The sequence below is a fragment of the Mastigoproctus giganteus genome, chromosome 2 (genome assembly GCF_048544385.1).
Source record: "Mastigoproctus giganteus isolate SK-2022 chromosome 2, ASM4854438v1, whole genome shotgun sequence".
NCBI lineage: Eukaryota > Metazoa > Arthropoda > Arachnida > Uropygi > Thelyphonidae > Mastigoproctus > Mastigoproctus giganteus.
Genome location: NC_143576.1, coordinates 187,188,728 through 187,311,553, shown reverse-complemented (window position 1 = coordinate 187,311,553; position 122,826 = coordinate 187,188,728). Strand labels below are relative to the sequence as shown.

The 122,826-nt window shown below is 39.0% G+C and overlaps 1 protein-coding gene across 1 annotated transcript; it reads left to right on the top strand.

Annotated features, from left to right (window-relative positions):
* Positions 1–36,667: 36,667 nt before the first annotated feature.
* Positions 36,668–112,321, top strand: LOC150089844 (macrophage mannose receptor 1-like). The gene is made up of 16 exons (XM_090390110.1): positions 36,668–36,855; positions 44,837–44,880; positions 44,999–45,052; positions 45,779–45,948; positions 53,698–53,872; positions 55,231–55,368; positions 56,466–56,588; positions 63,633–63,790; positions 78,179–78,278; positions 86,499–86,746; positions 88,386–88,560; positions 93,667–93,819; positions 96,097–96,204; positions 99,466–99,630; positions 109,308–109,385; positions 111,999–112,321. The coding sequence occupies exons 1-16, from the start codon at positions 36,668–36,670 to the stop codon at positions 112,208–112,210; spliced, it is 2,289 nt and encodes a 762-aa protein (XP_090246236.1). The 3' UTR covers positions 112,211–112,321.
* The last annotated feature ends 10,505 nt before the right edge of the window (positions 112,322–122,826 follow it).

Genomic DNA, 122,826 nt, shown 5'->3' with positions numbered 1-122,826 from the left:
GTCCACGAAGAGCAGCACCCATTGATTACCACCCTCTGTCTTCTCCCACTTAACCATCCTTTTATCCATTGTAGCAACTTACCCTTAATACCATTCTGCTCCAATTTGTACAGTAGTCTTCCATGCGCAACAGTGTCAAAAGCTTTCCTGAAATCCAAGTATATGATATCAAAATTATTTTTTGCATCCAGTTCCTTTGTGACCACATCATAATAACCAATTAAATTTGTCAGACAAGTCTTTCCCTTAACAAACCCATGCTGTGTCTGAATTATTGCTGCAGTCTTGTCTAGCTGATCCTGCAATGCATCTTTAACCAGTGACTCCATTATTTTACCCGGAACAGAAGTTAAACTAACTGGTCTGTAATTGCCCGTGTCACCCTTCGATCCACCTTTGTGAATTGGGGATACATTTGCACATCTCCAGTCAGTGGGAACCTCCCCTGAGTTCAAGGATGCTCTCATAATTATTGCTAAGGGTTTGCTTAGTTGCTTTGCCGCCTCCTTTAAAATAACTGGATAGATCCCATCCACCCCAGGTGCCTTTCTTATGTTTAACTTCAACAATTTCTCCTCCACTTTGCTCTCAGTTATTACAAAATCATTAAGCACACTGCTACAATTTGATAACCTTCTTCCATTTTCAAACTGTAATAATTCCTCACGTGTGAATGTAGATGCAAAATACTCATTCAGTTTGTTTGCTATCTGAGCAGGATCATCAACAGTCGAACCATCGATGTCAAGTGGACCAATCATATTCATCCCCTTCCTTTTAGAGTTTATATAAGTAAAGAAATCCTTGCTGTTTTTCTTAGCATCTTTTGCCAAAGATTTCTCGTAATCCGCCTTCGCCTGCCGAACCTCCTTTGTGACCTGATTACAGACTAGCTTATATCTGCCACAGGCTTCTGCGTCGCCTGATAATTTATATGCATCCCATGCATTTTTCTTCTCTGTTACGAGTCTCATTAGTTCATTAGATAACCATTTAGGCCTAAACCTTGAACAATATTTCTTAATCGGTATGAAAAGTCTAGTAGCTTCCACGATTAATTCCTTGAATGCTTCCCACTTAGAATTTACTGTTTGTAACATCGTCAGTTGATCCCACTGTACAGAATTTAAAAACTGTCTGAGACCACTGTACTCCCCTTGACGGAAGCAAAAACCCTTTCCTTTACCCCTGACGGTAGTTACCTCTTTGAGTAAATCCCACATCAGCACACTGTGATCACTGCCACCTAGTGGTTCCTTTATCTGCAAATTCTTAATACACGAATGATCACTGCTGATAACCAGATCAACAGTGTTACTTTCTCTGGTTGCCTCTCGAACATGCTGCTGCAGAAAACAATCATCCAATAAATCCACAAAAGTCTGACTAGTGTGTGAGTGACCAACCCACAAGTTCCAGTCAATATCTGGGAAGTTAAAATTCCCCATTATAAGACATTCTGATTTACTGGCCCACTCTATTTCTCTGTACAATTGTTCATTGTACTCATTCAAGTCATTAGGCCTATAACACACTCCTGCTGTTATTTTTGCTTTCGCAGTGCTTATGTCACACCAAACTGACTCAACAGTGCACTGTTCATCTATATCAACTGGATGCACTTCCTTTGATTTTATGTTTTTCTTAATTAACAGCATAACACCCCCTCCCTTTCTGTCCTGTCTATCCTTTCTGTACACATTGTACTCCCCAAATTCCAGTTCTGCATTCCTTATATCTTTGTGACACCACGTCTCTGCTATCCCAACAATATCCGCCTTTGATGTCTTGACCAACACTTCAAATTCATCAAATTTATTTACTATACTTCTAGCATTGGTATACATGCAAGCATACATGCTCCTATGCCTATTCCTTCTTACCCTAACACATCCCATATACCCAACTGTTCCATGATGACTGCCATCCGTTCCTGAAACCCCCAACACCCCTCGCTCCAGGTCGCTTCTTATTCTAATAGAAGTTGTGCAAGAATCACCTTCACCTCTGACTGCGGTTACTGTTAAACTCTTACTCTTTGTATCCCCCCCAAACTAGCAGTTTTCCGACCCACCTAACACTGCCTCGATAGCATCAGCAAATATTCTTGCACCCTTTCTATTTAAGTGTATCCCATCCCTGTAGAAGCAATCTCTCCTGTTAACAAGTACAGTCCAGGCTGAAAAAAATTCTACCCCTTGAGCCTTGCACAATCTTTCCAGGGCCGAATTGATCGACAAGGCTCTCATCATGTACTCCCTCCTATCGTGTCTGGGCAGAATTACAGACACTTTCAAATTCAACCCTATTTCACGGCTTTTTTTCAACAGTGACCTGTACTTGTTGAGTAATTCTACCGGTCTCCTACTTTTAATATCATTAGTGCCAACGTGTACAACTATATCACCTTTTGTGCCCTTGAAAGATGATATCCGCTCTACAACGTCATCAACCTTTGCCCCTGGCAGACATACCCTGGTCCTGTTCCACCTATCCTTTTTACAAAGGATGTTTCCCGTTTCCCTGACAATAGAGTCACCAACAACTACTAGTTCCTGTGGGACCAGCGCATTCTGCCTTAGGGGTTGCCGCTGTGTTGCGTGATGACCAAGTGCAAGCTCTGGCGTTGATGTGGGCAGCTGAGAGCCTGATGGGCCCCTCAATTTATATCTTTCGAGAGCATCCACCCTGTCCTTCAAACTCTCATATAGGCCCATAACAACGCTGAGTTGTCGCCTGATTTCCTTACACTCCTTACATCGCGCACACACAAAGACATCCCCCATGGCAATATCATGTTCCGTTCCAGAGAGTTCGGCAAACATTTCACAAGCTGCACATTTTTTTAGGCTGTGATGCGCTGGAGAATCGCCCCCCTCAGTTCTCCCACGAGTCACAGCACTCCTGCCACTTTGTGCCCGTTGCTTTGCTGCTCTAGTTTGGGGCATGTGAAGAAGAATGAATCTTCAAGAGCCATTAGAATTCAGAGTTCAAAGGATTTTCAGTTTATAAAACAGACTCTTTTATTGTGAATAATTGAAATTTCCAGAAATCTAGATTTAAGGTAAAATTAAGACATCAGGTATGCTTTTTGAGGAATCACAGATTTACAATTCACCTTTACATTTTATAAATAATCAAAATATTCAAGCTCTTATAATTGATAAAAAACAATTCTTTATGGTAGCTCTAAATATCAGGTCACTAAGAAAAAATTGGTTTAACTTCTTGCAATATATAAATCCAATGAAAGAATTTATCTCTTGTATAGTTTTAACGGAGGTTAACATAAAAAGTGAGGAAATTTCCAATTATAACATACAAGGTTATGGTAAGGTCTACATATTGAGAGAGTTGAGAAGGGGTGGAGGAATAATAATATACTATAGAACATGCTTTAGGGCAATACAGGTTTACCACTTAACTCAGTCTTGTGAAAACTGCTGTGTCAAATTATTAGGAGAAGACCCAGAAAACACATTCATGATTTGTGCTTTTTACAGGCCACCATCAGATTCAATAAACAGCTTCCTAATAGAATTAGAAAACATTATTTTGCAATGGGACGACATACAAACAGATAAGACCATACTAGTAGGAGATTTTAATATTAATTTACTAGCCGATGGAACTGATAATGTGATACCCAGATACTCTGCAATCTTAAACAATTATGGATTTGAACATACCTTAATTGGAATAACTAGACAACAAAGGATGGAGGGTAATAGAACAGTCAGCTCTTGTTTGGACCACCTAATTACAAATATCAAGTTGAAGTATGCTAATTCCTACATACTATTAAATCAACTTTCAGATCACAGAACATGTATACTAATTGTAGATATGTATTCAAAACAACACCCATGTGAAGAAAAAAAAATAACAAATGCTATGAAGAAAAATTATTTATCAACAGGGAAACTGAAACAGAACATAGGAAACTTGTTAATACAAGAGCAAGCATCATACACAACAAATGTAAATGTTTTTTCAAATAAGATAATACAAATTATAAACAATTGGAGGTTTAATACCGAGAGAAAAGTTAATCACACAGCCAACAACACAAACACTGGGAGTAGCAGGATTAAGCTTAGGAAACCTTGGATGACTAAAGAAATAGAAGAACTAATGGTACAAAGGGATAAATATTACAGGCAGTATAGAAATTGTCCATCAAAGAAAGAACATTATCACAATTATAAAACACTCAGAAATAAAGTGACAGGTATGATAAAAAAGCAAAAAAACACTTATTATAATCATCGTTTCATGGATAAGCAGATAACACAATGGATAAGCAGATAACATTAAATGGAGCATTATAAATAACATGTTAAGTACAAGGAAGAAAAAGTCAAGGGGAAACCAAATTAAAACACTAGTAGAACAGATTTCTGGTGCAAACAAACAATATGAGGCTGCAAATAGGTTTGCCAAAGCTGTATTAGATCTCAACAGATATTTAATACATTATTGCCAAAATTCCTTTACTCAACAAGATAGGCTTCCTCAGATAATGAACTCTTGTGTAGTCTTAGCTCCACATTATACTGAGATTCTTAAAATTATAGAACAATTAAAGAACAAGAAATCTTACGGACTGGAATGTATTACAGTAACCGAGGTAAAGAGAAACAAAGAACAGTTCTCTGTTCTCTTGGTAGAGCTAATAGCACGGATGTTAGAGTCGGGGGGCTATCCTACAAACTTACTGTCATTTAAGATAATTCCTATATATAAAAAGGGACCACCTGATGACTTTTGCAACTACAGACCAATAACAATACAGTCAGTTTTAAATAAGATAATAGAAAATTATATATTTTCCCATATAAGCAAATATTTACATCAATATGGACTGTGAAACAACTCTCTATTCTCATATCAGAAGGGCAAGAGCACACAGACATTATTAGAGAACTTAATAGACTCTCTAAACTTACATTTAAACAAAAATAACTTCATATTGATTTTATTTATAGATTTGACCAAAGCATATGACCTAATTGATATCCCAATATTGCAACAGAAATTACTGAAATATGGAATAAGGGGAAGACTCAATCAACTACTAGCAAATTATTTAACCAAGAGAAAAATAACAGTAGAAGTAGAAAATACAAAGGGGAAATCTTATAATGTAAAGAGAGGAGTACCTCAGGGCACTCATGCTGGGCCAATCGTGTTCAACATCTATATAAATGACATATTCGAAGTAATTAAGAACTCCTTTATAAAAATTTATGCAGATGATATAATCTTATATACAATAAGAAAGGACCTCACAAAAATGGCGAATGATTTACAACAGGATGCAGTACATTTACAATCTTGGCTGCACGATAATAAATTAGCACTCAGCTTTGAAAAAACTAAATTTTTGGTAATAAGGCCTCCTCATCAAACCTTGGACATTCAACCCTCGATCAAATTGCACAAACATGATTGCCTACATGAACAGAATTTCCAGAATTGCGAATGTTTAACTGTGGAAGAAGCCTCAAATCATTGTTACCTTGGGTTATGGATCGACTACAGTCTAAGTTGGATAATGCATATAACAAACTTGTACAAAAAATGAGATTTTATGTGTACTTTTTCTACTACATTAAGAATAAGTTAAATCTTAGAACAAAAGTAACCTTATATTATGCATTAGTGGACTCCCAACTCAATTATTTAGTAAATATATGGGCACGAGCAAATAAAACAGAAATAAGGGCAATAGACAACTTAATGAATAGGATTCTGAAACTTTTAATGGGGACAAACTCTTGGAATGACCTGAATAAGAGAAGGCAATTTTTGTTGAAACATAAAATATTGTATCCAGTTCAAAAACTGAAGTTAAATCTATTCTTAAAAAATCTTAACACTATTTTTGAAGAGTCGAATCTGCAAAGAAATGTCTCACATAATTTAAGGAACCCAAAAGCAATTACTTTGCTTCACCCTAGGATACTAAATAGATTTGGAGATAGGCACACAATGAATGTAATAAACAACTTGTTGGCTAGCATTGATTTCAGGCTCAGGAGAAGTTATCCCATCTCCAAATTAAAATTCCTAATAAGAAAATTCTTGATACTCAATGACACAGTAGATTAGAATTGATATGCAGATAAACTACCTCTGTTTACAGTGTGGAATATACTATGTGTAGTGACTTCATAGTCTTTTCTGTAAGATAACAAATTTGTACAAAACTTGTAAAGGAAGAACTACAACTTGTTGTTAAGAAATTTACTTTTCTTAACAAGTTCATTTATTGTAAACGATTTCTCTTGATAAATAAAATTGTATTGTATTGTATTATTATTATTATTATTATTATTATTATTATTATTATTATTAACTAAAACTGAGTCGCAGTTGATTCGATCCCTAAGCAACCAAGTAGCAAGCGAATGATCTGGAAATGTTTGCATTTTGTTCTACTTTAAAGCAGATTCATACGGATTTTGTGATTCAGAAATTGTCCAGGTATCAGTCGAAATAGACTCACAGGGTTATGTAGTAAGAGATAAGCGTATTTCCTGGTGACAGATATGCGATCGAACATTCTGGTTAAATTAGAAAGAGAGGAACTGCCACGGATTACACCAGTTTTTTTCAATATTTTGTATTTATCAGCCAGTGCATTGACACTTTATTTAACACATTAATATGTTGTTGTTGTTGTAATAGTAGTAGTAGGGTTTCAGAAATATCAGCGACTAAGGCCATATTGCTCCGTATATACTGTCTGTAAATTGCGTGAGCATCTAGAATAAACCATCTTTTACCTGAATAAAGAGAAAATAAGAATATGCCCGAACAGCTCTGCACACCACTATAGTATCACAGGTATTACCCCTTATGATTAATCAAAGATAAGAAATCTTGACTTGCTAGAGGGCATTGCAACAAATGTGTGTTTGTTGAAATGAGATGTATAATAAATTAAAGATCCCTTTAATTTATTCATCCACCTCTGAAGATGCATATATTAAAGAGAAATAAGGCCACGAAAGTTGCTTGGGAGGAGGAGGAGGTCATTCCTGAGATATCTGGCTCAGATATCTCGGGAATGACACCCCCAGATACACCCCCCTATAGGGGTATATCTGGGCGGTGATGAGATGGGACCTTTTTATAATCTTATGCTGCTTCCATGGTGCGTTCAAGTTCTCGTGGCGAACGGTGCCTGAAATATTAAAGGCTTTCTTCAAACGTATTCAGTCTGATGAATCCCAAGATGAAGAGAGTTAATGTTCGCGTAGAGTTATTTGTATCTCACACACTTCCCAAGGTGATAATAAGGATAAACAGTACATACAATTAAAATGTATTATTAATGAAGTGAAAAACTAGCACTTTAAATAGGTCTTGATTAAAATTTAAAGGTTCATAATGTCACGTATTTCAGAATAATTAAGAAGCGAAATTTAATCGTTAAATGTATAAGATTTAACGATAAAATTTTATAAGATAAGTATTATCTTAAAAAGAAAAACACATTATATTTCTTTGACGTTATCCATCGCTGTCCTGAGACGTATTGAATCTTGCGTGGGAAGTACGACTCAATATTATTTGGAGAAGCGTAACATGAGTAGTCATACAAGGTCATAATTATGTTGCTCTCTGAATATGGTACTTTACCGCATCTTTTTTTTATATCCCAGAATTTCATTTACGCCTCAATAGATTCCTACATTATACACAGAGTGTCTCGTAACACGGTGGCCATACTTTAAAGATCAATTGAGAACCTGAAAACAACAAAAAAGTTCTGAAACATGTCCAATTTAGGACGGTTCGGAGTTATGGCTCTGAATCGATATTCAAAATAAATGACTTGGCGTTTTAAATAGTAAAATATAATAAAAATATGAAAATAATAAATAATAATAAGCAGACGTATGCCTTATGAAATGGTTATTCATACTAGGTATATATTTTATTCTATTTGTTTGTTTATTTTTACCATTGAAAGTTCCATATTGCCACTCTTTAAAACTGAAACAGCCACAGTTCCGTATCTGTTCAGAATCGAACACATGTGTAAATCAGCTTTTTCCTTTGTTTTCAGATCCTGATTTGACCCTGAAAGTAGAGCCACATGTTATGAAACACTGTATCTTTAGATAAATTCCCGAAACACCCAGAGTAATTTAGTATTGGTAATATTGCCTTCATATATTTCTCACAGAACATGTCTCTTATCTTCAGGCGGATTTGCTTGGTTCGACAGAAGCCCTGTTGAATACACCAACTGGTTAGAAGGTGAGCCCAACGACCTCAGTGAACTGTGTGTTGAGATTCGTTCTGGTAACTTAAAATGGAACGACGAGAACTGCAACTCTAAGAGGGGTTATGTGTGCATGATTAAGAAAGGTAAATAAATTTATATATTAGTTCTTTACTAGTACAATTATTAAGGCTGAATGAATCAAGGAAGCAGACTTTTTCTGCATGAGACAAGAATAATATAATAATAATAAAACAAAATATTCATTCTATTCTCATTTTCGCAAAGTAACCAACCAGTCCTCTATGAACCACGACTCATTGCTTTTTTGTCCTCTAGTTCTTGTCTAACCTAAGAGGGAGAACACACCTTCCTCATTCATTTTACTCAACCCTTTCAACGCCTTATACAGATGTATCAGACCTCCCTTTACTTGTCAAACTTTGCAGTCTACAGTTCTAGATCGTCCTTCATATGTGCATTAATTTACACTCATCGGTAATATGATCGCTTTCTTTCAACTCTCTCCAGAAGTTCTTTATCATTTTTTAGTTGCAGCCTTCAGACTTGAACAGAATATTCTGAATATGGTATGACCATTGCCTTGATATAGACGGATAATGATGTCCTCTTTACTAGCAAAATGGTATAAATCATGTACAGGACACTACGTACCTTCCAAGCAGCCCCTTTACACTGCATGGGAAATTTCATGAGAGATCGAATCATAACACATTAGTCGTCTTCGTCTTGAATCACTTTTAGCTTCTGTCCCCATAAGTCGCGACTCCAGGATTTCTGTTCCCCAGATCTGCTTAACGTTACATTTATAAGTATCGCATTCTTGAATAAAAGCAATTCTTCGGACCTTTTACGGAACTGATCTAAATCTTTTTAAAGCAACGCGGCTTTGCCCGAATTCTTAATCACTTTTCCCACCTTCGACATTTACTTTTGTAAATGTCGAAGGTGGGAACGGTTTAATGACTACATCAATGTAATTTATGATACTGGTTACTCATAACCTTCCCTTAACGAACTGATTCTGGAATCCATTTGAGATTCTTCTTGTCTAGAGGGTCCTAAATAGCGTCCTTAACCATGGAGTACCGACGTGATCTTCTCAACTACATAAGTGAAACTCACTATTTACCCACCTCCTCTTTAATACATCTTTGTGTATCTACGAGACATTAGTACTTTTCTAGTCCAAGGTCTACCAACTGTTCTACCAGCGAGGTTACTAGTCCAAGGATATGTTCATTGAGTCTAATGGCGTTCATTGAGATCTGATATAGATAACGAGATATTGAGATAACGCACTTACACTCCCACAAGGGAGTGTAAGTGCGTTAAGGTCCAAAGAAGGCTGTCATAGCTGTGGTTGTACTGGCGTTGTGGTTGTACTCACGCGTTGCAGTCATATCTGCAACGCGTGAGATTCAGGGCTGAAAAGCCTCAAAATGTTGGAAAGAGTTTACTGTCATAAATTAATGCATTAGTATCGTTTCTATACACAGTAAACCAACCGAAGTTCTGCAGTGGCATCCTTACATAACATCTCATATTGCAAAATTAATTCACATCTCGGTTGTTAGCTTTTATACACCATCGGGGTTCCTATCCACTCACAGACGAGGGACCATATGTCCCTGAAACGGGTGGTGGTGCCCACTGAGAATAAGTAACAATAAAATTAATAAACACACACACACACACGAGGGCATAAACTTAAATTGGAAGTGATGGCTGCAGAACAGGCATGCGGACAGTTGCTTTCAGCCACAGAGTGATTGTCTATTGAAATAGTCCAGATTTGTGAAAGTATGTAGTTTGAATGAATTTAAGGACTGTAAAGTTTTTCGAATGGATTAGCGGTTGAAGTAGTTAGTTTGTTTGTTTGTGCATAAATATATCGAATTATATATAAAAATAGTTGCTTATTCAGTTTTCATTTTCTAGTTCCCTCAAACGAGTCTCTCACAATTAAGAAAGTCAACGATTTAAAGGCAGAGGGACGTTACCATTCTCAGCATTTCGGTAAGTTCAAAATTTAGCGAGTTTTTATTGGAAAACTTTTACATAATTAACGAAACCAAAATGTTCTGATATAGCTCTCGTTGTTTCTTAATGTATTCACTGGAACCAAATCAGTAAATCCGATCTAGTGTCAGAAATATTGAAGGGTAGAAAATAACACCTATGAATGTCAGTATCATTATCCATTACTTCATCAGTAATCATCATGAAACTTTGGAAAGAGAACTCCGAGTGTTTTTCGCTGTGTCCCATCTCATTCATGGTAGATGGGACAATGAATTGTCGCACATTATCCAATCTACCACGAATGAGAGGGGCAACAATATCAAAAGTACGTGAAAAGGAGAGGATCAATAATAAAATTAACAATTTCTCCAGATGAATCAAAGACTGGTAAAGGCGCCTAGTTTTTAAATGCTACTCACCAAATCAGAAGCATAAATACGTATACACAGATTTGTATTGACTCCAATAAATTGGTAAACTATTCTTGGTGAGAAATCTAAACTACAATGTTCTCCCATCTCTCTATGGACGAAGTCTTTGTGTACTATTAGAATGGTTGAATTCGATTTGAATGAGCGAGTACAATCGATAATAGATTTTAAAGTGCAGAACTGACCAAGCGTAAAGTTTTAAGGCTAATTAACATATAATCCGAAATATTAGGCAAATAGAAAATTTATTTAGCAGTTTTGAACAGGAAGAATATAAAATGTTCTCAGAATGTATTTTCTCCCACTGAGAACTAAAGATCATTAAAGAAACTTGTGGTGGATATTTAAGAAATTGGAGCTGTTCTCACAGAGCAGTTTGTTGCACTCGAAAGTGGAATGTAGTATACAAATAGCAAAACTATGGATACGATTTTCCGTTAATGCGAAAAGGTCATTAAAATATAGGAGGAAAAGAGTAGGTGAAAGAACAGAGCCTTGGGGACCTCCAGCATTCTTTAAGAAGTTGTAGGCCACAGCCAAAAATGTCCGTAGTGACAGCTTGGCACCCAATTCCAAAAATGGAAAATTGGGTCCGAATGGCGTGCATACGATGAGGCCACACTTTAACAAAGAGCTTTATACATTGGTGTGCAAAACTTAAGGACCAACACTATTTCTAAAGGTTACAACCACAAAATCTTTACCTATGGTACTCTTTACTGATGAGCGTAGATTCAATCTCAGCAGCGATTCTGGACGTCGGCTAATCTGGCGAGAAGTTGGCACCCGTTATTGCACCGTAAACATCTCTGAAAGGGATCGATATGGCGGTCGAGGTGTTGTCATCTGGGGAGGCGTTATCTTGGATGGACGTACACAACTTCAGATACTGGAAGGCGGTACTCTAACCGATGCACGCTACTGTACTGAGGTAATCCTTCCCCATATGCATCAGTTGTGAGGTGCCATTGGCCCCGAGTTCGTGTTTATGGATGATAACGCCACACCCCATCGCACTGCAGCAGTTGATATGCTTTTGGAAAGGGAGGATATAGTTGGTATGCATTGGCCTGCCCGTTCCACGGATCTAAATCCCATCAAACACATATGGGACGCTCTGGGAAGACGCCTAGCGGCACGTCCACACCCACCAGAAAATGTTCATCAGCTGAAGACGGCGCTGACAGAGGAATGGACGATGTTACCGCAAGAACTTATCAACAACATTGTTCTAAGTATGGACAGGCAGTGCAAAGCCTGCATCGACATTAGGGGTGGCCATATCTCTTACTGAAGACCACCTCTTCCCTTTGTTCCATCTTTGGCAGTGATGCATCTGTATCACGGCAGCCAGTGCTCTGTTGCGATTTTTGAATAAAGTTCCTCCGTACCGTTGTGTTTTCGTTGTTGTGTTGGTTTTGTTTCCTTCATCGTTTCTGTACCTCATGATATCTGTATCTCATCGTGAAATACCTTTGGTATTTTTTTCCATATCCACGCAACTCCTATGAGAAGCTACAAGTGAAAACCTGACTGGTCCTTAAATTTTTCACACCAGTATATTATACAAAACTTACAAATATATACTATGCAAATCTATACAAATACGTAATGACTATCTAACTGTGATAATCTCAAAACAGCAGGGATAATACAAAAAGACCACAATATTCTTATTCATGGTGCTAAGGAACATAAATGTGAGGGCAATACATATAGCGACAGTCATAATTACATTACATAAAAAAGGAGTAACTAAGTGTAATTATCACATAGGTAACTAAGTGGGGAGTTGCACTTCATTCTAAGTTCTGTAATTGATGTTCTGGGAAGTAAGAAAAAGGGACCATCCAATCAAGTGTTGATTAAGATTATCAGTGTTATCTTCCACACTTGCTGGACGTAAAGATAGACAAAGAACCATAGAACGTTAGCCCAATGCTGTTCGTTGAGAACGTGTTTCGTGGAAGGGACGTGTTGGTTACTGTCCTAATTGCACGTGCAGCCGATTATTCTAGGTATGTCCGAGTAGCTAGTTCTGTGTGTGGTAACAGCTAACCTCATTGCAATTATTTGGCGTACAAGACTGATATAGAAATTAAAAGTTGGAATCCCTTTAACGACGCAAGAGATGGAAACATTTTCAAGTACTTGCTGATAACCCACCAACCTAGTGGTGTGCTATTAACAAGCCATTAATAAACAAACAAACCCGGTGTATCTCATCCTGTAGGTTTAAATGAAGTTTCGGTTTATATTTTACATTTACAGTCTTCTCCAGTATGAGCAGAGAGGCGAAGCTCCTGCGTTGTCGCTGTGACCAATGATTCTGTGTGTCGCTGTGACCAAGTTCCAATGATTAATCCACAGAAAAAAAAAACTTCCGAATCACAGAAGTTTTTATTATTATTATGAAGTTCAAATATCTGCCAAATACGCCAATTGAGTTCTCATTATTATTATCTCTAATGTTGTAAACAGAGCATTTTGATTTATTTAGAACAAATTGTGTTTGTTTAAATTGTTTAAGCATTTATTTGGTGTCTGATAATATATATATATATGTAAAAAATTCAGTAAATGCATTTTATATCGATTTATTTTGCAGGCCAGACTGGTTCAGCAGGTGGCGTTACTGGAATCACGATGGCCCTACTGGCAATCGTGCGCTTCTCGTAGCAGTGGCAATATTCATTTATTTGAAAAGGAAGTATAGGGACGTGAAGCATTTACCCCTTTTAAACTCTCCCGCAGAAGAACGTGAGAGTTGCAATAATGCGTTCTTTTTCAGAGAAGAAGAAGTCGACGGCGTTAGATTTCATTAATTTGGTACAACTGGTTTTTAGGTCCATCCCAACAGACGAAATATGAAAGAAAATAACCAGGACCAGGGTATGTCTGCCAGGGGCAAAGGTTGATGACGTTGTAGAGCGAATATCATCTTTTAAGGGCACAAAAGGTGATATAGTTGTACACGTTGGCACTAATAATATTAAGAGTAGGAGACCGGCAGAATTACTTAACAAGTACAGGTCACTGTTGAACAAAAGCCGAGAATTAGGGTTGAATTTGAAAGTGTCTGCAATTCTGCCCAGACTCGATAGGAGGGAGTGTATGATGAGAGCCTTGTCGATCAATTCTGCCCTGGAAAGGTTGTGCAAGGCTCAAGGGGTAGAATTTTTTTCAGCCTGGACTGTACTTGTTAACAGGAGAGAGAGATTGCTTCTACAGGGATGGGATACACTTAAATAGAAAGGGTGCAAGAATATTTGCTGATGCTATCGAGGCAGTGTTAGGTGGGTCGGAAAACTGCTAGCTTGGGGGGAGACAAAGACCAATAGATTGACAGTAGCCACTGGCAGAGGTGAAAGAGATTCTTGCACTGCTTCGATTAGAATGAGCAGAAGCCTGAAAAACAAGATGCATGGTATTTCAGAGACTGCTGGAAGCCATTGCGGTACAAATAAACACATGGGTTGTGTTAGGGTAGCTAAGAATAGAAACAGGTGCAGGTATACTTGCGTGTACACCAATGCTAGGAGTTTAGTAAATAAATTTGATGAATCTGAGGTATTGCTCAAAATATCAAAGGCAGATATTGTTGGGATATCAGAGACGTGGTGTCACACAGATATAAGGGATGCAGAACTGCAATTCGGGGAGTACAACGTCTACAGAAAGGACAGACAGGACAGGAAGGGGGGAGGGGTTATGCTATTAGTTAAGAAACACATAAAAACCAAGGAAGTGAAGCCAGTCGACATCGCCGGACAGTGCAGGGTTGAGTCAGTTTGGTGTGACATAAGAATTGGGAGATCAAAATTGAGAGTAGGAGTGTGCTATAGGCCTAATGACTCTGATGAGTATAATAAGATACTGTACAGGGAAATAGAATGGGCCAGTAAATCAGAGAGTCTTATAATGGGGGATTTTAATTTCCCAGATATTGACTGGAATTTGGGGGCTGGTTACTCACGCACTAGCAGGGCTTTTGTGGATTTATTGGATGATTGTTTTCTACATCAGCATGTTCGGGAGGCAACTAGAGGGAGTAATACTCTTGATTTGATTATCAGCAGTGATTCTTCATGCATTAAGAATCTGCAGATAAATGAACCACTAGGTTGCAGTGATCACAGTGTGCTGAAGTGGGATTTACTCAAAGAGGTAACTACCATTAGGGGTAAAGGGAAGGGTTATTGCTTCCGTAAAGGCGACTACGATGGACTGAGACAGTATTTAAATTCTATACAGTGGAACCAACTGATGATGTTACCAACAGCAAATTCAAAATGGGAAGCATTCAAAGAACTTATCTTGGAAGCTACTAGGCTTTACATACCAACTAAGAAATACTGTTCAAGGTTTAGGCCTAAATGGATGTCAGATGAACTAATGAGACATATGGCAGAGAAGAAAAATGCATGGGATACTTACAAATTAACACTTGACAGAGAAGCCTATGATAGATACAAGTTGATCTGTAACCAAGTTACAAAGGAGGTTAGGCAGGCAAAGGCAGATTACGAGAAATCCTTGGCAAGGGATGCAAAGAAAAACAGCAAAGAGTTCTTTACTTATGTAAACTCTAGAAGGAAGGGGATGAATCAGATTGGTCCACTTGATATTGATGGGTCAACTGTTGATGATCCTGCTGGTAGCTAACAAACTAAATGAATATTTTGCATCGACATTCACACATGAGGAGTTATTCAGCGAGGGGAATGCCAGAGGTGTATTCAACTCTAGCAGTAAGCTACAGAATCTTGAAATAACTGAGAGTAAAGTGGAGGAGAAATTGTTGAAGATAAACACAAGAAAGGCACCCGGGGTGGATGGGATCTATCCAGTTATATTAAAGGAGGCAGCAAAGGAAGTAAGCAAACCCTTAGCAATAATTATGAGAGCTTCCTTGGACTCAGGGGAGGTACCCATAGACTGGAAATGTGCAAATGTGACCCCAATTCACAAAGGAGGATCAAAGGCTGACACAAGTAATTATAGACCTGTGAGCTTAACTTCTGTTCCAGGAAAATTAATGGAGGCACTGGTTAAAAAAGCACTGCAGGATCATTTAGACAAGACTTCAGTTATAGCTCAGACACAGCATGGTTTTGTAAAGGGGAAGTCTTGCCTGACCAACTTGATTGGATACTATGATGCAGTCACAAAAGAACTGGATGCAGGAAATAACTTTGATATTATATACTTGGATCTTAGAAAGGCTTTTGATACTGTTGCCCATGGAAGACTGCTACACAAATTGGAGCAGTGTGACATTAAAGGCAAATTGCTGCTATGGATAAAGGGGTGGTTGAGGGGGAGAAGACAGAGAGTGGTAATCAATGGACACTGCTCATCGTGGACTAATGTTATTAGTGGAGTCCCTCAGGGCTCAGTGTTGGGTCCATTATTGTTTTCTGTATTTATAAATGATATTGATGATGGTATATCAAGCTTAATGTCCAAGTTTGCAGATGATACAAAGGTTGGCAGGGTTGTCAAGGAGACTACTGACACTATGCTGCTGCAACAGCATCTGGAAAGGTTGAGCAGATGGGCTGAGAGGTGGCAAATGAAGTTTAACATTGACAAATGTAAAGTACTACACATGGGAAACAGCAACCCCAGAGCAACGTATCAACTCTGTGGTACTACACTGACAGTGGCAGAGAATGAAAGGGACTTGGGCGTAGTTGTGCAGGCAGATATGAAGTTCTCTGAGCAGTGCAGACGGGCTGCAAGAGTAGCTCATGGAGTATTGTCAATGATATACAGGAATTTTTCCAGCAGGGATAGGGAGGTGATTGTTCCATTGTATAAGGCAATGGTCAGGCCACACCTAGAGTACTGTATACAGGTCTGGAGGCCTCATTTCAAGAAGGATGTAGAGCTGCTGGAACGAGTACAGAGAAGGGCAACAAGATTAGTGAATGGAACAAAGGGTGCTCTTACGAAGAAAGGCTTAAGTTTTGCAAATTACAGTGTCTGGAGACTAGGCACCAGCGAGGTGATCTGATAGAGGTGTATAAAGGCTTGAATGGTTTAAGCATGCTCAATGCTGATGGGATTCTTCCTCTAGCTCAGAAAAATCACCTGAGAGGGCATAAATTCAAATTGAGGAAAGACAGATGTAGGATAGACGTGCGGAAATTTGCCTTTCGCCAGCGGGTGGTTGGTTGGTGGAACAGACTTCCATCCCTTGTGGTGGAGGTTGATAGCCTAAATAAGTTTAAGGCTCAGCTGGACAGGTATATTCAACGAACTGAGGGGTGAAGTGGAAGTGGGTTTTTTTTTTTTTTTTTTTGGCTGATGCTGCATAAGCTTGCTTTCTTGCATCAAATGCCTCTACTAATGCTAATGCAAATGTTAATAACGTAATGGCATCGCTGCTCTTTTTACCTCTTGGAACACGACTGAAAAATCGATAAATTGTACAGAACTGTATATTAAAAGATAATTTTTAAAATCGCTTAATTTTTTCGCCAACAAACACAAACCTGGTCTGAGACTGGGTCGTCCATTATTCAAATATTACTTTCTGTTTTTTTATTTTTTGATTTTATAGTGACTCTAGACTAATGAGTCGCAAAGGAAATCTGTAAAGGGGATGGCCAAGAAATACCATACATGACACAAAAATTTATTTGTTTATTAAAAATCTCAAACAAAGAATGGAAAAAAACTTGTAATGATCAATAAGAATTTTGCTCAAAACGGGAAAGGCGTTGTTGAAAAATATCGAGAATACTGCACTATTACAAAACTGATTTTTATACTGTTATATTCTACTATTGGTCTTTGGTGAGTAGCAGACCATAATTGTGTCGATTGCATTCTTCGTAAGAGCGTCTGGGATAATTAATTCCAGTGTTCCACTCTTCCCTCCTCCACTATTCCATAATTCCAGTGTTCCTAGGCTTCGTACCTCAGAGGTGGTTATTACTATTTTTTATTTTCTGAAATGTTACGCACTGAGTACTGACTTCTTTATTTTGAGCTACCAATTGAAATTATCAGTGGCCACTAATAGTGCACACTAGTCCGGCCCCCCAATCTCTTCCGAAACTAATTTGTGCAGCTAAAACTCTCAGAACTGTTTGTTCGGCCCATGAGCGCTTATGCGTTGATAGCCCTCTAGCGCACAAAGACATACAGATTGGAAAATTTTCATTGTTCTCAAGAAATGGTGCTGCACCTCTAGTTTTGAACTATTTAATAAGAAATCAAGAATTCTATCCAGAACATTAGTTGGTTATTTCATTACATCTACAGAAAAAGATAAAAATAAATTGTTAATGGAATTTGTAGCAAGATTTATAGTCTAATAAAATGCCTAATAAACTGGTTTAATATAAACATCAAAATATAACGCCGAAGGAATGTCTCAAGCGAATTATTTTACCCGAGTGTCGTTAAGCGCTGCAGGGTGGAAAGTGATAAAGGTCATTTCTGAGCTCTACGATATCCCATAAAACAACATGAAGCGCAGGTATTTAAGATGCATCCTAGCAATCAGAGAGAGATTTTAATACGCCTTTTTCTCGATGCTATGGGCTTTTCATAGTATATTAGTAACTATCGACCTCTTCTGGTGGATAAAGTAATTCTTGAGTAAGCATGTTGACCACTTCAAGAATGAGTTTTCCTCGCCACCTCAAAATGATTTTCGGCTAAAACTTTAATTTTTTTTTCATTCAAATACTTGCAAAAGGGTGCTACGTGTGATGCTATGCTGGATATGACTAACGACCTGTCTCTGATGCCTGAAAAGATTAAAATTAAAGAATTACATGAAGTACGATCCTATTAGTACTAGTATTAATAGTGCAAATGATTCAAGAAGGCAAACTTATACAGCATCCGCCAAAAAAAAATAAATAAATATGAAACTATAATAAATAAATAAAATAAAATAAATCCCATTTCACTTATCCAACCCCTCCAACAGTTTGTCTAGTTCTTCGTTGAATTTATTCAAATTACCCACTTCCACAATAACGGATGGAAGTCTGTTCCAGTAATTAATGACCCGTTGGTTGAAGGCAAACTTCCTCACATATATTCAGCGAACCATCCTTCCTCAATTTGAATTTATGTCGACTCATGTTCACAATCCGAGTAAGAGGAAGAATTCCACCAGCATTGAGTTTGCTCAAGCTATTCAATAGCATGAAAGCATTGATGGGTGCATGTAGTCCGGGTATTGCACATAATCAGAGAGTTATTGGGTTGTGAAAGCAGTTTTCCAATTTCATAGTCCATTATTATTATAATCTTTTTTCTCCTTCATGGAATTTTTATGCCATGAAGCAGTCACTGCTGCCAAGTGCACGGAGTCGTTGGTGATGTTCGCTTACAATTATTATTATTACTGTTGGTCGCGAAACTTTTACTGTCCTACAGATTCTCAGGATGGCTGCTTTCTGGAGTTCCATGTAAGTGTTCTCTGGGAGGTTCTTATGGAGGTTCTTTGGCACCATGCCGGTGGTTGAACGGTGATTGGGATGGTCATTACTTGTTCCATATGCCACATTTCTTTGACTTCTTGTCTTAAGTCTGTGTAATTTCTGATGTTTCCTTCGTAGGTTTTCTGGAGGTTGCTGGTGTTTTCTTCTTGTTGTTGATGAGGGTTATGTCTAGTCTGTTGTACGGGATACTTTTTTTGTCCTTTATTATGGCACGCACCCAGTATAGTTTGTGAGTAGGAGTCTCTAGTTTGCCCGAGATTCTGAGGTACTTGTAATACGGTACACTTTTTTGGCACCTTTCCTTGGCATTGTCCATTCCTTTGGCAATTGATAGTTTTGCTCTAGTTTCTGATGTCTCATCCTAGAGACCTGGTCATGCCGGTGAGTGAATCCATCTGGGGGTGATCGCCCTGCAATCTGCGGTGATGTGCTGGATTGTAGTAGTAGTAATGGCAAATATTTCAAAAAACCAAGCTTATATAGCACCAGCAAAAAAAAAAAAAAAAATATCACCCATCCGTACCTGCCAAGAATTTGTTTAGTTCGTCCATGAATTGAACAGATGGAAGCCTGCTCCATCTGTTAGGCCTATGTTGGCTTGTATGTCTATCATGCTGCAATTAAAGATTCAATTCTATTCTATTCTATTATAATCTGGGTGAAATGCTGTGCTATGTGTCCGTGTGTGCAGTTGAAATTCTTGTATCAGTAGTTGTGGATGTTATCTATTCTTGGGATTCACCAGTTGTGGAACTTTCTGATGGCCTGTTTTACTTCTTTCATCTGAATCTCCCAATCTGTTACCTCTTCAGTGTCCTTGGCTTTCTTCCATTCTTGGTCTGTACAATTCAGATTCAAATTATTTTATTAGGGCCACCCGTAATTTCTTGCATATACCCATGTATGTATTATGTCTGTAAATTGTGTGTAATCTATAGTCGATTTGCCTGTTTTTTTGGACGAAAAACCCCAGTTTCTGGGAGAAAAAACTGGCTGTCTACGCCTAAGACCAACTAACTCAGTCATCGAGTAAAAAAAAGCCCATTAAAGTTCCTCACGTCATTGACCGGATTTGAACCCGGGCCTTTCCACCCTGTGAAGGCAGTACGGTAACGATACCACTGTGCTACCCCCGGTGATTCTAGGTATATACAGGATGCATGGCCGTTATAGCTAACTTTTCTGCTCCACAGTTTACTGCGGAGCAGACAGGTGTGTATTTTCCCTAGAAAAGATTTGTCTTCTCTGCCATACCTGTACATTTTAAGTAGAAAAGTGCGCTAGGGGTTGGCGAGCAAAGCGAACAAGGGAGAGAAGTTCCCCAGTTATTATTATTATTTATTTATTTTTTTTTTTCGAGGAACTGTTTGACTGTTCTTCAGGTATTCAGGATTGCGACTTTCTGGAGTTCCTTGTAGGTGTTCTCTGGGAAGTCTATTGCTGTTGGCTCTTGTGTAGGCTGTTTATCACTATGTTGGTGGATAACACGGTGATGGGGATGGTGGTTACTTTATCCATTTGCCGCATCTGTTTGTCCTCCTCTCTTAGATCTGTGTACTGTTTGATGTTTTCTTCATGGATATTCAGTAGGTTTCAGTGTTGGGCACCGCTTCAGTAGGTTTCAGTGTTGGGCACCGCTACATCAATCAGGCAGGCTTCATTCATTTGGAGAAGCGTAACATGAGTAGTCATACAAGGTCATAAGTTGCTCTCTAACAATGGTATTTTACCACATCTTTTTTATATCCCAGATTTCAATTTAAGCCTCAATAGATTCCTACATTTTACACAGAGTGTCTCTAACACGGTGGCCATACTTTAAAAATCAATTCAGAACCTGAAAACAACAAAAAAGTTCTGAAACATGTCCTATTTAGGACGGTTCGGAGTTATGGCTCTGAATCGATATTCAAAACAAATGACTTGGAGTTTTAAATAGTAAAAAATAATAAAAATATGAAAATAATAAATAAAAATAAGCAGACGTATGCCTTGTGAAATGGTTATTCATACTAGGTATGCATTTTATTCTATTGTTTATTTTTACCATTGAAAGTTCCATATTGCCACTCTTTAAAGTTGAAACAGCCACAATTCCGTATCTGTGCAGAATCGAACACATGTGTAGATCAGCTTTTTTCTTTGTTTTCAGGTCCTGATTTGACCCTGAAAGTAAAGCCACATGTTGTGAAACACTGTGTCTTTAGCTGAATGTCCGAAACACACAGAGTAATTTACTCTGGGTGTTTCGGACATTCATCTAAAGACATGTGCATGATTAAGAAAGGTATATAAATTTCTTAATATATTTAGTTCTTTACTTGTACAATTAATAAGACTGAATGAAGCAAGGAAGCAGATTTGATTTTTTCTGCATGAATCAAGAATAATATAATAGCAATAGAACAAAATAGTAATATTATTCTCATTTTCAGAAGGTTACCAGCCAGTTCCCCTATGAACTTTGAATCTGGACTCATTGCAGTTTTGTCCTCTAGTTCCTGGCTAACCTAAGAGGAAGAACAAACCATCCTCATTCATTTTACTCAACGCTTTCAACTCCTTATGCATATGTATCGGATCTCCCCTTACTTGTCAAACTTTGCAGTCTACACTTCAAAGTTGTCCTTCATATGGCATCAATTTACACTCATCGGTAATACGATCGCTTTCTTTCAACACTCTCCAGAAGTTCTGTCTCTTTTTAGTTGCAGCCTTCAAACCTGATTAGAATATGCTGAATATGGTATGACCATCGTCTTGATATAGACGGAAATGATGTCTTCCCTACTAGCAAAATCGTAAAAATTATGTACAGGACACTATGTTCCTTCCAAGCAGTCTCTTTACAGTGTATGGAAAATTTCATGTCAGATGGAATCATAACACCTCAGTCGTCTTCGTCTTGAATCTCTTTTAGTTTCTCTTCCCATAGACCGCCGAAGCTCAAAAAAAAACTATAAAAGTTCCTCGCGTCATCAACGGGATTCGAACCCAGCTGTTCCACCCTGTGCAACAACGGAAACAAAACGGTACAGACAGACTTCTTTATTCAAAAATGGCAACATAGCACTGGCTGCCATGATACAGATGAATCACTGCCAAATATGGAACAAAGGGAAGAGTTGGTCCTCAGTAGGAGATATGGCCACCCCTAATGTCGATGCAGGCTTTGCACCTACTGTGCATACTTAGAACAATGTGGTTGATAAGTTCTTGCGGTAACATCGTCCATTCCTCTGTCAACGCCATCTTCAGCTGGTGAACATTTTCCGGTGGGTGTGAACATGCCGCTAGGCGTCTCCTCAGAACGTCCCATATGTGTTCTATGGCATTTAGATCCGTGGAACGGGCAGGCCAATCCATGCGAACAATGTCCTAACTTTCCAAAAGCATATCAAGAGCTGCAGTGCGATGGGGTATGGCGTGATCATCCATAAACACGAACTCGGGCCAATGGCACTTCGGAACAGACGCACATGGGAAGGATTACTTCAGTACAGTAGTGTGCACCGGTTACAGTACCGCCTTCCAGTATTTGGAGTTGTGTACGTCCATCCAAAATAACGCCTCCCCAGACGAAAACACCTCGACCGCCATATCGTTCCCTTTCAGTGATGTTTGAGGGGTGATCCGTGTGCAAACCTCTCGCCAGATTAGCTGACGTCCAGAATCGCTGCTGAGACTGAATCTATTCTCATCAGTAAAGTGTACCTTACCCCACTGCGCTGCTGTTCAGTCGTTGTGTTCGATGCACCAATGTAGACTGTGTCTCCGTTGGGCAGGTGTTAAAGGGACACAGCGTACACAGTAACACAGTGGTTTGGCCATCGGGCAAACAGTCCACTTTTGTCGAGTCGCCTGGGCACAGTAAACAGTGATATCCTGCGTTCTGTGCTCCTGTGCAGCTGGTTTCCAATGGATCCGTGTCGGTCGTTCTTGGCCTGTAGGAGAATATAGCGGTCATAATTGGGCGTTACTTTTCGTGGACGGCCACCATTGGTCCTTCGAACAGCTGTACCTGTCGTTCTGAAGGCCGACCACGCGCGTGAGAGAATGCCATGTGCGATATCGAACTCTGCAGCCACATTCCTCGCACTTCGACCTTCCTTCGAGATTCCCAATTAAAACCCCGGGTAAAGTCATCCAGACGTTGTCCATTGGCCCTTTCGTATCAGCAGCACTATATGAAACCAATCGAACGTCTGTAGCAATCGTGCTCAGCATTCGGTAATTTGCACATAACTACTGAACTGCTCTTTTATCTTTTATGTGAGCCCTCTCATCACAATTCAAATTTTTGCATGTGCACCACCTTTCTACTGAACGGCCACTGTTATGCAAATCGCCACAGGCTGTTTAGTTTGATTTTCTGGTTGTAACCTTTAGAAATAGTGTTGGTCCTTAAGTTTTGCACGCCAGTGTAGTATAAAGTGTGTAAAGGGACAGCAGGGCTGTCCCCTCACCCCTCCGCCAGGGAAGGGTGAAAAGTAGGCCAGGCAAGGGAGCCGGCCTGATCGTCAACAGGGCATAGATGTGGGGTGGCTTCAGTCCGGGCGCCAAGGCGCCAGGGCTGCCCCATTCGGTATTCCCAGGAGTGGAGTGAAGGTATCTTTGTACAGGTTTTCAGTTCAGGTCTGTTTGACATTTGTGCAGGTCCTGCTTGGTCTTTTATTAAGTAGTTATTCGTGGGATCCAGGTCCGTCCGATGGTCGATGTTCAGTAGGATAGAGTTCAGTCACAATCACGGTGGACTTCTGAAGGTCCGATTGTAGCAATATAGGTTGTGTGATGCGATTGGTTAACAGTTCTCAAATGGAATCATCCCATCCATGGGTCAGTATTTGGGAGAGTGCAGTTCAGTCACAGTCCAGTTTTATCTTGGTTCATCATTTGTTGCGATTGTTGTTGTATTTATCCTAGTTGTTCTAGATTTGCAGGCAAAGTAAGGGTCTGGCGTCTTGCAAAGAGGCACTGAGCAAAATTGGTGAGGGTATTGTAGGTTTCCTCGTCCTCCGGTAGGTAGTGCTCCTGATTTTTTGGGTTGGACTGGACTCGTGTGATGAGGTGTCCACGCAGATCTTCGCATAGTTCACACTCGTGTAACTGGTGGTCCCATGTCCCGAAGGAGCCACACGCGCAGGCTGGGTTATCTCTCAGTCCGAGGAGGTTTAGCTTGTGGCGGATAACTCCATGTCCTGTGAGAAGGTAGGTGACGTGGAGACCAGGGCAGAGCCATGTTGGATATTTTGGGTACACCTGTTGCAAGTTCGGAAAGAACCTTCGCGTGACGTCTCCTTTGTCAGAAATCGTCCAGCGTTGTTGCCATTTTGATGTCAAGTACGTTTGCAGCCTGTATTTCTCAACTTTACAGTTATTAGCCGGTTTCGTGGTGTGGTCCTGGAAGGTTGTGACTTTGCCACGTCTGAGTTGCTGAAGCATGCCAGTGTAGTATAGTCTAACTTAAAGTCTCTCACAGGCGCAGACAGGTTTCTAAGCACAGCTGATGAGGATTGTCAATGATATATGCAGAGACCTCGCCCAATACATGTGCCCCATGTAACCGCCGGACACATGTCCCTGTCTTAACCTTTGTATGTAAATATCACTCCCCTAGCTTCCTGCTGTCCAGGGGGTGGCTCTTCGGCAGAGCAATAAACAGATTTAATAAATAAATAAATAAATATTAATAAAAAATTAAATTAAATAGAAGATTAAATAAAATAAATAAATAAATAAAAAATCTGCGCTATCGTAGGTGTAATATCGCTTAGGTTTGTTAGGCCAAGTTTTGAGCGTAAGGTAATTTTATCATATTAAGTTTTTGATGTGTGGGGCTTTCGCTGTGATGAAGGTAGAGAGGAATATTGGGGGAAAAGGACAGAAATATGGGGCCAATAGAGTAGATAGTCCCTGTTTTCAGTGGGGCATGCCCATGCCCCCCACCAGAGTAGAAGTTTGGGGGTGGAGGAGAGGGAACATAGAACGCCCCCCAAGGAAGTGGGAATAATAGGTGAAGAGGGCTAGGGTGCCCTCTTCAGATCGCCATCATGCTGTTTGCAGCTGTGCTGCGTTTAGTCTGTTCTGTGGTCTCCGTGCTCCGTTTAGTCTGTTTTGTTACACATGGGGCGAGCCCCGTCCTTGCTTTTCTTTTCCGTGTGATCAGCACTCTTCTTGTCCAAGTAATGGTCCCCTGCGGGATTCAGTTTTCTGTCACATTTGGCGGCTATTTTTGTCAATCTCTATGTACGTTGCTGTAGATAGCTATTAGTGTTTTTCTCCTGGTGAATAGGTCTTGCGCATACCGGAAGGGCGCCCTAGATTCATCCTCAGTCTCCAAGAAGTGGTACTCCAGTCCTTTTGGGAGGTATCTAAATCTTGTTATTAGTAGCCCTCTGAAGTCTTCATAGTGTTGACAATCATAGACTATGTGGCTCCAGCTTTCGCTCTCTCATTTATCCTTGGTAGGTAGCGGTCAGTCGTTTATCCTTGGTTGATAGCGGCCACTCCCCTGGCCAGCAAAAACAGTTGCCCCGCCCGAACAGCCTCCACGTCAGGAGGGAGCGCTCCAGCAAATACCTGCAATGCTGGGGCTGTTACCGTGCTGCAAGCACGCGTTGTTGATAGCAGTATGGTCCTTTGGGTCATTTTTAGTGTTCTTTTCTTGATTACCAGTGTCATTTTTGGATACCACACCACTGCTGCGCAGGTGATTGCTGGCAGGAAGGTTGTTTTATAGTAAAGCATCAGGGTTTTTTCTTTCCCCAAACTGAGTCCCCAATCTTTCCTTGTGATTCTGATTACCAGTCCGGAGTATCCTCTGATGTTTCTTCTTATATATTTCAGATGCGGTTGGAACGTCAAGTTTTTATCGAGGATAACGCCCAGATATTTCAGTTGGCGCACAAATTTGATGGTTAAATTGTTGATTTTAAGTTGCGGCGGTAGTCGTAGTTGCAGAGTCCCCTTTAGGAGGATCGATGAGGTCTTGTTTGACAATATTTTCAGCTGGTTCTTTGATGCCCATTGCTGCAGTCGCTGGGTGCAGATGTAGGAAACCACAGGAGGCGCCTTTCCCCCAACACTATGCACACTATATGCTGCAGTCGCTGCAGTGCCTGATTTGCCAGCGATTCCAATTGGGCCTTGGAGTCCGCCTCTACCATCAATGTCAAGTCGTCGACGAAAACGTGCGCTCCGACAGAACCCAGGTCTGTCGTCAGGAACTCATTGAGGACCATTATCCACAAGAGCGGACCCAGCACCGACCCCTGTGGACATCCTCTGTGCACCACTATTGTTATTTTTTGATAGTGTACGTTGATTTCCACTTTTCTTTGCGTTAAATAGATTTTCATTAGTTTGTACAGGTTAAGAAGCACCTCCGCCTCCCTCAGCCTCGTCAGGACGCTTGGCCACCGAAGTGAATCAAACGCCCCAGCAAAGTGAACAGAGATGAGCAGCAGATACTTTCGTCTACAATCTTGGAATATCCTTAGTAAGTTTCCCAGTACGTCCACAGTTGACGATCCTGGTCTGAAGCCATACTGGTTTCCGGCATGCAGGCCTGCTGCCTCATAGTGTTTTATAACTCTGGCATGGAGTAATCTTTCAAACAATTTGCTTGCCACTGGGAGCAGTGCGATGGGTCGATATGAATCCGAATATTCTGGATTTTTGGTAGGATTTTTCAGTACTCGTTTTAAATTTGCTGTTTTCCATGCTGTTGGGAGTCCTGTTTCCAAGCATCTATTGTATAGTGTGAGAAGTAGGTACGGCTTGTATTCCACAGTTTTCTTGAGCATTTCAGGCTCAATAAGATCGAGACCCGGGCATTTTCTATTTCTGATCCTACTGGTGGCCACGCTGAGTTCATCCAGGGTGAAGGGGGCGAGGCTCAATCGCCTGGTTGTTGTAGTTATCGTTTCTGTCATGTGTCTGTTGCTGAGCTGGCAAGGTTCTCATACCTGGTTTTTGATATATTGTGTCAAGTATGTTATTCATCGACTGCTCCCAGGTCGTGGTACGGTCTCCCTGCTGGGTCCTAGTGGTAGCAATCCCCTCCCCCTCTAGGCAGCCTATTGAACCCAAAGGTCACGGGTTTGAATCCTACCTCGGGCTTGGATCAGAGTAAAATGCAAAAACTTTGGGAGGCGCATTATGGCCATAGAAGCCGATGCGCAACAACAAACAAAAAAATCAGTATTAAGTGGGACGCTAGTCCCATCCAAATTCAATTTAATGGCTTTAAACCTGATGACACAGTCATGCAAGAAGTGCAGGTTCCGCCTTAGAAAGAAGTCTTAATCCAACGGTGTCATCAGACGCCATTACTGGGTTCCAGAGGAATTTTCAGACTTTTAGTTTAATAGTTGTACGTGCTTCGGAGTTTGGCGTTGTTATCCAGTTTGAATTATGGTCAGCATAATCTAGGCTTGCTTGGGTCTTCTTTGCTGTCTGTTCACGTTGATGGGGTTGCCACTTGTAAGGCTATGGTTTAGGAAGGGTTCTTTGCTTAGGGAAGAATTGCTGGTCGAAAGTGGAGAAAGCACGGTATGGCTCTTCATTCTCTAATAGCTGTCTTTCTTTTCCTTGCGGGAGAAAATGGATCTGGGTAATTAAGATGCATCTAAGTTCCTCATAGTGTGGCCACTTGTACATCAAATGATCCCATGTTTTTGAGACCCACAATTGCAAAGTGGGTTATTCGTTATGTGAAAGGCAGCCAGTTTTGCTAAAATGGAGTCATGTCCCGTCAGAAGAATTGTGGTTTGAAGGCCTGGACAGAACCAGGTCGTGCATTTGGGATACACTGTTTGGACATCCGTAATAAATTTGCGTGCAATGGCGCTCTTCGTGGACTCAGCCCATCTGTGTTGCCAGATTTGAGTTAAATGAAGGATTAATCTCTTTTCCTCAGCCTTCCTGCCGTTCGCTTTTCCCTTGGAGAATTGGTGGACAAGGCCAGTACGTACAATTTTCTAGTCTAAAGGAAGGACACCGCGCAGGAACTGCAAGGCATGAGTTGACACAGTACGGCATGCTCTGGTTATTGTTAGAAGAACAGAGCGCTGATTGGTTTCAATTTTACGTCTGTTAATAACCTGTGTTAATAAATCTGTGTTTCGAAGAACCATGCCCCGCAGGCATAGTTGACGGCGCGGATGAAGACTGCCTTATAGAAGAGAATATGCTTGCACGATGAACCTATTCATTTTGCAGCTCTACTTCATGCGTTGCGTTGCCTTTTTCTTCCTTTTTGGCATAGTGTTTTGTGAAAGTCGCCAACGGTAATTTATCACATCTGCCCCACAGTATTTTGCGAAGAAGTACAGAATCTCTGTAAAAGCCAGAAAAGTGTAATGTCTGGCTTGTGTCAGAGTAGTGCTAAGTTCTATTGTTGTATTTCCGGCTGCTCGGCCGCAGAGCCCATAGTGGACTCCTCGTTGCCTCGAAGCCTGGTTCATCATCACTGGGAGATAAGCCAGGCTGCCCATCGTACTCTGGCTGGGGTCTGCCAGGATCACCTGAGCTTCCTGATAGAGATAAAGTTCAATTTTTTTTTAAATTAAAACATAAAATCAAATAAAAAATAGGAGAGCGTGAAGAATAGGGTACGGAAGAAGAATGGATTAAAGGGGGAGGAGTGTGGGTGGATAGATAGATGAGTTGATTATCGAGTTTATCGCCAAGTTCACGCGAGATAAGAGATTAGAGTGAGGGTTGTAAAGTCACAGGAGCAGATGCTTCAGTGTGAGCGCCATTGGCCCTGGGCTTTGTAAATCCCCAACTCTGAGAAGTGCCAGCAATACCGCAGCAACGATGGTACCAGCAGAATATCTTACACATAATAGTTAACGTGAGATTTGCGAATCCCGGCCTCCGAGGGATGCCAACAGTCCTCCACCTATGCCAGCAGAATATCCTACCCTAAATGGGTTTGCGTGAGTTGGAAAATTTGCTTGAAAATGCTTCTGGAAAAATATCCCCGGAGAAAATGAAAGATGGGGGCACATGTTTAGGAAGTTTAGGTATGAGATTGTCCGTGAAGTGGATACAAAAAAAAAAAAAAAAAGAGGATTAAAATTCCCCCAGAACAAAACCAAATGTTATCGACTTGCGCATAGTAGCTGTCATTAACCTACACTGAATTTCGCGTGTGGGCGGATGTGTGTATGTGAAAAAGCAACTAAGGCTGCTAGAAGTCAGTTTATGTTGTGTCTTTAATAATCACGAGCTTATCGGTCGGTTTGCATGTTTGGCTTTACAAAAAAAAGGAAAAAAAAACCAGGATTTCGGAAGAAAGAGGGAAACATGAATCGCCTCTCCCGACACCTGGAATCTCAGAGAAGCGATAAAAAGTTTCTCCGTCGAGTGATTTCTCCCTGCCAATGAAAAGCGCAGCTCTTTAAGGGCACCTTTTCACAGCTGTGTTCGGCGAGGATGTACGCCTTCTTTTAACACACCCATCTTGTTCATCCCGGAATTTCAGAACTCTAATTCGATACACTGTTTTGTTTTTTTTTCATACGCCTACTCACATTACACCACTTACGTTATCTACTCGCACACTGATGTCCAATTCCTTAATGATGTTTTTAAAGGAAACGCGTTCACCCCTTTGACACCCTTTTCCTTTCTATATAGATATATATCAGCCCTCTTTCTTCGGAAATCTTGGAGAGAACGTCACTGATTCTTTATTGACGTCATAAATATTGACGAAATATGATTAAAGTATAATTGATCCGTTTCAGAGGTTAATTTTGTAATGAACGTGGATATCCACAGTAGCCGTCCTACATTTATTTGATAACAAATTGCGGAAGTCCCCTCTGGCCAACGGAAGTATTTTAATTGCGTTTCATCGCTCACAGAGTGGTTTCAGAGACACAGTAGTTCAGGCAGCAGACTTCAGAAAAAGTGACCATGAGAAGCTGTTGGAGGGTTGTGCATTACTTTCTTTGCATTTCTTCGATTTCAGGTAAGCGTTTTAAAGATTTGTGCGTACATCATTCAATATTTTCCCTCCTTCATTGGTCACTTAAACAAAATGATCGGCTAAACAAAATCCTAACTTTATTTTAATTTATTATAATTTATGCCGAGTACATGAGCCCGCTTTACGACATAATACGAAAGGTCAGTTTCGTATTTAGAAATCAAGAAGTGTTCATTTAGGACGTCTTAAATACATCTCCTTACAACAAGGAAAACGAAGTGCAGCTCTGTTGTTAAAACTGTATTTCATCCGTTATCGTAAAGGTCTTTTCTACTGTAATTATTATTTATTTATTTATTTATTTATTTGTAACTGTGAAAACGATCGTGCGCTCCAGTTTGCACATGTAACAAAGTATTTAACGTTGAACTAAGGCTGTTAGGAGTCATATATCTATCAAGCTGCTATTAAAATATTAGGCAGCTCGATTTAAAAATCAAGTAATTGATGGAAATGAAAGATACGCGCATCTTTCTGACGTGAAAATACACGCAATGTTAATAAAAACTGTGTGCCCATGCATCACTAATTCGATTGTGCAGATTTAAGAACCAGATTATCATTTCATGGTAACATAGCAAAAAGGACACCCTGTGAGTGAATGATTGTGGTGAACAGAGCGCTCAGCAGATTAGAGGATAAGAATGACCTCCAACGATGACATCCAATTTATGGAGAAAAAGTATCCGAAAGAGTTGTACAAGGTCAACCAAACCAAAGGACTCGAAGAAGGCAACACTTTTTAAGTGCCAGACGACATTTGCAAGCGAAACGCACAGACTTTCTTTTCATTTTACAACTGTCTCGGGACGGATTATCTTTTATGACTGTCCCCCGTAAGCCGCTCCAGTGGTGCTGCGTTATTTGGTTGATTATTATATTTATGTCTGTGAAGATGAGAAAGAGGAAAACCTGCCATTGTCGTGCTGGTGAAGAAGAATCTGATTGTGAGACAGGGTTGTTTTTGTACGGTTTTTAGGAGTATCAGCAAATAAGCTCATATTGCTCCATGTATATTGTCTCTAAATTACGTATGTTCTGTGATCAAGTTTCTGTTTACTAGACGGAAAACCAGAGTTTTCGGAGAAAAAACCGTGCTGACCTCGCCTAAGACCGACTAACTCAGCCACGTTGTAAAAAAGTCCATGAAAATTTCTTATTTCATCGACGGGACTCGAACTTAAGTCTTTACCACCAGTTATGAGGAGGACGGCGATTCTACCAACAGTGCTTCCTACGAGGACGCGAGATAAGGGACAGGAGAACTGAAGGGTCTCGAGTCCTGAGAGGGAACAACTCGTTTGTGAGTTCTATTTTGTGAGATAAATTTTTGAATTTATTGTTTTATTGTGAGTTATATTTTTTAAGTTTATATTTATAATTTTTATATTTACGAGTTATTTAATTAACTGTCCAATTGTAAGAGTTCTTTGCTTTTGGTTGTTTGAACTTCCGAAGTTGTTCCTGATAAAGATATTCTGTTGCCTTTTCTTTGTGGCTGCAATGTCCAAGAGAAAAGTAGGGATGTCCCCCTCTGGGGAATACAGTGATGAAGATATGGACGTAATTGGTGGTGAAAGTTTTGGACAGGCAACTGCCAGAATGTGAGCAACAGTGAGAGTCGGAAGGATAGAAGAAAGTGATGAGGAGAGACTGCATGAGTCAGTGAAAACATATAAATTGAGAAAGCATCAGAAGAGATATATTGGCAACAATTCCTGTGACAGTGAATATTGTGAACAAGAAGATTGAGATGGAAGTGAAGAAGAAATCGTTAATGAGGATCTGTGAGCGGAATTCACCGAAATAAGGAAACTGCTCGCGGATCTGCAGTGCTTTCCGTTTTGTTAGGTTACCCGAGCTGATATGAGCAGTATACTTTCAATGTTGGAGGTATTGGAAACGAAGACTATAAAAATTTTATTAAAAATAAGGTGTTGAAGTCTAGAATAAAGGATTGTAAAATAATGATGAAAGTATAGGAAACTGATTCTTTCATCAGTTTCAAACTGTTGCTGAAGATGTGAGAGAAAAGGCATAAGAGACTCATGCTGTGATAATTAAAGCTGATAGTGAGGACATATTGACTAGTAAACAGGTGGAAGTAAGACGAGCGTTAAAAAGAAAATTAAGACCGTGTTGGATAAAGTGAAAGTGAAAATGATGAGAAGAATACGAGATAAAGGAATAATACACGGGTGTGCAAAATTTAAGGACCAGTAAAGTTTTCACCTGTACCTTCTCATAGGAGTGGCCTGGATATGAGAAAGGCATACCAAAGGAACCTCTTGAAGTACAGAAATGATGAAGGAAACAACACCGACACAACAACGGAAACAAAACGGTACAGAGAGACTTTATTCAAAAATGACAACATAGCACTGGCTGCCATGATACAGATGCATCACTGCCAAAGATAGAACAAAGCGAATAGTATTAGTATTAGTAACGGCCGCATGGTGCAAGAAAGCCTATGGCTTATGCTGCACCAGCAAAAAAAAAAAAAAAAAAAATCCGAACAAAACAATGATAAAAACAAAAAATAAATAAATAAACAGATAAAGAAAATAAATAACTAATTAATAATAATTAATAAATAAAAAAATAAAATAAAAAAATAAATAAAAAGGAAATTAAACCTATCATCCTATGCGCTTCCCTTACCCGAAAATACTATCCAGATGACCTTTGAATTTCAACAAACTGTCAGCCTCTACCACCCATGTAGGCAACTTATTCCAGTAATTTATAACTCGCTGGCTAAAATAAAACTTCCTAGAGTCCAATCTAAACGTTTCCCCCCGTAACTTGAAATTATGTCCCCTACTTCTAGCATCATTTATAATCTTGAAAATTTTGTCCTCATTCATTTTACTGATGCCTCTCAGAGCCTTAAACACCTCAATCAAATCTCCTCTAAGGTGTCTAGTTTCCAAACTCTGCAACCCACATATTCGAAGTCTTTCTTCATAAGGACGCCCTTTTGCCAATCTCACCAGGCGAGTTACCCGTCTTTGCACCCTTTCAAGAAGCTCGATGTCTTTCTTTAGATGCGGTCTCCATACTTGAACACAGTATTCCAAGTGTGGTCTAACATAAGCCTTATATATTGGGATTATCACGTCCCTATCTCTACTTGCAAAAGTTCGATAGATCATCGATAGGACACCATGGGCCTTCCTTGCGACCTGTTTACAATGCTCAGAGAATTTCATGTCTGACCGTATCGTAACACCCAAGTCCCTTTCCTCCAGTACTGGGTTTAGTTGAACTCCACCAAGTGAATAAGTTATTTTGGGATTACTGTTTCCCAGGTGTAATACCTTACTCTTTGTTGGATTAAAGCATAGCTGCCATTTTTCTGACCATTCCTGAAGTCTATCTAGGTCTCTCTGAAGAAGCTCAGCTTGACAGTGATCATTAACTACTCTACCAATTTTAACATCATCTGCAAATTTAGACATCACGCCCTCTATCCCTTCATCAATGTCGTTTATGAAAATTAAAAACAACAGTGGTCCTAATACTGATCCTTGGGGAACCCCACTTCTTACATCAACCCAATCTGAGGAATAGCCATTTATCACAACCCTCTGCCTCCTGCCCTGAAGCCATCCTTCTATCCATCTAAGGATTTTCCCAGTGATTCCAACCTGTTCCAGCTTATAAAGCAACCGCTCATGTGGGACTGAGTCAAAAGCTTTGCTGAAATCTAAATAAACAATGTCGAAATTATTCCTTAAATCCAGCTCGTGAGTGACCCTTTCGAAATAGCGCACCAGATTTGTTAAACATGATTTTCCCTTTACAAAACCATGCTGAGTATCCTTGAGAATTTCAATTCGATCCAAATGATCTTGAATTCCACCCTTGATCATTACCTCCATGATTTTCCCTACTACTGAAGTCAGACTGACAGGTCGATAATTTCCCACTTCACTTTTAGAGCCACCCTTATGTATGGGAGATACATTTGCACTTTTCCAATCCAAGGGAATCTCCCCAGAGTCTAGTGATGCTCGAATATTTAGCCTCAATGGTTCAATGCACTCGCTTGCCGCCTCTCTTAAGATTATAGGGTATATTCCATCAACTCCAGGAGCCTTACTGGTCTGTAGGCTCGAAAGTTTTTTCATTAAATAATCTTGTGAAATTTCAATATCATTAATTACATATTTTTTAACTTCGCTCCCACAATTTCCCATTGCCACAAAAGGCTTTTCATTTGTAAATATCGATGCAAAATAACTGTTGAGTTCATCTGCAACGGCAGCTGGTGTATTTATTACTAACCCATTTCCCTTACGTAAAGGTCCGATCTGGTTTGTCCTGCTCTTCTTGGCATTTATATATGTGAAGAATTCTTTATCCTCCCTCTTTGCTCTGTTTGCTATCGATTTCTCATAAACTGCCATTGCCCGTCGAACCTTTTCTGTGGCTCTATTACACATCACCTTGTAGCTGTTATAGGCTTCAGTACTTTTTATTGCTTTGTAACCTTTCCATGCCACCTTTTTCTGCTCAAGTAATGCGGCACTTCACTATTCATCCAACTGGGAACCCTTCTCGTGGAGTATTTTTTTAATGGTATATAAGCATTCAAGGCATCTGTGATTAATGTTTTAAAAGCGTACCACAGTTCAATTGTATTCATTCTCTGCGCGATATCTAACCAGTTAATAGAGACCATGTAGTAACTTAAGGCATCGTAATTTCCTTTTCTGAAATTAAAACCCATTCCTTTGCCTTTTACGTCTGCTAACTCTCTCGTCATCATCCACCGTAGAACTCCGTGATCACTTCCTGCTACTGGTTCCTCTACTGTCAGCCCTGTTATGTCATCTGATTCATGTGTGATGATGAGGTCTAGGATATTCTTTTCTCTAGTACTTTCCCTGACATGTTGATACAAATAACAGTCATCTAGTTGATTTAAAAATTTTGTTCCCCATGTCGAGTTTCCTTCCCATTTACTCCAATCAACTCGAGGCAAATTGAAATCACCCATAATAAGACATTGACGCTTACTTGCCCATTCCATTTGCATGTAGAGGCTTTTGTCATAATCTTCACAATCACCTGGTCTGTAGGTGGTCCTCAGTAGGAAATATGGCCACCACTAATATCGATGCAGACTTTGCACCGCCTGTCCATACTTAGAACAATGTTGTTGATAAGTTCTTGTGGTAACATCGTCCATTCCTCTGTCAGCGCCATCTTCAGCTGGTGAACATTTTCTGGTGGTCGTGGACGTGCCGTTAGGCGTCTGCCCAGAGTATCCCATATGTGTTTGATGGGATTTAGATCGGTCGGGGAACGGGCAGGCCAATCCATACGAACAATATGCTCACTTTCCAAAAACATATCAACTGCTGCAGTGCAATGGGGTGTGGCTTTATCATCCATAAACACAAACTCGGGGCCAATGGCACCTCGCAACAGACGCACATGGGGAAGAATTACTTCAGCACAGTAGCGTGCACAGGTTACAGTACCGCCTTCTAGTATCTGGAGTTGTATACGTCCATCCAAGATGACACCTCCCCAGACGAGAACACCTCGACCGCCATATCGATCCCTTTCAGTGATGTTTACGGGGTGATACCGTGTGCCAACCTCTCACCAGATTAGCTGACATCCAGAATCGCTGCTGAGACTGAATCTATTCTCATCAGTAAAGAGTACCTTAATTAAAGAATTCGTGGTTGTAGCCTTTAGAAAATTGTGTTGGTCCTTACGTTTTGCACATCAGTGTAGTCGAGACTAATTCACCTATTATTGTTAAAGTGATTCAAGAGTGTCAAAAGATAAGAAACATTGGATTAAAAGGTGATGTTCCAGGAAAATCTGGAATGAAGATAATGTCCTCTTTCTCAATGTCTTTGTCAAAATCATTAATGTCGACAAGAACATTGAGAATGAGGAGTTCATAAGGCAGCTCTGGACGAAAATGTTACAGAAGAAAGATGTCTAGTGACAACAATTTCAGGAGTGAGTTGTTATAAGGTCCGTGGCAAGTGTCGCAAACAAGATACGGTGAAATGAATATTAGAAGTTCGAAGGGAATTCGTGATGCTCTCATTTAAAGTGAAAGAATTTGTGTAAACTGGCCTTGCTTCAGGGTGAAGGATATTTTGATTTTGCCGAAGTGTTAAAGTATATGAATTATGGGAACGTGGCTAGATTTAGTAAAGGAGCCTTACATGTGAGTGATCATTGTGTTGAGAAGGGTCACTAATTTAAAGATTGCAAGAGGAAAGAGGAAAATTCGGCGTATGCCAGTTGTAAAAGAAGAGGAAGAAGGTGTGATATTCAATAATAAATGAGGAATATGAGAAATGTAAGAGGAATTATGAGACTTATAAGAATAACTCTGGATATGGAGGTTAATGTCAATCGGACGAGAAATAAGAAATTTAAAATAATTGAGTTGAATGGCCAGAGGGTTAATGTAGTGGCAGGCCAGCTTTCTAAGATAATGTATGAAAAAGTTGTTACCTGGCCTTGGTACAAAACACCTATGCTTTTAAGAATGAGGTCCGTGGTTATCCTTAGGATTGCAAGATCGTACATCGTGGCGGAACAATCAGGCTACCATCTTACTACGGTGGCTATTCATAATGATGTCATTCATGTTGACGATGATTGGAGAGTTGAGTTACACAAGTGATGTGTGTCTGCTCAAGTTGTGTGAAATTTTGGAGGAGTTTACTGTCAGTTCCTGGACAAATTACATTCGTCTTTACAATATTTAGAGAAGGTATGGGGTTGATACAAATTCAAATTAAAGCACATGGGGAAACGGTTGTAATGATACGAAAGGTGAAATGTTTGAAGAGGCATTAATGCAAGACAATTGGGTGTAGTGAATCAATTTTGTCAATCAGCACTTTAGGAGATTCAGTATAAAGATATAAGTATTGCTAACCCTTTTATTGTAAATGCGATAAACAATTGGAAAGTTCAAATGCATTGGGCCACCAGTATCAATGTATAACATTTGTTATACATTGATACTGGTGTGTATAACATATCAATGTATAACAAATCCAGTATAATTGCATGTATAATTGCACCAGTATCAATGTATAACAAATGTATAACATTTGTTATACATTGATACTGGTGCTTGATTGGGAGACGTGGAATTAATGAGAAAAATATCTTTGATAGATTTTAAATTCGGAATGTGAGCTGGCAGAAGTTTGATGAAATTGTACAGGAAAAGTTGATATCAGAGATGAGGGAAGGTGGGAAGGTAGCTTGGATGGTGAGAAAGTTGACATAGTTCAGAGTTTGTAAAGGGCTTCAGGGTCTATGAAGAGAAAGTTTAAGAGATTTCACATTGCTCCAAAAAAAGTGTAATTGTGTAATTAAATATGACAGGTATGCAATTAGGTCAAGTACATATAGACTGTGTGTTGTTCTAATAGGGCCATCCAAATTAGACTGCAGTGGAGAGAACTTATCAGGGGAGACCTTACCCTGAGGAGTCATCAGTAAATCCCACGTCTGAGGCATGACGTGGGTTTATTGATACCAGCTTCAATTTACCTGGCCTGGCTAGTGTGTCATTACTAACAGAAAAGCACTGCACGCCCGCAGTACGATCTCATCCTGCACATAATTGCCCTGTTCCTATGACTTTAATCCCCTACAGTCTCTGTCTCCCTTTCCCACCTCCCATTCAATCTTTTCGCCTTGTGGACTCGACCACCACAAATGTTTTCCTGCTCTTAGCAGTCCCCCCGTGGAGAATGGGCTCCTTCCATAGGGACCCATCTGTCCCTATAACTTCCTATTTCCAGGTGGTTTTATCTGTTCCTCTCCTTCTCACCTGTGTTCCAACTCTCTTCACTTTCCAGAGTTTTTCCGCCAGAGACCTTTCTATCTCTTACTACACCCGGCTTGTCACACGAGGTAGAGGGCGGAAACGTGGGATCCCAATAGGGGCCCTGCGGCTAAATAGTTGGAGGACCAACGCAACCAAACATTAATACACTGACCAACAGTAAAATTCATGCAATCTCTGGCTTTTACAGAGTTTGTTATTGCGACACAGTATACAAACATGGAGTTGGGTGGATCCTCAGTGCTGCATGAAAATCAACGCTATACGCTATACACTAGGTTCTGTGATTGTCCATTTCCCTCTCGGATTTTAGAAGAGCAGTAAATAGATCAAGAATAGCTTTTCAGATAGCAAAGTGGTATAGGATAGAGGTTAAAGTGCATGAGTTTAGAGAAAGATATATGGAATTAAAGAGGCAATATGTGTCAATGATTAAGAGTGCAAAACGTCAGTAGTGGCACAATTTTATGAAAATTAAGGTTAATGATACTTTTGGAGTTGGCACTATCAAATTATGTTTGATAAATTTAAGGTAGAAGGGGGTAACTTATGAAGTTGTAAGACCTGGTCCTCTAGATACAATAGGTTGGGAGGAGAACTATGTAGGGCCGCTTTTCTTGGAGGATCGCTGAATCGAAGGAAGCAGTAAAAGTGGCATGGCACTGAAAAGGATTTTGTCGAAGTTGAAAAGTTGTTAAAAATTTGTAGAAAGAAAGGCAGTTGTTTTATTATATGTGTATATTGTTTATTTGGTTTTTAGGAGCATTAACAACTAAGGCCATATTGCTCCGGGATATGCGGTGGTCATTCCCTGACCTTTCCGCATCCTCCATATTTGGTGGTGACGGGCTCGAACCCCGATCTAAACAAGAAGCGTGTGCTACGCACTGTTGCTCCTTCCCATTTGGCTACGGAGGCGCCATATGTGTATAATTCTTGTTGTTGTTGTTGTAGGATAAAGAGAGATAATAAGATACATCAGGAAAAGGAAATGACATCTAAAAATAAATATGTATACAAGAAGAATTGCTCCATAGAATTGCTCTTTTCGCAGTGGAGGATAGAATAAAGTATGCACAGACAAAATATGTATTGGGCGTGTTTGTTGACTTTAAGGGTCATTCGACGAACTGTGGTGGGCGACTATCTTACAATGTTTAAGGCCCAAATGATGATGGGAGCTTTTTCAGTGCTTTGCCTCCTGGGTCAAATATTTAGATGAGAAGCTTACCTTTTTACCCTACGCGAAATATAAAAGAGACAAAGTGAGATCAGTGCACTCAAATCTGAAGAAGTTGGTGGAGCATTAAGGGTAACTCCTTAGTGAAGCATTAAGGGTAACGCTTTAGACATACTATATAGGTGGTTATTTCTCCTCATTGCGAAGTATGCGTGTGGAGAAACGTGGGGTGTAAGAATTCATTATTTTTGTGTTAAGAGATGTATGCTGTCTGCCCAAAGGCATGCTTTTCTGAGGGTGGCGCTAGTTAAAATAACCGTATCCAATGATGCTATGTGAGCAATAGCTGGGTGTGAGCCTATTATCCTAATAATAATGAGGAAAGCATTGCAGTATTCAACAAAGTGGAATAGATCTGTAGAGATATATATGGTGTTCGATCATGCCCAGATATACGAAGACATTATGATAAACGAGATTTAAAAATGGAGAGAGATAATCTTCAAATTGAGTTTATTGAGGTTGTGGCAAGAACGATGGATCGGCTCTGATGTGGATCGGTCACCTTCCGTTATGTGCCTGATGTCCATTATGTGGAAAAATAAGAATTGGCTGACATTGGCGATATGATTGTTATGTGGTCAAAGAAAGACTTCACTAACTTGGGTTGGTGAAAGATTCATCTCGGAATGGAGATAATGAGATGGTTTGAAAGTAAGACGCTCTATGTAGTCTTTAGTTCTAAAGAAAAATATATCAGGTTTATGATATTTGCTACTAATATCATTAGGAGGAAGCAAATTTTGATGACGTGATGTAAATATTGTAAATAGGAGTAGAATACATGTCTTCTTCACGAGACTTTTTGAAACGGAACTGGTGGTGATAAGATTTTCTGCGGTCCGATGAGAGGGACACAAAGATCACGGATTTCTTCGTTGTATACAAGGACTAATTTATTGATTAATTTATTTGTAGATATGTAAATAGCGTTGATTTTATATTTACGGAGTTTTATTGTTTACAAAATTTTGACTAACCTAACCCAACTATTACTTTTAGGCCACCCGAATAATTAAATTCATCTGCCGTGCTGTACGTCTTATGTCTGTTAATTGCGTGTGTTCTATGGTCTATTTGTCTGTTTTGCTGGACGAAAAACTCCAGTTTCTTGGGTGGAAAACCTTGCTATCTACGCCTGAGGCCGACTAACTCAACCACGGAGTGAAAAAAACCCATTAAAGTTCCTCGCGTCATCGACGGGATTCGAATCTTTTCCACCTGGTGTGAGGAGGATGGTGATGATACCACTATGCTACTACATGCGCAGACTAAATAAAGTTTTGACTGACTTGAGTTTTATTGATTTCACTTGAAGTTGTCATAATTGCGTTGTGTTCCAAATTAATGAAAAGTGTAGATTATGTAAATTCCGCCTCCTGGGGCCAGGGATGGTAACTCGTACTACTACTTTCTAACCAGTCAGTCGGTCTGTGGTGCACGGCTAGGAGAACCAGAACGTGGTAGGCAAAAGTTGAGAAATGATGCATGTTTGGATATATGCTTCGGGAAACTCTTAGTCTTGTATAGGTGCTAAGGTGAATACGTTCGCTCCCCTAGGATAAGGGAAAGTGGTCTGTGTGGAATGCAGTCCACGATCTGTGTCTCTCTCTCATCGATTCGCAGTAAATCGTAATATCTCCACGACTTCCGTTTCAACGAGTCTCGTGAAAATTCACAAATAGTCGAGATTCAGACCACAGTCCTCAACAAAAGTTGAGAGAGAGAGAGAGAGAGACCAGTAACCACCCTATACACACCAGAGATGACACAGTTATAGAAAGAGTGATCAATTGGGCGGATATAAATACAAAATGCATGACCAGAACTACATGTACAGTATTTGATAAGTGAACTTTGACTGTTGTGCGGTATTCAGACGAACTCATTTAACTCTATGCCAGAACCTTTAGGGCTGGAGCAAATCCCCAGTTACTTATAAATGGACATTATCGATCAATAATTAATGTTAAACACGTGATAATTACTACCGGAATACAACCAAAACATTAAAAATTCTAGTTCAAACTGCACAGTGAAAAATAAAAATTGTCAATTTTGCAATATTTTTATAATTATAATTTTTAGAAAGTAAGTGTTCTTGTTTATACTTCAGCACAACCGCTAGGTCAGAGCAGTTCGCATTCATTATATTTACAATAGCAGTAACGCGGGCTTAAAACACAGTCCATGCAATGTTTCAAAAGCGGTCCAGTTTTAATTTTAAATTTAAGGTAATTACACTGAACTAAACGCTATTCCATATTTTATCAAGTTAAAACGTGGCAGAATAATGTTTAACTACGAGTATCAAAATAAATTATAACTACCAATATATATAAAGTGCCTCATTTTATATTTGTTTTTTGCAGGTTTATCTACTTTTCTTCCAACGAAAAGCAATGAGGAAGGATCAAGTAAGGATTAATTCTTTATATATGCCTAATTTCATTATTATTTATTTATTTCGCTGTTAACAGAAAGTTTGTGTGTACCATTCCAAACTTCTTTCTTTGTACCATTTCGCAGACTATTTCTTATCATAGTATCCCTTTAAATTTTGACTATTAGTGTATATTCAAACAATAATTAGTAGTAAAATGTCTGATTTTATATATATATTTTTTTATTTATTTTTGTTCATGTTTAGCTTCATTTTTTCCACTGAATACAGATACTACAAAAGAACCACGTAAGTCGTTCCTCATATATCCGTAAAAAATTAAATTTATATTTATATTTATTGCGTAATAGGAAATATAGATTATGTATAATTCCATTATTATTTATTTATTTCGGTATTTAAAGAAATCACGTGTTATCATACCAAATTTCGTTAACTTCCTTTTCAAAACAGTTAACTGTTTTTCAAAGCATTGCACTCGTCAAATATTCCTTAATCTTTATTCAGCGGTGTCTAATTTATACGCTGATTAGCAGTGGAATGGAACTACCTCATTTTAAATCTGTTTTTTCCAAGATTTAATTTCTTCTGTTCCACGAGACGAAGTCAATATGGAAGAATCGTACGTCATTCTTCCTTCATTTTTTTTTAAGAAACCCCCAAATTAAAGGTATTAGAACCTGTAGTACGTAGTACCGTACATGGCTTGAAGGGTGAGAAGATACCCTTGACATTAGACTTGAATTTTTGTAGATTGTAATTTTCAGGAACTAAGTGTGGAGGAAGGTTGTTCCGGAAACCGGAAGTTGAAGGAGTAAATGAGGAAGAAGTAAAGTTTGTTCTATGAGTTGAAAGTCGAATAGTAAAAGGATGCTGGCTGGTTGCGGCACGTGTTGGGACTAATAGCATACATTCTTATCTCCATTATTATTTATTTATTTCGTTACTGAAAGAAAATGTTGCTGTTTCTAGACTTGTATCAACTATTTTGCAAACTATTTTGAGTACTGCATAACAGATCTGGAGGCATCATTGTAGAGATGATGTAGAGCTCCTGGGACAGGCACAGAGAAGGGTAAACAAGATTTGTGAGGGGGAACAAAGGGAAGCTCTTACCAAGAAAGGCTTCACGTCTGCAAATTGAAGCATCTGGGGATACTAGACACCTGCCAGGTGATCAGATTGAGCTGTTTAAGACTTTGAATGACTTGAACAAATTCAATACTAATGGGATTCCTCTCCTTGCCCAAACTACACACATGACAAGGAATAAATTCAAATTGAGGAAGATAGTTGAAGAACAGATGTGCGGAGGTTTGCTTTCAGCCAAGGGGTTGTTAATTCCTGGAACAAACTTCCATCCGTTGTTAGGGAAGTGGGTAGTTTGAATGAATTCAAGGAAGAACTAGACAAACTATTGGAGTGGATGGATAAGTGAAGTTGGATTTTTTTTTTTTTTTCTATTTATATATATATATATATATATATATTTTTTTTTTTTTGGCTGATGCCCTATAAGCTTACTTTCTTGAAATTTGCAAGAAAGCAAGCTTGCATGATTTTCAAGAAACCACATTTACACCATTAATACCAATACTAATTTTATAACTATCACAGGATAGTTATAAAATCCTCTACCGCTTTTAAAAAAATTAATAACTCGAAAACTAAAGGTCGTGTCGTAAAATGTTCTTTGCACTGTTATCAGTACACTGAGAACTCTTTTGAAACAATATAGTATAGTTGGAAATTTGACCACCAGTTAGTACAAAATCAGAAATATAATTAGCATATAATAGTACAAATCAGAAATATAACCAAAGGTATATTTTTCAGCAATTTTTATTGACGATCAAATCTTCACGTTTCCACCATTATTTAAAAAAAAAAACAGCAATCAAGACGTGGGCAATGTGTTGTTTGCAGCTGCTTCAAACTTTCGTATAGAATGTTCACTGCACCCGAAGGATTGCTTCCTGCAAAGGAGTTGAAGAGATATCTCTGTAAACAGTGATTCAGACATCCCAATAGCCAAATAGTTGCTGAAATTTGGTGGCGATCTTGCTGGCAAGCAATGTAGAAAATGGCGACTGATGATTCTTTCTTCCCTGAGGTTTCTTGTAGCCCTTTGAATTATTGTCAAAATGAGGCATAGCACCATCCAACATGGTACTATGCGATCCTTAATATCTGGGACATTTTGGACCGCAATAAGCTAAGGTATCTCATGCCATTCTTGGGGATGTCTTAAAATATTCTCAACTAATACTAGTTTAAAATAAAAATGGACCAACAATGTATGTCCGGTAAATTCACTCCGTACTGTAATCTTTAATACACTGTTACAAGCTGTTGTTACTTTTGTTAACAGCTTCACGTTCTGGAAATTCTGCCAGTCCTTGCATTACTGTCCTTCCATTACTGTCCACATGCATTACTGTCCTTCCTCGATGACCAGATTATTCAGGAAAGAACTGATTAGAACATTGTGATCATCGAGAAGAGTAACAAGCCAGACATTCCAGGAAGCAGTGCTGTTAACAAAGATAATAAACAGTGTTTTTTTGGTAGCTCTCTCTCTTAATGAAATTATTGGAGAAGGAGACCTGATTCTTTTGAAGTCATAATTGGGTACTTAAGTTTATTTCAAGAATAAGACCATGACGTTTGCAAGCACTCGAATTATCCTATCCCAGAGTCATTCCTATCTATAAGGAACTTAAAAGCGAACTTACTTGTTGGGATGGATAAATCACTTAGATGGTCAAATTTCGTTTTCACTTTATTAATTATTAAAAGTCGGAAAGTTCTTATAACTACTCCGTTTTTGTCATATACACGTTTCAATTTTGTGTGCTAGTACATTTTGAAACATTGATTCTCAGTGAAAATGTCTCATTTTATATTTGTTTTTGCCTAGGTTTGACCTCCTTTTTTCCAATGCATGTAGGCACCACGAAAGGAACGAGTAAGTCATTTATTCATTTCGGTATTAAAGAAACTCCATGCGTGTCATATCAAATTTCGTTGACTTCTATTAACTAATTTGAAACTACCGCACGTGAAATATACCTGAAAATTTGTCAACCAACGTTTATTTTACACATTGAATCACTGTGACACATTTTAAATCTCTCTTTTTGTTTTTCAGGTTTAATTTCTTCTCTTCCAACAGAAAAGTTACCGAAGAACCGCGTAAGTTATTTTTATCTTCAAATGTCCCTAAATCCTTTATTATATATTTATTAAATAATTACGCTAATTTAAAAGCCATTTGTTGATTAAAATAAATTTTATCCCATTTTTCCCTCAGATTTAATTTCTTCTGCTTCTACAGAAAAAGTCACTACGACTACGGAAGAACCACGTAAGTCAGTTTTATTTCAAATATCCCTAATTCCGTTATTATTTATTTATTTTGATATTAAATTACCCACACTGATTAAACCGCCATATATTGATAAAAATATTCTGGATGCGGATGACTTTCGATAAATTTGGTTGTTTCTCACAGAAAAATACCTCGTGGCATCTAGGCGAATGTATACTGGCCATGTAGGACACCACCTACACTACATAGCCAGTATTTGGACACAGGGAGGCAGCAGAAGAAACACGTGTACTGAACATAGGTATCCACTCGGTTGCTGGCTAAAGGAACCACTACACCAATAATATAGTTTTATTAGATGAAGTAATCTAATAAAACTATATTATTCAGTATTACTGTATTATTGCCATATTGGCATATTTCTTTACTTTTTTTTCAATAGAAAATAATGTTTCTGTACATTATATTATAGTAAAGAACCGAGTAGAGTAATTAAGATAAATTATAATTATATTTATTCAATTGAATGCAAAAAAAAAAAAAAAAAAAAAATGGCCGTTGCGCAAATTTGCAACCAGATCAGTGGTTATTGCATTTTAGGATAATTTAAATTTGAATTTTATGATTCGGTATGTTTTTTGATTTGAGACTAACTCAAGTTTGTGAGGGAAAATATTTTTAAATCGAAATTTGGCGCAACTAATTTATTATTTTCACTGTCTTTATTGAACACAGCGGTTTCATTAATTTAATCTCTTTCAGTTCGCCAATGCAGCTCTGATGACTCTGAATGGTTTCTTTTCAACGAGTACTGCTATATCTTAAAGTCATCAAAGTTATCCTGGCACGAATCTGAAGAATACTGTGAAAGTAAAGGCGCTTCACTTGTGTCTGTTCACTCTGAAGAAGAGGCAACGTTCCTGTTACGACTTGTAAGTATATTTCATCTTTATTGGGGGAAGAACAGCAATTATTCAAAATTAGAAAAAAAAAAAACTTAAAAGGAATGTCTCTCCAATCCGTGTTTCGAAAGCTGTGACTACGGTAAATATTGGACCCAGTGACTAGCCATTCACTGACCAAAACATTATAAATCTTTATGCAATATCTAGTATAGTCACTTTTTGCCAGATTTGCATCGCATACACGTTGTCACATGGATTTCAATATATATCAGAGGGAGTCGAGCTCCAGATTTCACCATTCTTCCATCAGGACAATTGTCAGCTGCTGTATATTGTGATTTGTAGAGAACTGCGAAGCCGAACTTTCCAATGTACCGCAGATTGGATTCAGAGCTAGAAAATTAGGCGGCCTGGATAGATGACAACGTCATCTTGGGAATGATCCTGGAATCATTCAGATACAGTTTTTGCCCTGTGGATAGTTACGTTATCGTCTTCAAAGAATCCATTGTAATCCGGATCGGATAAAAATTAAGCACTTCATGGTGAATTTGGTCCGATATTTCAGAAATATATTCTGAAGTATAGGACCAGTTCGGTGGAGATAACGTGGCCTTCTAACGGTATGAGCAAACCTAATAGTGCATATGGACAGAACATATTCCATACTGTGATAACACGTCCTGCCACCTAACTGGTGGACACGAGACAGTGTGGATGCATGTCATCATTTGGTTCACGCCACACTTTTCATCCTCATTTTGCATACCAATGAGCAACTAGGTTTGCTGCTTAGTGCATCACACTCATGTTGAGGAGATAGCTACTTCCCCACCGGCTGCCTCAGTGTTAAGTTGCTCCAATGGAGAAGCAGATTACTACTTACTTGAAGTGTGCGCCATTATTCATGATATGGTTAAGGTCCGTGTGCAGGAAAGAATCACTCATTTCAACTTTAAAGGATGCCAGATACTGGAAAATTAAAGAACAAATAGAGAAAGAATGCAGATCTATGAGTAGAGATAGGTCACTGAAAAGGAAAGATCTGGTGATGAGTGATCGACAAGCAACAGTTCGGTACTTTTCCAACCTGTTGGGTCATCGGAACGTATGTACCATATAATAACGATGCCGAACGATGCCGCAACCACTACCAGATATCTTCAAGCCACTGTTTATCCGGCTATTTTATACGCTGCTGAGATTTGGGCATCTGCGTCGCCCTCACTTTAAAAACCGGTGTTCTCGTATGAATACTGGACCCTGAAATGGGCCACAAATAAGCATCGCCGACCCCCTCAACGGAAAACAACTGACATGGCTGAGTAGCTAAATGTACCCAGGCTTCCGAGGTTAATTGACAACAGGCGTTTAATGACCTCAGTAAAAAGGTACACAGGAGTGACAAACGCCCCAAACATCTGGGATTTCTGTCAGTGGCACAATCCTCCGCCATCCTTGAGGTCAGAGCCCACACTAATCCTCAAATACAACCGGTTGAAACTTGTAGTCAGTTCCTACCTGCCCAAGCACTCCCCAAAATTCAGGCACTGCTCCGTCTTAGAGTCGACCTACAAAAAATCGCTACCGACTACAAATACCGTCACATGCTCCTCGAGTGGATTACATCGGTGGAACTGGGATAATTTCCTCCATATGATGTTCAAGTCCTCATATTTCATTATTACGATTTCATTTTTACATGTTTAATTTTGTGTAACTAATATTATTATTATTATTATTATTATTAATATCAATTTATTTCCGAAGAAATGTCCTTTTACAGCTATGCAGCTAGAGGACATGAGTTATATACAGAGAAAAAAACATAAAATACAGACATATGCATTGCATACAGAGCCAGATACAATATACGGCCTTAAACAGCCACTGGTGAAGATACAAAAACATAAAGTTACAACAAGTACAAAAACATAAAGTTACAACAAGTGCAAAAACATAAAGTTACAACAAATAAAAGTGCATCCGGATACATCGAAGCGTGGATATTGCGGTATCACAGAGAGTCCACCTAGAACTTGACTAAGGAATACATGTCTGCAAGAATGGAAGATCTGTAGGTTCTGTCCTTGCAAAGTTTCTCAGCGTCTATGGCTAATCTGTTAAATATTTGGAAGGAGTTGTGTGGAAACATATTGTCCAAGGAGGACATGCTACGCAGCTTCGATCTGTATGGGGAGGTGTTGGACTGGCATCTTCTCCTGTCGGACGGTCTAGCGATGATATCCCAAATATCGGGTGACTTCAGTTTTCCGGATAGAAGCTGAGAGAGGGTAAGAAGGTTCCTAGAGATGATGTGATACCTCCAAGGAAGCGTATTAAGATTGGTGACCAGAACAGATTTTGAGATTGTAGGTGTTAGCCCAGCAACCCTATTTAGCCATTTCAAGATCCAGAATTCCAGGGAGAGGAACCTGGCTTGGTATGATGAGGGTGCTGAGGACCATATAGTTGAGGCATATAATGGAATTGGGAAAATACAACGAAGAATGTATTTGATGATAAGGTCCGGGTTATGGAAGTTGGAGATCTCTTGTTTTACTGCCCATAAAGCCGAATATGTTTTCGTTCGAGTGGCATTAAAGTGAGGCAAGAAGGTGAGGTCTTTGTCCCAGATGATACCCAAATCTTTATGTTGGGTGACTTTTTTAACTGGAGAATTCGCAATAATGATGTCCACATCGTTGGTATTTTTCTTCTTGGTGATAGAGAGTTGTGCAGTTTTCTCTTTATTAATGGAGAGCCCAATCGCATGAAGGTAGTTTTCCAGTTCATGTAGCTGTCGGTTGGAGCTCACAGTAATAGACTGGAGAGACTGGGGGCATTTTGTGCTGACGAAGAATTTAATATCATCTGCGTAGGTGGTAAAATTAGTACGGTTTGATAGGAAGGGTTCTAAAGATGCGGCGAAGAGGGCGGCAGAGAGAACGCCCCCTTGGGGGAGCCCTCTGGAGCAGAGAATGTGGTGATTATGGTTTTGATTTCTGATCCATAGGATCCTGGACTGAAGGAGTTTCCTAAGGAGAACTAAGATGTTGCCAGAGATTTTGAAATAGTTGCACAGTATGGTACATAATGCATGGGTGGACAGATTGTCAAAGGCCGCCTTAATGTCGAGAAACACAATATCCAGTTGCTCTTTGTTGCTTAAGGTACTTTCAATTCTGAACAGTGTGTCCAAGAGGTTGGTGATCGTGGAACGTCCAGGTAGTACACTATGGAGGTATGGAGGTTTGTGGCCGAACATGTGATGGATGAGAGCAGGAAGTATGGCTTTTTCCAAGATTTTGAGAAAAGTGCATCCTACAGAAATTGGTCTGTAGTCATTAGGCAATTTTGGGTTAGACTTTTTTGGAACTGGAGAAACATAATATGTGTTCCAGATAGCAGAGTAAACTCCTGTTACGAGGACGAAATTGAATGCATCAAGCAAGAGATCAATGATATATACACTGCACAGTTTAACCATGAAAATAGGGAATCCATCCGGGCCAGTGGTAGACTTGTTGGGAAGACTGTTGATGACCTCAGTAAGGCGTTCTTTTGTGATGGCTATTTTATCCAGTGATGTCTGGTTAGCTGGTGGATTAACCCGAATAAAGGGGTTTGGGGCAGATAGGGGCTTAGTTGCGAGCGAGTTAGCCCATGCAAGGAAGGTGTCAGTGGACATGGGGGACTGTTGATTCTTGTTGGTGAAGATTCTTTTCCCAAGTTTCATTCTGTGTGCAATCCAGTCATTCTGCGCCTTCCTCCGAATGCGTAGGAAGCGTGCCCGATGTTTTTTATAGAGTTGGTAGTCGGCTAGATCCCGTGTTTTTTGCCATTTCCTGTATAGTTTCTGTTTCATGATGAAGGCGAGTTTTGCGTCGCTGGTAAACCAGTTCTTGGTCCTGGGAGACAGGCGTACAGATTTGGAGGCCCCTTCACAGGCGATGTCTTTTAACAAGTTTGCTAAATTGGTAAGCGTTTGATCAGGATGGCTAGCAGCAATTTTTTTCCAGTCTGTAGCTTTTAGTCTTTGTAGGATGATTTGAGGTTGCATATATTTTAATGAGAAGATCTTGAGTTGGGATTCTTTATGGTCATGTTGTTCAAGTTGTCGGGGAGAACATAGACATTCACTATCAAAGGAAATTGGGAGGTGATCTGATGCAAACTTAAAAATCGGCGTTGTGAGAGTAAGATGGTCAAGGTTATGAAATAAGAGGTCTAGGTTTTGATGTCGTCTTGTAGGTTGCGTATGGGTTAGTCTAAGGCCTAGAGATGAGAAGGAGCGTACGACGTCCTTCAAAGCAGCTTCGTGTCTTGGGGAGGGCATGTTGAAATCTCCTAAAACAAAGGTGAACATGTGAGGCTTGAGGTGGGTTATAATCCAGGTAGTTAGCTCATCCCTTGTGTCGGGATTATGGTCAGGAGGTAAATATACCGCTACAACTCGAGTTCTCACTTCTTTAACTGTAAAAATTGCAGAAATGGCTTCAAATGCAGGGGAGTCGCTGAGTTGTGCACACACAAGGTGATGGATGTCTTTGTAAATGATGGAGACGCCACCTCCACGTTTGAGGTCCCTGCCATTGCAAACATTTTTGTAATGGTGAGGAGTGGCCAAGTGGGTGAGTTGTCTTCCATGGTTAAGCCAAGTTTCCTGGATACAGATGAAATCATATTCGTCGAGCAGGAGGAAAGATTGCAGAGGGGCCAATTTGTTAACAATGCTGCGCACATTTTGCGAGAAGACCCTGATTGTGTGGCATGGATGGAGGTTTTTCGGAATAGATGATTGCTATTGTAGAGGATGAGTAAGCAGGGATTGCTGAGGGGATGTCCTTTTTTCGTCAGAGAAAGGTCTGATAAGTATGCCTGGAGGCCAGAAGTCGGGATCCAGAACTTTTTCGTAGGCAGAGGGTGAACATCTTACTAGAAATGAGGCGTAGCCAGTTTGCCTAGTTTTAAGCTGTTTTACTTCGATGCGGACATTGTGTTCCACAAGAAACATTCTCTTTATGGAATCGGGGCTTGTTGAGGGTCCAAACCGGGAGACAAATATCTTGGTTCTGGGCAAAGCGACAGATATGTCATATTTCTCTGCGAGCGTCTGTTTACTAGGGTGAGTCTTTGATAATCGCTTGTTGACTAATGTTGTTGGAATTCTTTGGTTGCCTTCTAGTGGGGGAGAAAATGGGGCGGGGCTCTTGCTTCTCGAAACACATCTCTGGTCAGCGATTCTCGGTTCAGTAGCTTGGTCATGTCTGTCGTGTGGTACAATATGATCATTTCTTTCGTGAAACAGAGTCAACTTATTAGTGTAGTTCACTACACGGGTGGCTTTGTTTACTTCCTGTGGACGTTTGTCGCTTTTCTTCTTCTGATCCCGATTCTCAAGTGATTTAAGGAACTTGCAGTAATCTGATTTGATTAGAAGAGTTTCAAGGGCGCTTTCATTTTCTTTAGCCACCCTAAAGGGATTCTTATTGCGCATCTTTTCTTTTTGTGTAAGCAGTTCGGCAGACTCAAGGGGTGTTGTTTGCGTGGCTGCATCCCGTTTTGTGACTATGCAGCGGTCATTAGTGCAGAGACACCGTTCAGCACTTATTTCCTGAAGGGTGCGAGCGATTGTCCCGAGGACTTCACACAATTTTGTAGATGCTTCCTCGATTGCTATTGTTTTTCTTTTCCAATCATCCTCCTGCACCTTCAAAATCTGTCCCGCGAATTCTTTTTGTAACGGTAAAATATTTTGCCAATTAATCTCATTTATAATGTAAAACTCCTGGCCATGTCGCCGTGATGAGTATTATTGTTTCTAGTACATGTTCTGTACTTATCAGCAATAATAAAGAATTTATTATTATTATTATTATTATTATTATTATTATTATTATTATTATTATTATAACAGGTTTTCACTATGAAAAAGGTGTCGGCACGATGTGTCCCAAAGTTGTGGACAGCAGATTAAAAACTCACATGAGTTGTTAAGTCACGTTAATGTTGGCATCGTTTTCAAGTATATCCGGCAAATTTCCTTTCAAGGCTTGCGACCATACACGAGACTGGCTCTATGACTTTCAGCGATAGTCAAAGTAGCAGTCCAAACATATACGTACATGTATAGCATCTTACATAGGGCGGCTCCAAAACCTTAGTTCAACTCCATGAAACAGTGGAAACACAGCTCTTCTCTTACTCCAAAGAAACCCAAGTCAATTTCTTCTTCTGGCAATCGGTGATGGCATCGGATTTTTTTGGGATGCTGATCAAATGTTACTAGCGGATTAGCTTCAGAAAGGTCAGACAATTACAGGGGAATATTACACAGACCTTGTGATGTGTTTGCGTAAAAGCCTCAAAGACAAATGTCGAGGAAAACTCAGCAAACGAGCCTTGTTCCACCATGACAACGTGCCTGTTCACAATTCTGTGATTGCCATGGCTGCACTTTGAAACCTTGGACCATTCCCCATATTCATCAGGACTAGCACCATGGGACTTTCACCTATTTCCTAATTTGAAAAAATACCTGGCTGGTGTCCATTTTCTAATCGACAGTGACATCATTGCTGCAATGGATGCATTCCTAGAGATCTGATAACGTATTAAAAGTAACTTTTTACCCGACTCCTGAAATAAACTGTTCATACTCAGGCCACGAACTTTTCAAATGCCTCTCGTAGCACGATTTTTAGGCGCATCTTGTTATGTTTGCAAATTGCTTGTATTCTGTGGCCGATTCCACCCCCTTGAATGAGACTGATCAACTCAGTCACGTTATTGATGAGATTCGAACTCGGGTATTTTCCACTGGCAGCGTGGGGAGAACGGTACTTATATGCACTGCGTTAGCCGAGAAGACCTGATGCCGCAGGTTCAGTTGCATATCACTACATTTTTGAATATAATGTGATTATGTGAACGCTTATTCGCAAAAACCAGATTGATAACTCGCTTTAATCAAGGCTTTGAACGAGTTGTGTGTCTCCATGGACGTTATCCTAAAAATATCCAATTATACAAATAACTTTCACATTTTAAACTACGATAAAATCATTTGCAATTTAGCACTTGGACCCTCATGGGTAGCACAATGGTTGTAATCAGCGCCATCACCACCACAGCATGGAAAAGTCTTGACTTCGAACATCTAAATGATGATTTTTAATTTTTTTCGTTTTGTTTTTTTTTATTTTTTTTCACAGCATGGCTCAGTTAGTTGGCTTCATGCGAAGGTTGCATGGTTTTTCTTCCAGAAACTCACGTTAGAGTAGCCGAATTAATTGGTCTCAATGAGAGGATTACGTAGCTTTTTTTCTGTCAGAAATTTGTATTTTTCAACCAGCAAACTGGCCGAAGAATTCACGCAATTACGTACACAACGTACTGATGCCTCATAAACAACCTTAGTTTGATACACATTATAACGTTAACTTTAACCTGTTAATGCTGTTAACCATTGCTTCATCCAATTTCAGTCTTAAACACGGGAAAACGAAATTATAATTACTAAGTGAGATTTATGACATATAAGGACAGTCTAAAACTCAGAAACTAACTTCGTTAACAGCTTTCGCACAATTTTCTGGGCGGTGGGAAAATAAACCAGTTTGCAAGTGACTGAGATCCGATACAGATGCTGTAACATATTATTGAATAACAAATGAGTTTATTATGGTTGAAAAAGTGGAGATAATTTTTAACAGCGTTTAAAGTGTGTTTAAACGAGTGCTGTTTTAAAAACTGACATGTGCAATTCCCTAGGTTTCTAAAAGATACTGGAGCATGAGTAAAGTGTGGATTGGTCTTAATGCTTTAGGATTCGATGGAGCCTTTGAGTGGAGCGACCAATCAATATTAAACTTCGAGAAGTGGGCTTTAAATCAACCAAACAATTTTTTGTATCAAGAACGATGCGCCGACATGGAAAGAGACTCAGGTAAGGAAATCGTGATTGGTGAATTTATCCTATTTGTCTTTAATTTATTCTATTTATCCTATGGATTATGAAATTTTGAGTCGAAACAAATTGGAAATAATCCCCCCTCCTCTCTTCTCAGAATCGCAATAGAGAATGAAATAAATGTGTACAATTTGTGCTGTAATTGTGTAGATCAGTAAATGTGTATATACAAATTAATTGAAAGTTTATATTCAATTAATTGACAGTCTAATCACCATAAAAGTAAAGAACAGAAAAGAGAAAGATAAAGAAAATTAGTATTGCAAAAACCAGTGCATTAATGCACATTCGGACCTGGTGTCATCAGAGGGGCGCCGCTAAATTTTCAATTAATCGGCTTGTTCTAAAATACATTTAGAAAATCCAAGAAGCAACGCGCCTAAATTATTTTAGGAGCGTTGTTTCTGGAATACCCTTTATCTTCACCCCACCCTTCTTTTATTTTATTATGTACGGTTCGTTTATATTTTCGCTCAACTGGTTTGCCACGCTACTGGCATGAATTTTATTTGTTTTAAATTTTGGCCTTATGAATAACTTGCGTCTCATAATTAATCATGGCCGATGAAGAGGTAACTAAATATAATCTTTATTATGGAGAAAACCATACCTATCCCTTCAGTATCGGAATACCAGAGATTAAAGGTTAAAGTAAGCGGAAAGATAAGCAATCATCATTAATGTGTGAATATAATAAGCATTTATTAAAACTAGGACTATCTCGAACTGTTTAACCATGGATATCATTGTGCGATTGGAACTGTGCCTGAATACAAAGAATCGTTTTGTTTTGTTTTTTGGAATACAGATTAATACATTGTGACCTTTAATTTACTGAATGAAATATAGAATATTGTTTAAATATATGCGATTTGTTGTTAATTATTTATTGCTTCAAACGAATTGTGCACACAAACTGGAACCAACTTCGATCAGGAACACTTCTGATAGTCCGAGGCCCTCAGCAAGAACTAGTTAATATCATTTCGCTGATGCATTCGTATTTAAAAATATAAGTGGCCATGCGGCTAAAGAGGCTTCCATCATTATTCAGCTGCTGTCACAGGAGGGGAAATCAAAATGAAGTGTTTAGTATTTTCCGGCTCGCCTTTTCAGAAAAAAAAAAAAAAAAAATCCATTATTGCATTTCTTTTTTGAAAAAGCTGAAAACTGATTCAAGCATTTTGAAACTATTCCCAGATGTTTTCACTCTTTTTGTTCTCTTGTATGTCAGATTCAACTTGCACAGCTTTCTATTCAACGGTGAAGGGATGCAAATGTGATATTAATTCTGTCCGCTGCATCTTGTAATTATTATAAATTTCAATTTTCAGGACATTGGAATGATGACAACTGTAATATGAAGGCCCCGTTTATATGTAAGAGACACAGGTCATCATCGACTGCTGCAGTAAGCAGACCACCTACTACTCCCTCGCCTGGACATTGCCCATTTCAATGGCATGAATTTGGTAGGTACAATATTAATTAACCATTCATTTATAATTAATCAAACTTGTCGGTTAATTATGATTATTGAAGTTCTTTATCGGATCTAATGATCACACTGAATGAAAAATTTCGAATGCCTCAAGATGGATTGTTCACCACCGAAAATTGCTACTTATTTGGACCATACAAGAACTGTAAGAAATTGCCGCTCGCCGCTAGTATAGGAGAGTAGCTATACCCTGCTTTATCATGTTTTGAACTGTGCGAAGTCAAGTTTGGCATGAATGGTATCAGGGAGAGCAAGATAACGAACTCGGAAAAAATCGAGCATCATCCTCGCTATCCATTGCTCCGTGTATTCTCTGGTCATGCCATTGCTTTGTTTACAGTAGAACCAATAGCACAACTAACAACTCAATCAGGTTATGGGAACCCCATTAGCTGCACAACTGAGATCGTTATTGAAGACGGTCTAACGGTACTTTAATACTATCCCGAGACTTGTGCTCCTGTCCTAGACAATATTAGTGCATAAATATGAAGACAGTGTCTTCGAAATCTCGACCTGTTGCGAAAGGTCACTCATTCTCGCTCTTCTGACTTAGATGTGATGGAATGCACATTTGGTACAATGCATCCATCCCTCCTGGAAACAGCAACATTGAATTGCTCGTATTAGAGAGTAAAAATGGTCAAACTATTATTTCAAATATACACATAAATTCCTTCTGAATTGGCCAATTTTATAGCGAGCAATGCACAGAGGAGTTAAATGATTAATTATATAAATAAACAACAGAACATTGGAAACTTCAGCTGTAATCACATACTCATATACAAATCGTTTATAAAATTAATTCTTGATATGTCTTAAAGACACAGCATGATCTTCAGCTTATACTAATTAAAAAATACCTAAAAGAACAAAAATATAACTGTGGCTTTTACAATTTCCTCTGAAATAAAAAGGAAAGGATTGTGTGCTCCAAATATATAACTTACGTATTTAGGAGCACACCTATTTATAACTTAATATAACTAATATATCTAGATATTAACATAACAGTTTGTTTTGCAAAATGGTTTATTATTTTTGCCCTTGGTGTTTTCATTGTAGGAAACAAGTGCTATATGGCAATCGGTAAAGAAGTCTCGGAACGAAAAACTTGGGAGGATGCGCAGAAGGAGTGTTCTTCGCTAGGTGGCTCTTTGGCTTCAATTCACAGTATGGAAGAACAAAGTAAGTGGATGAAGTTGCTTAGTATTATATCATCTAAAGAAGAGGTGTGTGTATGTGTGTGTGTGTGTGTAAAATTACTTAATTCACTTTTCCTTAAACTGTGAAGCAAGCTCTCTATTGGAAACGCCAACAATAATTTAGAGAAGCGCTAATAAATAACGATCTTTATTAATTGTATTTTTTATTAAAAAGTTTTAAATAACTCACGGAGTTTTGTAATTATATTTAAATTAATTATCATTAATTAAATTTTATCAAATTATGAATTTTTATACTAAATAATAAATTTTTATATTTTTCCAAAACCGTATGTGTCACATTAACCTTGGATGTGTCTTAAGATGCCTTTAAGGATTAACGCTTCTAAATGTCGGGTTTTGTACGCAGATAGCAGATATCCTGGAGTTACTTTCAAGATAGGGAATATGGAGTTAAAAGTTGTCTCGGACGGAAAAGTTGTTTTTGAATGGTTATAGGCGCATCAGCAACTAAGGCCGCGTTGTGTCATATATATTGTCTGTAAATTGCGTGTGTTCTTTAGTCGATTTGCTGTTTGTTGGACGAAAACCTTGAGTTCCCGGGATTAAAACATTCTACCCTCGTCTGAGACCGACTACCAAAGCCACATTGTGATAAAGGTACATAAAAATTCCTCACATTTATTTATTTATTATTAACATATAATATACACAACAGGCGCCGCACAGTTAAAGTGTATAACAGAATAGAAAATACATGGATACAAAGCTTGTACATTAACATGTAAACGAATAAAAGAATACATACTATTTAACCATAACTTTTACCTTGAACCCTACTGTCAACCAGCCAACTGTCAACCAGAACTTGCTGCAGATAGTTCTATGAAACTGTTTCCTCTCCACTCCTCTAGAACGAGTTCTAGAGTTACTGATGTGGAATGTTGTCTTCTGTCTAGTAGCCACCGCTGGAACGTGAAGATCAATATGGCATAAAATATCAGGCAGGTAGGATGAACCATTGAAGATATAGTACAACAGTTTTAAATAGAGAACAGTTCCCCGACTTTCGGAAGACTGAAGCTTGAAGAGCAGAGGTTCGGGTAGAAAATTCAGTGGTAGAACATGGGACTGCGTCTGGAAAGATTGTGGATGAATTTCATTTGTAGTGATTCCATTTGTGGTATTAAATATGTATAGTGCCGGTTCCATATAAGAGTAGCAAACTATAGTATAGGGAGTACAGTTAATTTGAATAAAAGCACAGAAAACTGAGTACCTTTGAATCTATATGTCTGCCGTTTCATGAAGTCAATTTGTTTTTTTGCTTGTAGTGACATATTTCTAACATGTTTATCAAACCCACATCCAGCGGTAAAACTAACACCCAAATCTTTAACATCGGCAACACTGGTAATCGGAATATCCTTGATGTAGTATTGGTTTACCAAAATCATAGATTTTTTGTACCTGCAAAGGAAATTTAGCTGCATTTACTAGGATTTACCTCCAGATCGTTTAAAACAACAAAACCCAATTAGCTAGAGTTGAGAGCAGCTTGAAGATTATCTTCATCAGCTTAACTGTTGATCCGTGAGTGAGTAAAGGTTCATGTCGTCTGCAAATATTAAAATCTTAATACCATCTTCCTCTACAAATTTAGGTAGATCATTGACAAACTGATTTTCTGGAAGAAAATCCCAAGTTTCCGGGAGAAAAAACCAAGCTACCCACGCCTGAGACCGATTTACTCAGCCAAGTTGTGAAAAAGGCCGGAGAAAATTTCTCACGTCATCGCTGGGCCTCAAACTCAAGCCTTTTCCACCCGGTGTGGGCAGGATAGCGATCCTACCAACTGTGCTACCCACGAGCGTAGAAAATTGGGGACATATATTATATGACTGTTATCCGATCGTATGGAGGAATTAATAGCAGCATCGCTGAATCTACATGCATTGAATCCTGGAGCGCAACTCCTGGTGGGAACAGAAGCAGATTTCAAATCCTTCTAAGTGCTTGCTGTCCAGGAATTTTGAAGACAGTTAATCTTGTTAAAAATAGAGGAGTATGGAAATTAACTGTTGCATCGTCTGATGAGGTTCTGTGGCTGATTGGAAAACAATCAGGTTGGCTGATCTAATGATCAGTCTACCCTATTGAAATATCCTGCTCCTGCCTTGTTTCAATATTTTAACAAGGCACGAGCAGGATGTGTCGTATTGTTCTAATTGTAGGTGGGAGCTTACCCTTTGTGAGCAATAATGCGCAAATCGTTTCACAGTGAAAGATATCCTGGAGGATTCTTGTGCAGGTGGACTGTGGACATTGTTGCCTACTTTGAATGGATATATCTCATTCTCTGTACGATACTATGAATTGTATTTGGTATGGTAATGTACGGTGGGGTTGGCCAAATTTGACAGGAACCACCTGGTACAAAAAAAAAAACTGGCTTGTAATCTGTGCTAGACTCACAGGCTGTGCATCAGAACAGATTCATGTTTACTAGCAGAGTAGGACGTGGACACTGTTCTGATTACTGGTGAGAGTCTGTGGGGGGTGGAAAACAAAGAATGATTATTTATATTTTATATATTTATTTTATTTGTTTTTATTTATTTAGTTCCCTTATGTGAGTTTGTCCACCTTAGTTTAATTTCCCCACTTACACATCTGACTTTACTTTACAGGAGAATTCCAATTTCGAGGGAACTTTTCAATTATTTATAATTCCCTCGGACAGGCTGAGTGTTCAGGAATAACAAACAACACATTTTAATAAGCAACAAAGTTTATTTACATATATATATATATATATATATACAACATAATATGCAATTGAATAAAAAACATGTAATATTCATACCAGGTTAAATATAGGATACCTTGCATATATTATTCTTATATTAACAATCATTATGCTATTTTCATCATTATACTCTGTGTTCTCACCATTCTGTTACAATAACTGAAGACCAATCATAACTATCCTAAAATCCCTATTTGTTATTAGTCTTTCAGTTGGACCAACAATTCTTCATCAATACAAACACTATATATTCAATTGTCTATCCTTAAAACATAATCAAACCTTCTCATATAAACTTTACTATCCATTCATTTATCTATCTTAGAACCAACAATTCTTCATCAATACAAACACTATATATTCAATTATCTATCCTTAAAACATTATAAAACCTTCTCATATTAACTTTACTATCCTCCTAACACATTATATAATCATTTGACAACAATCTAATCTATTACTCATCTTTTGTTTATCTTGCATTCTACAATAGCCTTTTTTACATAATTAAACTCTGTTTGTATATCTATAATTTACTTCAGAGATAATTTATCTATCAATTTTCTTCTAGTGCTACCACTCTTTTTCATTTTAATTAATCACTATACTGTTCCCTAACAGTCCTTGTTAACTTACATTACTTACTATTATCTTTTTTTTTTCTTTCCGGGGAGGTTTCAAACTTCCATATTTAGGCTCACAGGCTACCTTCTGGGGATCTCCTTCATCTGTTTTCACCTGAATCTGCTATAGATAATTATCAGGAACTCTTTGCTGCACGGGATCTGGCGTCCTTCCTCCACTTTATTCGGCTACCTTCCATTCACTGCTTCCTTCCTTCTCATTGAGCTACTAATTCCGAGTTTTCGCTCCTTCACGAGCTACTTATTCTGCGGATTTCGCTCCTCCATCGAGCTACTAATTCTGCAGTTTCGCTCCTGCATCGAGCTACTAATTCTGCAGTTTTCGCTCTTTTTTCTCCACCTTATTAAAACCTTTCTCGAGGAGAAAGCTCATAGGGTGCTACCCTCGCTTTTTCCGCTCCACCTATTGAAAATTCTTTCCAGAAGATAACTTCCCAGGGCGCTACCCTTCCCATTTTCCAACACGACCGAACACTCAACTGTTAACTGACACATATTTTCTACTACAACAGAACCCTCAACTGTACATGTTCTTAACACATTTTTACCTATATCGACGAAAAACCCAACTGTCTGTTCCAACTCATTTTACACTCCGACAAGAATCTTAACTTTGTCGTTCTTAACTCGATTCCCCAAACACCCACAAGAATCTCACTTTGTCCTCCCTTAACTCATTTTAGCAAAAACCCGCATAAAGCTCAACTCGGGGTTAGTGATCCTGTCTCCCCTGTTCACTCACTTTTTGTTACCCTGAATTTCTGTACCGCCTACATATGTCAAAATTCCGCCCTAGTTTACAGTTAACCAATAATACTCATTTTATCCACTTTCTTTATCTCCTATTCGTGCATTAAAATTTCTCAAGCTGTATGTATCTACAGAGCTAATTTTAATCTTTCTCACGGTGTCCGTTTTGTGCCCTATCCCTTCTTATTTTAAGAACTTTGTAAATTTTCTCAGGCTGTCAGTACCTTTGAAGTCAGCCGCTTATAGTTACACTGTGGTAGACTAATTTCCCACGATCTAACAACTTTGCCATCACGACAGCCAGCCGCCAGCCTTAAATCTAATTCCCAGCATTTCGTTCCGTATATACTATCTTCTCTTCTCCAGGTGTCACGATTAAAGAAATGTCCTGACAGTAGCATGTTCCACGGCGCTATTGTTTACCAGATTTGCCACCTTCTGCTAAATAGCAGTAGTTACGCTCTTCTATTGTTTTGGTTTGTCTGTGTGAGCTGGGAATCGAGTGTACCCAGGTTGCTAATAGCTTTCCACTTACCGCTCCCCTTGTACAGACGTTGTCTAATTTAATCCCTTGGCTTGTAAGGTTCGCTCCCCCATTTTGCCATATCCTAATCTTTATTTTACATAAATCTCACTTTTTTTTTCTAAAATATTAAAGATGTAAGATTTTACCTCTTACAAGTCTGTTCTGCATGCTCTCCTCTCCCTTCCTCAACTGCTATTATCTGCTATTCACCTAGTTGCATCTCCTCTGTTGAGTTGCGTGTTGCCAAGACTTTCAGTTGTACTATATTCTGATTTATTGATCATATGTACCCGATGGACTGCTGATGACGGTGGACTTAATTTAGCTTTTCTGCACTTGCGGCTAACAGTGTTTACAGTCTGCCGATATGTACCCCATATGGAGAGAACATCTTGGGTGAACCGATCACTTCGTCTGGTCTTCATTGATTTAATTTAACTAACGTGGATTCTTCTTTCTGTTGGCATCTTTGTTAACTCTGAACTTTGTCAATGTGCACTATTTTTTTTATAATTGATGGTTTGAAAACATTTTATTGAGCTTCCTCTATAATGGGTGGCAGTTCTTGAGCGTCTTTGAGAACCATCGGAATATCATTGAGTACATTACTTACTAGACTGAACTAAGTGGGCCTACGTACGAAATAAAAAAAATAAAAAATACCCCTAGTCTTAATCTTCCCACTTTTAAGATTTCAAATTTCTCCGCTCCGTCTTTTGTTAGTTGTTTGTTCTGAAAACTTAATCCCGACCTTACTATCCAACACATACCGTGTTTCTTCTTTTCATTAAGTACAATACAACCAATCTTTACTTTATCTTTATAGATATACATACTGTATTTCACTATAAGAAATAAATATTTGTAAGACTATGTCTTACAGTACGTTAGTACCAACAACTGGTCCACTGACAGTGAAAATCTGTCTCTTGATCTGAAAAATCCCATTTCCAACTATCATGCTGATAGAATATAAGCATTTGGAGAAAGCAGCATGAGGCCATGGTACCTGAAGGCCCTGTTGGCGTTTGACAAGCTGGAGGCGGTTGTATATGGTTTGGGGACTGTTTTCGTGGCATGATGTGGATCCTCTGATGACCGTTAATATCCGGGTCGATGAGAGTTCCTACTTTTCTGTAATCGCCAACCCAATACCACCTTCAATGATGACAGTGTATCCAGATAACTAGGGCGTCTATCAACAAGACAACGCGCCGGGCTACAAGGCCCAGCAGGTTGCTAACTAGTTTAAAGAATATGAGCCTGAATTCTCCATCCCCCCATGGCCGCCCAACGCACCCGATTTTTTAAGCATGTTTGGGACCTAGTAGAAAAGGACAATTGATGCTACGACCACCTGACAATATAGTCATTTCGAATTTGTAAGGCAGCGGATTTCGCTGTCGCAGATCGACTGAGATCTGCTTAAATTCTGCAAAAAGTTCTGCAAAAAGGAATAACACTATCGACAAAGGAAGGTTATATATTTTCGAAGTAATCACCTCCGATGCGTACACACTGTTTACATCTTTTATACAAGTTTTTAAAACACTTCTGGAACTTCTCTTCTGGTACCGCTTTCAGCTGGTCGGTCACTGCAGCCTGAATGTCTTATATTGCCCCGTATCGCGTTCATCGTACAGATTTCTCGCACAGATTCCTTATCGATACAGATCATCTCAGCGAGCAACCTCTTTGAAATTGATCTGTCTTCAGTCACAATTTTTCTAACCTTTGTGACAATCTCCAGTGTTCGAACAGAGATCAGTCGGCTAGGTCGGGAATAATCCTCGAACGACTCACGTTCCTTTACGAAAACGAGAAAATTATTCAAACACTCTTGGTCGAGACAAACATTCATCAGCATAAACTCTTTTTAAATCGTAAAAAGTTTCCTTAGCACCTTTTTCCAATTTACAATAAAATTTGATAACTGCTCTTTGCTCCATTTTCAATTTTCTGACGACTTGCACAATACTACTATTACTCTTTCCGTCATAAATCACAAACTACTGACCGGAGAAGTTTCAACTTTCACTGGAAAGAACACACTCTAGCGGATCTGATCGTGTACTATTTTGGCCTCTTACTTTAATACCAAACGCAGAGCGCACGCAGTCTCTTTATTTAATTGGCTCACTGTGTAGACTTCTGTAAATAGACGAGTATCAGTTTCCTCAGAAATTTTAACTTCTGGCATGATTTTCTTGGCCCTCTCTAAAAGTACAGCAGCTGTCACAATGAGTCCCGTATGTGAAAATTATATTTTAAATCCTATATATATTAACGATTGACTGAACTATTTTAATAAGTGTTGTTTAAATTTTAATTTTGTAGATTTCGTCACTGTACTGATGACTGAGTTGCAGACGAAACCATGGATTGGGCTTCACAATCGAGTTGTTTCAAATGAGTACTATTGGGCAGACAATTCCCCAGTGAACTTTGTGCGCTGGGCTACATATCAACCATCTCGTTTTCTAGAATCAGAAAGGGTAAGAAGTTTTGTATATAAAACCAAACCAAATTGGTTTGATTTTCTTTTAGATTAAACAGAGCAGAGTGACGAATGATTTCGATTATCTCAAAAATGACAGCTATCGTGAGGTTTGACGCACCTCGAGACAGACTAACTTGGCAAATAGTAGTAGTAGTAGTAGTAGTGGCACGTGATGCAAGAAAGCAAGTGTAGGAACTTATGCAGCATCAGCCAAAAAAAAAATAATAATAATAATCACACCATTCCCTCCAAATGCCTGTCCAGTTACTCCTTAAATTTATTTAACCTATCAACTTACACAACGACTGATGGAAGTTTGTTCCAGCAATTAACCAAATGTGTGAAAAATAGCCCTTCCCGTCTATGAAGGTAAGTTACATGAAAAACAGAATTAATTTTTAAAACAATTACTCGCATTTCGTTCTTAAAAAAACAATACCCTCTTCGTGATGTAACCCTTTTGAACTGTTCCCTAACAACTTTGGCTGAAAGCGATAAGAAGAAGCCTGGACCACCCGAATGTAGTAAAACTCCCGTTTCAATTTCTCTGGTCCGAAAAGTTGTTTGCTTGTTCACGTGCAGCTGGGAGGGCGCTACTCTAGTCAGCTATGATAGACAGATAATTTTGTGTTCATTTTTAAAATGTTCAATTAGTTATTTTTAAAGGCTTGAAAAGAGAAGATGACTAGTTGGATCGCAGAGAGAGGAAGTAAAATTCTACTTGAGATAATTTTTGTATTATATTTGATAACTATATAGTGAATAAGAGTGAAAATTGTTACTAGCCGGTTAGAACAATCTAAAGCCATTTGACTTAAATGGCTTCCTATGCTATAGCATAGGAAACGGCCGTTGAAATCACATTCGGTAATTATTTGAATTGCGGAGCTTCTTACAACTGGAAACTTATTCCATGACGTGGGGAAGTATATGCGGATGATACATAAAACCAAATGGGATTAATACATTACCTGATTTGAACTAATAACAACAATTACCTACGAATTTGAACAGCTTCGGGAAGAATATACTAGCGCCACCTGATTAAATATGCAACACTTGCGAACTAGGAGAAATAAACAAATTATTACAGGGTGTTTCAAAAATTATGGTCAATAATTTAAAGGTGAAAAGTACAAAAAAGAAATAAGCAAAAGAGTCCCAGGGAACATCGGGCCGCAAATGAACCGTTTTCGAGATAATGGACATTTTCTGTTAAGATCCGCCACTGACTATGGGAGCACTCTGGGAGGGTAGTCTGTATTGCTGAGACCTTGTACACGCTGGATATGGTAGGGGTACAGTAATTGGCGATGTAAAATTCGCTACACACTGCTATGACTCACTACACGCTCTTGCAGAGCAACCCTACTTGTCTAAAGTCATGAATTTTGTTCTATTATTTCTAACATGTTTTTCGTCCAGCAAAACAGACAAATCGACCATAGAACACACACAGTTTGGTATTATTTCTAACACCCTTTCCTCAACATCAGATGTTATGCTTCTGGGCCTACCTGCTCGTACTGCATGTGCGAAGCGCCCATGTTCTCTAAGGCGTTGATGTACCCTGATGAATGTGCACCTGTTGTGCTGCCTTCGGCGGGGAAATGCTTCTTGGTACAAACGTGCAGCCTCGAGTGCACTGCCGTTGGCTTTACCATACATGAAGTGCATGTTCGCATACTCTTCGTTGCTGTAACCTCTTTCCATGTTGACTGTCCTTTTACAAGTACTAGTATGCCTGCTACGTCTCAGAGCATTAAGAAAGAGAAAAGGCAGAGAATCAGCATAACCTAACTTTAACAAACATGTCAGTTGTGGATCCAAACTCTGTACAGTTCACCTTGTCAGCCGTGGATCCCAACTAGAAATGTGCAATATCTCGAAAACGATTCACTTAAGGATCCATGTTTACTGGGCTTTTTTTGCATATTGTAGTCTGTACAGTTCACCTTTAAATTATTGACCATCACTTTTGAAACACCCTGTATGTGAAAGGGAATAATGTTTATGATCATTGCTTGAGAAATAAGGAAATGTTACAAATAATTTCTCCTTCTGTCATTTTAGCTGCTTATTGGTATTACGAAGTTGAGATTATGAGGACAGTTTTTTTAATTCCAGCTGGAACCTTCATAGCAAACTCGGGATATCGGTAATTTCCCCACTATAGTGGGGGCTGACACAAATCACGGGAAAATGGAGACAGTGTTATGGAAATTGACCATAGTTACTGCTTGCCAAAAAGATAGAGAGCAACAGGTAAATAACAAGCATGCAGATAGAAGTGAGGAGGGGATCTGAAAAAAGGGGTCAAAAAAGGAAAAAGCAAAGAGAAAATTGGAGTACAAACGGAAGGAAGATCCCAAGAATAAAAGTTCAATGGAAAACATAGATTGTCAATCTGGAAACAAATCGGAGCCAAATGTTGATAATGAAATGCAAGTGTATAAAGATTTGGAGGAGATAGTCTCTGGAGGATAGCCCATTGTCTACTCAAGTTAGAGAATATGTTGATTTTCAGGAATTTACTTCAAAAAAGGGAAAACATTTGGTGCATACGGGACAAGGCACTTCAGCAGGAACTGATATCGGCGAGAGCAAATCAAAAGGAGTTAGGGAATAGAGGTTGAAAGAGGAAAAACAAAGAGAAAATGGAGTTTAAACGGAAAGGAGATTTCGAAATAACGGTTCAGTGGAAAAAGGTAGCCCGTCACTCAGGGAACAAATCGGTGCTCAGTGCTGATATTGAACTGCAGGTATTAGATAAAGATCGGGTGGATGTAGTCTGGGCTGTCCTGGATGACAGTCCATCGACTTCTCAAGATAAAGCCTATGATGATAGGTTAGATTCTCATGGATTAACTACGAAGAAAGGGAAATAAGCTAGTGAATGTGGAGAAGTACAGTTTGGTGGGAAATTCTGATATGAATGAGAATAAGTTATATGGGATAAAAAGGAATACAAGAAGCATGACTAGAAAGGGTGAAACAAAATATCGCTTTAGATCTTTCATTAACGGATGGTGAACGGCATTTAATCCACAATATTAAGTTAGAGGAAGTAAGCAGTGTGAAGAGATCCCCGATCCAGATGTCCCCTCAAATTGAGGATCAAAACAAAACTTTCAGTCCAGACTTTGAGCCTGAAGAAAATGAGTTTGAGGAGACCAGACAGGGACTGGATTGTGAAGGAAAGAAAGAAACTTCATCAGAGAAAACTGGCCAAGTGTACTTATGTCCAGTCACGAAATTCACTAGTTTGCTTAGAAGTAATCTGGAAGAATTCCTCTTAAGTGAAGACAATGGCGTAAACAAAACTGTGATAGCAGAAATTCTGCTGAGATGGAATACATTAGAAAATGCAGCCATAGAGCTGGATGTCCAAAATGAAATTTTGAAAGAGAGGGTGTCTTGTCTGAAAGGATGGTTACGACATATGAAGGACAGGTGCGTGACTTGCAAAAAATACCATTTTATAAAGCAATGGGGAGTGAGAATTTTCAGATAGGTAAAGGTCTGTACAGCGATGTGGTTCAAGAAGGGAAGCATATACATCAAAAAAGGTAATGAAAAACCTAAAGAAAAACGAGCAGTTGGAGGCCACGCGCTTGCAATTAATGCAAAAGAAGATTCCAGCCTAAAAACCACTAAGGATGTTCAACTGGCTGTTGGTAGGACAATGTCAGGGATGTTGAAAACTGTAAGAGTTCTGAAGGTAGGACAAATAGTGGAAAGAGGTATACTGGAGTTGGAGACTGAGAAAGATATCGATGAGATAAAGAAAATGAACAGATTCGTCGTTTGGGTGTTTCATTTTTGAAGCCTAAAAAACAGAGAGAGAGTCCAAAAATAATTATCTATGATGCTGTTGTTATTTGGTTTTTAGGAGCATTAGCAACTAAGGCCATATTGCTCCGGGATATGCGGTGGTCATTCCCCGACCTTTCCGCATCTCCGTATTTGGTGGTGACGGGCTCGAACCTCGGTCTAATCAAGAAGCGTGTGCTATGCACTGCTGCTCCTTCCCACCTGGCTACGGAGGCGCACATCTATGATGCTGATGAAGGAATAAACAAAGAGGAGCTTTTGAATTATATATATGAGAGAAACTTGAGCTTTATGAATGTAGACAGAACAGAGATAGAGCCAGAAGTTTTGGTTCGTTTTGGAAATATAAACAAAACAAAAACTGGTAGGAACTGGATAATTGAGGTGTCCAGTCGCATATATAAATATTCGATAAATCAGGGAAGAGCTTATATAGGAGTGATGTCCTATCGGCTAAATACATTTCATTTGGCCACCAGATGTTACAACTGCCAGTCATTTTGCCACACTACAAAAACGTGCAGGCGGCAAGAGCCTGCTTGCAGCCACTGTGCAAAGAGTGGACATATATATCGCACTTGTCGGCGTATTCATAAGCAAGTTACGTGTGTAAGCTGTTTAAATCGAGGAAATAAAGCAGATCATTCCGTTAGAGAAAGGAGATAGGAGATGTCCGGGATTTGAAAGAGCACGGAAATTAATAATTGAAAGAACGGACGTATCTGATACTCAGCATCGAACAAAACGGTAGCCAAAGAAGTTCAGATCAGAATTACTGTAAATATGGGAACGGTACATGTAGCAATCGTAACGAACAGATCAATGTTAAACGTAATATAAAAATAATCCAGCTGAATGCACAACAGTCAAAAGCTGTAGAGGCTGAGCTGTGAATAGCATGCAACCGTGAACAGGTTAATCTGGCGTGTATTCAAGAACCTTACGAAAATGATGGAAAGCTCATGGGGTTCTCTCTGTCTACAAGAATTGTGTCATGCAACGAGCATAATCTGCGGGCCGCGATCCTTATATTTAATCATAACTTAGAGGTGACAAGACTGCATTTGTTTTGTAATTCTCATGCTGTATGTGTGTGTTGAAAGTGAGGACGTAAACTTAGCGTCGATGTACTTCCAGCATGGTGCAGATATTGAATCACACTTAGATTACATGGAACGCCTGTTAGAATATCTGAAAGGACAAACAGTAATTTTGTGCTTGGACTCCAATTCCAAAAAATACTTTGTGGTATAGCAGGTATACTGATAATAGAGGATGTTTATTGGAGGAAACAATCGATCGAAATAATCTGGTAATCCATAATGAGAGGTCGGAGCATAGCCATTTTGGACAATTAATGGGGAGTGGAATATGATATCACACTTTCAACAATAAGAGGGTTCAAGCACATAACGAGCTTGCAATAAAGATATTAATAACGTTGAGCCTGACTGGGTCTCCAGTGATCATAGAGTGATCAGGTGTGAGATAACCGAAAATGTCACTCGTAAAAATGGATATATGCAAGATCAATTGCAACGATTCTCTGTACATATTGCTAACTGGAATCTGTTTGATGAAGAATTACGCAAACAGAAGGCTGAAGTGTCAGCACATGTCCTAAACGATTTGGGTGGCCCTGTAGCAGTTTAGCTGATGCAAGGTTGGTTATATAACGCCTCTACAGTTGTAATGAGACGTTGTCAAACTAAAGGTATGCCTGTTAAGTGGTGGACTCCACAATTAACAACGCTACGCAAAGAAACGAAACCAATAAAGCTAGGAAGATATACCAAAGAAGAAAACGTCGCGGTGAAGAAGATCAAATGCATTTCAGGAATGAGTATCAACGACTGAGAAGAAGATACAGGCGTCTGATATCAAAAGAAAAATTTAATGCGTGGAAGGAACTTGTAAGGATATGTGGTAACAGTGACCCTCGGAGCTTAATTTACAAATTATGTACTAGTAAAATTAAACCCCCAGCGGGAGATATTACATGTTCAATTTAGGCTAGATGGTATTTCTTGAACGTGGGAAGAAAGTGTAGGTATGATTTTAGAAACTTTGGTGAGTGACATGAAGGCCAATGGGGAGCCTGATGACAGTGAAAACAATTACTTGGAAATGAAAATTGCTTAATGAAAGTTACAGAGGCAGTGAGGAAGAAGGCCGCTTCCAGATGAACGAGTTAGAAATCGCAATAGAAAGAATCAAGAACAATAAATGCCCAAGAATGGACCTCACTGATGGAGAGGTCATAAAACTGAGTCTGAAATTGATACCAAAGCACCTGCTAAGCACTTTTAACGCATATCTTAGAGATGGAGTATTTTCACCACCATGGAAGGAAGCACTTTTAAAACTTCTGCTGAAATCGCCATTGAAACTGAAAGAAAGGGCAGCTCCATATCGTCCAATTGCATTATTGAACGGACTCGGAAAAATTCATGAAAGATTGCTAGTAGGTAGAATTACGAAGTAGGTTAAAGAAAACTGTGAGTGGTCTGAAAACCAATATGGGTTTACAGCAGGGAAAGGGACTGATGATGCGTTGGGAAAGTTGGTGGAATCTGTACACCAATGTAGATCAAAATATTGTCTCGGTATCTTTGTAAATTTCGCTGGGGCATTCGATAGCATAGACTGGCACAGTGTTCTTATGATATTAAATGAAGCAAAATGCACACCACAGATCCACTCTGTTATAAGAGATTACTTCTGCGACAAAACAGTTACAGTTAAATCAGCATGCGGGAGTATTACCAGACAAGTTGTAAGAGGCTGACCACAAGGGCCTTAGCCCATTGATGTGGAATTTAGTCGTAAACAACTGGTTAAAACCGGACTATAACAATGTTGTTATGATTGCATATGCAGATGACGTAGTTTTACTGGTGGACGGTGACTCGAGGCTCCAATTAGAGGAACGATCACACTTCATTTTGCCACGGCTGAGTACCTGGTGTAAATTTCACAGACTTGTGTTCTCAACAGAAAAAGAGCAAAATTGTGTTGTTAAAAGGATGTCTGTCTATTATGAGAAATTCACAATGCCGGATAGATGGAGTGGGTCTACAGAGTGTTAAAACTATCAAATATTTAGGAGTTCAAATCGATAGACAGTTATGCTTTGTCTCACACATCAACTACATCGCCGAGATGATTCATACATTTGTTGGTATGATTGGCCGTGTAACTACGGAGTGGGGAATAAAAGGCAAGGCATTGAATCTATTTTATGACTGTATCTTCTTGCTAATTGCGAGCTATGGTGCACATGCCTGGCTAGATTGTGGGTTGCAAAAGGCAAATGTTAGGAGGATGTTTTCAATTCAACGGACAATGTTGTTACAACTTAGTATGGCTTGTAGGACTGTATCAAATGAGGCCTTGCAGGTGATAACAGGACGGATGCTGCTAGATGTGATCTTAGTATTCAAATAATTGTGCTTCTATCTGCGACGTAGACAGTCATACGAGCGGATATCAATTGAATTCGTTGTGAATAGGGTTAAAATGAGGAGAGGAAACGATTGTGGACTCTAATTGATCGGTGGCAAAACAGATGAAACAACTGCACCAAGGGTTTAATAACCAAAACGTTTCTTCTAAGCATCAAAACGTTTGGGAAGGATATGCCAAGTTGGTTTCAACCAAATCTGCATTCAACATTCCTGCTTACGGGACATGGGTCCTTGTTTGGAAAATTAAATGATTTCGGCATTTCAGCACGTTTATCGTGTACTTGTGGAGAAAGAAAAGACTGGGTACATCTTCTGTTTAGGTGCCCTGAATACCAGGATCTACGAGCGGAATTGATTAATGGAACATCCAGCGTGCAAACACTGACTTCTAGATGTAAGGCCCTTCTGCTGAAGACAAGGGCAGGCTTTGGTGCTTTCCAAATTTTTTCTGTACAAGTTTTCAAGAGACGACGAGTTCTGCTGCAAATGGAGCAAGAACAATGCTGATAAAATTAGTTGAGTACCTCCATGGCACATCAAATTTTCTGGAGTGAAAACGAATGTTGCACATTAGTTTTCTCGTGACTCAAACTGATACATGTAGAAAGTTTCTGTCAGCTGCGGCAATCAAACCGGAAGAGGCGATTTGACTACAGCTGACACTCGTGTAAAATACACATCTTCTATTGTATCCGTTATGGAGGTAAAAACCAACATCCTCTTCAGTAGTAGGTGACTATTTTTTCCTTAAAGGTAAACCATGCAACATCGTGTTGAAAACAATTTCAACCATGCGGTGAAAACTCCTATAACATGTTCTTGAATGATCCTTGCTTCATGAGATAATCCTCCGGCTAAATCATACTGAAAATGTAGTTCCAAGTTGTCACCAGTTCCTACAACACGATGTCCTAAGGTTAGCTGTTTCATTTGTCGATCATTAGATTACAGCAAGGCGGTTCCGTGTTCCGTGAACGACAGCTGTGTGATGCGGTTCCTGAAACTGCAGGCACGTGCTTTGGCAGCTGCTAGATAATCACTAATGATTCAAGGGGACTAGTAAAATAATAAATAAATTTTCTGTTTATACTCCGGCACGACAACTAAGTCAGTAGAGTTTACAATAAATCGTCAATACAAATATTTATCGTATTTAGTAGTCACGGGCTTGAACGCCGGTCCACTCAAGGAACGCGTGCTAGGCACTCTCGCTCCTGACCACTGGGCTATGTCAGGCCTGTACAATAGGCCAAACAAGCATGCCTAGTTTTTGCCCACATTTCATCAGCGAGTACTCTTTCAAGGCGGAGTATTCGAGGACAGGTGCATCCCTGAGTGGTATTTCAAGTCTGAGTACTCGACGAGGATTCAGGTCGTGCATTTCATCACTGATTGTTCTTTTAAGTCGGTGTACTGGACGAGTCGATTGGAAACGTCAACCTCTAACCGAACACGTTTCAACGCTTATGAAGTTGATGCATTTGCAATAGATCTGTGTTAATCTTCTAACTATAATTTACTGATGAAAATATTTTTCTGGCCTGACCTCAATTTACTGATGAGAATAGTTCAGTTGTGTGGAATTCAGCTTTCCGGGTAACATTTCATTTATTAAAAAGACTTTTCTTTCTCAGACTGTACATTACGTTGAAATTGTATGCACTGACGGCTATTTCTCACTAGCTACTTTCCGTAGGAGGGACTACAAATTCATTTTATATGAACTGCAGCTCTTTATTGTCTTATAATTGTGCGGGAACATGCAGAACTTCAATATCTCGTAATGGAACGGGAATTAGTGCTGCAAGTCTGTAAATATCTGTACAGTATTGTGATTAGTGGCGGGGATGCCAGGAAAGCTGGCTGGTACCGCCTAGTACAATAAATTTAAAAAAAATTACGTGCAGCTGCTTACAGTTTAAGGATCCCTTGCCTGCGCGAGTAGCACAGTGGTAGCGTCACCGTCCTCCCAACACCGGTTGTAAAAGGCCCGGGTTCGAATCCCGTCGATGACGTGAGGAAATTTAATGGGCCTTTTTCACTCCGTGGCTGAGTTAGTCGGTCTCAGGCGTAGATAGCAAGGTTTTCGAACCATAGAATATATGCAATTAACAGACATAAGACACACTGCACGGCAGATGAATTTAATTATTCGGGTGGGTTAAAATAACACTTTTAGTTTAGTTTAAGCATCCCAGAAAAATATTGAGGACAGAGTTAACTTAACTGAAGGCTATCTATCCTTCAGGATTTCCCAATCTATGATAGACAATCTCATTGAGATGAGATTGTCTATGTGCACAGAAGGCGACTTGACTGCATCGCATGATCTTCTCTTTCACAGAAATACTGATTATGAAATCCGAGATGAGAATACAAGCGACCCGCTTTCTTCGGCATTAAACTACTGTGTAACTCAAGTGATGGTAGTAACGTACTAAAAGAATTTCCACAATCTTTACTAAAAGCTAACAAAGCCTTTATGCATATATGTATCTAATATATAAAAAATATGCTATCTAATAGTTATTATAATAATATAATTATAAACAAAATTAAAATTCGTAATACTTATTATATAGGTATAATAATTTTATTCTTTTTATATCGGTACTAGATAAACATCAATTATAGATCACCACAAAATTAAAAAGATACCGTACAATGGAAGGTATTTAAACACTTGGTTTACATATGAGATATTAAGGATAAGTACGGCGAACCCCAACCCAAGTTCGTGGCAAGCAACGGGTGGTTTAATAGGTTCAATCATCGCGCTGGTTTCCACAATGTTAAAATATGCGGTGAAGTCGCCAGTGCTGATTCTGCAACTGCAGAGAAATTTTGTGATGTGTTGGAAAAAATTATGGATGAAGGCGGCTATTGAACGCAGAATTTTTAACGCTGACGAGACTGCTCTGTATTGGAAAAAAAATGCCGGATCGAATATACATTGCCAAAGAGGAAAAGACAATGCCAGGTTCCACTGCTTCAAAAGAAAGGGGCCACGCTTTTGGTGGAGACTAATGCAGCGGGAGATTACAGATTAAAACCACTGTTTGTGTACAATTCTGTAAATACTCGTGCATTTAAGGGCATCAATAAAGCAACCCTACACATGCATTTCCGATGGAACCAGAGAGCATGGCTAACAATATCTCTCTTTGAGGATTGACTTAAATGCTGCTTCATTTCCGAGGTTGAAAAATATTGTAAAGACAACGAGTTCCTTTCAAGATTTTGCTTCTATTAGATAATGCTCCTGGACATCCTACGCATCTAGATGATTTCAATTCGAACGTGAGAGTCACATTTCGACCGCAAAACACGACTTCACTCATCCAACCTATGGATCAGGGTGTTATTTCGAATTTAAAAGCATACTATTTACCTACAACATTTGCTCAGGCATTGTCTGCAGTAGACGATGAGAAAAATTTTACGTTAAGTAACTTTTCGAAATCTTACAATATTTACAACGCCATCATACACATTAATAAATCCTTTTACTGCACGTAAAAGGCTTCGAATGATTTGAAAAAGACGAATCATATGAAGCAGTTACAGATAAGATTGTAAAGGCTGCAGAGCTACTTCAGCTGGAGGTTGATGCCAAACACGTGGAGGAGTTAATAGAGGAAGAAGAGAAGGAATTATCTAACGAAGAACTTATTAACCTGCAGGCAGTGATAGTGAAAGAAGAAAATGCTGACGAAGCTCAAGATGAACCAAATGAGGAGCCGAGGCGCTTCATCGCCAGAGAGATGGCAATGGCAGTTCGTGAAATTGCATCAGCAATGGCGTGTTTGAGAAGATGGATCCTGACAGCGAACGATTCTTAAAAGTTAACAGAGGGATGAATGATATGCTTGCTTTTCACAAAGAAATCTACGATGAAAAGAAAAAAGCCACCGTCCAGTCATCATTAATATGTTCTTTCGTAAAGTTAAGCGGCCGACCCCTTCTAAATCTTCACAGACCTCAACCTCTGGAGCGGCGTACTTATCAGCTGAAGACGTCGATTCTGGCAAAGATGCTCGAGAGGTAAAACTTACTGACGTTATGCCTGTCTCCTCTCTTGTTTTGTAATTTTATAATTTTGAAATTGTTTTTAAATTGCACGCTTTTCTAATTAATTTTTCCTGCGCATGAGATAAAAAATTGAATAAATACAATAAATAATTCTATTTACATGTTTGTCGAATATTTATTTTTTGATTCAATCAATTCAGCGAACACAGTTGCGACTCCTACACAACCATAGGGGAAATTCCGACTTACATAGTGTTCCGCGGAACGCAACCCTTAAGTAAGTCGGGGAGTTCTTGTATGTTTTTCCCAAACACGTAATGTAATACTATAATTCTCTTCAAATCGATTCTCGGGAGCTTTTGTTCTAAACTTCCCGTTGATTCCAGCGACTCTGCCAGTTATTGGCAAAGTCGCTGGAATCAGTTATAATTTAAAAGCTTGTTTGATTGGATAACCTCTCTCTCTTTCTCTTTGAAGAGACATTTGTCTAACAACCTGCATATGAATTGTGTACGTGTATTGCCAATATGTTATTTTGGACATTATTGAAATGGTATATTGCATAAATGAAAAACTGGTAGTGAATGAACACTCTTCTAGCAAAATTGCTGTCCAGGGTGAAAATCCTGTACTAAACTGATGAATAAAAGACTTTTGATTGCTTCTGACATCATTACTTGATGGCTTTCTTTCCTTCATCGTTCCTGTAGAATCGACTTTCTGCCAGAAAGTCTGTACATCGATGCAGCAGGGGAGAAGTCCTCCACTGTAAGAAACTGAATAATACTGCGTTTCACTACTTTGGACACACTACTTCTTATCTCTTGTTGGTAAGTATCACTCGATCTTCAACAGAGCAGCTAAATGGTTCTATCGTTCAGTAGAAGCATTAGTATTAATCGCTAAATTTATACGCATATGACGTATAAATAAATTTAGACAATTTAAATCTCGTTTCTCTTTCAAATGAGTTTTCCTCATTTGAAAACTAGCTATCCAATTGCAAAAAATATACGGCAGTCCATAAAAGGAGCTTATTCAAAATATCTTTATGACAAACTGATGAAAAGCTTTGGAAATGGTATATTGAGTTCTACCAAATCATTTCTCTTAATTGACAATCAATGAAAAGATGCGTAGTTTCGAGATAGTGTAGGAGGTTAATGGATTTTTCAGATACTTTGGAAAGAGCAAAAGAAAGTACAATGGGTTCACGAAGAAATGGAGTTGTCACCCTTTTTAGGAACTGGCTTCATATGAGCAAATTTTCATGCAAAAGGAAAAATACCAGTCGGTTGAAGAATCCTCTGATATCAGAAATTGGGTAATAGAAATTCTTCTTAACACCGACCAATTCAAAAGAAAGTTTATTGTGAAATAAAAGATCACCAGTTGAATAAGATAAAATCAAAAGGCAAAAAAACACAGAATCAAATTTTATTAAACAAGTTTTGAGAACGAGTGGAGAAATAAATGCCTTCAGAGCCGGGAGCTTTCTTGGCGTCGAGGCCGTTTCGAATTCTTCCAACATCTGTTTTGTGAAAAGCCACGGGTAGTTGGTAGTTGTTGGCGCATCGGCTTCTGTGGCCATAATGCACCTCCCAAGGTTTTTGCAGTACTCTGATCCAAGCCCGAGGCGGGATTCGAACCCGCGACCTTTGGGTTGCCCGGCAGGCACTTTACCCACCCGGCTAGCCCGGTCGGCGAAAAGCCACGGGAGGCGTAGAGTAGAGTGTGTGTGTGTGTGTGGTAAGGAAAGAAATGATTTACTGAGAACATTGTTAGAAAAGTTTGAATAAAAGTAGAATGCTAATAACTCAGCTTTATCTTTAGCTGAAAAAGCAATAGAACTAGAACTATCAGGTTGTAGGGCCGGATAGGTCTATTGCTTGCCAATAGGTTTCTTGCCAAACCAATTGGCCGCAATAGGTTGGACAAGAAACAAAAAGGCTTATATACGAAGCAAATTTCCACTATTACTTATATACGAAGCAATTTTCTACGTTTAACCTATTCATAATCGAGTTTGGATTGATTAATAATTATTTTTAATCGTTGGAAAATTTAGTGAAGGCAGAAAATGAGGCTGCAAATTTCAACAGAAGCCAAATGCGGTTTAATACACTCTTATCATGAACAGTCTTAGCCCACTTTTTGGAAAAGCAAGGTTTACATAAAGGACCAATTTTAGGGGTGGAATGCGAGATAAAGGATTTCGTCCGTAAAAGAAGAATAATTTCATGTTCTAAAAAACCTTAGAATCAATCGGAAGTTTTAAAATCAATTCGGTTTGTTCTCTGTGGCTTGTCACAAACGTTCTCCCAAGTATGACAGGTAATGCAGCTGCTAGGAAGCATGGGACATGTAGACATGTAGTGCGGCATCAGAACATTAGTTCAACAACGTTGTTGTACACTCTGATGTTAGAGAAAATATCATGTTTTGTTTTGCTTATGCAGTATGTAATTCTTTGTATGACCTTATTACCAGCTCTGTAAAAGTGACCGCACATTGTAAGAGCAGTTTGGCTCTCAGGTCTGATTCCTGAAAATACAATATAATTATATTTATTTTCAAACTCGATATAATAAGTCTTATAATAAAGCTTTTATATAAAATCTTTTACAAAATACTTTATATAATTCCATGAATTCTGTTGAGTACCTGTTTTTGTTCAGATTTTGTGGATGTAACTTAGCTTTTAGGTGCTCAGTGTATATAACATTTATATTGCAACTAAAATGGCTAAATAATGCGAGAAGGCGAATTTTTTGTACATCTGCCAAAAAAGAAAAAAAAAGCAGAAATCCAATCATTGATATTTTCCAAATCCCCCAAAAAGTGATTAACCAATTCCACTTTGGACTTTAACAAAGTGTCCACCACTTCGACCACCGTGAAAGACAATTCATTTCCGTTATCTATAACACGCTACCCGAAGGTTGACTTCAGGACTCGAGACTTCTACAATTATCCTTTAAGATTGTATTTTTGTGGCTCCTTGCTCTTGTTTCGCTAACTTATAAGTGTTTTGATTTTATTTTTCTTAGGAAGAATGCGTGGAGTTGCTGTACAACAATGTTGCTTTGGGAAGATGGAATGATGCGTTATGTAGAAATGAGCGAGCCTTCATCTGCCAGAGGCATAAAGGTAAGCAACTTGGAATACTAATAAACACGAACATTTTGCTAAATCAAAAGCACAGTACTAGTATTTCACTTACTGACGTTGTCATCAGCAAAAAAAGCAAGATCATTTAGGAACGCGTTGAAGTAGATTATTTTCTAGAGTGATCTGGATTTATCATACTGGTGATAGGTGGAACAGGACCAGGGTATGTCTGCCAGGGGCAAAGGTTGATGACGTTGTAGAGCGTGTATCATCTTTTAAGGGCACAAAAGGTGATATAGTTGTACACGTTGGCACTAATAATATTAAGAGTAGGAGACCGGCAGAATTACTTAACAAGTACAGGTCACTGTTGAACAAAAGCCGAGAATTAGGGTTGAATTTGAAAGTGTCTGCAATTCTGCCCAGACACGATAGGAGGGAGTATATGATGAGAGCCTTGTCGACCAATTCGGCCCTGGAAAGATTGTGCAAGGCTCAAGGGGTAGAATTTTTTTCAGCCTGGACTGTACTTGTTAACAGCAGAGATTGCTTCTACAGGGATGGGATACACTTAAATAGAAAGGGTGCAAGAATATTTGCTGATGCTATCGAGGCAGTGTTAGGTGGGTCGGAAAACTGCTAGCTTGGGGGGAGACAAAGACCAATAGATTGACAGTAGCCACTGGCAGAGGTGAAAGAGATTCTTGCACTGCTTCGATTAGAATGAGCAGAAGCCTGAAAAACAAGATGCATGGTATTTCAGAGACTGCTGGGAGCCATTGCGGTACAAGTAAACACATGGGTTGTGTTAGGGTAGCTAAGAATAGAAACAGGTGCAGGTATACTTGCGTGTACACCAATGCTAGGAGTTTAGTAAATAAATTTGATGAATTTGAGGTATTGCTCAAAACATCAAAGGCAGATATTGTTGGGATATCAGAGACGTGGTGTCACGCAGATATAAGGGATGCAGAACTGCAATTTGGGGAGTACAACGTCTACAGAAAGGATAGACAGGATAGGAAGGGGGGAGGGGTTATGCTATTAGTTAAGAAACACATAAAAACCAAGGAAGTGAAGCCAGTCGACATCGCTGGACAGTGCAGTGTTGAGTCAGTTTGGTGTGACATAAGCATTGGGAGATCAAAATTGAGAGTAGGAGTGTGCTATAGGCCTAATGACTCTGATGAGTATAATAAGGAACTGTACAGGGAAATAGAGTGGGCCAGTAAATCAGAGAGTCTTATAATGGGAGATTTTAATTTCCCAGATATTGACTGGAATTTGGGGGCTGGTTACTCACGCACTAGCAGTGCTTTTGTGGATTTATTGGATGATTGTTTTCTACATCAGCATGTTCGGGAGGCAACTAGAGGGAGTAATACTCTTGATTTGATTATCAGCAGTGATTCTTCATGCATTAAGAATCTGCAGATAAATGAACCACTAGGTGGCAGTGATCACAGTGTGCTGAAGTGGGAGTTACTGAAAGAGGTAACTACCATTAGGGGTAAAGGGAAGGGTTATTGCTTCCGTAAAGGCGACTACGATGGACTGAGACAGTATTTAAATTCTATACAGTGGGACCAACTGATGATGTTACCAACAGCAAATTCAAAATGGGAAGCATTCAAAGAACTTATCTTGGAAGCTACTAGGCTTTACATACCAACTAAGAAATATTGTTCAAGGTTTAGGCCAAAATGGATGTCAGATGAACTAATGACGCATATGGCAGAGAAGAAAAATGCATGGGATACTTACAAATTAACACACGACACAGAAGCCTATGATAGATACAAGTTGATATGCAACCAAGTTACAAAGGAGGTTAGGCAGGCGAAGGCAGATTACGAGAAATCCTTGGCAAGGGATGCAAAGAAAAACAGCAAAGGGTTCTTTACTTATGTAAACTCTAGAAGGAAGGGGATGAATCAGATTGGTCCACTGGATATTGATGGGTCAACTGTTGATGATCCTGCTCAGGTAGCTAACAAACTAAATGAATATTTTGCATCGACATTCACACATGAGGAGTTATTCAGCAAGGGGAATGCCAGAGGTGTATTCAACTCTAGCAGTCAGCTACAGAATCTTGAAATAACTGGGAGTAAAGTGGAGGAGAAACTGTTGAAGATAAACACAAGAAAGGCACCCGGGGTGGATGGGATCTATCCAGTTATATTAAAGGAGGCAGCAAAGGAAGTAAGCAAACCCTTAGCAATAATTATGAGAGCTTCCTTGGACTCAGGGGAGGTACCCATAGACTGGAAATGTGCAAATGTGACCCCAATTCACAAAGGAGGATCAAAGGCTGACACAAGTACTTTTAGACCTGTGAGCTTAACTTCTGTTCCAGGAAAATTAATGGAGGCACTGGTTAAAGAAGCACTGCAGGATCATTTAGACAAGACTTCAGTTATAGCTCAGACACAGCATGGTTTTGTTAAGGGGAAGTCTTGCCTGACCAACTTGATTGGATGCTATGATGCAGTCACAAAAGAACTGGATGCAGGGAATAACTTTGATATTATATACTTGGATCTTAGAAAGGCTTTTGATACTGTTGCACATGGAAGACTGCTACACAAATTGGAGCAGTGTGACATTGGAGGCAAATTGCTGCTATGGATAAAGGGGTGGTTGAGGGGGAGAAGACAGAGAGTGGTAATCAATGGACACTGCTCATCGTGGACTAATGTTATTAGTGGAGTCCCTCAGGGCTCAGTGTTGGGTCCATTATTGTTTTCTGTATTTATAAATGATATTGATGATGGTATATCAAGCTTAATGTCCAAGTTTGCAGATGATACAAAGGTTGGCAGGGTTGTCAAGGACACTACTGACACTATGCTGCTGCAACAGGACCTGGAAAGGTTGAGCAGATGGGCTGAGAGGTGGCAAATGAAGTTTATCATTGACAAATGTAAAGTACTACACATGGGAAACAGCAACCCCAGAGCAACGTATCAACTCTGTGGTACTACACTGACAGTGGTAGAGAATGAAAGGGACTTGGGGGTGATTGTGCAGGCAGATATGAAGTTCTCTGAGCAGTGCAGACGGGCTGCAAGAGTAGCTCATGGAGTATTGTCAATGATATACAGGAATTTTTCCAGCAGGGATAAGGAGGTGATTATTCCATTGTATAAGGCAATGGTCAGGCCACACCTACAGTACTGTATACAGGTCTGGAGGCCTCATTTCAAGAAGGATGTAGAGCTGCTGGAACGAGTACAGAGAAGGGCAACAAGATTAGTGAATGGAACAAAGGGGTGCTCTTACGAAGAAAGGCTTAAGTTTTGCAAGTTGCAGTGTTTGGAGACTAGGCACCAGAGAGGTGATCTTATAGAGGTGTATAAAGCCTTGAATGGTTTAAGCATGCTCAATGCTGATGGGATTCTTCCTCTAGCTCAGAAAAATCACCTGAGAGGGCATAAATTCAAATTGAGGAAAGACAGATGTAGGATAGACGTGCGGAAATTTGCCTTTAGCCAGCGGGTGGTTGGTTGGTGGAACAGACTGCCATCCCTTGTGGTGGAGGTTGATAGCCTAAATAAGTTTAAGGCTCAGCTGGACAGGTATTTTGAACGAACAGAGGGGTGAAGTGGAAGTGGGTTTTTTTTTTTTTGGCTGATGCTGCATAAGCTTGCTTTCTTGCATCAAATGCCTCTACTAATGCTAATGCTAATAAATCCATATCACTCTAAGAAAAATCCTGTAGAATAGCTTTATTTATCTATTTTTCTAATCAATGTTATCTGAAACAACAGCACCGCTCTCTAATTCAAGAACTAGTCAAGCGAAAAAACGCAGAGGCCAGTGAATAGGTAGCACCACGTCTTCTACGAACCTATTTTCCTGAAGTCCATATGATATTCGATAATGTTTACTGATTACGGTCTCTGCCAAGCTGTACTGCGACTGCGAGGATTGCTGGTGGCCTTCCTTACAACAACGTTTCTGAACATTTGGATGGATCATCATCGTATGGCACATTTAAGTTGAAAGTTGACTCAAATAACTCGTGACCCACCGAGTGATGCGGCCTCGATTCGGGTCCCAGAACAGAACAGAGCATACTGCTCTGGTTGAAGGAAATTTAGTTTTATTAGGAAACTATTGTCAGGGACACGAGGACATTGTTTTAATAAGGATAAGCAGACAAGAAAGAAAGTTGGTTTGCGAGGAGCAACAATTGATGATGATACTCTTAGGTTTTAAGGGGGAAATAAAAAGTGGGTATTATACATGTGGTGGCTAACGATATTAAATGACCGTTTGTTTGATAAATATAGGACTTAGTGAAGCTTTAATTTCAGATTACGGGACTATGGCTGTTTAAGGCGCTATTTGTATATATTAATTGGGCCGATTGCAGAGGGAGGGCGAATACATTAAAAGCATGGAATTCCTTCAGAGAAATAATAACGGAAGCCATGAACACGTATAGTATATACCAATAAGAAAATGTACATAGTTGGCGGATGATGCCGGGATGAATGAATAAGGAGCTGGCCAGTCTAACAGAGTAGGAAAAGACATGGTAAGTTGCGCCGCGACAAAAAATACTGAAGCCTACAACGGATACAAGTTGAGTTGTACTAGTACTACACATAACGTTGGGGACGCCAAGACTGAGAAAGGGGACAAGGAATTTTTCATGTATGTGTCCCTGTTTATAAAGAAGAAGAAGAAACGAATATAAAGAAGAAGAAGAAGAAAAAAAAAAAAACGAATCGGATTGGATCCTTGTGCACTGGGTGTGGGGAATTCGATAACGCAGTATTCAATGTTGCTGATTTATTAGGTAGGTACTGTACTTCGAATCAATCTTCACTCCCCAGCATAAAGACCCTTTATGCTGGGGAGAGGCTGTGCAAGTGAGGCTGAGCCATATGCAGTTAGTGATTTCGAAATTACAGATGACTGTTTATTAGAAAAACTTTCCAGCTAAAGGCAGGTAAGGCTCCTATAATTAATGGAATTTACCCAATAATTTTGAGGAACGCGGACAGAGAGTGCATTGAACCATGGATGTTAATTATGAGGGCATATTTGGACTCTGGAATGAAGAAGTGCCAACGTATCACCAATACATAAAGGCGGTTCTAAGAGCGAATTCGGTGATTATTGGCCGGTTAGTTTGACTTCAGTGGTAGGGAAAATCTTAGACACAATGAATACGAGTGCAATCCAGGGACTTTTAGAAAGAAATGACATTCTAAAGCACACAGCATGGTTTGTTAAGGGAAAATGAGTTCAACTAACCTGGTAAGCTATTTTGACACAGTTACGGATAAGCTAGATGCAAGGAACAATTTCGACATAGTTTATTTGGATTTTAGCATGGCATTTGACTCAGTCCCTCATGTGAGGTTACCATATAAGTTAGAACATGTTGAGACTACTTGAATGATTTCATGGATTGCAGATTAACTCCAAGGCAGAAGGCAGAGGGCTGTGATTAATGGATTTTCTTCAGATGTGTAACATCAGAAGTGAACTCCACAAGGATCAGTTTCAGGTTAACTGTTGTTTCTGATTTTTTTGAACAATATGGATGAAGTGATAAAGAGCGTGATGTCAAAATTTGGAAGACGACATAGAGATTAGAAGACTCGTTAATGATTAGTGCCAAGCAGCGCTCCTTCAGGATGATTTGAACAGGCTTCAAGAATAATCACAAAAGTGGGCTATGTTTTGATGCAGCGAAATGGAAAGTCTTACATTCTGGGAACAGAAACCCTAATTAATTTATTCACTCGGTGACGTTGAATTAAAATCAGTAGAGGAAGAAAGGGATCTCGGAGTTAGGATACGGGCAGATATCAAGTTTTCCGAACAGTGTTACCAGACGGCCATCAAAGCTCATGGTGTCCTATCGATGGTTCATCGAACAATATCCTGTAGAGACAATGAGGACATAATCCTACTATATAAGACAATTGTAATATCGCATTTGGAATAACGTTTTCAAGAATGGAGACCTCATCTGAAAAACCATTAAGTTTCTTGAAAGGAATTAAAGACTGCAACTCGCGTGATGAGCTCGGCTAAAGGGCGACTGTACGAAGAAAGGCGTCGATTATGTGGGCTATACAGCCTTCTCAACCAGAAACCCTTGAGGTGACCTGACTCAGTCTTTGAGAGTGGTGAGTAAAATGAATGAAAGCGGATATAGCCAGGAACAAGTTGTTATAGATACTAGAACAAGTTGCCTCTGCAGGTAGTTGAGGCTGACAGTTTGAAGAAATTCAAGGGTGAACTGGATAGTTAGGTACGTGAGGAGGGAAGCAATTAATTTGTATTTTCTTATCTACTTTTTTTTTTGGCCGATGCAGCAAAAGACTGTGGCTTCCTTGCGCCCTGTGGCTAATATTAATCACGCCCCACGTAGCTACAAATCCAACTAGAATTTAGGCAAATTTCCTCATGATATGAGCCTCAACTGGAGGCAAATTATTCCAGTTAGTAACAACCTATTTCTTGAAAATCTCTTACAATATTGTAACTTCCTGTAACCTTGAATTTATGTCCCTTGGTTCTCGAATTTAATACACTTAAAATTTCATCTTAATTCATATTAATACAGAGCCTTATAAACATCTGCAAAAGTTTTTTCTGGGGTAGCCAGTTATTTATTGTTGATCTGTCTTGGAATTGGTAAATTTGAGTGCAATATAATTTTTCAAAATAAATACACGGCCTTCACAGTAACTGATATCATATACTTCCCTGAATTACCATGTCATCTACTGCCTGTTCAAGCGTTATGTATCTAGTAGTTTGCGCCGAAGTTCAGTAGCACACGTTTGAGTAAACGGTGGTTCGAATTTAAGTGACTGCTAACTACGGTTCGTCTATGTGTTAAAGAAACTAAGGCTATGAGGCTTCAGTATATTATGTTATTGCGTAAATTATCTGGTAGATTTAATTGTTTTCTGGACGAAAAACCCGAGCGAGCTTCCAGGACATAAAAACCATACAACCGTTGCACGAGACTGACTAATTCAGCCACCACTTTGTGAGCATTAAACGAGGTAATAAAATTCGTCGTAATGAGACAGTTGTGACATTGTGACAAACATGTCACAAGAGTTAGCGTTGAAAACTGCTCTGAATTTGTGGTTGTGCTGTTGTAAACACAGAACATTTTTTTAAATATCTAATTCCATATCCAATCGAAATTTAAAAAGGTAAACTAATCTGTTTTCTTTTCAAACTTTTCCACTTTTACGAACAGAACAAAGGTTCATATACGACACCCTTCTCCTCCAAAAAAAAAAAAAAAGGTTCCCAAAATCATAAATTTAGGACAAACAAATTACACTGATCAACAGCTAAAATGTTTTGGTAATAAAATTAGCTAATTTCGACAAATATTAATGTATTAAATGGGGCTTTTGTTTTGAGGACCAAAACAAAAGCTGCACGCCTCATGTTTGCCGCAATACTTCTGCTTCTAACCTCCACAACTTGTTAAATCACAAAGGCCTCTCAATGCCTTTTGCTGTGTCTGTGGAGACTCTCTTCGGATCATATAACCGACTGTTATATTTGCATGGTACCACCTCTTCAGCAGGGGATTTCCAAGAAGTAAAAGTGGACCTTAAGCTATTCGACCGGTACTCCAAGGAGAAAGACTATCCGTTTATGAGCCACCAGCTGAACATGTTTTAGAATGTTGTTTTGGTGTAGTTTGGTGCATTGGGTTTAGCGGGTTTTTCGCTATGAGGGTATCGAGTACATAGAATCGTCAGCAAATTTACCTTGGAGACTACCTATGAGGTGATGTCTTAATGTTCCCGATAAGTTCACGAAGCATATCATTCTTTAACATTATGTGAAATAAATGCGTTTATCCCAATAATTTTGAGTCGATTGTTTTTCAGATGAGTGTCTTATGAAACTTAATCTCATATTCAATGATATTGCATACACACAATTCCGCACCGTTGACCAATGGGTTACAGGCTGAGTGGGTAATCTTCTGTACCCTTTATAAGGAACTTATTTCCATAAATATTCTTTTTTTATTTTTGATCACACCATTCGATTATTGCTGTGGATATGCGATATTATTCAATAAGCTTAAACAGTTCTCGATATCTACAAATGTTAATAATTAAAATCTACAAATGTTAGTTCTTTTCATAATAGGGTCCTCCTCGTAGTGCCACCATATTTTTAGTTACAGGATTATATAAATGTACTATGATGACGATATAAAAACATTTTTGGTGATTTTTGTTCCAGATCCCACGCTGTCAACACCAGCAGCTGACGTATCCAAATGTACGAATCCTGAAGGCTGGACACGTTTAGAGTCTTTCTGTTATCAGCAGTTTCCTGAACAAAAGAAAACATGGTATTCAGCAGAACTATTCTGCCAGAAGTTTGGCGGCCATCTTTTGACTGTTCGAGATATTTACAACAGCAAGCAGCTCGAGCTAAAAAAAATTGGCGAAAACACTTCCCCTGTATGGATTGGACTCAAGACAAATGTGAGTTATTCATCTGCTCATCTAAATATTATATTTCGCATATTTTGCTAGATGGTCTAGTGTCTAATCGACAGTTTAATGTTTTATGTTACTTAGCAAGCAGCACCGGGGGTCTTCCGTAACTCCGCGTAGTGAACTCTGTTCTCTAAAAGCTCTGTAAAGGCCACAGAGTGTGAATTAGTGGTAGATGTTTATGTAGTGTTAGTGACCGGTTGTGTTGTTATAATGAAATAATATTGTACTAACCAGCAACTGTTTAAAAATAAATAACTTTAATCTGAGAATTTTAATTAGATATACATATAAAATTACAATAAAAAACGATTAGACTGAGAATTGTATAAAAAGCTCTAAAAACTGTATAAAATAACTAAAATAAAATACACAAGACCAATATAGAACGTAATGAGAAGTTTTCGAGGCGTTGTGCCTCTTTTCAACCCAAAAAAAGAAACACCACAGTAGGTCAATATATTTGTCAATAGAAGTATAGCCTTGCACATGCGCAGACACCTTCAGGTGCGGATCGTGGTAATAAACTAAACTATTTACAAAATACTAAACTATTTACAATGATATCTTTAATATATCGGGGCAATTGTTTCCCCTCATTACCTTCAAAAACATTACGATGGAACATAAAATGATTTATTAGAGAGTGAAGCACGTGTACGAGATTGGTGAATGTTAAATGGAAGGAACACAAATAATGGATTACTGGGCAGGATCAGACACTTGTTGTCGACAATGTAGGGTGCGTACGTGGACGCATTGCAAGACAACTGCCTCCATAACATATTTAGTATTTTGTAAATATTTTAAATATTTGTATAATTTGTAAATATCTCAGTTAAATATTTTATTCCTGCTCTTTCGGATGCAACAATATTCCTCATGCATTATGGAACCAGAAGCATAAAAGCATTTTCCTAAGTGACGTATGTAAATGTGAGTAAATAATTACATAGTGATATTTATTCGACCTTGGGAATGCCTCATGGTTGGGGTGGGTAGCCAATGAGAGAAGTGGGATGCGAGTCACGTGGTACAAGTGGGCCGGGAAATTACGTCACCAAAAATAATCCGAATCTTTATATGAACGCACACAAGGTTATTGTTCATAACTTCAGCACTTTACTAAAAGAGCTTATTGAGAAAGGATGGTGATGAAGACACGAAAGGTACATCAGGAATTAGATCCATCAAATGTAACTATCAAACGTTGAATGGCCGAATTTGACCATGGGAGAATCAACATCGAAAACAAAGAGTGCACTGGATCGTCAACAGCAACCACTCTAGAAAACATCATTAAGGTTCATGACACGGTGAAGGATGATCGGAGAGTAACTGTTACGGAAATAATAGAGGCTACGGATATCTCAACTGAACCCGTGAAAACATTCTATCAAAGGAATTAGTTGTGACAGAAGTTTTTGTAAGGGGAGTTCTCCGTTTTCTGGCACCCGATCCGAAACATTTTCGATTCCAAACTTTAAAGAAACTTTTTTCTCGTTATCAAGCAGATCTTGAAAGCCTATTGTTTTGATTTATAATACAGAAAACGAAATGTAATGTTCCAAAGTATAGTTTGCAGGCGGTAAGCTTTGACTGAAATGTTTTTATTTATTTATTGTAGAAAGAGCATCGTTTTGAATGGGCATCAGGATGGCCCATCACCTATTCTGACTGGGGGAGGAACGAACCGCAGGAAACGCAACACGGGCCGTATTGTGCTGTGATGACGAGTGACAATCATTGGAAGACTAGCAACTGCCACGAAAGAAGACCTTTTGTCTGCGAAATGTCAGAAGGTAGGTAACCCTTATCTTAGATAATTTTATTCACGGCCATTATTACCGTATGATCTCAAGATAAGTTCCAGCTACTCTAATGCATTAGGGCTTAAAGCCTCAAGCTGCGAAAGAGATTAAACTATGTGTATTTTAGTGCAATTGAATAATTTATACAAGCTAAACATAGATTAGCAAATTTGCTACTTAGTTCCAGCTACATAATAACTGAGAAATTATTAACTGAATAACTACATAATAAGAAGGTTATCTTTATTAACTTTGAGGGCGCTTTTGACCCTCTCTGGTAGTAGAGTGCCTTCTGGTCACTCCGAATGGCTAAATGTGCTGTTCTACTCTATCAGGTTATTAGATCGTATTTTTCAAATAGGCAAATAAAAGAGATTTCACAACGTTTGGTTTTTTTTCAAAATTTATTTCCAGAGAATGCCCAGAAGGTTCTGTCCTTGAGCCTCTCCTCTGGAATGTCTTTGTCTTTGCGTGTTCGGTGCAAAGAGTATGAGGAAGTTAGGTACGAACTTAGTGTTCTGATGGGGTTTTTCTAAAAGTTTGAAGAAGATAGTGGAATTTCTCAAAAGGAATTAAAATGGGGCCAATAAAGCTTTCAGCTTCCCAATTCAAGGCCAGCAATTACACTTGTACATCAGGCAATACAGCGGCAATCCCCTAGGCAGAATGCGTTGGACCCACAAGAGGTAGTAATTTTCAATGACTCTACTGTCAGGGAAATATACTGTGCAAAAAAAAAATAGATGGAATATGACAGAATATTTCTACCAGGAACAAAAGATGACATTGTATGTTTAGACGTCATCTTATAACGGCGCTAATGGTGATATTGTTATACATTTCGGCAATAATGATATTAAGGGGAGGAGATCTGAGGACTTACTTACTAAGTATAGGGCAATGTCAGGAAAAAGTTGAGAGTTAGGATTAAATTTTAAAGAGTCTATAATTCTGCCCAGACGCGATGGGAGGAAGTAACTGTTGAGAGCCTTGTCAATCAATATGGTTCTGGAAAGTCACTGCTTGGCTCAAAGGATAGAATTTTTCAATATTCTCTAATGCTATCCAGCCGGTGTTAGGTAGGTCGGAAAACTGATGGCATGGAGCAATACACAGAATAATAGATTAAATAGACCCGAGGCTTAGGTGAAAGTGAACTTGCACAGCTTCTATTGGAACACGCAGCAGCCTAGAAAGCAAGGTATTTGGGGATTTCAAGCCCTGTCATAGTTTCTGTAGAAGAGTTTTGAGTAGCATCAGCAAAGAAGGCGATATTGTTCCATATATACTGTCTAAATTGCGTGTGGTCTGTGGTCGATTTTCTGTTTGCTGGACGAACAACTGGAGTTTCGGAAGAAAAAAAATGATGTTAACTTCGTCGAGACCGACTAACTCAGCCACCTTGTGAAAAAGGTCCATAAAAATTTTTCACGTCATCGATGCAACTCGAACCTAGGTCTTTTCAACCAGGTGTGAGTAGGATATCAACTCTACTAACTGTGGTACCAAGAAAATCTTCTGTAGGTCATCATGTAACAAGTAAATACATGGGCTCTGTTAGGGCAACTAAGAGTAAAAACAGATGCATGTACACCAATGCCACAATACAGAAATTGTAAGCATATCGGAGACATAATGTCACTTAGACATAAGGGATGCCAAATTTAAACAACCGGAGCAATGTGTACAGAAAAGATAGACGGGATAGTAGGGAGGAGTGGTTGTGCTTTTAGTTAAAAACCGATAAAATCTAAGGCAGGAGATACAGTCGACAATGTAGCCATTGCAATGTTGAGTCAATTTTGTGTGACATACGCACTGGGAAAGCAAATATGAGAGTAGGAGTATGCTATCGCCCAAATGACTCTGATGAGTACAACGAATTATAGTAGAAAGACATATAAATAGAATGTCTCATAATGGGAGATTTTAACTTTCCAGATATTGACTGGAACTTGTAGTTTGGCCACTCACGCACTAGAAATAGTTTTGTGGAATTATTGGATGGCTTTTTTCTACAGCAGCGTCTTAGACAGCCAAAACAAGAGGGATGAAGCAATACTATATTCGATTATCAGCAACGAATCTTCACGAATTAAAAAGATGCAAGAAAATATCCACTGGATGGTAGTAATCATAGTGTGCTGATTTGGGACTTACTTCAAGAAATAACTACTGTCAATGGTAAAAAAAATAGGGGTCTTTGCTTTCGTAAAAGTGACTACAGTGGTCTCAGATAGTTTTTAATTTCTCTACAGTGGGATCAACTGATGATGTTACCAACAGCAAATTCTAAATGGGAAGCATTCAGGGAAGTAATTGTAGACGCTCCTATACTTTTCTTATCAAACAAAAAATACCGTTCAGAGCTTGGTTGAACTGACGAGACTTCTGGCAGAGGAAAAAAATGCATGTGAAGCATTTATCAGGTCATACAGAAACCTATAATAGACATAGACTATTCTGTAATCAAGCTACAAAGGATGTTAGGCAAGGTAAAGCAGATTATGAGAAGTTTCTGGCAAAAAATACAAAGAAAAGCAGCAAAACTTCTTTCCTTATGTTATAACAGTACAAGGAAGAGGGTTGAATCACATTGGTCCACATGATGTCTATGGTTTTACCGATGATGTTAAACCATTCGGCTCAGTTTAGTTTGCTAACAAACTGAATCGGTATTTTGCATCAAATTTGCGTATGAGAACTTCTTTAGGAAATCGAATACCAGACATACATCAAACAGGGAGTTAAATGATTTTGTGATAACTGAAAGGAAATTGGAAGAAAAATTTTTGAAGCCTAACATAAAAAGGCGCCTGGGTTGGATGGATGGATCTAACCACTTATATTAAGGATGTCGTCAAAGGAAATAAACAAACTTTAGCCATAGTTATCAGAGCATCTTTCGATTCAGAGGAGGTCCCTATGCCCTAGAGAGCGCGAGTGTATTCCCAGTTCACAAAGAGTGATCAAAAGATAACATGAGTAATAACAGACCTGTCAGCTTAATCTCTTTCTCTGTTCCAGGGGAAAATAATAGAGTCTTTTGTTAAAGAAGTAATGCAGGACCATCTAAACAGGAATGCGATTACACTCCAGTCACAGCATCTATTGGTTAAGGCGCAATCTTGTCTAAGTAGTCTCAATGGATACTATATCGGTGTGCAAAACTTAAGGACCAGTCAGGTTTTCACCTTTTGCTTCTCATAGGAGTGGCCTGGTTAAGGGAAAAGCATACCAAAGGAACCTCGTGAGGCACAGAAATGATGAAGGAAACAGCACCGACACAACAACGGAAACAAAACGGTACAGAAGGACGTTATTCAAAAATGGCAACAGAGCACTGGCTGCCATGATACAGAGCATCACAGCCAAAGATGGAACAAAGGAAAGAGATGGTCCTCAGTAGGAGATATGGCCACCCCTAATGTCGATGCAGGCTTTGCACCGCCTGTGCATACTTAGAACAATGTTGTTGATAAGCTCTTGCGGTAACATCGTCCATTCCTCTGTCAGCGCCATCTTCAGCTGGTGAACATTTTATGGTGGATGTGGACGTGCCGCTAGGCGTCTTCCCAGAGCGTCCCATATGTGTTCGATAGGATTTAGATCGGCGGGAGAAACGGGCAGGCCAATCCATAAGAACAACGTCCTCGCTTTCCAAAAGCATATCAACAGCTGCAGTGCGATGAGGTATCGCGTTATCATCCATAAACACGAACTCGGGGCCAATGGCACCTCGAAACAAATGCACATGGGGAAGGATAACCTCAGTACAGTAGCGTGCACAGGCAGTATCTGGAGTTGTGTACGTCCATCCAAGATAATGCTTCCCCTGATGAGAACACCTCGACCGCCATATCGATCCCTTTCAGTGATGTTTGCGGGGTGTACCGTGTGCCAACTTCTCGTCAGATTAGCTGACGTCCAGATCGTTGTTGAGACTGAATCTACTCTCATCAGTAAAGAGTACCTTAAGTAAAGATTTTTTGGTTGTAACCTTTAGAAATAGTGTTGGTTCTTAAGTTTTGCACACCAGTGTATGATGTAGTAACAAAGGAACTGGATGCAAAAAATGCTTTTGATATTACCTACTTGGATTTCAGTAAAGCTTTCCATACTGTTGCACACAAAACACTGCTATATAAATTGGAACAAAGTGCCAGGATGGCAAGCTACTACTTTGAATAAAGCGATAATTCAATGTGATGAGACAGAGCGTCGTTATTAATGGCAGTTGAGGGTTAACATTGACAAATGCAAGTTCTTGTTTTTGTAGTAGGGTTTTAGGAGCATCAGCGACTACGACCATATTGCCCCGTATAATCTGTCTGTAAATTGCATGTAGTCGATTTTCTGTTTGCTGGATTGAATACCGAGTTTCCGGAGAAAAATTCTCGCCTGAGACCGATTAACTCAGCAGTGTTGTGAAATGGGCCCATTAAATTTCCTCACGTCATCGACGGGACTCGAACTCAAATCTTCTCCACTCGGTGTGAGGAGGACGACGATTTTACTAACTGTGCTACTCGCAAGGGTGGAAGGATGTAGAACTACTGGGACTGGTGGCTAGCAGGAAGCGAGATTAGTGAAGGGAACTAAAGGGTGGTCTTACCAAGAGAGGCTTTAATTGTACATATTGCAGAGTCTGGATACTAGGTGATTGCCAGTGATCTGATTGAGGTGTTTATCGCTTTGAATGTTCAAGCTCCATGCTAGTGGCATTCTTTCTCTTGCTCAGATCAATTCAAATACAGGAAGGATGGTTTCAAGATAGATGTTTGGAGGTTTGCCTTCAGCTAGAGGGCAGTTGAGTGTTGTAACTACTTTCCATCTAGTATTGTGGAAGTGGATAGTTTGAATAAATTCTAGGAAGTAATGGGGGAAATTATTGGAGACGGATGGGCCGATGATGCTTTATGAGCTTGCTTTCGTGATCATATGCCACTAATGCTAATACTCACTACTATTACTGCTAATAATAATAATAATGAGAGTAAAGTGAAACTATGGGTAGCTAGGTTTTCATTCTAACTGTTATTTCTTTAAAAGGTGAAGTTTTGTTTTGATGTCTTACATTCCTTTTACTTTTATTAGAGGGTGTTCCACTGATACCATCATCTGAAGAAGACACTGAATGCCCATCTAACAGGAATGATTGGCATGATTTAGGAGGAAGTTACTGCTATTTCTTTGAAACTAAGAGTTCAGTCTATTTTAATACCGCCAACGGAAAGTGTTTAAGTAGAGGTAAGTCAAATATTTCTCTGCTAAAATTGATGAGGATGACACATTTTATACACCATTATTAAGGGCAACATTTTGTGTTCAGAATGCTACTGTTAATAATTCCGTTAATTTACGATAGCATTTTACCAACTTTGAGGTTTTCACTTTAAGTATTTCAGTGATATTTTGTACGAAATAAATCTTACATGGATCTCTCAGAGAAAGAATCCAACTTGTAAATTTTTTCAGTTTTACCCTCGCGCTTCACACAATAGTTACAATCCACTGTTCTTTCACTTTTTGTGTAAAAGCAATGGGTTCAAATCCGTACGTTGTGACAGGAGGAATTTTTACCGATCGACATTTTCCCGAACGTGGCCGAGTTATTCTGTATCAGATGTGAGCTGCATTAGTTCTCCCAGAAACTTCAATTTTTCGTTGAAATAACAGTCAAGCCGATCGTAGAAAACACCCGCAACTCACTGACACCTCATGACCTTGGTTGCTTTATCGTTAGAGCACAGCATTGATTCACAAAGATGATAAATAATACCACATCATTATAATACCTTCTCGTCATTGAAAGTGACCACCCCCCAAAAAGAGTGATCCTTTTGAGTTCGAAATACACCAATCATTTAAAACATTATGTACACCCTTTTCTCCATGAGTAGACGTATCCCACAGCATCTAGGAGTGAGTCGCCAACCGACGCAGCATATATAATAATGACAAGGGTAGTGCTTATCAGTTCAGCTGTAAAAAGCCGAATGGGGAAATGAAAATACCTGATGAAACTTAAACGGGGACTGATTTGTAGTAGTGGAAAGGCGGGGAACAGCATTTCAGCGCTTGCATTGACAATTGTTTGAGGGCCGCCGTACTGAAGGTGTAACGCGAATGGTCCAAAGAGTGACAGACAACCATCCAACGTGGGGCACCTCCGTAGCCAGGTGGGAAGGAGCAGCAGTGCGTAGCACACGCTTATTGATTAGACCGGGGTTCAAGCCCGTCACCACCAAATACGGAGGATGCGGAAAGGTCAGGGAATGACCACCGCATATTCCCGGAGCAATATGGCCTTAGTTGCTAATGCTCCTAAAAACCAAATAACAACAACAAATAACAACATCCAACGTGGCGGGTTTTGGAAGATCACCACGTTGACAATTGAGATGAACGGAGGCTGGCACGTGCTGTCTTGGATAACAGATAGCTCATGATTCCTGAATTGACATCAGACTAGAACTAGGGCGGACAGAGAAACTTTTCCAAGCAAACCATCCATATAACGCTATTGCTAATAGGCATACGTGGAAGGGGACCTGTTCATGTGCTCATATTGGCCGACCCTCATCGATACCTACTTCCAGTGGTGTCCAGGAGCATCGTTCCTGGACACTGGACGACAAACCGACTCGCATGGTCTAAAGAACCAGGGATCGAATAATCCTTGAATCGAATACGTACTCGTCCATAATACGCTATACGCACATGAAGGAGAGTTGCGTATTCGACAGCGAGTAGATGAACAGCTGCAACCAGACTGCATGGGTGGGCAAAAACAGGCTGGTTGCGGTGGCATCATGGGCATCAGTGGGTTCCATCAACCCCATTGAACACATCCTCTCCGTCAACTTTATTCTTTAAAATTTCTGTAAACGCGGTCGTTCAAATTATCTCATTACCAAAATCTGCAGACATCAAGTCCCGTAAACCTGGTGGCCAAGCACTGAGGAAATTCCCTGGTTGAAATATTCTCGTTCAAGAATATTTCACACGGCAGAATAGAAACGGGTAGAGCGATAGCTGGCTACGTTCCATCATGCATGAAGGTTTGTAACCTCTTGTACACGAGATATACCGTAATGTCTTCTTTTAATATCAAAAGACCAATACTAATAATCAAAACATACAATTTTGTATCAATAAATAGAGTCTAAACTTTGCAGATAATTTCAAGTATTTTAATGAACGCTTGTTTTGAATATGGAGGTTGTGCTACACGTTTGAAAGCTTTGAAACAGCGGAAAGCCATAATAACTATGATTATTATGGCTTTTCCCTGTCAAGTCACAGTTTCTATTTTCAAAACAATCGTGTGACTGTGATTTAATTACACACCATTCAATGAAATACTTGATGAAGCAGTTCTACATGTATTTGATATCGCTTTCGTTTTAATTGCGCATTAAATCTTGGTGGTAATGTTTATATTAAAATAGATGCTTTTTTTTCTTTTTTGTTTTTACATTGATCAATGGTTTTAAGGATTTCTTTGTCTAAAATGTTTTACAGAAGGAACACTCGTCAGCATTCACTCTGATCAAGAGTTGAAAGCGCTGGGAATGTTTCTGAAGAGTTCGAAAAACGCAGTCTGGATCGGATTGACAAGGGAACATGATGGTTAGTATGTTCTGTTGCATGTTTAAACTAATATTTAAGCAGATATGTTTTCATTAGTACGTTCATCGAAGGAACATTTAACGTATTAAAAACAAAATGTACTCTTCAAATATTATTCTTTAATGAAAATTGAACAGTAGTTGGTTCCATCCCTGAGGTTTATATTCTCTATCCAACTAGCTAGAAGGCGTAAATTGCAATTGGACAAGGTAATACAGTATACAACAATATAAATATTCGTATTTTTCAGATAAATTCCAGAATGCCACTGGGATAAATTGAATCATCAGGCGCGTGTGAAAAATACTGCCCAAGAAACAGAGCTGAACTAGTAGCTGCTCTGAAGGCCCGAATGGCAGAAAATATCGGAGGACATTGCAAAAAATTGGTTGAGAATTGAAAGGAGTTCCGAAAGAGTGCTGGACAATTATAAACTGATGTATTTGATTTCATTAATGGGAGGGTTCATGAAATTTGTGATTCTGGTTACGTTACAAGGAACATCTCCACATGAATGGTACTTTTAATCAAAGACATCGTGGTTTCGTGAAGGAGAGGTTTAACTAAACCGATTTGTTTAGTCATTATGACAAAGTCATTAAACATCTGGAAGAAAGAAACAACGTTTCATTGTAAAGCTTTTGATATGGTTCCACGTGAAAAGCTACTGCATAAAATTGAAGTAAAACCGTTAGGATTCTTCTTTCTTCGTTCTCAGAGAACAATGACGCTGTCCCTGCTGTTTCTAATCTCGCTTAATGAAAAGCAAATAAGGGAACGCTTTCAAACTTTACTAATTATTTGAAGGTAGAAAAGAGTGGTTAACTGCCGGATTTTCTCTTCGAAATGATTATATCGTGTTGCAGAATTGATTTCAAAAATGGCAACTCAAATTTCATACTTCTGAATTCACTTGGGAAAGAAAAATTCAGGAATTTGTCAGCTTGGGGAAAGATTTCGAATTAAAAATTGCTTCAAATTAAAAAGTTATGATAGAGTAAGATATGAATTTTACCAGCGGGTACAAGTAGGGGATAAGAAGGTATATGGTGTTATGTCTACGATGTACTGGAATTTTTCAACTTGGGATAAAGGTGTTATTGGCGTTCTATACATGACGACAGCCGGACTGCATTTCGAATTTAATTTCAGGTCTGGAGGCTACACCTAAAAAAAGACAGAGCTTTCTACGGAGAGATCAAACGATTGTACTTATACTAGGTTGCTGAGGAGCATCAACCGATGTGTATATAAAGAATACCTAATAGGGAGCCTGTTGCAAAGCTTGGAAACTATCCATCCTAAGGAGTATTTCATTGAGAAGTATAAGACCCCGAAGGAGGTTGAGTGAAATAAACGAGGAAGGTACGTATTCTCACCGATAGAAAAGGCAAGAAATAAAGTAAAAAAATATAAAATCATTGAAAGTAACAGAAGACTGTATGTCGTGGTAGTTCCTTGGCAGAGGTCTGTACAGAATTGAAATAAATAATCTGCTAATGTATTCGAAGTGGAGAGTTTGTTAAAATTTAAAGCGAAATTGGATAATCACCTTTCTTGGTGACGTGGCATATATATTCGAGCTAATTTTTTTTTTTGGAAGATAAAAAGTCCATGTCATCGGATCATTAACCATTCTAATACGAATATTATTGAACTTCTCGAAGAAATTATATGGAAACGTAATTTCAAGGGGTTCAAGAGTGGTAGGAGGAGAGGTCATTGTCAGAGAAAAGTTAATTCCGATATGTATATCTCTGTGGTATGGGAAGTCAACAAAATTCTAATATCTAAGGATACTCTCCTGTTCGTGGTGAGCTTCACTTCTGGGACTTTTGTAATCAACTGGATCTGGCGTTTTCCCGTGCGGAGAATGGGACGACGTGAAATAGTAAAATGTTTCCAGCAACCCTATTCACCCAGTGATGAATCAAACATTCGATACTACGATGTCTTAAATGCCCTTGGTATTGACAACATTCATTGTATTCAGCAGGAAGAGAAGAGGAGATAACAGTTTCAAGTGAAGTAGTTCCAGATATGCACTTCAAAACTTTACATTTCATCTTGGCTGATACCGTCTCCACTACTCCATTCTAATATAAAAGGAAGTACCAAGGACTTACTTAATTGCCCCAACTAGAGAGACCTCAGTCTGCAGGCGACAAGGTTCATTCAAGATGAAGTGTCTTCCTCCTTGGATCTGCTATAGTTACCTCCTGCGATGGTTTCGGATAAAACCATGCATCAATCCTTTTCCTGATGATTACCCTGTCTCCTTGACTTTCTTTTCCCTTTTTTGTGTATATTAGTTATCTTAATTTACTGTTCTTGTTTTATATTTATGTATTATTATGTTATATGCTCTTATGTTTGTAAATTCATACAAAGTCTCATATTTTATTATTGCTTTAACTGACTATCTTTTGAGTTTATCTCATGATTGTAATTAATAATTGACCCGCAACTGATGGAATCCCTAGCAGCCCCTTGCTTTCCAGGGCTGACAAGATGATCTCAAATTTATTAAATAAATTAATAAATAAAAGTTTTCCTGCTTAGTGCCTATTTAATGATAAAACTCAAATTGAGAACGCCACTGCTCTCTTCTTTTTGTGCCTGAATATTGGCCGAGAGAGGAGCAGAATCATCTGTGCAGTCACAAAATAAGTCCGTGATTGCTTGATCTAATAGTCCTCAAAAATGCAGTTAAATCAATCAATTTCTACGGTTATTTGGCATAACTGTGCACCTGATGGTAATCCAAAGGAGATTACCAAGTTTTGTGCATTTAAATGTGAGAACGAGGCTGCACCACTTAAAATTGTATCTAAATTTTAATATGATTTTGTTAAAATTTAAATGTCCATCATATATTACGACTTTCATTATTATTATTAAGAATCAAACTTTTAATATTAAACGAACAACATGCACTATGTTATAAAAGAACATCAAGAGTACTTTCTTTAACAAGTTAAGTTGTTGGAAGTCGACTCTACATCAGCTGAGATGCACTTCCGCTGAACTGATGTAGAGAAAGAGAGAAAGACAGCAGAAAGACTTGACGTCACTAGTAATTAGAGAATCATAAGTTGATCCCTCATGATGATTGCTGCATCTCTTTATTCTCCAGATTGTAAATAGCTTAAAAATTTCACATTGAATGTTTTAGATGAAACCACCGCGTTAATTTAGTATTGGTAACTATACTTCATGTTATGTTTTATGTTTCTCCAAGATCATTTCTCTTAATTACAGGAGGATTTGCTTGGAATGACAATAGTCCTGTTGATTTCACCAACTGGGATGTGGCAGAACCCAACGACGTCAATGAGGGTTGCGTTGAGATGTTTCCGAATACTTTACATTGGAATGATGTTCCCTGTTCAATTTCTAGGGGTTACATCTGCATGATTAAGAAAGGCAAGTGCATTTCAGACATTATTTTCTTTACTCTATTGGTGCTTGGTGTTTATACACAGAGTTAGCTTTGCTTTAGCAAACGAATGGGCTAGTCTGTGACATAGATAAGGATCAAAGTCGGGAACGGTTGATATAAGACGTAGTTCGCATTCATGGCAATCAGTTTTATAGTGTCTGCGAGACAGAATAGAGCCTTCGTGGGTTTACAGTTAATATAATGATCGTCCTACCAACAGCCCACAGAAAAGATCTCAGTTTGAATCCCGTTGATGACGACAGTCATTTTTATGGGCCTTTTTCACAACATGCCTCAGTTAGTCTAGTCGGTCTCAGATGAGAGCAGCATGGTTTTTTTCTCTCCCGGAAATTCGGATTTTTCGTCCAGAAAACTACAGTTCAACAGAAAACAAGTAATTTATAGACACATTATATACGGCGCAATATATCCTAAGTTGCTGATGTCCCTAAATCCCTATAAAAACATCAAGGAAGAAAGGGTTGCCGTCGAGTTCGTTCCGATTTCGAACGTGCATGATTATGGAAGAAAAATATGTAGGTGCCAGTTTCGAAAAAGCCAAGATAGTTATTATTATTTTTCTTTATTTATTGTACTTGGCCGTCTCTGTCAAATTTTGGGATCCTTGTTGCAATGCATAAAGTCACCCGACCAATTCAAAATCAAGAGCCAGAATAATGAACTGAGCCACTGAAAATAGTCTTACCCATATTCTGTGATGTTGTTCTCAGTTCAAGATATAAAATCACTGCTGTGAGCTGCAGAATATCAGTTCTTAGACTTCTCTGTCACTCTTAAACATGGAACATAAATTAACTGTGGTAAAGCCAACTTAAATCTTAATCTGTAGATTAAGACTGAACAAAGAAGCAAAAAACGAAAAAACACGACACCTCCCATTTCACCTATTCATTCCATCCAATAGTTTTCTAGTTCTTCCTTGAATATATTTAAACTATCAACTTCCACAACAGCAGATGGGTGTTTGTTCCTTAAACACATCAATCAGATCACCTTGCAGATCCTACCTAGTCTCCAGATGCTGCAATTTGCAGAATTGGAGCCTTTCTTGGTAAGAGCATCCTTTGTTGCACTCATCAATCTCATTGCCCTTCTCTGTACTCGTTTGGCGCACAATGGCCATAGTTGCCGATGCGCATAATAAATCCGTAAACCACCAACAACAACTGTACTCGTTCCAGCAGCGCCACATCCTTCCTAAAATGAGGCCTCCAGACTTGTATGGACTCAGGATATGGTCTGACAATTGTGTTGTACAATAAGGTAATCACCTCCTTATTCCTGCTAGTAAATTTCCTATATATCATTGAGCTACTCTTACAACCTGCTACACTGCTCAGAAAACTTCATATCTGACTGCACCATACCCCCAAGTATTTTTCATTCTCCATTACCCTGAGTGTAGTACCCACACAGTTGGTACGTTTTTCTAGGGTTACTGCTATCCATATGCAATTCAACTGCAATAGGGTCCTGTTTTATTCGTTATTACGTCATTCAGTAGTCCTTAATTATCAAGAAGAGAACTGAAGAACTACAGTAAAATTCAGTTTACATTTCAATTCCCAACAACAGATTCTTATATTATCCAATTTCTATTGTCAGTAGAAGTGCAAAACTAGGTACAAAGTTCAATGTTCTGATAAGCGACACTTGTAGCATTCACTTGTGAAAAATTCACAGACAACAAAAGGAACTCACTCTCAGTGGTCCCGTTCTGTGATCTGATTGGTTGAACAGTGCTCGAACAACAAGTCAAAGGTCAAAAGTGGAACAGGGCGTACGGTCGACGCTTCGTGGTGAGCGTCATGTGTCTTGTCTCGTAACACAACAGCGACACAGCTGAGTGCCCATCTAGCCACCCAGTGCACAGTAGAAAGAGCAAGACAAATATCCACACGGACTATGGGCTGGAAATTAACTTGTACAGGTTATGGCAGGTAACAGCCATCACGGTAGTCATGTTCCTTTCAAGACACAAGAAACTGTGCCTTACCTAGACATTTCATCACCGACAATGCCTCCAGGTATACATCACTTGGAGGCATCGTTGGAGTTCAACATGATTTACCTTTCGACAGTGGAAGTATATATGGGAGACCTGAGGCGTCAGTTATTGCAATTTTATGAATTTTATTTCTCATACTTCTCAGTTGTTCAGCCGAATTATGTCCTTGATATACATCTTGGGCAACAACTTCAATCATTTCATCCTGAGATAAAGCATTTCTGTTATATTCATTTACGTCATTATCCCTTAGAAACAATCGAATGCCATGAGGACACAAACGACAAGCATCTTCTTTAGTAACGAACCTAGATTCGATAATTTTAAGTTCATCTTCGGTCAATGCTTCTCTATTACCTATTTTTGTAAGCATAGTCGAAAATGTACTATCGAATTGCCTTACAACTTGCACAAGTTCATGAAATTGTAATGACTGCCAAAGTACCGGACAAACCAATGATTTCTTTAAACGTTTATATATAGCTGTAGCGCGCACTAGGAACAATTTTCGCAAACTCCAATGAAGTACATATTCATACCTCCAAACGGTTGTTCATGAACTCTAGTTATCTGTTTTAAACCAATATCGATAACTGATAACAATTCAGCACTAATCATACTAACTTCATCGATGATTATGATCCGTACATGTCGGAAAACGGTTCTGTATTGATGAAGACTTTCATTAGCAAATGGTCTTTTATTTGCAAAACAAATAATGCAGAATGAACCGTTGTACCGTCGATTGCTGTTTTGTATCTTAAAACCTTAATATTTCTGTTTCTGAATTCCTTATCTTTCCAACGATATGCTATACATCCACGTTATCCCGTTTATTGCGTGAGAAAATTTCCTTGATCACGTGTTCATATTTTCCACTATCCTAGAAAAACTACCGCAATTTTCAGAGGTTTGAAAGTTTTTCCTCTAGTATAGAGCTAAGATGAAAAAAATTTCAAATTTAATTTTCAAATAAAATTTTCAAATTAAGATGAAAAAAATTTCATTAAATTTGGTCCGGTAGAAGGTAACGCTTTTCGCATGACGGTTTTTCGTTACAGAAATTCCGTCAAAAAGAGAATGAAGAATGATATCAGAGCCTATTATAGCGGTTCGCAGATACAGAAGGTGAAGTCTCACACCGATCATGTCAAGTGGATCTCATCTTTCATTCATCATTTCTCGTCGATCATGTGGGTCTCATCTTTCAGAGTCATTTTCTCCACAATGAAAAAGAAAAAGGACTCTGCAATTTGGACAATCTGGCAGGAACTGGCGGGCTTGCTCAACATGGAAGTAATCGCGAGATACGTCGAGCAGTACCTACAACCAATTGTACTTTACCATCTCCAATCTGGCCTCCCCCCATCGTCCTATATAAGTAGATAATCAAGGCCATGCAAAGGGAGGCCGGATGCAAAAGGGGCTAAGGGGCCTCGTTTATTATGTTGAGACTTTGATCGCTTCTTCGACTTGAACCCCTAGATTGTGGGCCCTGATGCGGCGCATCCAATGCATCCCCACCCAATTTGCGCGGCCTTGAGTAGATTCCTCGCAATCAAGCACTGGATAATGAGACGGTTGGATACGTAACAGGCAATCCTGCTTGGTATCACGGGCCGATGGGCATCAGGTCGCATGTTTCTGTTCTCCCGGTTTAGGTACTATGTTCTTGTATTAGCTTCACCAAACTGATCCATATTTGGCATCTACAGAATCCAGGAAGTGTAAGTTGTACGTCAATCGTTTCCATTTCATCATTGCACAAGTAACAGTTACAGTGCAATTTTTCAGTTTTAAATTTAATATTAGAAGGCCGATAATGTTACTGCTGCTTGCTAGAATTCAGGAACAATAGGCTTCCAAGTTCAAAAGTGCTAGATCGACCCTGCTGTCGGGATAATCCAATCAATTTCCTTAGGAATTTTCCCCTAATTCAAATTCCTACTCCGTCTAAGTATAGATCTACCCTACAAGTATCCTTAGGGCTTGTAAACAATTGTTTAAAAATTACCATTTGGCATAACAGCATGAAGAAATCTAAATCCTCTAACTGCCAACGAAAGGAATGTGCACAATTAAAACGTCTAAGTGACAGGCCAACACGTGCCTCCAGTGTTCAGCCAACTAAATGTAGCTCTTTCGTTTCTAGGAATAACTCCCCGACCTGCATCACTCACGCTTTCAGATTTCCGTGCAGGAAAACCACAATGAAGAAAACACTTAGAAAAGCAAAGAATATGCGAAATAACATTACAATTATTGAACCGCCTGATTCGGACGGCATTCCTGAGCCGAGGAACCCCGGAGCAGAAACCCACACAGAAGACCGTAACCCACAATCTGCTGTGATCTTTGAACCCGGTACCAAAAACAGAGATATAAAAAGACAAAATTCAGAATTGCATGCCACTTGTATTAGCGAGATAAATAATTTTAAAAAATATATCTCAACCAATGGGAAAACAACTAGAAAACTGGGTACAACGTCTCGAGAAAATTGAGGATTTAATATTGCAAAGAGAAGGGCAGAAAACAAATGGCTTTGCGATGATTCTTGAAGGTATTAACAGAATAGCCAATACTCTTGAAACATACCTAAGAACCCCGAATAGCTCAACTAAAGAAAAGGAAGCCATACTCAAAAGGGAAGTGAGTACTCAAACATCAGATCCTGTCTCTTCCGCGCCTAGTGAGACTGTACCGCAGCAACCTAAGGTGCCGATTATTAATAATAAACCTGCTCTTGAGGTCTCTAGTCCTCTGGAAGAAATGCTAAGGAATTCTGACTACTTAGAATTTATTAAAAAATCACACAAAGAAAAACTCCAGATTCCTTATTAAGTTGTGATAGACCCTCTCAGCTAAATCGACCGAACCAGACTACACACCAGTTACCAGCTCCACAAGGAGAAATGATGCATCAGAACACCAGAACACCAACTAAAACGACTGTCAGAGGTTCAGAACTGAACTATACAAAATCCAAAGAACCCAAATCAAGATATCTGCAGCAAAACACAGCTGCAGGAAACATACAACAACAACATTACTTCTAACCAACAACGAACAGTAATGCAACAAACACATCTGATGGTCACCACATGCAGTTTGAAAGTAGTTTCAAGAAGACAGTTGAAACAAGAGCATGGGGGATGAAATAAGCACCTATCAGCAGTAAAGTTACTCCCAAGCAAGGCAAGGAGACCTTCTTCACCCAAGAAGCTCAGAACCGTGATGCAGTTATTGGCTCTAATCCTAACACACCAGGTATTAAAACGGTGCAGCGTAAAGGAAGGAGGGTAAAGCCCTCCAGCATTTTTTATAAGTCGACTATGCCCGGAAACAACAGTAGAACAAATTGAAACCCTTCTAAAGCAGCTCGACATACCCAGTACCCCCCATCAAGGTCCACACCAGGCATCCATCCTGCTCCTCTTTCCGGATGAAGATCAAAAGTCCCAATATAGAAAAATATCTAAACACAGATATCTGGCTCGCAGGTCTCTTGGTAATGCCATCGTTTGGTAATCATAATGAACAACCAGCGATACAAGCGATCTCGAGACCAGTGATGGGCATTCTGCCTCTCTCTGCGTAGCTAGGCAGCAAACTAGACTGTCCCTTCCAACTTACAATCATGCAGATCAATGCACAACATTCTAGATGCGTTGCCGATGAGATCAGGCTCATTACAACGGAAAATGTATTTGATATTATGTGCATTCAGGAACCTTAGGTCTCTAAGCGCTTTTATGGGCAATCTTCCAAAATTATGGGATTTCTCATGACTTCAAGAATCATTCAGTCCTCTGAAACAGATCTTAAATCTGCCATCATCATATTCAACGACAAGTTGAATATCACTGTTATCTCTGGCTTGCGTAATCACAATTCCAATTGTATTTTAGTCTCTACATCAACTTTTTCATTCTACTTACTGTCACTGTACTGTCCACCATCAGCAGATATTAATTTATCACAAAGTTATCTAGAACAGGTGTTTGCTACTTTAAATCCTACATATTTATTAATTACAACTGATTCTAACTCAAAATCTTTCTTATGGTTCAGCAGTATCTTGGACAACAGAGGTAGGATTTTCGAGGAATTCTTATTCACCTACAATTTAAATCTGCACAACTTACCCAACCAACCGCACACCATTTCAAACGTCCATGGAGAATCAAACATTGATTTAACCATTTCAACGCCTGTCATTTCCTCGAGGATCTCTGATTGGACCATACATACTGACTACAAAAACAGTGACCACCCAGCAATCACCTTTAAGGTATCTCTCATTCCAAATACTACAGGTTCCCCACCTTCTCCTCCTCCAAAAGATCTTGGAAGATTTTCTATCAAAATCATCAAATGGCCTCTATTTATGTCTTCAACTCACCAGGATTTTAACGTTGACACTCGTCGGTCTTTGAACCAGTTCAATGCCTCAGAATATGTATTCTATGTACAGGCTGCCTTACTTCGTGCTACAGAACACTCCGCTAAGAAGAAAATTAGCAAGCATGCTACAATTCCATGGTGGACAGCTGAACTTTCCACTCTGTGCAAAAAAATACATAAAGCACGCAGAGACTTTCAACGGAGAAGGTCCTGGCCTGAACCAGAAGTCACCAGACTAAAAAATATCTATAAAGGCCAGCGGAAAGAATACGTAAATACAATTGCAAAACAAAAACTTGCTTCCTGGCAATACTTAGTTAATTACACAGGAAATTCTGATCCCTGGGGTCTATTATATAAAAGGAAAAACAAGTTTCACCCTCATGAAGTGTTCAACACTGTAGTGAACAACGATGCAGAAACCACTAACTGGAATGACTCGGTTAATGGCATCCCAGATCGCCTGCTTCCCCTGGACGATCTCACCACAGAAACTCCAGAACAAATATCTATTAGGAATAGCAACTCAATCTACCACTCCTTATATGAAACGGATCTCTTCACTCTTCCCGAGCTAAAGCTGGCCATAAGCAAAATAAATATCCATAAATGTCCAGGTTTAGATCTTGTGGAAAATGCTGTAATTATCAAATTTGCCGAAATCTTTCCAGAAATACTGCTAACTATGTACAATAAATGTCTTACTGAGGAGATTTTTCCTAATCTCTGGAAGGTAGCTTTGATCAAAATTATTCACAAGCCGGACAAAAATAAATCTCATCCCAAAGCATACAGACCCATCTCTCTTTTGGCAAACCTTGGCAAACTATTTGAAAATTGTTAGCACCCAGAGTAGCAGATTTAATTGAAATTCAAAACGTAATATTTTCCATCTCAATTTGGCTTCAAGAAGGGAAAATCCTGTGAAGACGCCTTGGTCTCTTTAGTTAACCACATATCAGCTTCAAGGGCTAAATATGAATTAGCCATATTCATTGACTTCGAGGGAGCTTTCGATTCCCTCTGGTGGGAGATCGCTCTCAATTGTCTTACCAAAGCCAAGTGCTCCCAGCAACTATTCCAAGTTATTAAAAGCTACTTCTAAAATAGACTCATCCAAGTAATCTCGAAACAGCAGTCTCCCGCAAGGACCATCTCAAGAGGATGCCCCCAGGGATCAGTTCTGGGACCCCTCTTCTGGAACATAGTTTTGGACAGCTGGCTCGCGCAAAAACCTAACAATATCTCTGCCTTCGCCTACGCCGATGATTTGGTTCTTCTAATTCCAGGTCGATCGCGTCTTCAACTAGAACAATCAGCCAATATAACTCTTTCTGAGCTAATCAAGTGGTCAAGTATAAATAAACTGCGAATATCTGCCACAAAAACAAAACTGATGGTTTTTAAGGGCAAGTTAGATTACAGAAGACCTCCTAATATAAAGATAGACGGTAAGTAAATCCCTTTTGTACCTTAATTAAAACATCTTGGCGTAATTTTGGATGACAGGTTAACCTTCTCCTCTCATATTAATCACCTCGCCTCGAAGATTAAGAAGTTCACTGCAGAAATTATCCGAATTTCCAAATCGGACTGGGGACTAAATAGGAAGACTCTCTTACTATATTATACAGCAGTATTCGTACCAATAACAACATATACTTCGGGAGTTTGGTTTCATAGAGCCGTTAATGTTAAACTCTGTTCCAAGCTCATCTCCATTCAACGGATTATGCTGCTTGCCAAGCTCCAGGTCTTCAGGACAGTGCCCTCTGCTGCTCTGCAGGTCCTTGCTGGAGTCTTACCACTAGACCTGCATGTCATCTTCAAAGGACTATGCTATCGTCTAAAGAACAGTTCCCGGCGAGATTCTCGGCATCTCATGCAACCTAACTGTTAACATCGAAGACGAGAAACGGAGAATCTGGAATGAACTTGTCAGTGTGTGGCAATCACGATGGGATTCCAGTACTACTGGTCAAGTCACCCGCTCTTTTGTTCCTGCAGTTACCTTCCCTCTCAACAAGAACGTCCGCCAATGGTTTTTTCCCAGCCTAACAACATCGTATATACTTACTTGGCACGGCTCCAAACTATTTCAATTTGGCTTGTCTGACACCAATCTCTGCTTGTGTGGTGCTGAGGAAACCTGGACGCACATTTTGTATCGCTGCAACCTGTACCACGACGACAGATCTACACTACAAGCTGCTGTCAGCAACTTCTCTGAAGGAAATGAAGTGGTACTGACTGAAAATTCTCAATCGTTCTCAGCTCTACAACAATTCTGCTCTGCTGTTTTCATCAAAAGAAAGCAACTCTGCTCAAGTCTATTATCGTATCAACAACAAGGAACCAACCCAAGACCTGCAATGTCTATCGATATTTCTTAAAACTGATATCACCCCACCATCTACTCTTTTTTTTTTTTTTTATTAGCTGGTGTCCCAGATTGGGCAGCTGTGGATACAGGATTAGCTAGCGCCCACTGGTATAGCACTACCTCCAGTGGGTGCAGTTTTCGTTCTTCCTAGGACAGAAAAAGACTGCTGTCTTGTGGTTCCTGTACCACAATTTATACTTCTGATTAGTTGCGTGATGTGATTTGCTGTGTGGACATGTTACATGTTCATTTCACTTATGACATTGTAATTAACATGACTCTGACTATGTATGTCATTGTATATAATATGTATGTATGTATGTACATAGCGGATCTGCCAGTTTCTGGCTAGGGGCCGCTTGTTCTTTGTTTGTTAATAAAGATTATCCATTGTGGCTGATCAGGTAACAAGCAACTCATTCACCATCTTTAAGGCAGTATTATATACCAACTAAATATCACCCCCTGGCGAGTTCGCATAGCATCGAGCAACATCCTCTTAATTTCTAAAATGCTTACCGAGTACTTAATGTCCCAAGTCTTGAAGACCTCATATCTATTCCACGTGCCGGAGTCAGTCATGACAACTCCCACTTATCATTACATTCTCTACTATACAACCTCTCCTGCCTAGAGAATTTTTTCCCAAGGAATACAGTAAATCTATTGAATTCACTGAAACAGATCCTGCGAAATACGTAAAAACATTTTTTTAAGGATTTTAAAATTCGTGAACAAATTCTAAGAGCATAGTTTTCAAATGAATTTTTTTAGTTCATCCTGTTTTGAATATATTGATTAGCGTATAAATACAAAATTGTTTATTCATCCGCATTTTCTAGTTCCTTCAAACAAGTCGTCCACAATTTCTTCAGCTGAACGTGTACAGAAAGATAAAGTTTCCCAGTCTGTGCTCCATGGTAAGTACAATATTAAGAATCTTTATTAGAAATCTTTTTACGTCATTGACGAAACCAGATAATGTAAACTGCTAATTTTCGCTGGAGGGAACGTAGTAAATCGGATGTATCCTTCGGATATGGAAAATAATGCGTATGAAATGGCATCGTTATGCATTATTGAATCAGCAGCCATCGTGAATATTGGAAAGAGAACTTTGAATCTACGTTACAAGTGTTGCCGATGTCTAGCCAATTTCAAGGGGACGAAGCAGGTTGTCATAGTGAGTTGTTTCGGGGTTTTTAGTCCACAGAAAGTAGCAAATCCTAGAATAAATACACTTGTACAGACATACACAATGGTGCAACAACAACCACTACTTTGCATTATCCCATTGGTCTGATAGAGAACACTGTGAAAATCAGCCAAGAAAATAACATTTTTAGAAGATTCGGAGACAAATAAAGATGCCTCCTCCTTTAAAAATAACCAAATCAAAAGCAAAACCAAACCAAAACCCAAATCGAATTAATTTGTGCTGAGATGATACCAGGTGGTAATTTCTGCAACTTACTCACATTTCTCAAAGAACGAGATGTCTGTATTGTATCAGAATGGTGGAAATGGATCTAAATGAGCCCTTTTAATAAATCGATTATCTGTTAAATAGGTAAAGCATACACAGTTCAATATCTAATGCTTTGAAACTCGATGTTCAAAGCTCAATTACATTACATAGAGCTCAATTACTCGATGTTCAGTATTACATGATTACAACTGGATATTGGTTTAAAGTACGAATGATGATTCATATGTTTAATTAGCATACAGTCAGATATATTAGTTCAATAGCAAAACTCGGTTTAGCAACAGGTGGTACAGAAACTGAAAATACTGGAAAATAAAAAATAATAATAAATAAGAAGAAATGGTCCTAAAATAATATCATAGCCATTTTTGCTTTAGCCTATTGCATCAGTTTAAATCTTGTTTATAAAAATAAGTAACGCTAGTGCGAAAACGAAACCTTTAATTATTATTTTTTGGTTACATAATTCGCAAAAGATTAGAAGTTCGAGTTATCTCAACCAAATCGGCGTATGACAGGACATGTGTATAGCTGCGCCTAGTGAATACCCACTTCAAAATCTCTGGTACCCTTCCCCAACTGATAGAATCTTTGATTAACTCCAGGTACCCAAAGGAATTCCACATTGCGCAGTGCTCTCTTCCATCCCTCTTCACAGAAATATTAGAACCGATCTTGAGAGCGAATCCTAGTCTCAATAATACGACCTGGTTATGGTTTTTCGAATGTACTGGTCTCCATCCGTCTGGTACTGTGACTGGGAAATCCTATGTTGTCTTATAAAGTTTTCAACTCTGAGCCATCTATTTATTCAAGAACTTTTAGAAAACAATGTGTGATTTGTATCGATGAGCAGTTCTGATGAAGCCTGGAAAGCACTGCGAAGAGCACTTTCCAGGAGAATAGTTTTGGATATGGTCAGAACAAAACGATAAAGTCGCATTGTGAGCCAATATTCGAGTCTCATGTGCTTATTTGTTTGGTTTTCATAGAAGATGACAATCATGTGCTTCTTTTTGTGGGATTTTTGGAGACAAAGCTAATAGTTGCTTATCACGAACGCCAACAACTTTTTCCGAATTGATGACATGGTTGCAAGGGTTTTAGCTTTGGTGCTCAAATTTCATGTCAACCCTAGATGTTGCTTGACTTATCTGACTTGTGAACCACTAATGCCGAACCTAATATCACTTTCTTTAACAGATTTCCAAAAGATATGGCCGCTGACTTTTCAGAGCTAATGGCCAAACCTCTTGTTGAGAAAACAGTTTTGCACCTCTTTAATTACGGAATTTGCTTCGTGAGTAGCGCTACAGCGTCGTTTGGACTATTGATGTTAAGGCTGATGCCGAGGTTATCAGGCTGTTTCACAACCTGATAAACTCTGCATCATGGTTTTGAATAAATAGGATTTTTTGTCTAAAAAGTCAAGAGAACTGTATTTAAAATTCCCTAATAATGAAATAAAATTGGCGGATTAAAATTATTCCTTTTGTTAATTCAGTGTCAAATTCCTGTATGAAATCTAGAATGAAACATCTAGTTGAGGCTTGCTGTTTTTTGCCAACTGATTTTGAACATTCAAGAATCAAGGTTTGTGTCGAACTGTTAAGTAGATTTTAGTGTACTATTAACATTAAAGTAATGCACTTCCACCTATTATCAGGCAGTTGCAGTGAGCGATAAGAAAGGCAGAACCGATACCCAGTTGCAAAATTGGGAAGTTTGACCCGAAGAGGGTACCAAGTATCGAACTGCTCTATTGAGAAAGAGGCATTGTACAAAATATAAACATTTTCTTCAGGAAAGAAGATGTGTTTACCAATGAAAATCGGGTGGCGTTCTTGCAAAAGTTTTCGTTTCCATCAGCAGAAAAGTTCTCATTTTTTATATCTCTAATATGAACAGATAGTCTTATAATTCTTATTTAAAACAGTGTATGCTTTTTAGTGTTTAACAACCTTTAGTGTTTAACAATATTTATTTATATCTTAATAAAGATTTCAGCTAAAGTACTGTATTTTCCCTGTGTGTTTTTTTACAGGACACAATATTTCAGCAGGTACCGCTATAGGAATTGCAGTTGCCTTAGTGACAGTCGTAGCTGTTATTATAGGAATAGCGATATATATTCACATGAAAAAGAAGAAGGATGTACAGCATTCTCCTCTTTTAAATTGCCCTGAAGAAGATCAAGGTGATCGCAACAAAGCGTCGTTTATCAGAAAAGACAGTGGTCATGTCCGACTTAATTAAGTTGCTATAAAGTTTTTGGCGTTTCTACTCGACAGATGAAAAAAAAATTTTGAAAAGGAAATCGCATGATGGTATCGCTGCTGTTTGTATATCTTGGAATGCGAGAAACTGTACAGAAATAGATATTAAAAGATCATTTTTAAACTCGCTTAATTGTTTTGTTCATGAAACACAGACTAGGTGTGAGACTGCGTGTTCCAATACTGAAACGTCGATTTTTTTAAAAAAATTTTTCTTTGTTTGGTTGTTATCTTCAAAGTGCCAAATGTTTAGTCCAGTGTTATCATACTCCTTCGAGATCACACAATATGCTAACACTAATCTGGAGGAGATCATGAGAAAGAAAAGGACAATGATGGCCAAGGGCCGCCAACACCACCCGAAGTCCGCTAGGGCTTGACGGATCTCGTCGAGCAATAGAAGTAAGCGATTGAGAAGCTAAGGGATTAGTGCCAGAAAAACACAGCGCTACCGTACCAGGATGACAGACAAGCGGCAAGCAGTCAACTTAACCTAAACCAGGAGATCCTCCCGACCAGAATGAAGAAATGAAATAGAAAGATGGGCAAAGAAGACACTCCATGGCAGAACTACGTTGATCTCCATCAACACCACATAAACAAAATAGCTTCCAATGCATGGCTCGTCATCCAAGACCAGGTAATCGACACCTAGAAAATACATCGCCAAGGAACCCTGAGTGACAGACGACAGGTGTTGACGATGCAATCCTCAGAAACGATACAACACATCATCACAGGATGCAGGGTGATCATTCAGGCGGAGTGCACTCACAGACCCGACAAAGTTGGCAGGATAATATCTCAGAATCTAGCGAGGAAATACTGGTTGATCAAAGAAAGTGTATCGTATTAAAAGTACGTACTCCAGGCTGTAGAAGAAACCCCAACAGACAAGCTGTACACATACCGCGTCATTTCAACGGACAAGAAGATCCCGCACAACCGACTGGATACAACACTCGTTGACACGAAGTAAATGGCTACCTATCTGATCGACAAAGTGATACCCAACACCGGCAATCTCCAAAAAACTTATAAGGAAGTACACAGGCCTAAGACAGGAGGTCAAATAGATGTGGCATATGGAACAAGTAATGACCATCCCGATTACCGTGTTAACCACCGGCATGGTGTGAAATACCCTACACAAGAGCCTATGAGCAATAGGCCTCCCAGAGAACACCTACAAGGAACTACAGAAAGTCGCAATCCTGAACACCTGTAGAACAGTCAGAGAATCCCTCGACCAACAATAATAGGCGGATATAAAAACTACCCTGTGATTTTGGTATTAATATTAGTAAAGGGTGGAAACTGCTCCCCCTGATAGGGAGTATATAACATGACAAGAATAATAGAATTGTTTATTTTTACTACTATTATTTGTACTTGCAATATACATCAAAAACAAAACACGAAATTCCTTCAAGGCGGTAGAGGAGGGAATTATTCTCTAGTGCTTTCTAGTATTCAAGATGTCATTTAAGGATTTGATTTTCATTGGTCCATTGATTTTCATCGACGATTTGAACAATAATTAACAACAGGAAGGCATTTGCATCGATACTTCATATTGATGAAAACAGGCTTCACACAGCAGCGATTAGAAATCGATCCCGTTAGCATCAAATACCACAATGCATCTCTTATTAACAAGAATCCTGGCAGCGTCATTGAAATTAAAATCACTAACTTTCTGTGTGCAAAAACACATAAACTTCTCGTGTTCAAAACAAATATAGTTCATGGGAAGTTTACCATGAAACTTCCCATAAACGTCTCACGAACTCCGTATGAAAATTCGGTTTTTACATTCTCAAAATGCATAGCCTTCTGCCGAAAACACATCTGTACACATTAAAACATGCTCCGAATGCATCCAAAAGATTCTCTCTCTCTCTCTCTCTCTCTCTCTCTCTCTCTCTCTCTCTCTCTCTCTCTCTCTCTCTCCACCCCCCCCCCCCCACCCACACACACATTGACATGCGAATAAGCAGACAAACATATATTCGCAAGCAATGCAATATCCAGAAATAAGCCACCTCCTTTTGTTCAACCAATATTCATCCTTTGCATTTGCTGCATAGCAATTAAACATCAGAACAACACAAACATTATGAGGAGACTTGTTTCATAAAACTTCCAGTTTTTAAAGCCATGAAGACACAAGAAATCACTACAGCATTCCCGATTCAGAAGAGGAGAAAAAAAAAGAACAATAAAAAACGAGTGTTGTATATAAATCGCCCTCAGAACACACGCAATTTGCAAACAATATACAGGAAGCAATGTGGCCTCAGTCGCTGATGCTCCTAAAACCCTACAACAATAACAACGTACGTTTTTCGATTTATTACATTTTTAATAACATATTCAATATTCGAAATTTCGAAATGCTTTCATTATGTGCTGCCATCTATTGTCCGGGTTGATAACTAACATTGGAGTCATTGTAATAGATAGCAGCAGGAAGATGGCTTTGTGGTTTTGAGAATCGGTAGCGAACAGACTTTTCAGCCATTATTTGTTTGTTTGTTTGTTTGTTTTCTGGCATTCATATTCAGCAGTTGAGGACATTGAACGAAGTAGTACATAAATTGGTATAGCAAATATTATTGCTTCAAAATACTGCGTCATTATTACAAAACTTCAGAATTTTATGAACACTTTCATGAAAACTGACCTCATTTGTAAAACTCACTCAGGTTGACGGGATAATGCGAATTTATTCTTTGTTTTCACCATTTAGCAACATTTCAGTACGGACAGTAATAAAATATTTTCAAACTGCGATTAATTATAGCATGCTCCAGAAACGCGGTGAGATAACATCTGTTGTATAATGAACTTTGTGTACATCTTGCTTGAAAAAGATCCATAAAACTTCCTGGGATCACTGATGGGACTCGAACCCAGGTCTTATTCCACCCGGTGTGGGGAGGACGGCGATTAAACGCACTATTTTGACCCATATCATCAGATAAACGCGGATCTACATCACCTTACTCCCTGTTTCCCAGGTTGGGACATTGCTAACCGAGTCCCTGGAATGGGTAGGATTCGTAGCTTAAATCCACACCAACGCCCAGCACCCCTGCTATGTGGCTTTTTTCCCCTTCCCTGGGATTATTTCCCCTTTTCCCTTTCGACAAGCCAGATAATAATGGGCAGCCTGGATTACCTCCTAGCATTGTGTACGGGCAACATAGGGTTCCACCAAAGGCCCTGCTGCCAAAAGCCAGAATACAACAGAACCAAATACAACACTTTTCTGGCTTTTAGATTTGGGGAACCCTTATGGCGCCTGGTCCCTGAACCCTATATACTATGTACTTATCCTTTCCCCCCTAATTACCAGTTTCCGTGAACCCTTGTGCAGTGTTTAAATACGCTAAAATTTTGCGCCACACTGCAATCACTGCTATACTTATATATTCAACAACGGGAAGTTATTTCTTTTGAGTATATTTAATAATACACTTATTATTTGTTTAAAATTCTTTTAATGTCTCTTTTTTGAACATATATGAAATTTAAAAGAAAATATATAAAAAATTAACGTAATGACATAAAAAGAAACAAAAGTACAATTAATTTTTATTATAAAACTTTAATGAATTTGAAGCGTGCTACATTTAAAATAAATTCAGAAAAAAAATTTTAATTGGAAGTGTATAATATATATTTAGAATATATTTATAACAAGATTAATTTTCTTTTAATATTAGCCCTCCCTCGTGAATAGTACAGTTGGTCTAAACACCGTCCACCCCACACCGGGTGGAAAAGACCTTCGAATCCCGTCAATGTACGAGGAATTTTTGTGGGTATTTTTACATTGCGGCTGAGTTAGTCGGTCTTAGGAGCGGGTAGGTTTTTCGTCCAGCAAACAGCAAAATTGGCCACAGAACACCGAATTTACAGACGTATTATATAAGGCGCAATATGGACTAAGTTGTTGATGCGCCACAAGCCCACAATAACCAATCAAACTTCATCTAATCAAAAAGGAGGTCATCTCGCTTTCTTCATACTTTTAACACTGCATTTATATTATCTACATTTATATTATCTGGCCTTACAGATAGATTCACCCACAAATGAATAACTAGTTCGTTAAATATTCGTTTACTAAGAGTAAACTAATAAGAGCATATTAAGAGCATAGTTTAATATGCTCGTAGGCGTTTGAGGAGACAATAATCCGATTGTAAATGCAAGATGTCGCGATCGACGAGTTGCAAGGCTTCCAGTGAAAAATGATTATAAGACGCCATAAAAGCAATCGGTCTGTACGTTACATTTCAACAGCAACGAAGATCGATAGGTCAACGATTTGTGATGTAATCTGAAATTGGAAACGGACTGGTGCTGAAACCATCACGAAACCCATCCAGATAACTTTCAGAGCTGATGGAATTTGACAGGAGAGCCTGCAATGAATCGTCCGCTAAAAACGCAAGCGCGGACGTTGTCGCAGCACACACACACACATATCCTCAGTGAGAAGATTGGGACACATATCAGCACCAGTGCGGTGTCAGAATGCTGCATGATATGGGTCACCACGGTTGTGCAGCCGTCCACATGCCACTGATCACCCCACCTAATACTAGACGCAGTCTAGGTTGGTGTAAGGTCTGCCATTCTTGGACCGTAGACCAATGGAAAGCTGTGCTTTGGAGTGACAAGTCAAGGTACTTGGTCTATCGGTCTAAGGATCGTGCCTTGGTGTGGTGAATGGCCAAAAGGAAGCTACCACTCGAACAGAGTCGTCAAGACAATGAAGTTTTGAGGAGGCCGCGTGATGATCTGGGGCTGATTTTCATCGTTTAGCCGGGGACTATGGGTCGTTTTAGACAAAATCATGAATGCTAAAGTCTATCTAGATGTCCTGGACAATAATGCATTACGTATGCAACAGCACGTCGGGGAAGGTTCATGCCTGTCAGCATATCCGTTATTATTGTTATTATTATTATTATTATCATCAGTTTATTAACACAGGGTTCACCTCATGTACAGCTAGTGGGCTAGGAGGGTGTACAGAAATTTTGAAATATACATTATACACTTTTATACAAATTTTCAAATCTTTACAATATAATTATTGTATAGTAATAACTATTAAATAGATATATACATTTACTTAATTGTATTCACTTTGAAATAACACAGATCTTAATAATTGAAGAGTTAAATGCACGGGTTGACTTCTTTATCATAAACTAACCTAACAGATTTATTTATTTTCATTATATTATTGCATTTAATTGTTCATATCATACAAATTTCTGATAAAAACTGCTACATTTTCACAGCAATCCTGGTGATTTAGTCCACATTTGGTCTATAATTAGGTTTTATGGACTTCAAACTTTACCAGATCAATGAAGAAGGTATTGAAGTGTTCAATGGTGTTACATGGGAACATTCCTTTTAGGGAGTCCAAGTTTGATAGCTTCATCCTAAGTGGGTGATGGCTTCTATTTCTTCCTCTTGTTAGTGCGATGATATCTTCTATTGATGGGGCATCAACCTGGCAAGTTAGCAGCTTGATGAGTGTTGACAGATATTTTTTTGAGGACAGTGAGCTTCCAGGAGGTCATGCCTAGGTTGACAGGAAGAATGGATTTCGAGATGGTGAACGGGTTCCCTCCCAGACGGTTCAGCCACCGCAGAATCCAACATTCCATTGACAGAAATTTGTTACATCGAGAGGTAGATGCAGAGGACCAGATTTCTGAGGCATATAGTGGTATGGGTGTGAGAATCCTATTAATGTATTGTCCAATCATTTTGGTGTTGTGACAGCCTGCGAGCTCCTGGCGGATAGCCCAGAAAGTAGCATAGGTATTCTTCCTTGCCTTTAGGAAGTGTTTCTTGAAATTTAAATCTTCATCTCACATTAGTCCCAGGTCAGTATGAAATGAAACTTTGGGGACTGGCTCACCATTAACTGTAACTCGAATGTCATTCTTGACCTTCCTCTTCGCGATTGTCACGTGGGCTGACTTGGCATTATTGAGTTGGAGTCCAGCTCTCTGTAAAAAGTCAATTTGCTTGGAGATTTTATTATTAATTACTTGTATTTGTTTGGTGTCTTTTGAATTGATAAAGAATTTTAGATCATCAGCGAAGGAGCTGAAATTTGGATTTTTTGCGAGGTATGGTTCAAGTAGGATTGCAAAGAGGGTTGTCGACATCACCCCACCTTGTGGTACACCCCTCGTTGCATAGGTTGTTTTCTGGTGAGTTCCATTGGCTATAATTAAGTGTCTCCGCTGTAGTAAGGACTTCAGAATGCTGACAATTTGGTTAGATACTTTGAAATATTCTATTAAGATGCCTATAAGAGTAGGAATGGAGACAGTATAGAAGGCAGATTTGATATCGAAGAAGATTATGTCCAGTTGGGCTCTGTCATTCAAGGCATTTTGTGCTCTGAAGAGGGTATCGAGGAGATAAGAGGTCGTGGACCTATGGTGCAGGACTGTGTGGAGGTAGGGTGTGGTCGGTGAGAAAAACAGTGTTGAATAATCACTGGGTGTATGAGTTTTTCAAATATCTTTAATAATGTGCATCCTATGGAGATTGGACGGAAGTCCTTAGGCGTCTTGGGATTTCCAATATTAGGGACTGGTTTGACATAATAAGATTTCCAGATTTCCGGCATGGTGCCTGTCTTTAGAATCTCCTGGAAGATGTTTAAGAGAAGGTCTACAATGTACAGAGAGCACACTTTAACTATAAACAGTGGAATACCGTCAGGGCCCTTAGTAGCTTTGTTGGGCAGGCCATTTATCAAGTCAATGAGCTGCTTCTTAGTGATAATAATATCATCCATGGCAGAAAGAGTTTTCTGGTTTACACTAGGTAGGGTTGAAACTTCAGTGGTCGCATCTTGATGATCGAAAGATATGCGAGTCCACTCCTCAAATAGCTTTTCATCCATGTTGAGATGGTTGTTGCACTTTGGGAAAATTCTCCGGGATTTTGTAATTTGGGATAATATATACTGTTGATGTGCTCCTCTCTTGAAGCGAAGGAAACTCTCTCTCTCTCTCTCTCTCTCTCTCTCTCTCTCTCTCTCTCTCTCTCTCTCTCTCCCTTTTGAAGGTTTCATGGTCTGTACTGCTTCTCGATTTTAACCATTTTCTATATGCCCTCTGCTTGATTCTAAAGGCAATTTTCATATCCGGATGGAACCACCGCTGGGTTCTTTCAGTAATTCTGACTTGTTTAGACACTCCGATCGTGACGATATGTCTGAACTGCTCAGCTAGGGTCTGGGTTACCTCTGCAACAGATAGTGAAGATAAATTATCCTAATGAATGGTGGAGAGATGGTTGATAACTGTTCCAGGTTTCAGGAATTTTGGAAAAAAAATCAGATCAGAGTGAGTATCTGAATAATAATTTCTAGTTATCATACTCGTTGTATGCAGGACAACGTTCTACGTCATACTGCTCGCGTTTTGACTAGGGCTTTCAATACCGGGATCCCGGTAATTTTTTCCGGTATTGAAATACCGGTATTGATACAAAAAATACCGGTTTTTCGGTACTAATTTAAAAATAATAATTGTTTATAATTTAATCACATAAAGGTTTTAAAATCACCTTTATGGGATTATGACGTCGTTATCTCTACTAGCAAATGTTCGATGTTGTTGTTGTTTTTTTGGTTTTTAGGAGCATTAGCAACTAAGGCCATATTGCTCCGGGATATGCGGTGGCCATTCCCTGACCTTTCCGCATCCTCCGTATTTGGTGGTGACGGGCTCGAACCCTGGTCTAATACAGAAGTGTGTGCTACGCACTGCTGCTTCTTCCTACCTGGCTACGGAGGCGCCACCCAAATGTTCGATAAATCATCGATAGGACACCATGCAACATTGCAACCTGTCCACAATTCTCGGACAACTTTATGTCTGATCGTATCATAACTCCCAAGTCCCGTTCCTCCACTACTGAATTTAGTTCAACTCCACCAAGTGTTATTTTGGGGTTGCTGTTCCCCATGTGCAATACCTTGCATTTTTCTGACTTAAAACATAGCTGCCACTTTCCTGACTATCCCGAAAGTCTATCTAGGTCACTCTGAAGAAGCTCAGCTTGGCGGCGATCATTAACTATTCTACTGATCTTTACATCATCTGCAAGTTTAGCTCTCACGCCCTCCATCCCTTCATAGATGTCATTTATGATAATCAAAAACAACAGTGGTCCCAATACTGATCCTTGGGGAAACCCACTTTTTACATTAACCCAATCTGGGGAATAACCATTTATCATAACCCTCTATCTGGTGCCCTCAAGCCATCGTGCTATCCATCTAAGGATTTTCCCTATGATTCCAGCCTGCTCCAACTTATAAAGTAACCACTCATGTGGCACTGAGTCAAATGCTTTGCTGAAATTAAAATAAACAATGTCGAAATTATACCCAAAGTCCAGCTCTTGAATGACCCTGTCAAAATAACTAACCAGATTAATTAAACATTATTTTCCTTTTACAAAATTATGATTTGTGTCCTACAAAATTCCATTTCCATCTAAATGATCCTGAATTCCACCCTTGATCATTGCCTCCATGATTTTCCCTACTACTGAAGTTAGACTGGCCGGTCGGTAATTTCCCGTTACACTCCTAGAACCGCCTTTATGTTCCAATTTGCACCAATCCAACGGAATCTCCAGGAGTTTTTTCCAGGTTGTTGAAAATAGGAGTAAGGAAGTTCTCCTGGACATTATCAGGACTTCCGTGCTGCCTGGTACCACCAACGGAATTTCTCCTGAGTCCAGTGATGCTCTCATAACTAGCCTTAATGGTTCAAAGCACTCACTTGCCGCTTCCTTTAAGACTATAGGGTATATGTCATCAACCACAGGAGCCTTACTCGCCTGTAGGCGCCAAAGTTCTCATTAAATAATCATTTGAAATTTAAACATCGTTAATTACACTTTTTTCAACTTCACTTCCATAATATCTCATTGACACAAAGATTTTTTTATGTAGATATCGATGCAAAGTAACTGTTGAGTTCATCTGCAACTTTAGCTATGTTATCTAATACTATCCCACGTCCATTACTTAAGGGTCGAATCTGATTTGTCCTTCTGTTCTTTGCATTTATATATGTGAAGAATTCCTTTACATATATACTGCACGCTTTGCTCTCTTCTTTATTCCTTATCCTCACTCTTTGCTCTCTCCCAGACTCAGTAAAGATATTATAGTGAAAATTATACTTCAAAATGTTTTCGCCTTCAGAACGTGATGAACATAATTCAACCATGGAAGACCAACATCAGTGTTCCGCAAATTCTTTCCAAAATAAGAAATTGCCCGACTCCAATGAGATTTTAAAAGATGAACTTGAGTCGGAAATTGATGATTAATTTCCTTTTAACTATTTTTGCTAAAAAAAGTTCCAAGCCTAGAAAATATGGACTGAGATTGTCTACGATTATCTCAGTACCAGAATAGAATCCGAAAGGGCATTTTCTGCCTAATGAAATATGTACCAAAATTGGATCCACATTAAACGATCCTACTATTGATTGCTTATGTTTTTAAGAGCTCACTTTATTCGGACAGGTAGTGTGGATGCTTAAACATAACTAAACTTTGCAGTAACAATATGTATTTTTTGTTTTTAGAATAACTGTATTTTAATGATTTTTTTTTCAGAATATTTATTATTGCAATAAAAGTTTATTTAAAACACGAATTCAAGTAATTACAGTACATGTTTTTTTCCTTACTTTATTGCACCTAATTGTCATCAAAATTTATTGAGAAAAACTTTTGTTTTTTGGAATTCCGGTATTAATACCGGTATCCCGGTTTCATAAATTAAAAATACCGAAATACCGGTATTAAGATTTTGACCGGTATTGTAAGCCCTAGTTCTGACGGACTGGCTTGAGGACATAAACGTCGAAAATTTGGAGTGACTAGCCTAAACCCCTGACGTCGATCCTCGAGTGAATCTCTGGGTTGAATGGGATCGTCTGGTGCGTGGGAGGAGAGACTACCCAAAAAGAAGAGCTGAACTGGTCGCTGCATTGAAGCCGAATGGCAGACCAAATCAGAAGATATTTACAAAAAATAAAATAAAACTAGTGGACAATGTTGCACGGAGTCTGTCATATAGGCTAAAGATTTCAGGACACGTTACTAATGTTCCCGTAAGTAAAGGTTATTTTTAGATATGCAGGTGTCCGAATATGAATGGCACGAAAGTCTATTTTGCTGGATTAGGCCTTTCTATTGCAATAGCATTAGAGAATTTGAAATTATATATCTGATTGATCTGCTTTATCATTTTTCCCATTTTCGTTTGATAGATTTGCCTCTGCAAAAGTAGCATTAGGCTTACTTTTACCTTCATTTATTCTGTCTTGATAAACTTTCTGTTCCAATCCGAAAGAGTTAATTTTATAACTTTCATCCTTTTCATCCATCTCTTCACATGTGTGGCATTTTCATTTCTGTATTTATTATTTTATAAAGGAATAATCCTCAGGACATACCTCAACCTTTAAAGTCCATTGCAGAGAAGAAAAGTACATTTAAAAGCTCAT

Excerpts from the sequence above, each read along its gene's own strand:
- LOC150089844 (XM_090390110.1), top strand. The coding sequence starts at position 36,668 with ATGTATGAAAAAGTTGTTACCTGGCCTTGGTACAAAACACCTATGCTT. Across the intron at positions 53,873-55,230 it reads CGACATGGAAAGAGACTCAG|GACATTGGAATGATGACAAC; the intron begins GTAAGGAAATCG and ends TTCAATTTTCAG. Across the intron at positions 56,589-63,632 it reads TCACAGTATGGAAGAACAAA|ATTTCGTCACTGTACTGATG; the intron begins GTAAGTGGATGA and ends TTAATTTTGTAG.